Raw genomic sequence first — 112,599 nt, forward strand, 5'->3', positions numbered from 1 at the left:
CTTAACTAGCTAATAAAAGGATGATTAATTTGTAATATATAACATGTATAAAATATAATTATTCAGCAAACATTTTCTTTTAAAGAAAGATGTGGGTTTTGGGCGCCTGGGTGGCTCAGTTGGTTAAGCGACTGCCTTCGGCTCAGGTCATGATCCTGGAGTCCCGGGATCCAGTCCCACATCGGGCTCCCTGCTCAGCAGGGAGTCTGCTTCTCTCTCTGACGCTCTTCCCTCTCGTGCTCTCTCTCTATCTCATTCTCTCTCTCAAATAAATAAATAAAATCTTAAAAAAAAGAAAGATGTGGGTTTTTTAAGATGTGTTTTTTAAATAACTGAAGATTTTAACATTTAATTAGATCTTTAGGGACATATAGTTAGATTGAGCCATTTGCAGGAATTTTTTTTTTTTTTTTTTTTTGACAGAGAGAGTGAGAGAGGGAATACAGGCAGTGGGAGAGGGAGAAGCAGGCTTCCCGCGGAGCAGGGAGCCCAATGCGGGGCTCTATTCCAAGACCCTGGGATCATGACCTGAGCTGAAGGCAGACACTTAACGACTGAGCCACCCAGGCACCCCTATTTGCAGGAATTTTTAAGCTACTATTTATTGTACAAAAATTATTACAGTACTAGTAGAAATTAAAATACAAGAAAGTTCCATACAATCTTGCCACATCACACAGTTCCATCCAGGATTTGTCAATATGTGTGTTTAACTTTTAAATAATTGCAATCTGTCAACTCTGTATTTATATATTCTCACATAATTTTGCAGGTGTGTACTTAAATTTTACAGTAAATTTGAAGCTTTTAATCACTTTGAAAGGAGTTCACAGCAGCAGCAAATGAACCCTTGTCACTTTATATAGAACATCTACATAATAAAAATGTCAATCAACATATTTTTTGCATTTCTGTTATGTTTTCTAAAACCAGTTCTGAGGGAAGAATCAACAGCTGTTAATGATTGGTGAAAGAAAGCAGCAATAAGTGGAGGAGAAAAGAAGTCTGAATGAATTTGACTTCCCTTAAATTTCAAGATGAACATTGAGGTGGGGAAATGATGCTCCAAAACAGTGGTTTACAGTGTTGCGAATTAAGGAAAATCTCACCCATCCTTTACCACAATGGAGACTGATTGGGAAACATCTTCAATGCTTGTTTTCTAGAAAGACTAGCAGTTTATAGTTGTGACCAACTAACACTAAATTTTGCCATTTTTACTAACTTTTGAGAGCAATACCTCTTTGCTCTTCATTTTTCAATTTTTTTTAAAAAGATTTTATTTATTTATTTGAGAGAGAATGAGAGATAGAGAGCACGAGAGGGAAGAGGGTCAGAGGGAGAAGCAGACTCCCTGCTGAGCAGGGAGCCCGATGTGGGACTCGATCCCGGGACTCCAGGATCATGACCTGAGCCGAAGGCAGTCGCTTAACCAACTGAGCCACCCAGGCGCCCCCATTTTCAAATATTTTAATCAGATATGCACATAGTTTCTATTGGTAGATCCAAGGATATTGTTATTATTGTTGACATGGTTAATATTTTAAAGTACCATTTATTGAAAATCTATTATTTGTCAGGTACTTTAATTTATCTTAAAATTCCATGAGGGAAGTATTATCAAAGGGAGGCTCAGGAAGAAGTAAGTCTCTTGACCAAGGCCCTATAGAGCCTTTAACCCATGGATTTAAAAAGTGGCAGGATTGGAATTTAAACCCATGTCTCTATGGGGCCAAAGCCCACACTCTTTTCACTACTACCCTATTCTCATCGCGATAGCCTGCTAATCCAAGGCTTGGTTTACAGGGACTCCAGAGCCACTAGACATTAAAAGTTTGTTAGGTGTATAAAGTAAGAGCATCTTTAAAACATGGAAGAACAGGGGCGCCTGGCTGGCTCAGCTGGTTAAGCATCCAACTCTTGATTTCAGCTCAGGTCATGATCTCAGGGTCCTGGGATTGAGCCCCGCCTCGGGCTCGGTCCTTAGTGGAGAGTTGGCTTGAGGATTCTCTCTCCCTCTCCCCCCACTGGTGCTCTGTCTCAAATAAATAAATCTTTAATAAATAAAAAATAAAACATGCAAAAGCAGAACAAATTTCTGAAAAGGAGAATCCTTTATCTGCAATTCCTTCATCTTTTGATTCTAAAGGAAAATTTAGAGCCCCTTTTGCCTTCCTTTACCTTTAACTGTTCAGGCAAATTAATTAATGAATTAAGTTCCATTCACCACCCAGCCCCCACTTCCTGCCTTGCCGGAAACAGGGCTGGTCCAGAGAACACAGGAGTGCCCATAGGATTTGGTCCTCCTGCTAACTTTCCCCTTTGTGGTCAGCTAATGGTAATTACCCTCCTAAAGTGCTCACTGTACACCTACTATTTAAATAGGTTATTTCATTCAATTCTTACCATCTTATGAAATAGATGTTTTGATATTACCTACGTTAATGAAGTTTGAGAACAGAAATTGAGTAGCTCCAGTCCTAGAGCCCAGGTTGGTTAGACCCTAAAACTGCTTTCCACCCTTTACATTACAAATTTTTCTGGAATCAGTGAATAATTAATCTTGCTCCTTTTTGGTAATCCCATTTCAAGATTTCAAGACTCCATTTCAAGATGCCCATAGATAAAGTCCATCAGATGAAGACCACCAGGAACACACTTGTAGTTAAATTTGGGTTTATTTACCTGCTGCAAGAGAGAGCATAAGGCCTCCTCCCGGACCCTGGGATGTCTGGGCAACAGAGACCTGGGAGGGGCTTACCTCAGGGTTGGAGCCCGTGCCTAAGGATTCTGAAGAGGGACCAGGAGAAGTGGGGTTCGGGCCTGAACTGGTGATGTCATGAAGCAGGAGCAGTTGAGCAACTGAGGTTTCTCTGAAGTTTTTGTTCTGGAGGCAACAGGAACAAAGGGGAACAATAGATATCACTGATAAAGAAAAAAAAGAAAGAAAGAAAAGGTAATAATCACTCCAAAGGACAGGATCTGTATAGCCAGAGGAGAAACATTGTTTACATGGCCTCACCTTCAGTTGGAAACATTTTAGAAGTTCTCTTAGGAATATTCTACTCTGATTACCTGTTTCCTTGGAAACTACAATTTAAAAACCTCTTATCTGAAGCTCTTGGTTGGAAATTGAGGCTGTTTCCCTGTGTTAAAGTAACCCACAGGGCTCAGATCTTCTGAGTAGGAATGAGACATTCCATTTTCACTGATATTTCAAATAGCTATGTTTCTCAAAAATTTGAGAGCATTTCCCAATAGAAAGGTAATGCAAGCCACACACGGAATTTAAAATTTTCTAATAGCCACATTAAAAAGAAACAGGTGAAATTCATTTTATAGGTTTTAACTCAACATATCCATAATTTATCCAAAATATTTCAACACAGAATATAAATATTAGATATTCTTTTTTTTTTTGGTACGATGGCTCCCAAATCCAGTATAGCAGATCTCAATTTGGACCTTAGATTTTCATTAGAAAGCTTGATCTGTATTTAGATGTCATAAAATTTAGAGTTGAAAAGTATATCCACATACCCAAGTTGTTACAAGCATACCTAAAAACTTCCCAGTAACTGAACCAAATTCAAACTACTTGAGATTAAGTAAAATTAAAAATTAAGTCCTTAGTCACCCTAGTTACATTTCAGGTACTCCACAGCCACATGTGGCTGGCAGCAACCACTTTGGACAGCTCAGGTGTGTGATTTTAGAGAATACGTTTTCTCACTACCAAGCCCTTGACAGTAACTAACAAAAGCAGATTTTACAGGTTCACAATTACCCTCAGTTCTTTTTCTTTTTCTACTATTCATAGAGGCCTCTTTTAGGCAACCAACTTGAACAATGGAGACTTGAGTGAGGCAGGAGGGCCCACGGTGACCACTGGGCTGAATACAAACAGGCCCATTAGGTGACTCACCTCAAAAATATCCGAAGTCCTAGCTGACCAATGAGCTACTTACGCCCTACACAGTTACCAAAAAAGGAAAATTCCATAGGTTCCCATACCTCCTCACCTTCCCTCCCACCCCCACCACCTCTTGACAGTGTCTGTTTTGCTGTCCTTCCCACTGCTTCCTTGAGGTGTATTCAGTAAACTTCTTTCTCCTTTGTCTGTCTGGGGTGAGTTCTTTCTCTTCCCATGCTCTGGCCTCCACTCCGTCATGTCGCCCTACATTTGGTGGCCCCCATCCAATCAGGAGACCCCACTCTATTCCCTTCTCTTTTGTAACCACAAATTCTCTGCCACATTAAATGAACTCAATTTTCTTGGATTCCAGTTTTTCTCTTCGGCTGCAGGGCAGGCTCCGTCGCCTTAAATTGAAACTCAGGGCTGCTGATCAGCCCTGTTTTCTCCCTTTCGCAGGGATTCCCTCATCATTGTGAACTAGGAGCATTCTCTCTTCCTTCTCCCAAGTGCATCCTTAATAGCATAAAGGAATTATGAGGTTTTTCAAAGCTCTGCCCTGAAATTAGATGCCATTACAAGTAAGATACACCTTAAGTTCTTTGGGACAGAAATCATTAGAAGCGCCCTCAGCATTGAAGAGTTTTGCCAGACTGTGGATAGCCCTCCCATCTACTTTAGTCTGTGAGGATAGGGCCTCAGAGATTGGGCATGTGTGTAACTCTTGATGACTTAATGGGGGAAAAGTATACCCACATTCACGTTTCAGTTCTGTCTTTGGCTAATTATGAATCGGTAAATCATTTTAATCAGCATGTTTTCTGAGGCGTGCCCTGATATTTGCTACAATATTGTGTGAACATCTTTAGTTTTCAGAATACAGGAAGCCAAAGAGAAACATTGGTATGATCATGTTGAGAGGCAGCCTGGTATTCCAGAAAGAGCATAAACATTGAAGTCAGAGGTGTGGATTCAAATCTGTAGTTAAGTAGTCAAGGCATGAAGAAGTACTATCCCTTTAAGATGGGCCAGTAGCATGGCTTTAAAGGGGGGACTTAGAGTCAAAAACCAGCTACCTGCTGAGTCTGCAATGCTCTGTTTCTTTAGGTCAGAATTAGATTAATATGTATTAGATTTATCCTGAAGAAGTATTTGTGTAAAGTTACATTTTATATAGTATGTGTGCACCAGGCAATAGACTCAAAATGCAAGCCTAAGGATTTTTACAGTCACTGAAAGGAACATTCTGACATCATTTCATGTCCCCATTTAAACTATAAGAAAATGTCGGGGCGCCTGGGTGGCTCAGTCGGTTAAGCGACTGCCTTCGGCTCAGGTCATGATCCTGGAGTCCCGGGATCGAGTCCCACGTCGGGCTCCCTGCTCGGCGGGGAGTCTGCTTCTCCCTCTGACCCTCCTCCCTCTCGTGCTCTCTATCTCTCATTCTCTCTCTCAAATAAATAAATAAAATCTTTAAAAAAAAATAAATAAAAATAAACTATAAGAAAATGTCATCAAATAGTCAATACAAATAATGCTCTTTGCGGGGCACCTGGGTGGCTCCGACAGTTAAGTGACTGAGTCTCTGTTTTGGCTCAGGTCATGATCTCAGGGTCATGAGATGGAGCCTGAATCAGGCTCTGCACTAGGCTTGGAGCCTGCCTAAGATTCTCTCTCCCCCCCCCCCACTGCCCCTCCCACCACCACGTGCCCCCACTCTCATGTCTGCTCTCTAAAAAAAAAAAACAAACAAATGCTCTTTGCATGATCATTGAAATGATTGAAATGTATTGGCTTACAGCACTCCATTTGCTATTTTACTGAGCAATTTTATTGACTATAAAACGAATGTTTTTAAACAATTTTATGATTACCAAACAATTTAGGTTCATTGTAGAAAAATTAGGAAAATATGTAACCAAAATAGAAACTGAAAATTTTTTTTTTTTAAAGATTTTATTTATTTGACAGAGAGAGACACAGTGAGAGAGGGAATACAAGCAGGGGGAGTGGGAGAGGGAGAAGCAGGCTCCCCGCTGAGCAGGGAGCCCAATGTGGGGCTCAATCCCAGGACCTTGGGATCATGACCTGAGCCGAAGGCAGACGCTTAACGACTGAGCCACCCAGGTGCCCCTGAAAATTACCTCTTATTACACTCTCTCGATCTAAGAATTATTGGAATTCTGACATTTCCTTTTTCCTTTGTCCACTTTCTCTGTGTGACCCAGGGCAGGTTACTTTAAGGTACATCACTTACCTGTATCTCAGTTTCCTAACCCTAGCTACCTCATAAGGTTCTTGTGAGGACTAAATGCGTAAAGTGCTTTTAAAACAGTGCCTGCTGCATAGCAAAAGTTTATTAACTATTAGCCATTATATTAAATATATTCTACTTCCCCAAACTGGATTAAAACCATATAGTTTTGGGTTCCGCTTTTTAAAAAGCTTTTCATTACTTTGACAGTACTTTCCCATCTTTTTTTTTTAAAGGCCTCGTTGATAAGGCTATTGCTCCACGTAGCACCAGAATCCTCTTCTTGGAAAAACGGTTTTGAGATTTTTATGGATAGTTCACCAGTATCTAATTGAGACAGTATTCATTTACAAAAATGTTAATTATTAAATATAAAAACTACTAGGGGCCCTTGGGTGGCTCAGTCAGTTGAGCATCTGACTCTTGATCTCAGCTCAGGATCTCAGGGTCATGAGCTTAGGCCCCATGTTGGGCTCTGTGCTGGGCGTGAAGCCTACTTAAAAAATAAAAATAAAATAATATAAAACAACTACTATGATTTAAAAGGTGGGTAATAGTGCAGTGTTCGGAGGTTACTAGTGTACATTAAAATCTCACTAATTTTAATTTAGTCGTTAATAGCAAGCAGGCCTTTGCTAAGCAGTTGCTGGTTAGCTGATTAAGTGATTGCTTAGCTAAAACAGTTGATTAGTGCTGAATGGGATCGCCATAGCTCCTCCGGATTTGATACAAGATGTTTGTTTACAAGTTCTCCATTGGAAGAATGATTTGAGGGCAAGAACTGTATCTTACTCATTTATATTGTTCCCAGTGCTTAAATATAGTACTTAGTTTAAGATTTTATTTATTTGACAGAGACATAGCGAGAGAGGGAACACAAGCAGGGGGAGTGAGAGAGGGAGAAGCAGGCTTCCCCCTAAGCAGGGAGCCCGATACGGGGCTTCATCCCAAAACCCTAGGATCATGACCTGAGCGGAAGGCAGACGCTTAACGACTGAGCCACCCAGGCATCCCTAGTACTTAGTGCTTAGGGTTCAATGAATGTTGAACTAAATTCTACAAAAAGACTTAAAAGTTTGATAACCAGTTATTTAAATTTGGTGGCTTCTATAACCAATTTTTAAAGGTAAATAAACACAAATACCACAATTTGGTTAATTGTGGGTTATGGAGCTCCTCCCCGACATCCTCCCTGTTAGAAGGTGGAAAATCCTCCAAACTGAGAAGGTACTTTGAGACAGAAAAATGATGCAAGCCACTCCATACAGTCTAGAAAGTTTCATCAAGGGTAACTTACAGACAGCAGGGAATCCAATGAACAAATGATCCAAGCACCACTCAGCTATCCTCCACCCCGTCCTGACCTTAATCCTCAGGCTTTATAGAGCGAGGGGCATGGTGGTGAGGTCACAGGGTAGTTATCTGAAGTGGCAACATCTGAGCACCAGAGGATCTCTACTCATTATCTAAAGCAGCACCTTCTGTGCACCAGTTCAGGGACGATCAGAACAAGGCTTCTGGCATTGCAGTTGGGGCTGACATTAACCTCCGGGGGCCTGGAACACATCGCCCTGAGGGAGGTCATTTCAGAGCATGAACAAGATGGAAGGCCAAAAATGGAGTCCGTGTTGTCAGCACCCCGACACCACCACTCTTTACCATTGGATTAATACCCTTTCAGAGTATTAAAAATAGCTTTGCAATTGGAGTAGATGGAGCAAATGTCCCACTTTCCAAACTATATCAACACATTGAGATCTTATCATCTCCAAGCCTCCAAATAACCACTGACCATGTCTAAAATTTAGTCTCTGTGATCTTTCTTTCTTTTTTTAAATTTTATTTATTTATTTATTTGAGAGAGAGAGAGAATGAGAGATAGAGAGCACGAGAGGGAAGAGGGTCAGAGGGAGAAGCAGACTCCCCGCCGAGCAGGGAGCCCGATGTGGGACTCGATCCCGGGACTCCAGGATCATGACCTGAGCCGAAGGCAGCCGCTTAACCAACTGAGCCACCCAGGCGCGCTCGCAATGTCATTCTTAAGGGAAAGATCGCAGAGGGTGCCTGGGTGGCTCAGTTGGTTAAGCGACTGCCTTCGGCTCAGGTCATGATCCTGGAGTCCCGGGATCGAGTCCCACATCGGGCTCCCTGCTCGGCGGGGAGTCTGCTTCTCCCTCTGACCCTCTTCCCTCTCGTGCTCTCTATCTCTCATTCTCTCTCTCTCAAATAAATAAATAAAATCTTTAAAAAAAAAGATTGACATTGTGAGAATTTAACACATGTGTAAAATGTAAAGGAATGGTGCCTTATTGGACATTTTGAAGAGAAGAGGAAAGAAAAAATTCTACTCTAGCTCCTCTGTAACATGGCTATTATAATTTTGCTATATTCCTGTTCACTTTTTCAACAGTGAACAAGCATTGTTCATTTCATTTCACACTAACACTATGTTATATGCATTTTTCTATGCTATAACTTGGCTTTCGTGGTTGTTTTTAGTGATTGCCTAATATGCCATCAAACAGATTAGACTGTTTACCCAAACCATTCCCCCAGTGTTGACAGTTTAAATTGCTTCCAGTTTTTCATTGTCTGGAAACCGGTGAACCTCTTTAAGCATATTTTATGATAAATCATCAAGTATGGCATTTTGAGGTCAAAAGGCTCTGAAGTTTTCATGGCTCTCAGCACATACTGCCCAAGTGTTTTCTCAAAGGATTATATTAATTTACAGTGTCACACTGATATAAAAATAATTCACCATCTACACACCTGAATTCATTGTTATAAATATGATTTTGGCATAATTTCCCTGCCACATAGAAGAACATCACCAATTACAGCATTCTTTCTTCTACATAGGTGTATTCATTTGCCCTAAAATACATAATAATGGAATTTTGATATATTTTTAAGTGACACCATGACTTCTTTTCCACAGCCTTTTTCTTGACAGTTTTTTATTTCAGGCTTCTACAGTTACAAGAACTGCTGATTCATTAATTTTTAATACTGAGATATCATTCTGATTTTAGGTTATCATTATTTTAAGTTAGAATGTATCATAAATGTTGCACAGTTAAAGTTTATAGAACAGACAATGACGGGGCGCCTGGGTGGCTCAGTCGTTGAGCATCTGCCTTCGGCTCAGGTCATGATCCCAGGGTCCTGGGATCGAGCCCTGTATTGGGCTCCCTGCTCCGTGGGGGGCCTGCTTCTCCCTCTCCCCCTCCCCCTGCCTGGGTTCTCTCTCTCGCTGTGTCTCACTCTGTCAAATAAATAAATAAAATCTTAAAAAAAAAAGAACAGACAATGACTTTGCAGACTTGTACTTATTAAAAATATTTCTTTAACTGGAAAGATGGTGTCCCTCTGATGGTAAAAATCTCAACTAAAAGAACTATGCTAGCTTTGCCAATTTCATTATGTAATTTCACCTAGATATGCTTAAGTATAACACAGATGAATAAAATTTCATAGAAATCCAACAACTCCTTTTGTTCTAGCTGTTCTATTTACTTCTATCCCTACCTTATTTGTTGAAACTCCTAGCATGATTTATGAATTTGTTAAAGGGAACAATTACCCCCGCAGACAATCACTCTTAGAAAACATCTATCTTTGGGGATTCCTGGGTGGCTCGGTCAGTTAAGAAACTGACTCTTGATTTTGGCTGAGGTCATGGTCTCAGGGTCGTGAGATTGAGCCCCATGTTGGGCTCCATGCCCAGCAGAGAGTCTGCTAGAGATTCTCTCCCTCTCCTTTTGCCCTTCCCCCCACCCCACTCTCTCTAGCTCTCGAAAGAAATAAATAAATCTTAAAAAAATAAAAGGAAAGATAACATGTATCTCCCAAAGATCCTATATCAGAACATAATTAGTAATTTTGGGAAAATAGTGTATATAGACTATGTTATTTACAAACATTTTCTTTCTTGCTTTCTTTCTCTTGCCAATGAAAAATACTTTAACAACAGCAGATTTTATCTATACAGAGCTTTACAGTTTTCAGAACATTTTCACATGTATTATTTCCATTTCATCTTCAACACAACTCTATCAAGTGTGTATGTAGGTAGACATGATCACTCCCATGGTTTGTATATGGGAGAACAAAGGTTTAGAACCACGAAGGTTCAGGTATCATTTGCCCAAAGATAAATATCTCATACACCTCATCACAGGAAATTATGGGGCTTCCTCCAGGGGTGTCTACATTTGCTGAAAATTCTGGGAATAACATACCACTTTAAAAATAAAATAAAGTCCATATAGAATTCACATTTTATGGAGAAAAATGCATCAACATGATTTTTAAGGAAAAACATGAGAGTTTGACTAACTTTAGAATGTAATAGACCATGCTGGGCTGTTGCCTCAGACCACTAGAGATACCACCAACACTTCTCTGCCCTTAGATCTGTGCAATAGAAAACATTTAAGAAATACAGCTGAGACCACAGACGTGAAGCAGAGGTGAACTGTCCCACTGATATCTGTTCAAATTCTTGAACCGTTGAATCAAGAGCAAGTAAAATGGATATTGTTTGATGCTACAAACATTACAATAATTTGTTGCACAGCAGTAGATAACTGGTATAATCCCCTTTGTGTATTTTCATTCATGATATTACTTGTGTCTCTTTTTTGGATCCATCTTATTAGCATTTTATCTATTTTAATTTTTATAAAGAATCAAGTTTTAACTGTTGATTTTTTTTTATTTTGCTTGGTATTCAGACCTTTTTATTTATTTATTTATTTTTAAAAGATTTATTTATTTATTTGAGAGAGCGAGAATGAGAGAGAGAGAGAGAGAGTACATGGGAGGGGGGAGGGTTAGAGGGAGAAGCAGGCTCCCCACTGAGCAGGGAGCCTGATGCGGGACTCGATCCAGGGACTCCAGGATCATGACCTGAGCTGAAGGCAGTCGCTTAACCAACTGAGCCACCCAGGCGCCCCTGTGTTGATTTTTTTAACAGAGTTGATTTTCTTGATGTATCTTTGCTTTCTATTTCATTGCTTTCTTTTTTTCTTTCATTATTTTTCTATTTTCTTTTTTTTAACTTTATTTTTTTAGTAATCTCTACACCCAATGTGGGCCTCGAACTCACAACCTGAGATCAAGAGTTGCATGCTTTTCCGACCAAGCTAGGCAGGTGCCCCTTTTCTATTTTCTTTGTCTTTATTGTTTTCTTTCTAATTTCTTAAGAGGAACACATAGCTTATTAATATTGAGATTTTCTTCTTTTCTAACTTAAGCATTTAAGGCTCAAAATTTCCCTCAAAGCATCTATTTTGCTTTCTCCCACAAGTTTTGATTGCATTTTTTTATTACCATTTAGTTTTAGGCATTTCAAAATCTCCCTCATAAGTTCTTTTTTTTTTTTAAGATTTTATTTATTCATTTGAGACACAGAGATACAGAGAGGGAAAGCATGAGCAGGGAGAGAGGCAGAGGGAGAAGCAGGCTCCTCACCAAGCCAGGAGCCCAATGTGGGGCTCGATCCCAGGACCCTGGGATCATGACCTGAGCCGAAGGCAGACGCTTAACCATCTGAGCCACCCAGGGGCCCCTCCCTCATAAGTTCTTAAATCAAGTTATTTAACAGGAATTTCTTAATTTATCTTTTTGCTCTTAATGTCTAACTTTATTCGATATCTATTCATTGAAGTTTGTTGAAGTTTTCTTCGTGGCCTACTATGCAATCGTTTGTAGCTATTCCGTGTGTGCTTGAGAAAGATGGATTCTCTGATTGTTCCTTGTTCATTTGGTCAAGTTTGTGAATTGTTTTGATCAGATTTTCTCTATATCCTTGCTAATATTTTGTCTGTGTGGCCTATCAATAATGAGAGAGGTGTGTTGAATCCCTCACAATAAAGTGGATTTATCAGTTTTTTTTCTGTAGTTCTATAAATTTTTGCTTCATCCATTGTGAGTCTATTTCATCAGATGTATACATGTTTCAAATTACTCTACCTTGGTGAATAGTGTCTTTCATCATGATACCCTGACTCTCTCCATCCCTAACAATGTATCAGCTTCTTTTTGGTTAGTATTTGCCTGATATAATATATATCATCCCTTTATTTTTCACTCCATATCTGTGCTTTGGGCATATGTCTTATAAACAGCACATATCTGGATTTTTAAAATCCAATATATCTTCTGACTAGTGAGTTTAGTCCATTTATCCTTACTGTAATTATTGATATATTTATAAATTTTTCTATCATCTTAATCTGTAATTTCAGTTTATCCCACATTTCCTATTTCCTACTCTTAAAAAGGTACCATACGTAAAAGCTCCTTATTAGATGAGAATTTTAGTACATTCTCTTATCCCTCGCTTTCTCTTTATTCTCACCTTCCGTATCTTGATACTGTCTAGAGACTTTCTTTCTAGGTTATTATGAATGTATGTTCTCTTTCTTTTGGTCTTAGCAGCTTTTAAACAGCAACAAATATTACTAATGTATTTGTTCACTTTCAAAATCTTTTTTTTAAATTTATTTATTTGAGAGAGAGAGAGCACAAGCAGGGGGAGCAGCAGGCCGAGAGAGAGGGAGAGGGAGAAGCAATGTGGGGCTTGATCCCAGACCCTGAGATCATAACCCTAGCCGAAGGCAGACGCTTAACCGACTGAGCCACCCAAGTGCCCCCCAAAATCTATTTTTATATTCCTCTCTGTATCTCCTGGAGATCTTAGTTGCTACTATATAGGAGCAGGCACAGTTTGTTCCAAGAGAATGATAGCAGAGAAGTGAAAGCCAAACTTTTACGATTTCCTATTTTATTCTCTACTGCCTCCTGCCCCAAGCTATAACCATCTTCCCAGAAACACCAGTTCAGAACAGCCACATTGCCCCAGAATTTTCTCTTACCTTGGCATTCGGGTGTTTACTAGGTAACTTGGCATTTTTTCCCCCTCTGTAGCTCCTTTGAGGTTGATCTTGGAAGAGGGAGCCAGCAATTTTACTTTGTCGCCATCTTGGTAGGAAACAGAACTGCAACTAATTATTTTATTTAATCTTCCCAACATTCCTAAGAGGTAGATAAGGAAATGGAGAGTCAGAGAACTTTCCCAATGTGAAGCTGCAATTAAAAAATATGTATTTATTTATCTGAGAAAGAGAGAGAGTGCATATGTGTGAGCCAGTGGGGGTAGGGTCAGGGAGGGGAAGAGGGAGAGGGAGAGAGAATCTTAAGCCAACTCCATGCTGAGCCCAGAGTCCATCACAGGGCTTGATCTCAAGACCCTGAGATCACAACCTGAGCTGAAACCAAGAGTCAGAGGTTTAACTGACTGCACCACCCAGGTGTCCCTAAAGCTGCAATTTTAAACCCCATCTATTTGACTCCAAAGTCCATGTGCTTTTCCATTCTCAAATTGACATTGAAACAAGCCATATTTTCAGCCAGGAAGATGAAATACCTAGGTTTGAGTTCTGGCTCTGCTACTTAATTAGCTGTGGGATCTAATGCAAGTCATTAGTCCTCAAAGTCCTTTCCGTCACTAAAACCTTGTTTCTTACTTATACTCTCTGTTTCAGTAATTCCCAGTGAAGCTTTAATTCATTCCAGTATGGTTTCTGCCACCATTGTTCAATTGAAATTATTCTCACCACAGTTGCCAATCTCATCCTTGTTGCTGAATGGATTGAACATGCAATGTTGTATCCTTCCCATATATCATGCTTTGTTTTATATTTCTTAATGCACTAAAGTATTATAATTATAGTTAACTCAGAGAAATTGCCTGAATGGCCATACATACAGATTTCAGTTATATGTGGTGCTGGACCAGTGAGACAAGTAAGAAAAGACTGAAGATACCACATACAAATTAATTTGAGATGGATCACAGACCTAAACATTAGGTCTACCAAATTTCTAGAAGAAAACAGGAGAATAAACTTCATGACCTTGTGGTAGGCAAGTATTTCTTAAAGAAACAAAGCACTAAAGATAAAAGAAAAAATTGATAAATTAGACTCCATCAAACTTAAAATGTTTTACCTACCAATGATGCTATGAATAAAATGAAAAGGCAACCAACAGAGTTGGGTTTACCAAGTGTTCTGTTCTTGGAGTGGGAAGTTACAGATAAGCAAAGGGAGGAAGCTAGAATGATCTATGTGGTAGTGGATTACAATTGGAGACATCAGCATGAATTCATGATTAATTTAATATAGATACAGGTGGTTATGTATAGAAATATTTATAGATCTGGATATGCATACCTTAGTATAGAAACAGGTATATTTCTTCACTCTGTCAGCTGAAAGACTATCCAGTAGCGAGGAGCACATCTCATAACCAGATCTTGGTTTCTAGTACCATTCTCCAGTAAAAGGAACCAAGTCTCCTTGCAGAAAGGGCTGGTCCTAGCAGTGGGGCAGTGAAAATACAAGATATGCTCAGAGCATCTTGTAGAGCCAGAAAGTAAGGAAGTACTAAAATAAATAAACAAAAACAAACAAAAAACAGCAACAAAAAAAATCCCTCAATCATGAAGATATATTAAAGTGACAGAGGAACAAACTGAAAAAGCTACCAATGGCCAAAGTTAGAACAATTTGGGATCGAGCCCCACATTGAGCTCCCTGCCCAGCGGGAAGCCTGCTTCTCCCTGTCCCACCCCCCCCCCCCCGCTTGTGTTCCCTCTCTCACTGCGGCCCTCTTTGTCAAATAAATAAATAAAATCTTTAAAAAAAAAAATAAATAAAGACAACCAAATTTAAAACGATAACCCCCAATTTTAAAAACAGGCAAAAGGGGCACCTGGGTTGCTCAGTCAGTTAAGCCTCTGCCTTCAGCTCAGGTCATGATCCCAGGGTCCTGGGATTGAGTCCCACGTGGGCTTCTCACTCAGCGGGGAGTCTGCTTCTCCCTCTGCCTCTCTACCTGTCTTGTGCTCTCTCTCTCAGATAAATAAATAAAATCTTAAAAAAAATCACTTAGCTGGTTTCTGAGCCAGCAGTTCAAAGAAAAAAACACACACACACACACAAACGAACAAAGAAAACAGGCAAAAGACTTGAAGAAATATTTCACAAGATATAAAAATAGTCAATAAGTACATGAAAAGGGGCACCTGGGTGGCTCAGTTGGTTAAGCGACTGCCTTCGGCTCAGGTCATGATCCTGGAGTCCCAGGATCGAGTCCTGCATTGGGCTCCCTGCTCAGCAGGGAGTCTGCTTCTCCCTCTGACCCTTCCCCCCCTCTCATGCTCTCTCTATCTCATTCTCTCTCTCAAATAAATAAAAAATCTTAAAAAAAATAAGTACATGAAAAGATGCTCATCATCATTAGACATTGGGGAACTACAAAATTAAAACTCAATACCATTTCACACCTATTAGAGGTGTTTCAGGATTTCTTTTCCTTTAGTGCCCATGGTTCTTGGTCATGCCGCTTTGAAGAATGAAGAGGTAGACCAGGTGAAGAGTGGTGGGCAGCACAGCGAAGCTTACTGAGTGATAGTACAAAGCTCCCCAAGAGGGAGGGGACTCAAAAGGGTTGCCACCGGAGTTTCTAAGACTAGAGGTTTTTCTGAGAATTTTGGAGGGCTGTTTTAATCTGATTAACCCTCCATACTCTTGTCACCCGATCAGGTTTTTGTCCACGCGCTCATCTATTAGGTAGTTGTTCACGTGGGAAAGGGTGGAGGGCTCCTTCCAGTGTGGTGTAAAATCCTTTTAAGGGTAGTTTCCTCTTTTTTTTTTTAAAGATTTTATTTATTTATTTGACAGAGAGAGACACAGTGAGAGAAGGAATACAAGCAGTGGGAGTGGGAGAGGGAGAAGCAGGCTTCCCACCGAGCAGGGAGCCCGATGCGGGGCTCGATCCCAGGACCTGGAATCATGACCCGAGCTGAAGGCAGATGCTTAACGACTGAGCCACCCAGGCGCCCCAAGGGGCTTTGTCCCTGCCTGCCTTTCTCCTCCATTAGAGGGGTTAAAATTAGAGTGATGACTCCAAATGTTAGCAAGCATGTGGAACAACTGGGGCTCTTATACATCACAAGTGGGAGTGTAAAATGGTCCAGTCATTTTGGAAAACTGCCTATCAATTTCTTATATAATTAAGCTTACCTACAATGACTCAGAAATTCCACACCTATATTTCCCCAAGAGAAATAAAACATCCCCACAAAAAGATTTGTACAAGAATGTTTATAGTAACTTTTTAAATAATAACTAAAAACTGGACCAATCTAAATGTCCATCAGTAGGTGAATGGGTAAGCAAAGTTCAGTTGATCCTTAAACTACAGAGGGTTAGGAGTACCAACCCCCTTACAGCAGAAAATCTGAGTATAACTTTTGACTCTCCCAAAACTCTACTAATTGCCAATTGTTGATAGGAAGCCTTACCAATATCATAAACAGCTGATTAACATATTTTGTATAGGTATTACATACTGTATTCTTACAAGAAAGTAAGCTAGAGAAAATGTTAAGAAAATCATAAAGAAGAGATAATACATTTACAGTACTGTATTTATTAAAAAAAAAAAAAACTACGTAGAAAAGGACCCATGCAGTTCAAACCCATGTTGTTAATTATATACGATTGAATTCTTTTTCACAATAAAAACAACTAAATGTTGATTCACTCACAATAGGGATGGATCTTGAAAACATGAAAGAAGGCGGGTGTAAAAGAATACCTACCACCTTTATTTTTATGATGATAGCCATCAGAGGAGTGGTTGTCTATAAGGTGGGAGATTGGAAAGGGGCTTGAAGGAACTCTTGGGTAGTGGTTACACAGCTTTTTACATTTAATAAAACTCATCAAATCTACACTAAAAAAGCTGTTTTTCACTGTTTTTAAATTTTACTTCAATAAAAAAAAATGGAGGGGAGAAAAGACTGGCTGGGTGCCTGGGTGCCTCAGTCGTTAAGCATCCAATTCTTGATCTTAGCACAAGTCTTGCTCTCAGGGTCCTGAGTTCAAGCCCCAAGCTGGCTCCCCCCTGGGCGTGGAGCCTACTTAAAAACAAAACAAAACAAAACAAAAACTGACACCCTTGGAAAGTTGACACTAGCAATTAAAGGAGAAATTTGATGGGTTAATTCCTTCCTTTGAAACGTTGAGGAAAACAGTCCAATAAACTCTCTGATTTTTGTGACTAAATAGGGACATTAAAAAGCCCTGGAAACTCTCCGCTCCTTCTCAGAGAGCTGGGGGCCTGGGAGCTAGGGGTGACTCGAACGCCAGTTTCGCGGGCCCAGGCTCCGCCCCTCGTCAATTGCAGACCCGCCCATTCATTCCACTCACACCCATCCTTTGAACCGTCCGTTCACCTTTCAATCAATTCAAATATCGCAAGGAGCAAACCAATCGCAAGCCTCTTCGAAGGGAAGAGGCGGGCATTTTCCCGGAAGTGTTTGTTAAAACCCCTCCAATCAGAGGCTCCTTGCGGGAAGTTTGAATTTTGCGGAGCTCTGGGTTGTAGCGGTTCCTGCTTCGGAAACGGCCGTGGTCCTTCAGACCCAGAGGGTTCCTTTACTTTTAGTTCTGTTGAGGTTTTACTCCAGAAGCTGCCTCAGGTAGGTGGGTGCTGCGGAGCTGGCGGGAGGGAGCTGGCCCGCTTTGTAGAAGTTCTGGAAGTGTCGGAGGACGGAGGCGGTGGGCCGGACGCAGGTCAGGGGAGTCTCCTCTAGGACCGTGTTACAAGTCCTTCCTGTAGCTGATGACGCAGCCCTCCAGGAGAGTAAATATTTGTTGCCCTGGCCCGTGTAATAGTCAGCGTTTCGCCACCGGGGCGTAATTAGCCTTTGGGGCGGGACAGTATTTAGTAGGTACTGCTAAGTATTGTTGGCCCCAACATTAAATTCCAGTAGCTCTTCTCAGATCCTGTGAAAACTGAAAACACCCCGGTTGAGAACTTCTAGACAAGCAAGACAAAGGCATTTCTAGATTTTCAAGCTGGAAGAAATACCAGCAAGTCAAAGAACAGAGCTTAGATATATGCAAAGAGTCAGGCTGCCTGACTTGGGATGCCAGCTCCACTACACTTTAGCTGTGCTAACGGGAGCAGTTAATTTCCCTCATCTGGATAATGGCAGTAATACTATCTTTTAGGGTTTAAGTGATTATTAAATATCACTTTAGTGTTAGTTCCCTTTCTCCCTCGCCTTCCTTTCTCTGCCGTGTATAATGCTATGATGTATTTTAAAATAACTAATCATAAGTTTTATTTTTTCTTTAATATTCGGCAAATTAATACTTGGCAGGAGGTGACAAATCAAATAGTAGAAGATTCTTGAAAAGCACAGTCCTTGGGTGCCTGCTGGCTCAGTCGGTCGAATGTGGGACTCTTGATCTCCGGGTAGCGGGTAGCGAGCTTGAGGCCCAGGTTGGGTGTAGAGTTTACTTAAAAAACAAAAGAAAACAAGGGCGCCTGGGTGGCTCAGTTGGTTAAGTGACTGCCTTTGGCTCAGGTCATGATCCTGGAGGCCCGGGGTCGAGTCCCACATCGGACGCCCTGCTCAGCAGGGAGTCTGCTTCTCCCTCTGACCCTCTCCCCTCTTGTGTTCTCTATCTCTCATTCTCTCTCTCTCAAGTAAATAAATAAAATCTTTAAAAAAAAACAAAACACAATCCTTTGTCACTTCCCCATGGCTCTTGAAGAAGAATCTTATTGGCATCCAGGTCATATGCATTCTCAATTTTAGACTCTGTTGATTGCTTTAAATCATGTAACATTTTAATTTGTTGCATTTCTTATGCAGATTTTTCTTTTATCTGGAGTTTTCCGGCAGACTTTCTTAGTTATTCTTGTTGAAGAGTGTATTGTGCTTATAATTTTTTTAACTTCCTAATGTCTCTTGTTTATATTCTGGACCATAGCTTCCTGGGCTTCACTTAACTCAAGCAAGTTCTTATTTATTTATTTTTTAAAGATTTTTTATTTATTTGTTTGACAGAGAGAGACACAGCAAGAGAGGGAACACAAGCAGGGGGAGTGGGAGAGGGAGAAGCAGGCTTCCTGCTGAGCAGGGAGCCCAATGTTGGGCTCCATCCCAGGACCCTGGGATCATGACCTGAGTCGAAGGCAGAAGCTTAACGACTGAGCCACCCAGGCGCCCTGCAAATTCCTATTTGGAACTAATTAAAAATTTGTTTTTCTTTTGATAATTTCCTTCCCTCTCTTTAGTGTTACATACTTATTCCTTTTTTTTTTTTTGTATTTTAATGTTTTTATTTTCAAAGACTCTGAGATAGGACAGGAGTTGAATTGAAATCTTAATTTTTTAAGTAATAAAAATCCACGGAAGTTGGTCTCTTTTTTCCTCTGATAGGATGTCTTCATCACATTTTGCCAGTCGACACAGAAAGGATTTAAGTATCGACATGATTAGAACCAGAATTGCTCATAGAAAATCACTGTCTCAAAAAGAAAACAGGCATAAGGAATATGAACGAAATAGACATTTTGGTTTGAAAGATGTCAACATTCCAACCTTGGAAAGTAGAATTCTTCTTGAATTAGATGAGACATCTCAAAAGCTTGTTCCAGAAAAGGCCAGTATCAAGCCAAGTAAGTAAAGGTCTATTGTAACTTTAAATGCTATGAAGAGTAAATAAAATTTGGTTTAATACCTGAGGTTAAGAAAACCCTGAACAGAAGCATGGAGTTTTGAAACATCATTCCAAGTAACTTGGTATTTTCTACAACTAAATGCTGTTTGTTTAAGGTAAAGGCTGTGCAAGTCCCTGGCTAGGCTAAAGCCATTCACCTACGGGGTATTATAACACTGTATTATCTATATTGCCTAATAGGAATCCTAAAGTTCTTACTTTTAGAGCTTGATGAGATAACTTTTGACAAGAGAAATTGATAAGGGGCATTAAAAATAGAACTCATTGAAGAATCCAAGAAATAAGGATACCTTATCAATGGGAACGTTTCTCAGAAGAGCAAAGAATTCACCCTTCCAATTGCTGAAAGGACTTGTAGTCATTAGGAAGGAAAAAACCAGTTAAAGAAGAAAGGAATGATCTCAGCAAAAGATAAAAATAAAAGTAGAGTGTCTTAGAAGACAAGGGATGCTATAGACAAGAAGGAAGAGAATTGGGAAACGACTTTCAAATTTTGCCAAAGAAATCACTGGACTCCTATTTTGTTGCATTTATATAACAGACATTAGGAGCTGGATTGCGGTGAAATAAAGCAGGAATAAATGCTGAATAAATGACAGAGATAGTCTTTTTTAGAAGTTTTGTAGAGAATGAAATGGGTTACTAAGTTCTTTAACTCTTCACTACTTCAATTTTATTGTTTCCAGGACCAGTGTAATATGTGGCACTTACAAGACACCCTATATATTTAAGCTTAATTAATTCCATAAATGAGAGTATTGGGCTAAAAGATTTCTTCTGGATTTATCATGTTTGTGATTCTAAAGGAAAGTGAGAGAAAAGAATTAGATAAAAGTGTTATAGGATTTTGTTTTTGTTTTTGAGATGATGTGATCCATGCATGTTTGGTCAGAGGAAATGGGCTGGTAGTTGAAGCGGAGCAAGTAAAGAGCAACATCTCTTAGGAGTTGGGAGGAAATGCAAATGGGGTCATAGAATGAAAGAGAATGGCTTTTCAAGGAGTAACCAGACATTTTTTGTCTGGAAAGTAGTTATGTTATGACTCCTAAGTCAACTCCTTGCCTCTTCTCTTGCCCTCTCAAATGCTCTATTCCTTGACCAAAATCTCAAATCAAAGTCTAATAACACTTTCAGTATGCTATTAAAATATCTGGTTTATTTTCCATTTGCAAAGGACTAGAAGTGAGAGTGAGCCTGGTGTGTTCCGGAGAAAGCAAGTAGGCAAGCATGGCTAGAGAAATGAATAAGGGGTAACTCCCATCCCTGGAGCCCTCAGGGGACATCATAAGGACTTTGGCTTTTACTCTGAGTGAAATGAGAAGCCATTAAGAGATTAATAAGTGTTTATGTAAATTTGATTTATGTCTTAGAAGCATCACTTTGGCTGCTGTGTTGTGAATAGATTGTAGGGTGGCAAGCATGGCCTCAGGAAAACCCAAGTGGGAGACTATTGCAATAATTTAGTTGATGATGGCTGATCGAAGTGGTAGCATTAAAGATAGCTGGTTGCATTCTGGATATACTTAGAAGATTGGAGCAATAGGATTTCCTAATGGATAGGATGTAGAGTTGATAAAGAAGCGTCAGGATGACTCCAAGGTTTTCGGCAGCACCACTCAGGACATAGTCTTGCCCCAAAAGTTGAACTTGAGTCTAATCAAAACCTTAGATATAATTTCCAGTTTATAGAAAACATGAAGGCTAGAGGAATGAATAAAAAATGTGAGAAAGCAGACAAACAAATATACAGTGCAGGACATTCTGTAGAACAACTGACTAGCTTTTTTCAGTAGGACCATAGCATGAGAAGTAGGGTGCCAGTTGTGTTACAAATGAATACAGGTGTTGCAAAGTATTGACGTTTCTGGACGGTCGTGGGTTGGTCAGAGATCTCTCTCTGGCTGGTTGTGTTTGGTCATAAGCAAATCTCTGTTCCAGTGTGGTATGTAAATATTATCTTTTACGTGTGTCACAACATGAGAAAGATTGAAATACTGGCATGGAAGGGAAGAAAGCCTAAGAATTGAGAAGCCTGGGTACTGGAGGGGTCATCAAGATTTGTACAATGATAGTGATGGAGACAGTGACAGTGAGCTAGGAGCTAACGCCTTCAAGGGACGAGAGGAAACCTGGAGGGTCTATAGATGACAAACTGGGGTACTGGATAGTGTGATCTGATGACATGAAATGTAAAGGTGGGATCTTTTAGTGATGAGGAGGAAATCACTGGGAAGCAGTGATGAAGACACTTCTCTTTAGGTCCAGTGATAGCACCACTGTGAGAGAAAAAAAAGTCAACCATGTGAGAGGACAGCTGGGGAGACTGTCTTCAGGGAGAGCCAGGTTTCAGTTAGATCAAGAGATGAAGAGAACATTTAGAGACAAAGTTGAGAATACAGAGGTTTTTGTCAGTTAACCATTTCAGCACCTGTGCTTTTGCATGTTCTGTTTTCTGGCTTATTTTTTTTTAAACAACTTGATTGAGGTGTAATTTACATGGCATAAAAAATCTACCCATTTTAAGTACATCTTTTTTTAGTAAATTTACTTAGTTGGGCCGTTATCCTCCTGAATTATTTTTAACCCTTTCCCAGTGGGTAAACATAGACTCATTCTTCAGAACCCTTTTCAGGTATTCTCTTTTCTGAGGAGCCTTTCCTGATCTTCCCACATGGAGATTTATTCTGATTCTCTCTTGTGTGCATTCTCCTATTTGTTTCATACTAACCCAGACTGAAACTGTTCATTTCTCCAGGATGCTGTGAGCCCTTCAAGGGCAGAAATTCTTATTCATACTGCCTAAGCATGTCTTGCACATAGCCCCTCATACTTCCCAAAACCAGTTAAAACAAACAGTATGTAGGTGGAAACCTAAGTTGAACTAAAGAAACTGACTGGTAGCCCTAATATGGGGTATTCATTAACTTAAAACTTAGTGGCTTAAAACAATAAACATTTATTATTTCACACAACTGTGGGGCAGGAATTTGGGTGCAGCTTAAGTGGGTGGTTCTGGAGGTTGCAGTCAAGATGTCATCTGGGGATGCATCTGCAGACTTGACTCAGACTGGATGATCCGCTTCCAAGATGACTCATTCATATGACTGGCAAACTGATGTCGGCTTTTGGCAGGAGGCTTTAGAACTTTGTCATGTAGACACCTTTATAGGGCCAATCAAGACCCCTTAAGATTTTATAAGGCCACTGGCTTCCTCCAGAGCAAGTGACCCAAGATGGGGCAAGGCAAATGCTTTAGTGCTTTTAATGACCTAGTCTCGGGAGTCTCCATCATTTCTCAGTACTTTGTTGGTTAGCCAGGTCAGCCCTATTGAGTGTGGGCAGGGATGACACATGGGCATCATTGCCAGGAGCTGAGAATCATTGGTGTCAGCTTGGAGGTTGGCTCTCATAAAACTCATTAATTCAAAAGTGAAGTAATACATGCTTAGTGTGTAGCAAGCAGTTAATAAATATTTGAAAAGACAAAGGCAAAAGAAATACAAATTTTAAAAGAATAGGGGTTGAAATAACTTGTGGTTAGAGTGCTAAGGAATTAACAAAAGTTACTGAAAGAATTTCTCAACAGCAGTTGAAGTTAGAAGTTGAGATATTTGCCTAACTTTTTTTCTGAAATGTATTATATACTGTGGGTTTTTTCTGCCTAGGGTCAACAAAAACTGTTCTAGGTGATCAACGAAAGCAAATGCTCCAAAAATACAAAGAGGAAAAGCAGCTTCAGAAATTGAAAGAACAGAGAGAGAAAGCTAAACGAGGAGTATTTAAAGTGGGTCTTTATAGACCTGATATGCCTTGTTTTCTGTTATCAAACCAGACTACTATGAAAGCTGAGCCAAAAAAGGTAAATTTACTATCCTAATTTGATATAGAGGAATAGTTCTTTTAACTGAAATTTTCTTTAAGAGATTAAATAACTAGAATAACCACTTCCCCTAACTCTCTTTATTAATTTAACTAGTTGGTAGGTGGGAATGACATAATAGTAACTCAGAAGATGAAAATCAGGTCTCTTGATGTAGTTTATAGGTTCTTGAGATAGGAAAACAGTGGGCAGAAGTCAGGTTCCAGTGACTGACTGAGGAGGACTGGTCTGAGTGGCTGGAGTACTGAAACCCAGCATAGAAGGATGGGTGATCTAAAGAAAATGGTCAGTGAGTCAAGAAGGATGAAGTTTGAACCGGGGCAGTGGGATCTGTAATTTAGATAGTCGCTGGTGATTTGCTATTTTAAGATGTGTATAAAAGATCTTAGACTGTGTACTCATTCCTGATTTAATACAAATTGAATAATATAAAGGCTTATTGAATACTGCCTATTTTTCTGGGTGTCATGCATCTCATTGATTTACTTAAACACATCTTTGATTATTTGATTATTATCTGCATATGACCTTAGGATAAGGTGGAAGGGACCCAAAATTAATATAATAGTGTTCAGGTAGAACGATATAGATAAATATATTCTATATATTAGAGGAGGGAGAGATTATTTATGTTTGGAGGAACATCAAAGAAGACCTCTTAGAAGGGGTTAGATTTAAGCTGGCTTTTTGAGATAGGATACCAATCATTGGTCTAAACTATAGACTATTTAAAAATACATTAAAAATATATGTAGGGGAAACAAATGGACAAAGGAAAAGAGAGAGAGAGTCAAACAAATGAAGAAACAGACTCTTACCTCTAGAGAACAAACTGGTAGTGACTAGAGGAGAGGTGGGTGAAGGAAGGGGGTCAAACAGGTGATGGGGATTAAGAAGCACACTTGTCATGATGAGCAGAGGATATATATGGAATTGTTGAATCACTATATTATATACCTGAAACTAATATAACACAGTATGTTAACTATGCTGGAAATAAAATTAAAAACTTAAAAAAATATTTATATTATAGTGTGTGTAGGGGGAATAAGAGACCCATCAAGGTGTTAAGTAATAAGATTCGCCAATAATTGTTTTTTATTTTATTTAGATGGTCATTGTTGAATTCTGGTGGCCTTGCAATCTAGAGAAAAGCCTAATTTCTTTAGCACTAGATTTTCCCTGAGATTTGGAGAAGAAAATGACTTCTCATCTAGGGGAAAAATCTGATTATATCTAAGAAATTTTACATAGTTGATAAATATCTTGCCACTTTTTTAAAAGATTTTATTTATTTATTTATTTGAGAGAGAGAGAGAGAGAGAGAGAAACAGCATGAGAGGGGAGAGGGCAGAGGGAGAAGCCGGCTCCCCACTGAGCCGGGAGCCCAATGCGGGACTCGATCCCAAGACTCCAGGATCATGACCTGAGCCGAAGGCAGTTGCTTGACCAACTGAGCCACCCAGGAGCCCCATCTTGCCACTTTTCAATCAGCCTTTCTCATGCTAGATTTTTTCCACATTTTGTGACCAAGTCTCCATTGTCTTATTCACTGTGGAGAAATGCATAATCATGAGACTTGAAGGTAAACTGTCAAAGCTGGGAGAGTAAGCTGTACAGTATCTTTTCATTTAAACAGAAAACAAAAGATCCTAAAACTCTAGTCTGTTCATCTACCCCCTTCTAAATATGTCCAGCTAATCATATTAATGAAGATTCAAATAACTGGAAAATATGACTTGAAATTTCTTCTTTCAGCTCACTGAGAAGTAAGTTTTGAAGCTATTAATTTAAATGTAATTTAAGTCAAGCCAGAAGCAGAAAAAATAGGAATTCAAATTGGCAAGTATCTTTTTGCTATAAATGGTCAAGGATAAAATTTAACTTTAAGATGGAAACTTTATTTCATAAAGAGACATGAAATTAAACTTTTGCCATTCATTTTTTTTAACTTTGTTTTCTTTGACTGTTTTAAGGCTGTTCCATCTTCTGTACGGATTACAAGGTCAAAGGCCAAAGACCAAATGGAGCAGACTAAGGTATAGTTGACAGTTAGTAGGTAATTGTTACTAAGATGACAAATTGTACTTTTTTTCTCAGAGTAAATTAATTTTTAATCTAATACCAGTTTTAAGTGTGGTGATTAATTTGCTAGAGTTAATAGTACCAAAATCAATATTATTGGTATGGTGACATAAAACCATCTTGGCTACTAAGGAAATACTTAAAATATCTTTGCCTGACATCCCTTGTGAGATGTATGCTAAACCTTGTGTCACACTCTTTTGTTTACTGGGCTTCTGTTACGCAGTCCATGTCACCATAAAATGTAGATAGGGATATAAAGCACATAGGATGAGTGTTACAAATTTATGGGTCTTCAAAACACCATATGATTAAAATTATTAGGAAGATTACTGAAAGTGATGTGGGCAAGGAAGAAAATGTATGCCTCTTCATCAGGTGAGGAAGCTGAATTTCATGTATTCAATAACGTTTGAGTCACTACCACATTTCTCTCTAAGGTATGGTAGTGAAAAAACAATTCCTTGTTTTCATTGAGCTTACATGTGAGATAGGCAATTAAAAAAATAAGTCTATAGTATGTCAGATGGTTGTAAGTATTATAGAGGTAAAAAAAAAGAGTGAAGGAAGAAGGGGAGTACTAGAGTAGGTGTCGGGTGGAATTTTGATTGGGGCGGCCAAGCAGGGCCTCACTGAGATGGAGGCATCTTAAGTGAAGTCTTTAAGGAGTGGAAGAGTGAACCATGGGAAAGAGCTTTCTCTCCAGGAGAAGTTTCTAGACCCAATTCAAAGGTCTTGAAGTGAAAACAAGCCTGGAATGTTTAAGGATTCTCAGAAGATTATAGCCAGCTATTTTTACTAGCTTAGATTATTAGCATTTTCTAAAGTCTAGGATTCTAAAGAAACTGTGAGGAAGTTTATATAATGGAAAACTTTTTTCTTCATCTCATTTTATTTGGGGAAGTAGATTTTTTTTGCCGGGTCATTTACAATAGTCAGATTTCAAATGAGGGGTCAATTTACAGGAAAAAATGTGGCAGTAAGGATGGCACGTATTGCACGGAGCACTAGGTGTTACATGCAAACGATCTGTAATGAACACTACATCAAAACTAATGATGTAACGTATGGTGATTAACATAACATAATAATAAAAAAGTGGCAATTTGAGTGCTTGCTTTGGCAGCACATATACTAAAATTGGAATGATCCAGAGGTTAGCATGGCCCCTGCACAAGGATGACACACAAATTCATGAAGTGTTCCATATCTGCCCCCCCCCACCGCCCTCCCTGCCACTGCCTCAGCTTTATGTTGTGTTTGTAGTTCTGTTGCCCCTCATTTATCCATTGCTGTTTTTGTGATGTGTCCCCCCTCCCCTACCATCTTCGCCTTTTGTAAGTGGCTCCTGGGGGATGGGGTCTGCTCAATCCTCTCCCTCTTACTCCACTCCACTTTGAAAGAAAGTGGGGGTGGCAGAGATAAGGTGGTGGGTGGTCTTTGTATGGTTGAATTAATAAAATGACTTGAAAACTAACCCCCCCAAAAGAGTGGCGATTTGATTCATTATGCAATTAAATCACATAACACGTAATCTTTTAAATAGATGAATAACAGGAGTGATGTTCAAGCAATCCGACCTGGTCAAAGACAAACTTCTGAAAGAAAAGTGTTGGACAAAGAGAAAAAAGGTAGGAATTTAGCAGTTATTTTATTATATATCTTATTATAAGCTCTGATGTTGCTGCAACAGTAATAATTACAAAAAGCATTTGATTATTTTTTTTTCCACAGTTGTACAGCCTGTAATGACCACATCAGTGAGAATGACTCGATCAGCCACTCAAACAGCAAAGCAGATTGCCAGAACAGTCTCCTCTACTACAACAGGAAAGCCAGACACAAGAGCTACCAATGGTAAGAACTATTTCTGACCAGTGACCAATCTAGAATGTTTTGGTCTTTGAGGTTTTTGTGTTCAGTTTTAAAAATCATCATGTACAACTCTGAATAAGAGGCGAGGAAATAGGAGATTCCAGTTCCTAAGGTAGGTTCCATGCCTCAGCACCCACACACAGTGGATGCTCAAAGGTGGAAGTACCTGAATTGGTGGTAGCAGCGCTTCAAAGAGAAAAATTAATGGCCCAAATAAATTACAGCCCATCCATTTGGTGACATATAATGTAAACATTGAAGAACAGTGTTGTGAAAGAACATGATATATTAAGTGGGCAAAAAATAACAGATGAAATTCTGACCAGTTTGATCACAATCCTAAAATATGTATGTGAATATGTGAACCTAGGATAAAACTGGAAAAACATACCCTAAAGTGACAACCGTGATTTTTACTGAGTAATGTAATCTTGGGTTCTTTTTTAAAATATTGTGGTTTTTGTGCTTTTCTTTATTTTCCTAATTTTCTATAACAAATATGTATTTGTTAGTCAGAGGCAAGGTGTTAACCTTGGTTTTGTTTTAAAAACAGATGGCCTATACTTGGCAGGAAATTGCATCTGTTTTTATCTCGTTTTATAATATGACTCTTAATCAAAAAATCCTTTAAGATATACATTCCTTTTGTTGCCTTTTTTCCTTTTCCAAATTACCTAGTACTTTAAAAACAGCATTTTTCCATCTAGTCAAAATGGTTGTCTTTTTTCACTTTTTAGATAATGAAACAGAAAGAAAGGCACCAAATCAAGGAAGACCTGCCAAAAAGATAGAAACAAAACCTGACAAGGTAGAGTATAAACATCTGTTTATTTCCAGATACTTTGAAAATCTCATTGCTACTTTCATAAAGTTGAAATTAAGCATACAGAACTGCTTCAAGAGGGTTAAGCTACATGTGTGTTAAAACGTCTTGAGCCATAAGGAAGCATCAAAAGGATTTATTGTTGTTGTCTTTCAGGTATTATATCCTCAGAACTTTATAGCTAGAGAAAGCATAATTTGGTTAACGGGAGATAGAGAAATACAGTCACACAGCTGACAGAAACCTTCACATGGAAATTCACTAAGATATAAGATGGAGTAGGGTGAAATGTTTTGACTTTGGATTCATTAGGCATGAATTTGAATATTGTCTCTGCTTCCAATTAACTAGATAACCTTGGGCAAGTTATGAGTTTATTTTCCCATCTCTAACATGCAATACTTACATAAAGTAATTTTTTTTTTTTTTTTTTGTAAAGATTTTATTTATTTGACAGAGACACAGCGAGAGAGGGAACACAAGCAGGGGGAGTGGGAGAGGGAGAAGCAGGCTTCCTGCTGAGCAGGGAGCCTGATGTGGGGCTCAATCCCAGGACTCTGGGATCATGACCTGAGCCGAAGGCAGACGCTTAACAACTGAGCCACCCAGGCGCCCCTTACATAAGTAGTTCTAAGAATGAAATAACCTAGAGGCACCTGGGTGGCACAGTTGGTCTTGGTTTCAGCTCAGGTCAGGATCTCACGGTCCTGGGATTGAGCCCTGCATCAGACTCCACGCTCAGCATGGAGTCTGCTTGAGATTCTCTCTCTCCCTCTGCTCCCCCCATGCTGTCTCTCTTTCTCTCAAATAAAATGTTTTAAAAATTTCTTTTTCTTTTTTTAAAGATTTTATTTATTTATTTGTCAGAGAGAGCACAAGCACATTGAGGGAGAAGCAGGCTCCCTGCTGAGCAAGGAGTCCAATGTGGGACTCAATCCCAGGACCCTGGGATCATGACCTGAGCTGAAGACAGACGCTTAACAACTGAGCCACCCAGGCGCCCCAAAATAACCTAAATTTCTGATAGCATCTAGCACAGAGCCTAGTAGAGTCTTCAAAAAAGAGCCACCAATTTGAGGGCCCAATTCTTTGGCTTATGATCCACATTACAGTTCCTTAACCTTAAAAATAAAAGTTTTGCCAGAATGTGAGAAACCTGGCTAAATTCTTTTAAGAATCAAACCTAGCTTCTCCAAGGAAGGCGGTAGAGGATGAATCTTCACAAGCAAGCAGCTGGATCTCATAGTTCTTCCCTTAAGATTGATTTCCTCCTTATGGGTTAACCTAAGTTTTTACTTTCACTGCCATGTTGGCCTCAGGGACAATGTCACTCTTAAATTCTTGTCCAGGTTGAAATACTCAGGTTTCTGTTTACAAATTGTTGAAAATCAGAAACGTAGAAACTTCTAAAAATTATGTTTAAATGAATGCATGAAATGGATGAGGGGATTCAAAAGGTACAAACTTCCAGTTACAAAATAAATAAGTCCTGGGGATGTACTATATCCCATAATGACTGTAGTTAATAATTCTGTATTGCATGTTTGAAAGTTGCTAAGAGAGTAAATCTTAAAGGTTCTCATCACAAGAAAAAAATTCTATTAACTATGTATGGTGATGGTTGTTAACTAGACTTACCATGATCATTTCACAATATATACAAATATTGAATCATATACTTTTTTCTTTTTAAATATTTTATTTATTTATTTGACAGAGAGAGAGCAAGAGAGGGAACACAAGCAGGGGGAGCGGGAGAGGGAGAAGCAGGCTTCCCGCTGAGCAGGGAGCCTGATGCAGGACTCGATCCCAGGACCCTGGGATCATTGACCTGAGCTGACGGCAGATGCTTAACCGACTGAGCCACCCAGGCGCCCCTGATGTTATATACTTAAAACTAATATAATGTTATATGTTAATTATATCTCAAGTGAAAAAAAAAAGTAATTAAATTGAAAAAGAAAATATGCTTCACATTTTATATGGTTCATCTAATTGTGTAACATTGAAACATAGTTTGGCTCATATGACAAGGTTATTTATAATCCTAGATTATTTACAAAAAGGATTTGGTTCTTGACAATAGTAGTCATCTAAGAAACATTGGATTTCTGATTCTGAAACTATTGTAATTAGCATAATCTAAGTAAAAAGAGGTCTGTATTTGTTAGGTGAGTAAATTTTTCCACCTTAGTTTTCATATATTTTAATTTGTTGTGACAGCTAAAACCTATTATTTATTCCTATAATGAGGATTGGTTCTCTCTCTTTCTGGATCATAGCAATGGTTTAGTGTAACTGGTCTTCTGATTCCTTGTATGCATTTCATTGTATTTGTTTTTGTCTCTTTATGTTTGTGGGACATATATCTCAGCTTTCACATTTTCACTCCTGTAAAAATTGGTCAAATATATACCCAGAAGAGGAATTCTCACTCTATTCTGTTTACTCACAACTAGGTTGTTTCTTTTAAAGTCGATAGTGAAGAAAATACTTTGGATTCACAAACTAGTGCAACAAATGGAATGGATCCAGATGGAGTCTTACCAAAAACAGAGAACTTACCTAAGACCAGTACTGCAAAAATGAAAGGGAAGAATTCCTTCGCACCTCAGGATTTTATGTTTCAGCCCCTGGATGGTCTGAAGACCTATCAAGTAACACCTATGACTCCCAGAAGTGCCAATGCTTTCTTGACACCCAGTTATACCTGGACCCCTTTAAAAACAGAAGTGTAAGAATGTAATGTTAATAATGAATTTCTTGCAAAGATGGGTAACAAATGCCTTTCTTAGATTTAGCTTGCGCTTTTCAAAAGTTCTTATTTAAATAGTTAATTATAAATCATGAAAATTTGGTTTTTAAAAAAAATTCTTCAGAAGGCTACAATAATCTATTTGACAGTTTTGATATTTCCTATGCATTGTTGTTGCTAATATTATTTTCATAGTACAATTTGTTTTATTGCTTTTAATAAGTGACTTTATTATAACACTTAGAAATAAATTTTTAGAAAGAAGTAATTGCTGTAATACTGTAGCTCAGACATGGGTTTTTGTTTGTTTGTGGTTTTTTGCTTAGAAAAATTACCTCTAAAGGCAAAAATGATTAACTTGCAAAGTGGAGGCTGGGGGCAGGTGGTGGGGATCATTTGGAATCTTTAAAAGGCAAGATTGTTTGCAGACTGGCTGTTGGCAAACTGCTCAGCAGCGGCAAGACTATTAAGTGTCTCATTAAGAGATTTTCAAAATCTTTAGACCTCATTACAATTAGTAAAGATGGACATCCGCACTATATAGGTGTTTAAATTTTTCTGCCCTGGAATAGATATGTTGTTTTTAAAATGAACATACTCAGAACAGCGTGCAACTTTGGATCTTGGGGTTGTGAGTTCAAGCCCCACATTGGATGTAGAGATTAAACAAACTTAAAAAAAATTATACATTTCTATTTTTATACCTGGTTTTTAAAAAACAATGTAATTTTGAAATCCTTCAATTAGATGTATAGGATTCATGCTTCATGAAGTTTATTTTTGCTATTGTTTTTAGTGATAAGACTCAAGAAGTGACAGAAGAAATTTTGGCTCAAAAATGTAAAACTTACTCTGCAAAGACAGTATATCAAGATTCAGATAAACTACTACAGTGTCCTTTGGGTTCTCTAACAGTTTCGAATAAAGGTATGGTATTTTAATTACATTTTTACTTGCCTTCTGGATTGTGATTTATCAGAGATTTGTTTAGAGCCCCACAGGGTCAGAAGAGATGGGAAACATGGGGAAAGACATCTGGACAGAGAGTTGGAATGAGGAAAGCGGTCTAAAGAAAGGGGGGAAATAAATATAAATTTGAAGAGATGAAATTATTGAGACATTTTAGAGGAGATGTGGTAAATGAAATCACTGAAGCAGAAATAAAATGTTAAAATTCAACAACAAAAGAATGGAAGGATTTTTAAAATTTGTCTTTTGTAGGGGATGTCATTTAAAAAATTGCTGCTTTGAAATTTATATGTGGTGTTTTCTTTGTAGAACATGTCTTAAATAAAGATGAGAGTACTAAAATTTCAGATGGCCTTACAATAAAAGAAGTCCCATTACTTGAAATAAATGAAGATCAGATATCTCAGCTCCACCATGATGTGCCATATTTCAGGTTTGTCCATTTGTTCCTAGTGTAAGACTTTGTATTAATGTGTAGATATTTAAAACCAAAATTAAACTATTTTAACCTTAATATAATAGATGAATTAGACTCTGGATGATTTTCATTTTTTTTTAATTTAATTATTTTTTCAGTAGCTAGTATTTTCATTCATGTGGTTTCTAATTTGAAAGGTAGAAAAAGGTACAAGCGAGAAGCCCTTTCTCAACTATCTCCTCTAACTCCACAGTTCAAACCTTCCATGGAGGCAAGTGTTATTCATGCTTTGTGAAAAATTTCAAAGAGATAGATAACATATATATAGACAAACATGGATATCTTTTCCTTTTTTTATACAAACAATAGCTTACTATTCTGTTTTCATTTAATGTTTATTGTGGGAGACATTCCATTTTAATACTTAAAGAGCTTTTTCATGTTGTTGTTTTGTTTGTGGGTGTGGGTATGTGTGTATGTTTAGTGACTATATAGTATCCAATTATGTAGATGTACCACAATTTACTTAGTAGTAAATTGCTGTTGCTGGTTATTTATATTGAGTTGGGTCTTTTACTAATACACTCAAGGCTGTAAAGAACAACCTTGTATACTTTCCAGTTCTCTCATGTGAAAATATGTCAGCAAGGTATGGGCAGTTCCTATTTTCTCATACTCTGCCCACCCCCCCCACCAAAAGAAACCAAGTTAATCTTTATTTTACAGAAGAAGGATAGTGGGAGATGGTAGGAAGCTCTTTGGCCTACTAAATCATGAGATAGGATTACTTTTCTCCAACTGTGAAGAGTGAAAATTAACATCCTGTTTGGGGAACCTCAATCTTGTCACCTATAGGCCTTGAAAACAAATCAGAGGACTGCATTTGGAGAAAGACTCCAACATTCCACATTACACAGGAAATGATTACATGCTGCTATTCTTTTTTTAAAGCTTTTTATTGTGGAAAATTTAAAACCTATATGAAACTGCAGGGACTTGTACACAGCCCCCGTCACTCATGGTCAGTCTTGTTTCCTATTTATTCCCATATACTTCTGACTCAAGATATTTTAAGAAAATCCCAGATAATCATATCACTTCATAAATATTTCTGTAGGTATTTTTCAAAGTTAAAGACTCCTATTAACATAACCATAATACTTATTGTGGTTAACATAATCGTAATTACTTAATGTCCTAAAATATCCAGTCAGTATTCAAATTTTCCAAATTATAGTTCACGTGCAGGCATGCACACACACATATTCATGTACATGTTGTTATTCTCTTTTTTTTGAGAGAGAGCGAGCGAGCATGTGTGTGAGCAAGGGGCAGAGGGAGAGGGAGAGTGAGACTCTTAAGCAGGGCTCATCTCACAACCCCGAGATCATGACCTGAGCCGAAATCAAGAGTTGGATACTTAACTGACTGAGCCAACCTGCATACTATTATTCTTTTTTTTTTTTTTCCAAGATTTTATTTATTTTTTTGACAGAGAGAGACAGCGAGAGAGGGAACACAAGCAGGGGGAGTAGGAGAGGGAGAAGCAGGCTTCCTGCTGAGCAGGGAGCCCAATGTGGGACTTGATCCCAGGACCCTGGGCCCATGACCCGAGCCAAAGGCAGACGCTTAACGACGAGCCACCCAGGTGCTACCATACTATTATTCTTGAATGAATGTAGGAAGAACATTCTCATACCTTTTCCAATACAATGTTAACAACTTTTTTTTTTTTAAAGATTTTATTTATTTATTTGAGAGGGAGAGAATGAGAGACAGAGAGCACAAGAGGGAAGAGGGTCAGAGGGAGAAGCAGACTCCCTGCCGAGCAGGGAGCCCGATGCGGGACTCGATCCCGGGACTCCAGGATCATGACCTGAGCCGAAGGCAGTCGCTTAACCAACTGAGCCACCCAGGCGCCCAATGTTAACAACTTTTTGAGCTTTGCCAATTAAGTAGATAAGAAATACTCTCTTGCCTGTAGTCTTAATATTCTATTATGAATATCTTTTTGTATGTTTGAAAGCCACTTCAATTACTTTTAGGGCATGAAATTTTAGAATTGTAAAGGATTTTAGTGATTAGCTAATCCATTGTGTTTTCAACTATGAGACATTGAGATAAAAAGCAATTTACCCAACTAAATAATGTCAGATCTAAGCCAGGTCTCTTTTCTCATAAATTAAGTCATCCTCTGTCATGCCATGAGATATAAATAGCTAAAGTTTTCTTTTAAGAAACAAAAACTATCCACAGTTTCTCCTGTGAGGATGCTTTTTATAAAGAAACAGATTACGTTTACCTTAGGTCAGTGTTTCTTAACCTTGGCACTATTGATATCTTAGACCAGATAATTGTTGTGGGGACCATCTTCTGCGTTGTAGGTTGTTTGGTAACATCCTTGGCCAGTAGCGCTCCTCCAGTTCATAACACAGAAATGCTTCTAGACATTGACAGATGTGTCCGAGGGGACAAAATTGACCCCTCTTGAGAACCACTGCCTTTGGAGTAGCAAGCAAAGCCTAAATAATTACAGAGAATCTGTAAGGCTCTATCACTGTAATTTCATACTTACAGTTTTTAGCTTCAACTTACTCTTGAGAGTTGGGTTGGTCTTAGTCCCATGGTCAATAACAGAGAACTAATAACAGAGAAGTAAGGAACATCTGATTCTGTAAAGTCTAAGACTGGAAGAAATTGGAAATATTAGTGTGAAAAATGGGCTCTTGGCACTAACAATTTGCATAAGTTTTAGGTGTAGGAAGAGGGACACAGGCTATCAACTTGTATTTGTGGATTTTAATGAATCACAGTTCATAAAATCAGCATCAACTCTGAAAAATTAACATTGTGACCATCTTTTATACCTTCCTAATGTTACGTGTGTCATAATGCCAATACTTAGGTATTAGTATGAGAAACATTTGTAAAACTGAAATGTATGTCATAATTTTAGAAATATTCTTCAGTCAGAAACTGAGAAATTAACTTCGCACTGCCTTGAGTGGGACAGGAAGCTTGAATTGGACATTCCAGATGATGGTGAGGGAACATTTATATTTTTTTTGTTTTAGTTTTGGTTTTTTAAATATAGTTATATTTATCCAAAACAATGATCTAGGGTTGTCTAACTGAATTGGTTACATTGTTATTCAAACAGCAAGAATTTTTCATATCTCAACATATGTTTGCTGCTATCTCTGTACTAAAATGGACATGATTTAAAAGATACAAGGAATTAGAATATTGGTTGTTATTGCTGAAAATTAGACATTTCCCCATTATTAGATTGATATAACTATGAGTGACATCTGTAACTGGTATTGTCTAATCAAACAAAACTATTTTTCTGAATGAAAATTACCTAAATCAATATGGAACAGATTTTCAGGAAAGTTCCTTAATCTTACTTATTTGGGGAAGCTGTTTAGAAAAAAAAATCATTTGTGTTTTGTCAGTGTGAAGCGTTTCATAGATACTGATGTGTGATGGGTTGTTTGTGGTTGAATTCTTATTAAACACAAGGAAAGGTAGAGTGCTGTTGATTGTGCAGAAGTATGTATGAGAATGAATATTGCTAATTTTTAGCATGAATTGAAGCAGATAGTGAATGCTCAGTATTTGTAAAACAAAGTTTTGTAGTGATATTTTTTGTTTTGCATTAAGGTAAGAATTTGATTCTGTAAGCCCGAGGATATTTATGGTGAGGTCTTCTTATCATCTGGTGGGCTGGCAATAAAGGTCCAGTTTTGTCCTTTAACTTTTAAAAACCTCATATTTCCTTTAGCTAAAGATCTTATTCGTACAGCAGTTGGGCAAACAAGACTCCTTATGAAAGAAAGGTTCAAGCAGTTTGAAGGACTGGTGGACAATTGTGAATATAAACGAGGTGAAAAGGAGACTACCTGTACAGATCTGGATGGATTTTGGGATATGGTTAGTTTTCAGGTATGTGGTCAAGCATTTTTAGTGTATTAACTCCGAGTAGGTCTTTTTGAAAAGGAGGTTAGCAAAAATAAAATGGGGGTAATGGGAGCTGCTTTTTAGGTACCTGTAATATTAAATGAGATATTAGATATTATTAAATGAGATATTAAAGATATTATCTTTATAAACTGTAAAGCACTGTCTAAATTTTAAAGATTTATTTATTTATTTTAGAGAGAAAGAGAGCATGAGCAAGGGGGAGGGGTAGAGGGCAAGAGAATCTCAAGCAGACTCCCCGCTGAGCATGGAACCTGTCATGGGGCTCAGTTTCATAACCCTGAGATCATTACCTGAGTCAAAACCAAGAGTTGGACACTTAACCAACTGAGCCACCCTCACGCCCCAGCACTGTCTAAATTTTATAACTGATGTCCACTTTTTCCCCATGTTGTCAGGATGATTTCTATATGGTTTGGAAATTGAGATTATGTTCAACTGTTGCATAGACCATGATGACTCTACATTTGAGAAAAATGAGCAAATTTAGTCTTTACTAGTTCAGATCATCTAGCAATTATTGAGTTCTTAATGTGTGCCAGGCATTGTACCAGGAGTTGAAAAATAAGGCAAATTCTCTCTCCCAGAGAAGTTTGTAGCTTATTAGCAAGTCAGACACAACATATAATTTCACTCTAATGTACAAAGTGCTGTGATAGTGGGAATCACTAGGAAGATCAGGAAAGGTATGGGAGGAGATGACACTTTCTAGCTTTTTGATCTTATTTTAGAGATGAACATATACTATTTCAGGAACTAGTAGCCAATAATCATTAGACATTTGATAAAAGCTTCAAACCTGGGGGGAGAAAATAAGTCAAAGCAACCCAGAAAGAAAGCTTTTTGGAAGGAGTAAATGAGGATAATAAAGGAGAAGAGAACTTTTAAATGCAAGTGTTAATATTCTCAAAGAGACCAGACATTTCATCTGCCAAATAAGAACAGCTATTAAAAAAAGAACATTCCAAGCACAACAAAAATTACTCTTTGAAGTTAAAAACTATGAGAGCAGAAATGTAAGATTCAATAGAAAGATGGAATATGAAGTTAAGGTATCCCATAAAATGGGAGAGATGTAAAATAAGAGAGACTGTATAAGAAATAGATAAGATTAAGTGGATCAGTCTAGAAAATATAATATCCAAATAATAGGAATTCCAGAAAAAGAGAATAGAAAAAATAGAAGAGAGGAAATGATCAGTTAGTTTAAAATTTTCCCCAGAACTGGAGGACCTGAATTCCAGATTGAAGGAGCCCATTGAGTGCCTAGCCCTGTGAATCAGAGTAGACTCACACCAATGCACATTATTAAATATGATTGTACAACTTTAGGGATGAAGAGAAAAATCTAGAAGCTTCCATGGAGAAAAAAAGTTTCATACAAAGGGTCAAGAATCAAAATAGCCTTGGATTTCTCAACAGAAACACTGAAAGCTGAGAGAAAAATGCCCTCAAACCTCTGAGGGAAAATAACTTCCAACCTGGAGTTTTGTACCCAGCCAATCACATGTAAGGGTGAAAAGGCACTTTTTAGACTCCCAGAATCTCAAATTTTACCTCCCATGTTCCCTTTCTTAGGAAACCAAGTGAGAATGTATCTCACAAATATGAGGATGAGGGAGTAAACCAAGAAGCAGGAGGAGGTGGAACTGATCCCCAGATGGGGGCTAAGGGAATGGAGCTGAGGTGATTTGAGGTGTGTAGTTAGGAAGCAGTAGTTGAGTTTGGAGCAGGAGGATACAGGGCTCTGTGAGCTTGGTCTCTGTGAAGCTGACCTAAATAAAATACCTGATTTGTTTGCTTTTTAAATTGTGTTAAGAGGGGGCGCCTGGGTGGCTCAGTTGTTAAGCATCTGCCTTTGGCTCAGGTCATGGTCCCAGGGTCCTGGGATCGAGCCCCGCATCGGGCTCCCTGCTCCGCGGGAAGCCTGCCTCTCCCTCCCCCACTCCCCCTGCTTGTGTTCCCTCTCTCGCTGTGTCTCTCTCTGTCAAATAAATAAATAAAATCTTTATTTATTTGAGAGAGAGAGAATGAGAGATAGAGAGCACGAGAGGGAAGAGGGTCAGAGGGAGAAGCAGACTCCCTGCTGAGCAGGGAGCCCGACGTGGGACTCGATCCTGGGACTCCAGGATCATGACCTGAGCCGAAGGCAGTCGCTTAACCAACTGAGCCACCCAGGCGCCCTAAAAAAAAAATTTTTTAAAAATTGTGTTAAGAGGAGGTTTATATAGACTTGAGAGGTGAATTGATGATAGATACATAGAAGCTAAGCAAATAAAAAGCAAAAATGATGATTCAGTAGAGAAAAAGTGAAGGAAACATAATAATGTCCATTGCTGTACAGCCCATATGTGAATTGTATTTAGGTAGTCATGATGATGTGTTGCTTTATGACCAGTTTTTATATATTTACCAACTTTCATAATGAGTTGGTTCACTACCATCCTTCAGTAGTGACCAATGAGTTTTGTGTTTTTTAGTGTTATTAATGGATAGATTTGAAGGTTTTTGATGTGTTTGTATTGTTCACATTTATCATCTATTGATGATCATTTCCCAAATTTGGCTGTTGGGAGACTTTTCAAGTGCGCTCCTGGGACCTCTTTTTTTTTTTTTTTTTCTTTAGAGCTGTTTTGAGGTCTAATCTAATATAAAATTTACCAGTTCTAAATGCACAATTCAGTGTGTTTCAGTAAATTGACAGAGTTGTTCAACCAGTGCCACAATCCAAATGTACATTATTTTCAGCATAAAAAGATCTTCTTTCCTATGTGCAAGTCAATCTGCATTCCCACTCCCAACCCCAAGCAACTCAGTCTTTGTGGATTTGCCTTTTCTGGACATTTCATATTAAATAGAATAATACAATATATAGCCTTTTGTATGTGGCTTCTTTCATGTAGCATGATGTTTTCAAGGTTCCTCCGTGTTGTAGCATGTATATGTACTTTGTTGCTTTTCATTGCTGAGTAGTATTTCATTGTATAAATACATCACTCTAGTCATCAGCGGAGGGACACTTGGATTGTTTCCACTTTGGTGATGATGAATAATCTTCTATGAATATTCACATACAAATCTTAGGGTAGACGTTTGTTTTCATTTCTCTTGGGGTAAATATCTAGATATTGCTGGGACATATAGTAAATTTACATTTAGCTTTTTAAGAAACTGCCAAGCTATTTTCCAAAGTGATTATATAACATTTTACTTTCCCATCAACAACGTATGAGTTTTCCTAGGACTCCCCATCCTCACCAGTATTTGTTACTGTCTAGTAGAGCCATCCTAGTGGGTGCAAACTATTTGTCGTAGTTTTGATTTGCATTTCTCTAATGAATAATGATGTTAATGATCTTTTCATGTGTTTATTAGCCATTTGTATGTCTTTGGTGAAATTTCTTTCTATTTAAATCTTTTGGCCATTTTTAAATTGGGTTTGTCTTTTTTTATTGAGTTGTAAGTGTTCTTTATTCTGGATTCTTTATTCTGTCTTTTATCAGAAATATTTGCAAATATTTTTTCCCTAGTTTGTGGCTTAATTTTCTTAATGGTGTCTTTTGAAGTGTAAATGTTTTTAATTTTGATGGTGTTCAATTTATCCATTTTTTTCTTCTGTATTGTGATTTTTGGCATCATGTTTAAGAACTCTTTTTGCCTAATGTCAGCTCACAAAGATTTTCTTATTTTTTTTTTTCTAAAAGTATTGCAGTTTTAGTTCCACAATTAGGTATCTGATTCATTTGGAATTCATTTTTGTGTATGATATAGTCTAAATTCATCTTTTTTCTTGTGGATATCCAATTGTCCCAGCACTGTTGTTGAAAAGACTATTGTTTCCTCATTGAATTGCATTGATACATCTGTTGAACATCAGTTGGTCATAAGTGTAATCCTGAGACTTTTTGGAATTTACATTTTTTCAGGAGAGAAATTGAGAGTACATATGTGTATAAATGAATAGTAGGGGAGTGAAGCATGTTTGCTAAACTGTTGACAGTGGTTACTTCTTTGGAGGAGATTGGAAATACCAGACGGATGAGGATCATACACTGACATCACTGACTCCATCTTTGGCCCTCCATCTTGTTTGTGCCCTCGTGATGACCTCCCCCTGGGCTACGTGTTCCAGCCCCAGGAGGTTAATGTCAGCCCCGACTGGAATGAGGGAAGCTTGTTCTGATCTTCCCTAAAGTGGCGCACAGAAGGCATCACTTCATATATCTAGTAGAGATGAGGATCATACCAGAAGGATAAGGATCATACATTGTCATCCTGCTAGTAGATACATTACTTGAATCTTTTAAAATGACATTGTGTCAAGAGAAAGAGAAGGCAAGCCACAGACTGAGAGAAAGTATTTGCAAAAGACACTGTGTTTAAAAAAAAAAAAAGACGTATTGTGCTCTTTGTTCACATTGTATAATTTAGGAAACAAAAACATCTAGAATATCTCCTACATTTTATTTATTCATTTTTTAAAAGATTTTTAAAAAATTTATTTGACAGAGAGAGACACAGTGAGAGAGGGAACACAGCAGGGGGAGTGGGAGAGGGAGAAGCACACCTCCCGCAGAGCAGGGAGCCCGACGCGGGGCTCAATCCCAGGATCCTGGGATCATGACCTGAGTCGGAAGGTAGACGCTTAACAACTGAGCCACCCAGGCGCCCCTATCTCCTACATTTTAATGGTCAAAAATAAATTAGGAGGTTTCTTCATATTTGACCCTCTTTATGTAGATGATGTATGCTTGTAAAACCAAAAATAACAGTGAGCAATTTTACCATAAGAATTCTTTTTTTGGGGGGACGCCTGGCTGGCTGAAATGGTTGAGCATCTGCCTTTGGCTGAGGTCATGATCCCAGGGTCCTGGGATCGAGCCCCGCATTGGCTCCCTGCTCTGCGGGGAGCCTGTTTCTCCCTCTGCCTGCCACTCCCCCTGCTTGTGCTCTCTCTCTGTCAAATAAATAAAATCCTTAAAAAAAAAAAAAAGAAGAATTCTTGATTTGAATACTAAATTGAGAATGACTTAGTCTAATTTATATGCCACCAGTCCAAGTCACCATTCTCGATTTTTTTTTGAAGCTTGAATTCATTAGTTTTTCATTTTAATAAGGTTAGCTTTAATCTGATAAACTTGTGCTTTATTTATTAACAGATAGAAGATGTAAACCAAAAATTCAACAATTTGACCAAACTTGAGGAATCTGGATGGCAGAACAATAATAATATAAGCAAAAAAGTTGTTCGGGTAAGTTTGTGGTTTTATATCCAAATTTCTAATACAGACTCTTCTACTTTAACAAATTTTTATTTTTAAGCTTTAAAAATATTTAGTTTCAGATCTTTCATCTTTTTACAAAGTTCCATATATTACTTACAATGTCCTGATTGCCTTTGAAGAAAGAATAAGGAAATGGTCAAAACTAAATGTAGTGTTATTTCTGGAGGGAGGGAGGGGCTGTAATTGAATGGAGACACCTAGAGGGCTTCTAAGTTACTAAACAGTGGGTATCTGCATGTTTGTTTTATACTTCAAACTGTGCATCTCCATTTTGTTGTAATTATAATAGTAGTACTACATAATTTATATAATGCGTAGTCTGTGCCAAGTTCTGTTCCATGTTTTTACTTGTATAAACTCATTTAATCATCACAACAATCCTGTGAAGTGGGTTCTGTTCTCCTCATTTTACAGTTGAGGAAACTGACATCCAGAAATCATTTGCCAAAGGGGGAGCTGGCTTTCAAGGCCTGACTTTCTCATTCCAGAATCTGTGTTCTTAATCAGTAGGCTATGCCACCTCTCTGTTTTATATATTCTTTTGAGTGATTTATTTCAAAATGAAAGAATTGAATAGCAGAGAGGAACAATCTCTCTTTAGAACGTCTTTCTTCTTCCCTATGCTTTATCTTGTAAATTTTCTTATTTTCCCTGTAAAATTTGCTTTGTTAACATGATAGATTCCATTCTTGTCTATTTGTTTCTAGTAATATTTAGAACTCAAAAGTTTTTGGTCAGATGAATGCTTCTCAAACCACCTTACAGTGTTGCCAGTTTTTCTTTATATTTTAGAAGAATACCTTTGGTTGTAGAATCAGATTTCTAAATTTGCGTTTTATTTTTATGTAATCCAAGTAAGATCTGTTTTAAATCCTATTGTAGGAGTTTAAGATGATAGAATATTAAAAGAACCTATTACAGCGTCATTTTGTGACGAAAATAAATGAATGGATTTCAGATCTATTAAACAGTGAAGAATGCTGGAACATTTTGAAGCCACTGTGGGTATTTCTTATTGAGTACCTGGTCCTGGAAACAATATCATCAGTGCTGCAGATAATGGCTGTCGGTATAGCATTCGGTCAGAGCCTTGTAATTCCGTCCCGTATCACCAGGTGTCTCTCTCCTCTTACTTTAATCTACAGGCTATTGTTAAGATTATGGAACAAATAAACTAAAACTATTACCTATACTTTGATACCCTTACCTCTGACCTCTTATTCATTGATCTCTCATTCCATCAGTTAGCCTTGTTTTCTCCTTTTCCCTCTCTTTTCCATCAGTTTTTAGACATGTTTAAGGGTCTTATCTTTGTTTCCATTAAAGAAAAAAACAACTTGTTTTGTTGCCAACTACCAATCACAGATAAGCTTCCGGAAAAAGTTGTCTATACTCTGTTGCTACTATTTTGGTTCTCGCTTATCTCTGCAACTCACTGCAGTTCAGCTTCACCCCTCTCGTTGCCTCTAGAACAGTTATCACCAAGGGTATTGATTCTCTAGTTGCTGAATTATTAGATACTTATAAAATCCAATCCCTCTGCAGGATTAAACATGCCTGAGTCCCTCCTTAAAATTATATTCTGATTTTCCTCTTGCCTCTGTGCCCATTCTTCAGTCATGTTTGCAGTTTGTTTTTCCATTTATCCCTTATATGTTTGTGATATTCACATTCCTACCTCAACTCTATTTTTCCTTCCACATTCTCCCTGTACAGTCTTACCCATCCTGTGATGAGTCCCAAATCTGTATTTCATACCACACTTACTGCTAAGCTCTAGCTCTATATATCCTGACTCCATGTACCTTAAAATCAGTATATTCCAGACTGAAGGCATCTGCACACACATCACTGTTTCTGTCTCAGAGAATGGTATTGGCATCTCACTAGGTGTCCAAGGTAGAAACCTGGCTATCTTCTTTAGTCCTTTCTCTGTTTCACCATCTCTACTCCACGTACATCCAGTAGATTGCTAAGTCCTCTCAATTCGCCCCCTTAAATATCTCTTGAAGCCTTTCTTGTTTTTCCATTTTTCCTCCTTAATCTAACTGCTGTCATCTTTTTCCAGTATCAGTGCAGTAGTCTCCTTCCTAACTGGCTTGTAACCCTCCAGTCCCTTCTCTGGGCTGTAGACAGAATGACTTTTCTGAATCACAAAGCTGATAATGTTAATCTCCTGATTAAAAATCATCGATAAGATCTATTCCTTTGTCCTCTGTATAAGTGTAGAAATGGTTACCTGCAAGGGATTTTATAATCTAGCTGTTGCTTACCTCCTCCCAGCTCCTCTGCACTTTCTTTCGCTTCCGGCTTTGCAAATATGCTGTTCTCTGCGCCCAGTCCTTTCCTCACTCCATCTTGTAGCTTGGCTAACAGTGATTCCAGCTCAGGGGGTACCTCCTGTCAGCCTTTCTCGATAACTCTGAAGATTGATTTAGGTGATAGCCTTGTGTTCTCTCATAGCCATCTGATTTTGTCTGTATCATGACATTTATTATTCTTAGTGTCTATATCTAGCCCTTCTGTAAGCTGTGAAGTCCTCGAGGGCAGGGGCTTTGTCCTTTACCTTTTGGCCCCCAGCATTTTTAGCACATACGAGGAACCTGATTAGTGTATGATGAATGTGTTAAATATTTTTTTATGCTTTATTTGTTTTTCTTGTAAGATGATAACGAGTAGCTTTAATACATGTCATAATTTCTCTTTACAGAAGAAAGTGGTCTCAGGGGCAGCAAGTAAGCCCAAACAGAATGACGGTGGAAGAATTGCAGCTAGAAATCGCCTCGCGGCCATAAAAAATGCAATGAGAGAGAGGATGAAGCAGGAAGAAACTGCGGAGGCAGCGACCTCTGTAATGCCAAAGGAAGTTGATAAAATAGTGTTTGATGCTGGATTTTTCAGAATCGAAAGTCCTGTTAAGTCCTTCTCAGGTTAGTTTTTCTGCTAGGACTCCTTGAGAGAAATATTTGGGTTGGATGGGAGCTTGTATAAGAGGTCAAAAATAGTTTTCATATGAAGACCTACAAACTCTCTGAGTCTGGAAAATAGACTACATGCTCACTCACATACAAGGCATATGTGGATGTGTATGATTAGATTACTTTAAGTGTGCTGTATCTTCTAAAATGGCTCTTATATTTTCTAAGTGATTTCATGTCTGTTATTACCACTTAACCCCACAATCCTGTGAGGTAGGTCACGGGGTCCCAAGAGGTAAGACACATGAGGGAAGCATGAGAAGTTAGGTGGTTTTCTTCAGGTTAGTTAGTTGATTAGAATTTAAGATGCAAAGCGTCTCAGGCATTAAACCCTCGCCCTTCTTTAGTTGTGCTTTAAAATGAAGCTTATGGAAAGTGGAGTTTGGTTTAATTTTCATTTGTATTTAAAACGTCTGCTCAGATTTTATGAAACACAGTAAATGTACTAATTTCCTGATTTAAAAATATTCCAATGAAACCAGCTTTTAATACTTAAGGAAACCATTCTTACGATTTTCTAACTGATTTCTAACTCTGATCTTATGATTTTTCTTTCTTTCTTTTTTTTTTTTTTAAAGATTTTATTTATTTATTTGACAGAGAGAGACACAGCGAGAGAGGGAACACAAGCAGGGGGAGTGGGAGAGGGAGAAGCAGGCTTCCCGCGGAGCAGGGAGCCCGATGCGGGGCCCGATCCCAGGACCCTGGGATCATGACCTGAGCCGAAGGCAGACGCTTAACGACTGAGCCACCCAGGCGGCCCTCTTATGATTTTTCAATAGCTATTTGTCATAGGTTGTCTTTATTAGATTGAATTTATATATATAGATGGAAATCATTTATTTATAAGCCATGTGATGAGAGGTCATAGCTGAAGTAATCTCTTCTGTAAATCTCGGTGGAACTTCTATCAGTGCTTTAAGTGCTAGATGTTTGTATTCAAGGAGAAAGGGGCAATGTCCTCTTCAGGTACCAATCAGCTGAATGGATATATTTTCCCTATTATTTAACTGTGTCCACAGGGAAATTTTCTGAACATAAACTTGAGCTGCTATCCAATATTTACATTAAAATGTAAATTTATCACCTCAACTATATCATAACCTTCCTGTCAGTTTAGCTATCACATCTGGTGTGGTCTGGTTTGTATCCTTTACACTAAACAGCTGCTTTTCCTGTAAACCCAGGAATTGCCTCCTGCTAGTAACACGGCTCCTTGCCGCTAACTTCCCAAGGAACTCATTGCCGTATTCTTTCATGTACCCAACTTGGCCTTTATGACTGGGGAGATTAAGATTTATGGCCCAAATCTGTCTTGTTAAAACTGAGTTTTAGTTCCAGAGCACATGGTTTGTATGAGGCTTGTTATAGAGAAGAAGTCCCCCAAGAAGCCCCTCTCACCCCATTTGTCACTCCCTAGAGGCAACCACTTTTCTTTTCTTTTTTTTTTTTTTTAAGATTTTATTTATTTATTTATTTATTTGATAGAGAGAGACACAGCGAGAGAGGGAACACAAGAGGGAGAAGCAGGCTTCCCGCCGAGCAGGGAGTCTAATGCAGGGCTCCATCCCAGGACCCTGGGATCACGACCTGAGCCGAAGGCAGACGCCCAATGACTGAGCCACCCAGGCACCCCTACTTTTCTTTTTTTTTAAGGTTTTATTTATTTGTCAGAGAGAGAGAAAGAGAGATTACACAAGCAGGGGGAGCGGCAGGCAGGGGGAGAGGGAGAAGCAGGCTCTGCTGCGCAGGGAGCCCATGCAGGACTCCATCCCAGGACCCCGGCACCATGACCTGAGCCGAAGACAGATGCTTACCGACTGAGCCACCCAGGCGCCCCAACCACTTTCAGTTCTTAGAGGAGTCTTGGGGTCTTGAGATGTTCAACTGTGTAGATTTTTTTTTTCTCAGATTGTGTAGGTTTTTGTGTGTGTGTGAATTGTTCCTTAGATTTACTCTCCTCGGTTGGTCCTCTCTGATCTATCTTTTCAGAAACATCTATTTTATTTTTTTCTTGGTAAATATACTATTTTTATAATTTTTCCTGTACTTGTTTTTTACTTCCTTATTTCCTCAACTTTCACGTTGGCTCTCATGGTTCTTGTTTTTTGTTTTTTAGCTTTGCTCTCGTGGTTTAAATTCCCAAGAGCTCTTTCCCATTCTTGGAATGTTCCATTTTATAATATTCTGTACTAGTTTGGTAAGTGCACTCACTGTCTTACCTTTCTTTTTTTTTTTTTTTAAAGATTTTATTTATTTGTTTGAGAGAGAGAGAATGAGAGAGAGAGAGCACGAGAGGGAGGAGGGTGAGAGGGAGAGGCAGACTCCCTGCCAAGCAGGGAGCCCGATGTGGGACTCGATCCTGGGACTCCAGGATCATGACCTGAGCCGAAGGCAGTTGCTTAACCAACTGAGCCACCCAGGCGCCCCACTGTCTTACCTTTCTGAGGATATTAATGATAGCTTTTATGTTTTCTTTCCCCTGTACAGTCAGTATTTGTTCCAAGAAACTTTCATTTGTTCGGTTTTGGTTTCCATCTCTTGTGTTGGAGACTTTCCTTGGGTGTCTGGTGATCATTCACTGCCTGCTTGTGGTTAAGAACAGGTCTCTGCCCAGCAGCACGTGGGTAATGGGGGCTTTACTATGGGGTGATTTAGCTGTGCCATAGTGCTAGGAATCTATACATCACTATATTTAATTCTTTTTTTAAATTTTATTTTATTATGTTAATCACCATACATTACATCATTAGTTTTTGATGTAGTGATCCATGATTCATTGTTTGCGTATAACACCCAGTGCTCCATTCAATATGTGCCCTCCTTAAAACCCATCACCGGGCTATTCTTTTCTTATGGGCTAGTTGGGTTCCCCAGAAAAGATTCTTCCAGTCTGCTGCCTAGAGGGTATAATTCTGGCTGTCAGCCTTTCAGGAGCCAGGTGGGAGGGAAGAAACTAAGCGTCTCAACAGTTTGTGATCCCCTTTTTTCCATATAGTACCAATCTCTCAACCTTACCTGGTGTCCCCTAAGCCAGGGACCTTCTCTTTCGCCTTTTCATGAAATAAGCCTCTCTAGATTTCTGGTTTGGGTGGTGGTTGGGGGGAACGGTGGTGGCATGTTGACAGTCGCCTACTTGTGCAAAATGAGGAAAGGGCTCCATTTGTTCTTTTTTTTTTTTTTTAAGTTTTCATTTTTTAAGATTTTTTTAATTTATTTATTTGAGAGACAGAATGAGAGAGAAAGCACATGAGATGGGGGGAGGGTCAGAGGGAGAAGCAGACTCCCTGCTGAGCAGGGAGCCCGATGCGGGACTCGATCCAGGGACTCCAGGATCATGACCTGAGCCGAAGACAGTCGCTTAACCAACTGAGCCACCCAGGCGCCCTCCATTTGTTCTTTAAACTGACTTTGAACCGATCTTCCTGTTTTTAGCTACCTTTTCATCTCTGCTTCCAGACATACTTGAGGACACCAATTCTTTTGAAGGATGCTGTGGTATAAATCGGGTTAATTCTCCTCTTTCCTAACTGGTGACTGGTGGCTTAGAATTTATTTTCTTGGGTCTACTAAATATTATCCCACCCACTCAACTACATTACAACTACAACTTCCAAAATTTTCTGTTTATTATTGTCTCTTTTTTTAGTTCCCTTTGTCCAAATTTAAAAAGCTGAGTAAGAGTGCCTGGATGGTTCAGTCAGTTAAGTGTCTGCCTTTGGCTTAGGTCATTATCTCAGGTTCCTGGGATTGAGCCTCATGTCCAGCTCCCTGCTCAGAGGGGACTCTGCTTCTCCCTCTGCCCCACCCCCTCTGGCTAGTGCGCACTCTCTCTCTCTCTCTCTCTCTCTCTCTCCGATAAATAAATAAAATCTTTAAAAAAAATAAAAAGCTGCTGAGTAAAAAAAGGGGGACACTCTTTGTCCTTGTAACGTTCTGCCTTTTAAGATGATCTCCTTTACTGCTTATAGTAATGGGATGTTAAGAGGAAACAGAATCTAATGTGTGTGTTCAATACTATCTTGTACTGAAAGTCCCAGGCATTTGTCTTTAAAAAACATATTATGGAAGAGGCTAGTTGGTAGGGTAATAGGAAGAACTTGCACTGTCTTCCTGGATATAATGAAAAGTGAATGAAAGAATTTTTTTTTAAAGATTTTATTTATTTATTTGACAGAGAGAGACACAGCGAGAGAGGAAACACAAGCAGGGGGAGTGGGAGAGGGAGAAGCAGGCTTCCCGCCGAGCAGGGAGCCCGATGCGGGGCTCGATCCCAGGACCCTGGGATCATGACCTGGGCTGAAGGCAGACGCTTAACAACTGAGCCACCCAGGTGCCCCTGAATGAAAGAACTTTTTGATATTGAGATGATTTCTCTCATCTTCTAGGAGTTTCTATCTCTTCTGAACGTCTTTCTCAAAGACTTAGGACACCTAAGTCTGTCAGCAAAGCTGTGTCTGAGAGCAGGGCTGAGATGGGCCATCTAAGTCAAACTCTGTCATCACAGAATCCTGATCCTCAAAGTACCAAAAGTGAGCATGTTGATAAGGAGACTTTGCTTTCAACTATTCCTAAAAACAGGTATTTCTTTCATGTGTTATTAAAAGTGTAACAGATGCTGGGGTGCCTGGGTAGCTAAGTGTCCAACTCTTGGTTTAGGCTCAGGTCATGATCCCACGGGTGGTGGGATCCAGCCCTGCATCAGGCTCTGCTCTCAGTAGGGAGTCCGCTTGAGGATTCTCTCCCTCTGCCCCTCCCCGCACTCATACACGTGCACAGACGCACGCGCTCTCTTTCTCTCTAAAAATAAGTAATTAAGTTTTTAAAAAAGAAGCATAACAAATGCTGACATTAAATATCATTTCAGATTGTTAGCCTGGTAAAAGACCTGCAACACCTATATTTTTAATTAGATATCACAATGACCCGGTAATGTGTTAAGAAATGCTTCTATTTTCTAAATGAGGGAATTAAGGCTTACAATTTCAGTTTGATTACTGGTTATATTTAGGTGTGCAAAGTAAATTCTCCAGAACTAAGAAGAAAAGAAACAATACAATGTTGTTTGGTGCTAAACACAATACAACTTTGGTGCTTGGCAGGTCTGAGTTCAAAACCAGTTCTGTAGCATACTAGCTGTGAAACTCTGGGACTTTAATTAACTCACTTAGCTTCAGGTTCATCATTTATGAAACAGGAGTGCCAACACATCCCTACAGGGTCCTTGAGAGGTAGGCACTCTTGTACCAGCCTCTATCGAAAATGCCTTGACATTGCTATCTTGCATAAATAAGAGAGAGCTCATGTGTACTGAAGAATTATGCGCTAGACGTGGTTTTCTAGGTTATTAACAGGTATTATCTCATTTCTTCTTCAAACAACCCTGTGAGGTACTAGATCCCCATTTTTCAAGTGAGAAGACTTGAAAAGTTAGTGACTTACCCATATTCAGCTTATAATTGGTAAAACTGGATGCTGCCTCTATTCTTTCTGCTGCAGAGTACTGCCTCTGCACAAATGCATCAAAATTATCTATATAGTCCTTGTTCATGGAACATAAATATACCAGAAATCTGATAGGAAAGAGATACTTTAAGGTAAATAGAAAATAAAATTGTAGTCTGGAGCCAAGAGAGGACTATTGGTTTTATTATTAATCTGGAGATGGGATAGCATTGAATACTCAGTCATTATAGCAAAGAAGGTTGTCAAAAAAATAAAAGAACACTTTATGAATTGAAATAGAGGAAACAAATGAAAATTTATGCTCTTAAATATTTCATGGAACAAATTTTAGTATATTCAAATTTTTAGTATAAACCAAGGTATATTTAGCCTTTGTGGGAACTAAATATTTTAGATATTCTAGAAATATCTGGATGATAAAATACCAATTTACTGTCATTTCTTAAATGCAAGTTGCTTTACTTTATATATATCCTCTAGTTTATTATCTTGTGCTAAGAAGATCCATAATTATATTTAAAAGATATTGTAAGTATCCTTTAAAATTTTTTTACTTAATTCCCAAAAATAGTCATGAAAGAGCATCTTACACATAACTTTGTGCAGTGAAGGCGAAGTGGAGTTGAAAACTAGAAAAATAGGATTTTTTTTTTTGAAAAATAGGATATTTAAAAAAAATGACTTGCAAGGGTTGAGACAGGTATTTTTAATGAAATAAAGTTACAGACTTCAAGATTGAAATATATTAAGCTATAACTAACAAGTAATGTAGTCAACTCCAACTACACAATAACTGAGTTGTTGCTTTGACCCCCCAGGAGTTGGCTTTATTCTAACCTTTCCCTAGTATGTATGTAGCTCTGGATTTGGCAAGATTCAAAAGATTGCTGGTGGGCTGAGCAGCATGGTAACAGGCTGTGAACTTTCTGGGGAAGAGTTCATCTAGTCTTGCTGCTATAGCTGTAGTCCAAAACTAACTTCTTTGGACCAGGTCTGATCTTGGACCAGGCCCCATCTTTGACCCATGAAGGATAATATCAAAACACAAGTAAAAAGATAGCAGTATGTTTAATTATCTGATTATCTACTTCTTTCCTTTTTAGGAACAACATAGAAGATGCTCAGTGTCCTGGATTACAAGATTTAATTGAAGTAAATTATGTAAGCCCTACTCCAATATAGTAGATAGGCAATTTATGTGGTTATATGTAGTAACTCCATAAGCAACTCCCAGAATTTCCACTGGAAATCTAAACCAGTCATTAAAATACTTCTTGTTTTAAAGGCCTTTGTCGTGTTTGAAACCATAGTGCCATTTTGTGTTCTTTAACTCACATCAAGATTATTTTTTAAATAAAGTTTTATTATAACACAGCCATACTTATGTATTATATCTGGCTGCTTTGCAATACAATGGTAGAGTTGAGTAGTTGTGGCCAAGATTCTGTGGTTCACAAAGCCTAAAATATTTAGCATCTGGCCCTTCACAAAAAAATGTTTGCCAGTCACTGAACTGGAATATCATAGACACTTGCTGAGAAGCTTTCCTTCAATCATACCATTGCTATAATACTCTTTGAACAAATTGTTCAAGAAGCAAGATAGTAGGATTTACAATGTTCTTTAGCCTCTTCAGAATGTCATTTTACTGTTTTTAATTGCAACAAGACTTTTTTCTATTTTTTCCAATTTTTGGTAATTAAAGGTTAAAAACATTTTTTACTTTCAGGATGCAAACAAGATAAACTTTGAGATGGATTGTTTACCCAATGGAAGAATGAATTTGCCTCTACTTGCTGGTGAAGTGGCAGATGATATTAATACTAATAAAAAGGAAGAAATTCCAGATGTTGTAGCAGGAATGGAACTACATTCCTTAGTTACAGCACAGGATGTTTTGATGAGCAGCCCTGAAAATATACCATCACAAAATGACATCTTACAGGAAGAGAAGACTAAAATTTCTCAGTCAGGTGAGGTCTTTTAAATATATTTAGATGAGGCTTTGTTAAATAAATGAACTTGGATTAAAACATAGATTATTGTGAATACTTCTGGGTACCAGTTTCTAAGAGTAAAGGTTGAAAAATTGGGCATTCACAAGAAATACCTTACAAGAATCAGTACACGTTATGTAGTATCCACTGTCCTCCTCAGACCTTTGGAAGTATACCTATTAAACTTATTAATGGCTACTAATCCATGTTGGAAATAAGTAGCATTTTACATTAGACCTATTTGGATTCTTCATTGTTTGTGAAAATTCAGAGAAATTCCCCAAAGTTTATTTTTTTAGTTACCTCTTTGTCAACACACATCCTCAAACCTTTCTTTAAGATGCCCTATTTTTCTTTCATAATGCCTTTTCCTATCTACTTTGTTCTGATTGTTCTGCAATAGGAAATGGCTCTTGGACTTTTGTTATAGTATAATGTGTGATAGTTTCGCCTACTATTTTCATCTGCTACTCAGTGGTGCTGTTCTGGCTGGGGCAAAATAAACTGTAACCTTGGCCAGACATTTAATGTACTCCAGCTGTGTTCTTGACCTAGCATCTTTTGGGTACCTTTTTTTTTTTTTCCAACTTTAGTATATTACGTGTTTATTATAGAAGGATATAACTCAGAAATAACCATGTGAAAGAGACGCATAGGGCAAGGTATGGGGAAAGGGTACAGAGCTTCCCTACCTTCCAAATGCACCACTCTCCCCAAATCTCCACATATTCACCAACCTGGATACTCAGTGGTACCTTTAATATTGCAAGCATGAGATTTGTTTATAGAAGACTCTTTTTATACTGAATTTAAGGATGAGAATTTTAATTAAAAAAATTTAAGTACATTTTAAAAAATGCTATAGCATGGGCATCTGGGTGGCTCAGTTGGTTAAGCGTCTGCCTTTGACTCAGGTCATGATCCCAGGGTCCTGGGATCGAATCTGGCATTGGGCTTCCTGCTCAGCATGGAGTCTGCCTCTCCTTCTGCCCCCACCCCTGCTCGTGCCCCACCTCGCAAAAATAAATAAATTAATTAAAAAAAATTTTTTTTAAATGCTATAGCATAAGATGACCTATATTTTTGTCTTAGCATTTCATAGGGAGCTTTTCATCATTTTTGTCCATTTCTAACAACCCTTGACTGCGAGGATATTTAAAAACTTAAAAGTTGGGGTTTTTTGTTTTGTTTTGTTTTGTTTTTTCAGTATTTGATATTAAAAGTCTCACTACTGAATGCCATCTTCTTGATTCGGTAAGTTTTCCAACTTAATTTGAAAAATTGTTTTATATTCTAGATCTGTTTTATAAAATGGTATTATTCACTTTTCAGTTTGTGTACAAAGTTGGTTTAAAACTTACATGTTATTTACTATGAAATCCACTTGTTACTCATTTTTCTCAAAATGGGAAAAATATGTTTATAAACTTTAAAATATAGCATGTTTTAATACTACATTCTGAAGACTTATTTCCCTATATAATTTAGGTATCAGATTTGTTATTACATATTGGTTGAATACTTAAATATCTAATTGTAGCTTGGGTTATGCTAGGTATCGCTAAGTGATGTAAGAAAAAATAAGGCAAGGTTTCTGCCTTTAGAAACGTGCAGTTGGGAAGATAATGTCGATCCTACCTTCAGTCATCACTGGTTATTTTCATTTTAATTCTTTTGATTTACTATATCTATATATATTGATATATAGATATGTCCTACTATTTTATTTGGAGGTTCCCCAGCTTTACTTTTGGTGACCTCTTGCCTCTACATCTAGTTCAAACCTTAGCCCTTCTGTGAGGCCTTCCTGGAGAAGCTCTCATCTCTCCCATATTAATTTATATATAGACATAGATGCACAATGCACACACTTAATCTCTTATTAGGAATATAATATGAATATGTTATATTCCTAAAACATATTATAATTTTAGGAATCTCTTTCCCTTATTGTCTGTAAATTCCTCTCTAGGCAGAGCTGTCCGATGCATATTGGTGATTGGGGGCCCTGTGGCATGAATGAAATAGTGCTCTCTTGCCTACTGTTTACAGCAGTGCTTTTCAGCCCTACCCCCAGATATTTTTATTTCCGCAATCCGGAGTAGGACCTTTATCTGGTGGTTCTAATGTGTAGCCAGCTTAACAACCCTGGTTTGTAGCCTTACCTTGAAATTTTCCAGAGCCATTTGCTAAAATGGCTCAGGAAATGGCCTTGGTTTGCTAATCTTTGATCTCAGAATATAAAAAATTCATTAAGGCAAATGTAGGATAAAAGCAATAATTTCTGTTAACCTCATAAAGCCTGGCAAATGCTTGGCTTTCTTAAGCCACTAATTCCTCAGGACCTCTGTATATGTTGGCTTTCATTATTTTCATTATTTTCCTTTTCTTTTTTTAAAGATTTATTTGAGAGAGAGAGAGAATGAGAGAGAGAAAGCACGAGAGGGAAGAGGGTCAGAGGGAGAAGCAGACTCCCTGCTGAGCAGGGAGCCCGCTGTGGGACTCGATCCCGGGACTCCAGGATCATGACCTGAGCCGAAGGCAGTCGCTTAACCAACTGAGCCACCCAGGCGCCCTATTTTCATTATTTTCAAAGCCACTAATTCCTTAAGGACCTCTGTAGATGTTGGCTTCTTTTCATGTCCAGGCTTCTGGGCTGCCTGTGTCTCAGGAGCAGAATGAAGTGTGTCAGTGTGACCTGTAGTCTGCTTTCTTGATCTTAGAGTCAGGGATTTCAGCATAAGGCCAATTGATATAAACCTGATTTAATCCTGTTCTCAGATCTGAACTCTGAATGCTTGGTTCTGATAATATAGGATATTACAAATAAATTTGGAATGTAATATATCATAACATTTTGTTTTATACTAATATTATGATTAAAAGTGTTTCAGTTATCTTATACATTATCTAGTTGACAAGTCTTGGTACTCCCTATGAATTCTTTTCCACTATCATAATATTAGAACTCAGACTTTTTAATTGTATTTTTTGTAGGTTCACCTGTCTATTTTAGAACCAAATTATTACTTGCTTCTATAGCATCACTTGAACCTGAAATAGGGCTTGAGGGGGAACAAAGAAAAGGATCCTAGTAGGATCACATTAGTAAAAAGCCTATTAAGTGAGTTATATGGATTAGGATTTATGGAATCTGTGTAAGTGGCTTAAGATATGGTCTTAATTTTATTCATCCTACATATACTGCTGAAGTCAATTTACATATTACTAGTCACCTTTAAGGCATATGTACCTAATATACCTTTTCAATGAAAAAAAAGTATATATTTGAAATTAGATCCACTGGTAACTAGCAAACTCACTGTGCTATTAATAATTTTATTACTATATATAAAAATATTGTTTATGTTATTAATTAACCTACTGTTAACTTGCAGTGTTGAAGGCTTAATTGGTGAAACCCTTGATTTAGTGACTTCTCTGAATTTATTCTCTAGCCAGGCCTAAACTGCAGTAATACACTCACTCAGGTGGAGAGGAGACATCAAGATCATGCCAGACACATTTCCTTTGGTGGTAACTTGATTACCTTTTCACCTCTAAGGCCCCTCCATGATGAACAGCCAGAAGAATTTTGAATTTAAAAATAAATCCAGATATTTTTCTTCATATTATCAATGTGATATATTGTTAGCATATTGAAAATTGAAGAGTATGTATTTGTGTTCACTTCTAGTCAATTTATATAGTGTCATAAAATGTTTTAATATTCAGTGTTCATCAGAGTGTGTTTTAGATATGATAGTGTTTCTCGAGGGAAGTGGGGATATTTTGTACATTAACTCTGCAGAATAAAAAGTGTACTTTACCTCGCCTCTCTTGTTTAAAATGTATAAACTTAAAGCTAAGTGTACTTACTCAGAGCTTATGAACATTCTTCAGTTTAATCAAAATATAGTATTAAACTTTGACAGAAATATTTGCATCTTTTTATACTCTATTCTTAGTTTGGACTCTTAAATTTGTTGATGTTGAACAGCTTTGCATATTGCATTTTTCAGAGTATACTGAGTTTCTTTAAATGAGCTTTCTGGAATCTGAAGTTGTTTACATGCTGCAGTTTCAAACGGTTAGAGGGGCCCATTAAATCTTTGCCTTTTTCTTTTCATTTTCCCCTTGACAAAACTGACAGCCTTAGAAGGAAATGCCTTCTTCCCTTGAAAAGCATTGTATCAATCACTTAATGTGTTTGAAATATTTTCTTTTTTTTTAAAGATTTTATTTTTTTTATTTGAGAGAGAGAGAATGAGAGATAGAGAGCACGAGAGGGAAGAGGGTCAGAGGGAGAAGCAGACTCCCTGCTGAGCAGGGAGCCCGATGTGGGACTCGATCCCAGGACTCCAGGATCATGACCTGAGCCGAAGGCAGTCGCTTAACCAACTGAGCCACCCAGGCGCCTGAAATATTTTCTCTTTTATAAAACTCTTAATTATAGGATTGTAGAAGACAGGGCCATAAGAGCACCAAGAAGACCTGTAGTAGCTAACGCTTATAACCAGACCTGGGTCCAGTTATTTCTACCTCTAAATGAGTTAGGGTTGGAGGCATTCACCAGACAAGCAGCAGCTTTATAAATGTGTAAGATTAGAGGTTTTCAAAAAGAAAAGAAGACACATCAACTTTTGCTGTCAGAGAAAGGCATGTTAGGCTTGTGGGAAAGATAGTATTTATTATCAAGCCCATATGAGCAGTTAGGCTATGTGAGGTGCTGGCTTAGAAGAATGTTCTCAGAATACCTAATCTTACCAAAAGATAAAAAGCAGCTTTAACAGCCCATTAATGAATAATTCAAGCAAGACATGCAGAACAAAGAAACATACATAAAAGTTAGGGTTTTCTAAGGGCCCTTGCATATGAGCATGCAGAAGAAGTTGGTGCAAAGAAACCCAAAGACTTAGAATCTAGATAAAGCAATATACAACAAAACAATAAAATAATATTTGCCCTCAAGGATAAAGCAAATGAGAATAAAAACAATGTCAGTAGACATTTTTTTTGTGGTTTTAATAAGATGTACCGTTGACTTGTTCAGAGAACTTTTGGCTGTTTAGTGATAGTAAACTCCAACTGGCTTAATAACAGGGAAGTTTATTATTTTCACAAGTTGCCAGGGTGATTCCAAGCACTTTCCAATCAATAGCTCCATGATGGTATCAAGGTCCAACATTACGTTCATAGTTTCTGTCATCCTTGCTGTCGGCTTCTCTGTGGCTGGGTCCTATTGGGGTCATATATATTGTTAGTGTGTTGAAAATTGAAGAGTATGTATTTGTGTTCACTTCTATTCAATCAATTTATAAAATTGTCATAAAATGTTTTAATATTCAGTGTTCATCAAAGTGTGTTTTAGATATGATAGTGTTTCTTGAGGGAAGTGGGGGTATTTTGTTATGGTCTTTAATCAGGATTCCTTATTTTATCTAGGATTATAGTTGAATAAAACCATGACTATTAGGAAACAGAGAATGGATGGCTAAGCAGCCATCAGTATACCCTACAACTAGATAGTGTTCTTAGGCTCTTGGACTCTGGAATTACAAGGTTTTAGAAAAATCTTTAAAGATACAAGGAAAGAAAATTGCTTCGCAGAACAAATGCCTTTCCAAAAATGAAACAACAAAAAAAAATTTCCATTTGTTGAGGACCTCCTATATGGCAACCCCTTTGTAAACAATATTTATTCAACGATCACAGTGACCCTACAAAAGGTGTATTATACCACCATTTTATAGACAAAGGAACCAAGGCTCAGGATTTAAATAATTTTGTGTAAACCAAGTTCCCCCTTTTTATCATAGCTTATGTTTTTCCACTTAATCATAGGTGTGGAAGAGTCAAGATGAGAATGTTGGAGTAAGGAAGTAACCTAGTTTTTTGAAATAAACTGCTCACATCCCGCTTTAGGACTGAAAGTCTTTTTAATTGCTACAAGTGCTGTTAGAAGGCGTTCAGATACCATTCCGTGAGAACTACCTCAGGGGAAGACAGCCGCTTCTCCCGAGGTCATACCGTTTCTCAGGTGCCTTGTATTCATTGACTGATCGAAGTGAAGATAGAAAGGACTTCCCCCTCTTGACAGCTCCAAAGGATCATCCCGGCTTCAGAACGCCTGTAGGGTGGGCTGAGGCTTCGATACCCAGCTTCTCCCTCTGCCAGATCCTGTGCCTTCTCGTCCCAACAGCTGTTGATCTCAAGATTCTCCCCCCTAAACCTTTTGGGTTCTAATCTCTGCTTCCTGGGGAACCCAACTTGTGACAACAAAAGTATCTGAGAAGATGGTGTTATAGAAACAATAAATAGACCAAACAATATTTTGATTCTTTTGTAAAGTAAAGTGCTATGACTACATCCTAGTTTTGAAATTGTATGAATCTTTGGGCCTGCTAGTAATGAGGAAGGGCAGAAAGGCGTGGTTAAGAATGTTGGCAACGGGAACTATTAAAGTTTTCAAGCTGATCACGTATCTAATTAAGAGGTTAATTTTCCTCTAGAAATATGGAGATTTCATAAAAACCAAGAGAACCTACAGCAAGATTGTCTCATATTGGTATCAAATATGGATTTGAAAACAGCTAAGTATAGTCTAGAGAGAAAAAATAGTTAAAAGGAGCAAAAAGAAATATATCAGAATGCTAACAGTAACTGCCCGTGGGTCATCAACAGCTACACTTTTTCTTTGTGCTTTTCTCATTTCCTGAATATATACTTCCTTAAGTAAGAAAATGGGAGAATGATTTCCTGGTAGCATCTTCTGGTTTTTACGAAACTCTGAAAGACAGAGGTTAGAATAGTATTTTCTTTAAAAATATTTTAATAAGTATAGAAAACTCTGGGAGACTCTGATGCAGAATTAATATTGCTACATATTCCTTTTCCACTGAGTCCACTGTGCATTATCAAGAATAAACTGCCCCAATTCAATGACATATAAAGACAGGAAACTCTTAGAATGTTTATTAAATGGATGATTTACAAGAAGGACAGTGATGAATAAAGGTAAAATTTTTCAGTCAGGAAACATGAAGTTTCAATGTGTAAGGGTTTATATTCAATTTCTTTTTTTTTTAATCTTCCCCTTTATGATTATATCATAGCATGTGAAGCACTGGTGAGATCTATGTCACCAGAAATTCCCAGTTTGCTGATTTCCTGGAGATTTTTCATCCGATGATTGTACTGCAACAAGTGAGCATCATTGACCGCAACCTTGAAGTGGTCAGATTCAACCAGCACTTGTATCTGAAATGGCACATACACAAAACTGTTAGAAATGCTCATTAATTTCAAAACCAGTCTCGCCTGAGCTGAGAATGTCGCACATTTCATCTTTATGATCATCTATGGAACTGACTGAAGTTTCAAGAAAGGAACTTTGGGGGCGCCTGCATGGCTTAGTTGTTAAGCATCTGCCTTCAGCTCAGGTCATGATCCCAGGGTCCTGGGATCGAGTCCCATGTCAGGCTCCTTGCTCAGTGGGGAGCCTGCTTCTACCCCCTGCTTGTGCTCTCTCTCTTCTCTCTTAAATAAAAACAAAAAACAAAAAAGGAACTTTGCAGCAAAAATAAACTCCACAGATTATTCAAAGATTCAAGCAAAATAAAATAAAAAGATAACAGATGACAAAGATAAGGTGAAGCTATAAAGGTAAAGATAAATAATGTGTCTCCATAAAAACAAAGTTTTTGTATGGCTAACACCTAAAAGTAAAAATATAAACACACCAAGTGCTGGCAAAGACGTAGAGAAAAAGGAACAGTCATGCATTGTTGGTGGGAATGTAAATTGGTGCAGCCACTTTGGAAAACAGTATGGAGGCTCCTCAAAAAATTAAAGATACAAATACTATATGATCTAGTAATTCCACTACTGGGTAAGTAGCCAAAGAGAATGAAAACACTAGTTTGACAAGATATACGCACCCCTATGTTTACTGCAGCATTATTTATAATAGCCAAGATATGGAAGCAATGCAAGTGTGGATCCACAGATGACTAGATAAAGAAGATGTGGTATCTATACATATACCACGCACACGCACGCACACTCACACACATGCAATGGGATATTTCTCAGCCATAAAAAAAGATTTTGCCACTTGTGACAACATGGATAGACCTACAGGATATTATGCTAAATGAAATGAGACAAATTCCATGATTTCACTTATATGTGGAATCCAAAAAAAAAAAATCAAAGGAAGAAATAAATGAACAAAAAGCAGAAACAGACCTATAAATACAAACTGATGGTGCCAGAGGGGAGGCGGATACGGGGATGGGCAAAATGGTTGAAGGGGTATGGGAGGTACAGGCTTCCAGTTATGGAATGTAAGTCATGGGGTAAAAGGTACAGCAAAGGGAATATAGTCGGTGGTACTGTAATAGTGTTGTATGGTGACAGATGTAAGCACAGCATAACAAAGAGATGATGATCTCCGTCGTACACCTGAAACTAATGCAACATCCTGTGTTAACTGTACTTCAATAAATAAATGAAAATAGAATACTAAAGTAGGAATCCTCTATAGAGTGGCAAATGTTGCAAAAATTGATAATAACCAGTTTAGGCCAGAGTAGGGGAAACACTCTTCCAACAGCTAGTAGTGAACAGGTTTATCCTTACAGCATTTTGGAAGCAGCACTTTGGCAATATCTAAAGTTTAAATATGTATATTGTTGAGGGGCACCTGGGTGGCTCAGTCAGTTAAGCATCTGCCTTCGGCTCTGGTCATGATCTCAGGGTCCTGGGATCGAGCTCGGCATCCGGCTCCCTGCTCAGCGGGGAGTCTTCTTCCCCCTCTCCCTCTGCCCGTCCCGCCACGCCCTGCTTGTGCTTTTCTCTCTCTGTCTCAAATAAAATCTTTTAAAAAATATGTACATTCTTGGAATAAAATTCTTGTTCTAAGAAGCAAAGATTTATAAGGACCATTATTACAGTATTTTAGTAAAATAAACTTTCAGGTTTTATTTGTTTGGAATATTTCCATACTCCAAATTATCATCCATAGGGTACTCACAGAATTAGCACATATCTAAGCAATGAAATACTATTAAGTAACAACGTTCTAATGTGAGAAGATGTCCACCAAATATAGAATATGGTCCCTATAAGTCCCTGCCCTTGAGAAGTTTATAGTCTAGTTGTTGTATTGCCCACTCTACTGTCAAGCTAACCCAGTACTGTGGACCTAGTATTTGTTAAAGCAGTGCTTAAAAATAAAAAGGGTGTTGGGACAGTTGGTAGAGCATGTACTTGATGGCAAATGTTGCAAAAATTGATAATAACTAGATCTTGATCTTGGGGTCATGAGTTCAGGGGTAGAGTTTACTTAATAAGTTTTTAAAATAAACAGTGCTGTATGTCATAGAAAATACTGGAAAGATGTTAACCAAGTTGCAACCTCTGTGAAGTTGGGAGAAAGGGGAAAAGATGGAGGTCTTTTTAACTTGAAACTTTAAAAATTTTTTTCATAAAACGTCTTAATTTTAGAATTAAAAAAATTAGCTTTGATTGCAATGCCAACTATGTTGTATTAAGGTACTAAGTCTCAGCCCAACTGGACTATTGAGACCTTCTGTCCTTTTTTTTTTTTCTTTTTTAAGTACACCCAGTGTGGAGCCCAACATGGGACTTGAACTCACAACCCTGAGATCAAGACCTGAGCAGAAATCAAGAGTCAGACACTTAGCCACATAGGCACCCCTTTCTGCCTTCTTTATTAAAGATGCTACTTTCCTCATTTCCAGAAAAGCTTAAACTCAAAGGTGTGGTAACAGGGACAATGGTGAAGGGTGGGAATGGAGCTGGGGAGTGTGCCAGTCCTGTTGAGCCTGGTGCCCTGGGATGGGGAGCAGATGTACCCGTTAGGTGACCCAGGATAGCAGATAAATTCATTTCAAGTGGCCTTATGGTTGTAAGAGTGATTCCCATGAGAAATATCCATTATCAATATATAATAGTAGCAATAACTTACTTTAAATGGTTTACCACTTTCAAAGGGGAAAGTCGCCTGTCTTTCTTCCTTTCCCCAGATGTTATCCAGCTTTGTATTGCAAACAATGACTCTCTTGTTGTCCTCACTGAAGCGCGGGTTAAAGTGGAAAGCAACATCATTCCCTCTCTTGAAATCTAAAGCAAGTCTGTTTTAAACCAAAAGACCAGAGTTAGTAAAATGATTCAAGCTGTACATTTGTATCAAGTGAAGAACATACAATTTTCTAAAGATCCAATCATTTTTTATAAAATACAGGAACATTTTCAAACAGAAGCAAACAAACCAGAGTTTGGCTTCAAACTGGAAAGTATACGAGGCCTAGTATCTGATGTATTCTTGTAGTATCTGAAAGTAAGCAAGGTAGTACGTGTTCCATTTTTTTGTCTCCTTGTCTTTGGTCACATCACTCCATTCCCTCTTTAACTACCTCTACTATGAAAACTCGTCAAGGTTACCTTATAGAAGTTTAGGTCCACTTTGAGGGCACTTTATGCTGTACATGGCAAATAATAATGCTTAGCTCTTTCCTGCCCTGCCAGTTACTTTTAATACCTATTAAAGGCAAGCCAGTCACATCAATAGAAGCTATCGAATACCTGGCTTCCTTATAGTTAACCAAAAACCTAGTCCTAAAATAACAAAAATGAGATAACATAATGTTCAGTGTCTTGTTGCTAAGTTGTAACGTCATGGTGATAAATGTGCTACATTCCCTGATATGAATTAATGGTAGTGCTGGCTTAACTTTTTGACCTTGTTCCTTCTCCTTGGATGTTAATGCAAACACAAGGCCTTGAACTGTTCAAGTATTAACCCTATCTCTCAGCTTCTCAAAGTGTGCTCCCTGGAACACTTAACATCAGAATCAACCGGGGCTCTTGTTTGAAAGCAAGGTCTACACCCTAGACTTATTAACGATGATTCCTTGGGCATTTTCATTTACCCATTAACAGACACATAAAACCACAAATGTATCTTCCAATGATTAAATGCCCAGGGAGAGGACCAATATAGTCAGATGACAACAGCATTTGTATTTGACCAAAAAAATCCAATGGCTGTATTTTTCTCTACAGTGAAAAGGAGATCTTGCCATCTCTACCACTTTAAGCATTCTTTTTTTTTTTTTCAGGTAATACCTCACATAGATTTTGCAGAACCAAGCAACCATTTTTTCAGTTTAATACCATCTTACCCATTTCCACCAAAATGAGTGTTAATCTGCCACGGTCTCTGTCTACACCTCTAGTGTTACTGGAGCTAAAGTTTCTAGTGCAAAAACCCTCAATAAGGCAAACACACCAGTGTGGTTCTGTATGACCGTGGCTAAGGGAGGAGAGCAGATACTCACAAATCGTGCCCAGGCTCAGGTGTGCTGGGTTCTATGTTAATTGGAGGAGGAAAGATGGACAAGGACATGGGCAGGGATATATATATTTTGTAATTGGCTGTGAGACAAGCTTTATTGCACAGGTAAGCACTGTGTTTAGAGAAGCTGTAGAGGCTGTGTAGAAAGAAGGGGCTTAAGGTACTGGCTACCACACAGAACTGGAGAAGGCTGGTGGAGGTACGCGTGAATGGGCTGCTGAATGTAAAATGATTATATCAGAGGCTGAGTCCATTTCCTGGTAACAGAAAAGGGGGTTCCCATTGATCCACCAGGAGCACAAAGTGACAGACCACAGGTTGTTTACGGATTCTTGTAAACCTGTGTGCATAGCTTGATTTTGTACCTTTTGTGCACTGTCTATAAAACCCCAAAACACGGATTAATTTATGGCTGCAGCAGGGGCTTTAATGGTCCCACTAACCTCAGGGACAGGCATACTGGATGTCTTCAGGATATCCTTAACCTGCTTGTATTACATGGAAATATAACCGGTGGTGATAACAGACCCAGGCATCCCAAGGCTGCCATAAGTCAGCACGGCTTTTCCTAAATTAGCTCAGAGTCTCACTCCATCCTAGCTCACCTCTATCAAACCAGTTCCAATGGCAAAGGTTGACTTCTTTTGAGGAAGTCTTTAACTTGTAGGATCTTTTCAAATCTTTATATAAATTGTATACTCAGAAGACTGGGGTTCCCCCATCCCGCCACTTAACATCCGTAGACCTGGCTGACCCCATGGGAATCTGTGACTCAGCTGATATGCCCAGTAGGAAGGCGGAAATTGAGGTCAAGCTCACCAGATCTGAGACTGCACTGTGACCTTCACGACTGCAGGGTGATCTGCCCAAATATGAGGAGAGAGTGGTATGATGTGCAAGCTCTCAGATCAACTCAAAATGACGTCCAGTGCAATCTTTGTGTTTCTGACCCTAATTTTTGATGGTCATTTAGATACAAAGTGCATGCTTGGTTTTTTAGACAAGATATGGCTCAGAGGTGGAGAGATGGCCAAGCATTACATTACAAAGGCCGTCATTCCCTTAAATTCTAAGGTTCTCACTGCCAGGGAGAACCTAGGTTTTTCTGTATGGGTTGTCTGCTCTTTCTCTCTGTCCTCACAAAGCAGAACTGTTTCAGGGCGCCTGGGTGGCTCAGTCAGTTAAGCATCTGCCTTCAGCTCAGGTCATGATGCCAGGGTCCTGGGATCGAGCCTTGCATCAGACTCCCTGCTCAATGGGGAGCCTCCTTCCCCCTCTCCCTCTGCCCCTCCCCCTGCTCATGCTCATGATCTCTCTCTCTCAAATAAATAAAGTCTTAAAAAAAAAAGTAGAACTGTTTCATTGTGGTTCTGGGAGAAAAACAAGATTTAGTGAGGGGCACTTTGTCCCCTTGGTGGGAACACACACCGATTTATGGGATAACTCCATTCTATAGTATAGAATTCTAAATGCATAGTTTTAAAAATTTTATTAAAATTCGAAATAGATCATCCTTTACTCAAAAACCAATTGACAAATATGTTAGAGTTGCTAATATTGTTCTTTACCTGTTTGCATTGGGCTTTACTGTGCCCAGAATTGTTATCAGCATGCGAGGCATGATTCCTCCAGGCAAAGGCAGGTCATAAGGCACGGTCTGGGAATAAAAAACATATACATATCAATAAAGAGTCATGTCTTCTTGGGGAAAGACAGAAAAATATGTTGCTAATGTGACTAACACATAACCCTAATTTAAGCCATTTTTCCAGACTCTCTGGTCACCCTGCCCAGGGCCTGAAGGAATAAGGCTTCCTATCTGCACAAGTAATAATCAAGAATAAAGCCATTAAGGGGTGCCTGGTGGCTCAGTTAAGCATCTACCTCCCTGCTCGGGCTCCCTGCTCAGCAAGAAGTCTGCTTCTCCCTCTGTCTCTGCCCCACCCCCTTCTTGTGCTCTCTCTCTCTCTCTCACTCACTTTCTCTCTCCAATAAATAAATCTTTAAAAAAAGAGAAGAAGAAAGCCATCAGTTAATTGGTGCCAAAGACAGAACATATTCCCTTTTGGACCACTGTATCTTTTGTTACTAAGGTCATCCCAATCTATAATTCATTTACTTGGACTATTTTTCGGAAAGGCTTAGGCTAGACCTTGCAGTCAACATTAACATTTTTGTGCCACTCTTCTTTTTTTTAAATTACTTTTATTGAGATATAATTGTATTGGTTTTAGCTGTACAACTGTGTGCCACTTTTAAGAACCTGGTCACATAACATACTTCATCATGGTCATTTTGCTCCCTAGGGGCAGGCATTGTGTTGCATCCGGGGACTTAATGAGTTCTTATAAGTTCTACTTACATGGCATCAACAGGAGGCTCTGAATGTGGCAGATACTAAATATTTGTGGAATTAACACTTTTCATTTAATACATTCCCTAGTTCTTCCACAAAAATGTATTAACCATCTAGGTTCAAGGTGCTGTAAATATTCCTAAAACTCCCTTTGGCCTCTTCTCTCTTCCCTTCCTAATTTCTTCCCCCTGGGTTCAACCACCACCCAAATCTTTTCTCTTGGGCCCCAAACCTCCTCCTATCTGAATTTCCTACAGATGCCTCAAAGCCAACAGGTGTGAACTAGAATTGTCTCTTCTTCCCCATCCCCCACCACCAGGTCTCCTTCCTGAGTTCCCGGTCTGTGTTGACCTGTGGCTGGTGCTCTCATTGTCCAGCCTTGAAAACCCCAACATCCCTGACTAAGACCTAACCACTAGTTCCTGGGGTTCTTCCTCTGCAACCTCTCTCACATCTGCCTCTTCCTTGCCACAGCCTCCATGTCCCCCACCTGTCTACAAATGACTAACTGTGGTCGACTGATGCCTGCCCAATGCTGCCCATGCTCCCAGCGCCTTCTCCGTACTCTCCTCTAGGCTGACCTAAAAGCAGGTCAGACACTACCTGTGCCAACATCTACATGCTACTGGAAGGGTCTGATCCCACGCGGCTACTGAACACTTTCCCCACATCTGTATATTATCTCCCGACTACACAACTGGAAGGGAAGGATCTGTGTCTGAGACATGTCTAGAGTCCCCACAGTGTTAGGTTTTACACTTAGAATTCATTTACTAAAATGGGTTTTAATATAAATGAAAATTTAATCCTTAGATCACAAAATTATCTTTAGAAGGTTTTTCAAAACCACATTACCTTGGTTTCCCTACATGTTTCTTCTATGACCCCAGACAAGCTGTATAACTCTCTCTTGTTCCCTTTCCTTGTGTGTAAAGTAGGGACAATAACAGTAGCTTATGGGGCAGATATAGGGTTAAATGAAATCATCCATGTAGAAGCACACTGCTGGCACATGTTATGTGCTCAGTGTTTATTAATAATGGTAACCAAAATGTTCCCCCATTACTATGATCTTAACTTCATTTAAATTAAAGCTGCTTTACAGATGTCTTCAAAAGATATACTGACTTCTCTTTATACTAACAGTTCCCATACTAAACTCAATACAAACAATGATTTTTTTCTATTGGGCTGACATACACCATGGCTGGTCCTTGAAAAGTGGCTCTAGCCAGCGAGTTTAAAGCTTCAGGTCTCTCTGAAGTCCTTTGCAGGTTGGTGCCCACAGCCAGCTCCCAGCCAGAGCACAGCAAGTAATGGCACCAACGCTCCAGACAATTAGTGTGTTGGTTCTTCATTAGCTTTGCCCTGATCACAATCAAGTCTATGAAATGCCTAGTTCCATCTTACCAGTGGTCCAGCAGGGATGCCAAAGGGGCCAGCAGCAGGGTGGGCTCCAGGAGCACTTGGCTGTCCAGGAGGTGGGTAGGCCCCAGGCCCACTCGGTTGCCCAGGGTGGGCTCCTGGTGCAGGTGGTCCAGGATAAGCAGGTGCTGTTGGGCCAGGGTAGGCTCCTGGAGGTGCCTGACCAGGATAGGCACCAGGAGGTGCCTGACCAGGATAGCCGCCAGGAGGGGCCTGACCAGGATAGCCACCAGGAGGGGCCTGTCCAGGGTAGGCTCCAGGAGGTGCCTGACCAGGATAGCCACCAGGAGGGGCCTGTCCAGGGTAGCTACCAGGAGGGGCCTGTCCAGGGTAGGCACCAGGATAGGAGGCCCCTGGGTAGCCTCCAGCAGGCTGGTTTCCCCATGGACCAGGCCATCCTTGAGGGTTTGGGTTTCCAGACCCAGATAAAGCATCATTAAGCTGGAAAGAAAGACATCAACAATTACAGGATGAAAAACATTCACAAAAACAGAATTTTCAGGAAAACAGGAATATGTGATCTAAGAAGTAGAAGGATATGGTAAGGGTATGAAATTCAAATCAATAGGGATGCCTGGGTGGCTCAGTCGTTAAGCGTCTGCCTCTGGCTCAGGTCGTGATCCCAGGTTCCTGGGATCAAGTCCTGCATCAGGTTCCTTACTCAGCAGGGAGCCTGCTTCTCCCTCTGCCCCCTCCCCTTGCTGTGCTCTCTCTCTCTCTCTCTCTCTGATAAATAAATAAATAAATAAAATCTAAAAAAAAAAAAGAAATTCAAATCAATAAAAAATTTTCCACCTATTAAATAGTTTGCAGTTCCTAAGACTAAAATTAGGCTTTGGGATTATATATGCTTCATCACTTTATTCTTTTTTTTTTAGGAAGCAATGTATCAGTACTGGCTTATTAATGGTAACAAATGTACCATACTAATGTAAGACGTTAATAATAGAGGAAAGTAGGTGTAGGGTATACGGGAACTCTTGGTACTATCTTTGCAATTTTTTGTAAATCTAAAACTATTGTAAAATTTCAAAGTTTATTTTTCTTAAAAGGCCAGATCATGCCATTAAGTAAGTGGGATTCCAGATTGATTACTGTCTGTATGGGGAGGAGGAGAGCCATATAGAAAATGATAAGCAAAGCAATTTACGGTTCTCAACATGAATTGTCTTACCAGAAAGAGTGCATTTTATTGATGGATTATAATTCTAATAATGATTGTTATATTTTCTTGGCCATATAGGGTCAATTTATTAACTACATGGTAAAGTTAATACAACTATCAAATGGCATAGAATTTTCCTTGCAAAGAACAAGGATGGCTTAATAAGAGTCCCCATCCCGGTTTCACAAGACCATTCCAGAGGAGGATTTCTGGAAGGTGTGGTCCCCTTCTTAGTGGCTTTCAAAGGGCTTCCAGTCCCATTTCTAACCTCTAGCAGAACCACAAGCCTGTCCCTGGCAGCCACAACAGGTACATGGCCACACACAGTGGTATCTGATATAGGCGAAAAAAACACAGGTTTTTTTGTTTTGGGGGGTTTTTTTTGATCATGGCTTATCACAGTCAAGCAACTGCATGGTTCATATGAAAAGATGCCCTACAGTAGGTGGTCAGGGTGATGGGCCTGAGTTCCCACAGTTCAATGAGTTCCATGTTTGACAGCAAAGAGTCAGTCCTGCCATATTCCCAATGTGGCAATGTACTGGTCAAATCCATCCTTCTCTTTGCCTTGTGCTGATCACAGGGGATCTAACCCCTGCAGATGGTGGTTTCCAGGCTTCCAGATGAGTCTGGCTAAGGGGCAGCATTGGCAGGAGATTAAAGAATGGGGAGAAGGGAGAAGCCGGGGTAGTTCCCTGCTCCTTTCTGCCTCACGGGGTGTCTGGGCAGCTGCTGCATCTCCTGCCTCCCTTTATTCTTGCTTCCCATCATCTGAGATCATGGAGGGTTGCCTTTTATAATTTGCCAAAGTCGGGAGCTAGCCTTCCTCTATGTAAAAGCACATCCTCTCTAACTGACAGGAGAAGAACAATCACAGAAATCAGGATGCTCAGACTGCACCACACTTCCCTTTGCTCATATTATTTCTCAGCTCCTGCCCATGGAATCCACCTGTTTCTGTCCCAGCCTTTTCAGTAGGGGAGTTACTGTTAGTGAGTCCCAGGCCTCTATCTGCCTGGCTTTCTTCCTGAACCTACGGCTGGAAAAACAAGACTCAGCTCACAAGGTCTCATTGGTCAGTTAAGGCCAGAGGAAGCTGCAGGGTGATAGAATTAGAAGGGGATGTTTGGTGGTAGAGAAGAAAGCCCCAACCTACATGGAATGTGTATTATGGTAAAAAAAAAAAAATAGACATAAAATACTTACTGAAAAACTGTCTGCCATTTTCCTGAAAGGGGAAAAAAAAAGATAGGTTATCATTTGATCCTAGATTTCACGTTTCCATATTAACATAACATCACAAATAGTTCATTGGGCAGTTCTAGATGATCTACAGGCATTCTTCTAACCAAGCCAGTTTATTCTCCAAATACACCTAAATCAATAGTGTGAAACCACAAAACCAGCTCTAGCAGGGATGCACTCCAGCTACATCACCAAGCCCTATTTAACTCATAACTTTAAACTCTAATCATACTAGCCTGTGTTCTGAATCCTGGGAGTAACAGGCCAAACAACACAGGAGAGAGAAGACCAAGGAAGATAATGTTCTGCCCCTTTCCTTGGTAAAGACACAAACAGTCCCAGTTCATCTGTGGTCCTCCTCACCTTCCTTCCTGGGCGCTGCTTCCCCCACCTCTTATCACCAACCCCCCCTCCCGTTCCTCAGATCAAGCCCCATGCCCTCTTCTGGGTTTTAGCAGGAAAGCAGAGTTGACTGATTCCTACTGAGATTTGAAACCAATGCCCCTAGGTGCAGTTGCTGCCAGTTATTTATTCCCTCATTTGCACATATTTATGCCTGCTCTGGGCCAGGCACTGTGTGGGCTCTTGCCTGGGTTGGAAGATGGATAGGCCAAGATCTGTATGGTCAAAGGGCTCACAGGCCAGCAGGGATCACAAGGGATCGACACTGTGAGCCAGACTGAGTGATGGGGAGTCACAGCTAGAACTATTACTTCTAAGAGGGGACGAGGTTGTGGTGTTTGAGCTAAGCCTTAAAGGAGAGGAGAGATCCAGATGTGGAGCAATAATGATGAAAGACAGGTATACGATGCTTTTTTTTTCCTTTTTTTAAAGATGTTTGCTACTCCAAACGAAACTCTGGCAGTATAACAAACTAGGGTTTAAGGAAAAGAAAAGAAAAAAGAAAACAGAAAAGAAAAGAAGTCAGGCAATGTGGAGGAAAATATTTTTGGGTAGGATGCTACCAAAGAGAGTTGGCTTTGCCCAAAACTGATTCCAGGGGTGGCCTTGACACATCATTCCTTCTTTCTCCTGCTCCTCTCCCTATGTCAAGTCTCTAACCATTTCAGATGTTTTACACCTGCTCCCACTTGCAGGTGCTCTGGCAGTGAGGGGAAGAGGGCAGCTTTGGACTCACGAGGCCTGAGTGAGTTTTCTTGGGTCAGGATCACCAGTCCTATAGCCAAAGTGACTTGGATCTTAAACAATCAGAATCTCTTTTCCCTTGAGTTGCCCACTTGTGATATTTACTAAATTATTTAAGAAATGACATTACCCCCCAAGGGATCCTATAATAGGTCCTAAAAATCTAAAATATTAGACTTTTTGGTTAAAAAAAATAGGCAGAACTCCTCTTAGGACTTAATGTCCTCCATTTATACACATCAGATATTTTATCATACTCTGCTGTTATTTATACCACAGTTAAATATTACCTTCTATTAAGGTTTTTTTTTTTTTTTTTTTTTGCACATCTCTTTTTTAAATCTGGGCATTCTTAAACATATTTGGAAGCAGTTTAGGTATCACCGTATCCTTCTTCTAACATGGGAAACTGCTGGCAACTTGACTGGGAAGTCACAGTGACTCTCCCAGGGCTTCCATTCCTGGATTTCCTATAGCATTTGATCTTTTTTTTTTTTTAAAGATTTTATTTATTTATTCATGAGAGACAGAGAGAGAGAGAGAGAGAGGCAGAGGGAGAAGCAGGCTCCCAAGGAGCAGGGAGCCTGATGCGGGACTCAATCCCAGGACCCTGGGATCATGACCTGAGCCGAAAGCAGACGTTTAACCATCTGAGCCACCCAGGCGCCCTAGCATTTGATCTTTCAAAGCAGAAGTCAGGTGTTCCTCTGCTTGTGCTTCCTTCCCCAAAAGGCTTCCGCTGCTTAGAAAAGTGTGCTGCCACCGCAGGAGGAACTTGAGAGAGAAGCATTGTTACAGAAAAGGAAAAGAAAGGATGTTTCTTTCTCTTTTTTTAAGGTTTTATGTTTAAGTAATTTCTACACCCTCATGTGGGGTTCAAACTCACAACCCCAAGATTGAGAGTTGCCTGCTCTACCAACTGAGCCAGCCAGGTGCCCTAGAAAGGACATTTTCATTTTTTAGATTTTTATTTATTTATTTGAGAGAGCAAGCGTGCCCGAGAGTGGGCGGGGGGGGGGGGGGGAGAAGGGCACAGGCAGAGGGAGAAGCAGACTCCCTGGGGAGCAGGGAGCCCAACGTGGGACTTGATCCCAGGACCCCGGGATCATGACCTGAGCTGAAGGCAAACACTCAACCGACTGAGCCACCCAGGTACCCCTAGAAAGGGCATTTCTTAAGAAAACATTTTGGAGGCCAGTAGGAAACAATCTTGAACTTCATGGTGGGCAGAAAGTTTAGTTCCTTTGATTACACAAACTTATTCCATTCCTGCACAACATACCAAAGACCCAGACTTACAACTTTATAAGTGTTTTGACTTGTCTTAAATATTCCTATTCTGTAACGACTTTCCCCAACCACTGGAGATGTCTTGTGCATTACAGGATGGAGAGCATCCATGGCTTCAATGCACAAGATGCCAGCAGCATAATACCCCACCTCCCGATTGTCACAACCAAAAATGTCTTCAGATGTTGCCACATATCTTGGACTCCGGGGTTGGGGGGGCGGGGAGAGGGCAAAATTGTGCCTGGTTGAGAAACACTTGTCTAGGCTGATCGGCATGTGTATCCCTCCAGAAGTGTAGATACACAGGTCAATAAAAACCAAAAAGTTAGTTTCAATAGTTAAAACTAGCTAAATCTGTACCATGGGCCTAATAAGGTGTCATATTAACATAACTCCAATCAAGCTAACATGTGTTTAAAGGCTGATTACAACTAGAAACCAAAAACAGCATTTCCAAAATGTAACATTTCTTCTTAAAGTCTGCTCAAGCATATTCAGCTTATTTTCAGCTCCAACCAAAACAATTTGAGAAACAAAGCAGATTTCACTTTCTTTCTACTGTGTTTCACATAAAGCCTTGGGTGACAGTTTGCATCATGTTGTGACACACTAGACAAGCCCATTAGAATAATGACACCCTGCATTAATGTGGTGCTTTTCAGTTTATGAAGCACTTTCCCATACTTTTCCTATTCTCATTCTGATAATGATCTTATAAGATTTTCAGGGGAAAGTTAATATTCCCATTCTAGAGGTAAGGACACTGAGACTCAGAGAGCTAATATGGTGGCCCAAAGTCATTCTGTTCTTGGCAGGTCAACAACCAGGGTCCAAGCATCCTCACTCTTAATGCAGGTTCATTTTACACTGTATGTAAAACCTTTGAAATTTTAAAGTATAGTCCTTTAAAAGTGTTAATTACTTCACTTAGAAATTAATTCTCTGACTTACTCATTCAGAACTATATAACATGTTGAAATTGTAAAAAAAAAAAAGAGATCATGTTTTTGTCAGAAAACTAGCTGGGTGACTCATTCAGTAAGCTTCAATACACACAATATTGAATACAACGATGCCATTTTGCACAGTCACTTTGCTAATTATAACCACATTTAAACCAATAAAGTGTACTTCTCCAAAAAATTAGGTATGCACTGTTTTGATATGTTCATTCTCAACCGTTAGTTTTTACGGAAAAAAAAAGATTATAACCGATACATTTTTGAAATCAAGGTTAGCAACCTTAGAACTTTAAAAAAAATCTATTTGGATAAATATCTTTCTTACTTGCCTGGAAAATTTCCCTCCCTCCCTCCCTCCCTCCCTCCCTCTTTCTTTCTTTCTATCTTTCTTTCTTTCTCTCTCTTTCTTCCTTCCTTCTTTCTTTTCTTTCTTTTTCTTTCCTTCCTTCCTTTTAGATGAACAGTTTATATAGAGACACAATAAAATGTAAAAAAATCTTCTCACACTACAGATACTACAGATATGTGAACCCCATCCTGCCATTCCCAGAATCAGAGAATTTAGAAGCACCAGAAAAGAAATACTACATTAAAGCAAAACAAAAAATTGAGGAAACACTACCTGAGTCTTCACATTTGGAAAAACCTACAGGAAGTAGTTCAGTGTTGCTTTGGAATAAAGAATTTAAACATGAGTCAGAATGTAGACCCTTTTAATTGGCCGTTAATTATAGCTTTTTCCCCTCTAATAAAGAGTGGCTATCTACTGTACTATGCTATTCTAGGTCCACCTAGCAATTAGTCCAGTAGCTGGGGTTCCTGGGAGCACTTCTGAAATTTCTGCTCACAAAGGGCCCTGACCTTTACACAAGCAGAAAGAGAAGTAGATCATGAATGCATTTCCTCAGAACCCTAAGGCACGGCCCACACTCCTCAGCAAAGAACTTCCCACCCTTGCTGAAACAAGCCTACTTTGCAAAGCCAAATTCGGTGATGCTGAGTTGGAATAAAGGAACTGGTCCTTCACTAGGATTTCCTTCTTATCATAGTTCCTCAGCATCAAGGAAGGTAAAGTTACTTTGTGCCTCTCAGTTACCGACTGTTTTCCCCCTATGGAAAAGCTGAACCAAGAGCAAACACATGATACTTAGTCAGCAGCACACTGGAAGTTTACAGCAAGCACTGTTCTGGCAGGCTTACCACATAGAATTAAATCAGAAGGACCAGTTCAGGCACTAGACACCAAATGTTAACCCAGCTGTCCTCAGCAGGAGCCTGTTTTCCAAGCCATCACAGGAAAGGGAGGCTATGTTTTAGATCAGTTAACCATGAGTCTCAGATACAATAATCTCACAAGCCAACTGTATTTAAGGTCAACATGTGATGCTCAAGTTATAATATATGAATGCAAGTCTCTGCGGTTCAGATGTTGAGACTGGCTGATGAGGTTCTAGGCAAGTAGGTACCTAAACTATCGGTGAGACCAACATTGGCCTTTGACCTCACTAGCAATAAGTGAAGTCTTTATAGTAAAGCACTGATGTACACTTGTAGCACAGGGAAACATCATTGTTTAAGGACCCCTGCAAAAAACTAGCTTTGGGGGTCAATCTATCAGGCAGTGTTCCCCCTCCTCTGCTACTTCAGTAACCTGGTGAGTAACCTTCTAGCACTTTGAAGCTCAAAACATTCAAAGACCATCATCAAACTTTTCCCCAGAACATGGAGTAGGTGCTGATTCTGAGTGTAACCCCCAAACGTTATGAAATTAGGAAGCAGTTCCCATCTCCCAAAGATCACAGATGAACTGTCTTCCATTCCTTTCCCAGAATCCCAGAAACAGACTGGGTCACTGCGGTTCAGCCGTCTTCACTGTCCAGCAATCCAACTCCCAGGAGCCACTTTACACAGCTTCCACAGTATATGGAATAGGAATCACTAACTTGAAGGGGTGGGCCTGAAGCCGAAGTCACAACCTCACCGTATGTGTCTCTGACTCTCTGGCGCTCAGCTCCTATTCCTCAGAGTGGATACATTATAGTGTTTGTTTGTTTTTTTTTAATCTTATTATTTATTTATTTATTTATTATTTATTTATTATTTATTTATTCATGAGAGACAGAGAGGCAGAGGGAGAAGCAGGCTCCCAAGGAGCAGGAAGCCTGATGCGGAACTCGATCCCAGAACTCTGGGATCATGACCTGAGCCGAAGGCAGACGCTTAACCATCTGAGCCACCCAGGCGCCCTACATTATAGTGTTTTTATTTCGGCACCTGATAATTCAGAATACATCTTCAAACCTGTTTTAAAAGCTGTCCCCCGCTTTTTGGACCAACATTCTGCCACACCCTACACGTCCTCAGCACAGATCTGGGATAATGCCCAAATTAGCCAATCTGGGCAGGGATGAGTCACTGATTTGCAAAAGTTTGGATGTGCACTGTTCGCCAAGCCAGACGCATGCCCACTCAGGCCCTGGGGCATCACTACTTTCTGTGGGATCAGCACCCAGAGAGCGGCGGCAGCCCCTACCGCGGCCCGGCCTGGTAGAAGGGCTCGTGCGCGCCCCACAGTCAGATCCAGCAGCCGCGCAGCCCAGTCAAGGGGCGCAGGGGCCGCCTCCGGAGTCCGGGAAGGAGGAGGACCCGCTTCCTAATCCCACACTGGGGCGGGCCGCTGGGGTTGCTAAACGCGCCCCCCCCCACCCCCCGCTCGCGGGCGGGACGCCGTGGCCGAGGCTGCCAGTCGCCGCGGAGGGTGCCCCGCGCCCCTCACCGCCCGCCCCAGGATCAATGCGTGAGTCTTTGTAAAGCGCCTCTAACTTTCCCAGAGCCTCAGACTGCGCTCTCTCGAGGGGTCAAGGCCTCGAGTGCCCCGGTGCCCCCAGGTCCTCACGCGACCCCCCGCCTCTCCGTGCCCGCCCGCCGGCCGTCAAGCCCCCAGCCCCCAGCCCCCGCCCGGGCGCCGCCGGCGGGCTCCCTCCGCGTCCCGCGTCCGCGCGCCCCCGCCACTCACCCGACGCCTCGGCGCTAGCTCGCTTGCTACCCGCGCGGCTTCTGCTGAGGTGGTGCGAGCCCTGACCGGGCGGTGGCTCAACGCCTCAAATAGGCTCGGCCCGGCCCGCCTCTGCCGAGGCGTGGCTGGCCTCCACCCCCGCCTGGCCCGGCCTCGCCTCGCCTCGCCTCTTCCTGCGGACCAGGCCCGGCGTCCCCCGACCCCGCACACCCTGCAGCGCCGTTCCAGGGCGCAGCTCAGAAGTTCGGGGTCTGGAGAGCGGCCGGTGGGACGCTCCGGGGCGGCCACCAGCCCCGCAGCCTCCAGTTGGTGTCCCGCGGCCACCCGAGACCTGGAGTGGGGCCACGTTCACCGCCCTCTCTCCAGATTCACCTGGTGACTCAGACCAGGATGGGGAGAGTCTGCGAAGCTTTCAGAGTGTGCTGCGTTGAAGAGTTTTGCTTGTTTGCTTGTTTTAACCGAGTTTGCTTATTTTCTGCCTGAATTGCAGACGCTCTCGTCCTTTCTACATTTTACCTAAATCCTCTCTCAATATCAGAGCCTTCCCAAGAAGTGCGCAGTGACTTGTGTCACTGGGAGGGCCCTGTCAAGTTTTCTGAGGTGCTGGGTGAGATAGATGTCCCCATGTTCTTGACCTTGCATTCATTCCCTTTCTGAACTGCGATGTGGGGACCCACCTCACACTGAGAGCCCAAAATTGTTTTTGTTTGTTTGCTCCTCACTGCATCCTCAGCATCTTACCTAGCCTTTGGTGTGTAGTTTCTCAGAAGAGGTTTGTTTCATGAATGAATGAACGAAATAATGAATCCCTTCCTAGAAAGCCTGTTGTTTTCTCAAAGGTTGGGGAGAGTCCGGATGAAGGAGGGAACAGTTAAACACAAAAGTGGCTTAGGTAAAGACATGAATAGGATAAAGCTACCACTCTAAAAAAGGTTCTTATAACAGATAGTAATTCTTGGGGCGCCTGGGTGGCTCAGTCGCTTACGGGGCTGCCTTCAGCTCAGGTCATGATCTCAGGGTCCTGGGATCAAGCCCCACATCGGACTCCTTGCTCAGCGGGGAGCCTGCTTCTCCCTCTCCTTCTGCCTGCCCCTCCCCCTGCTTGTGCTCTCTCTTTCTCTCTCTGTCAAATAAATTAAAATAAAGTCTTAAAAACACACACACACACACACAAATAGTGATTCTTGCAAGAGAGAAGGTATTTATTTAGTATAATTTCGCTGTGTAATAACTGAGTGAAATGGTTAGGGACGTCCAAGGTGGATTTTTTTAAGTTCAGATATCCACTCACAAAAATTAACTTGCAATGGATTAAAGGCTTAATTGTAAGACCCCAAAACATAAAACTCCTAGAAGAAAACAGGAGGAAAGCTCCTTGACATTGGTCTCGGCAATGATTTTTCAGTTATGACTCCAAAGTAGAAGCAACAAAGGCAAAAATAAACAAGTGAGACTACATCAGCTAAAAAGCTGCATAGCAAAAGAAGTAATAAACAAATGAAAAAACAACTTACAAAATGGGAGAAACTTGAGAACTATGGTTTTGATAAGCGATTAATCTCCAAAATATATAAGGAACTCATAGAACTCAATAGCAACAAAACAAAACAAAACAAAAAAACCCAAATAATCCTATTTAAAGAATGGGCAAAGGACCTGAATAGACATTTTCCCAAAGAAGACATATGACCAACAGGTACATAAAAAGGCATTCAACATCACTAATCATCAGGGAAATGCAAATCCAAACCACAATAAGATACTACTTCACACCTGTTAAAATGCCTATCATCAAAAAGACAAGAAATAAGTATTGGCAAGGATGTGAACAAGGGAACCCTTTGTGTACTGTTGGTGGGAATGTAAACTGGTACAGCCATTACGGAAAACATGAAGGTTCCTCAAGAAATTAAAAATAGAACTACCATATGACTTAGCAATCCTACTTCTTGGTGTATATCCAAAGGAAATGAAACCACTATCTTGAGATATCTGCATCACCATGTTTATTGTAGCATTGTTCACAATAACCAAAATATGGAAACAACCTAAGTCTGTTGAAGGATGAATGGATTAAAAAATGTCTCTCTCTCTCTCTCTCTCTCTCACACACACACACACACACAGGAATATCCAAGCTGTGAGAAAGAAGGAACTCCTGCCATTTGCAACAACATGGATGTACTTTCAGGGTATTATGCTTAGTGAAATAAGTCAAGCAGAGAAAGACAAATACAATATAGAATCTAAAAGAGCTCATAAAACAGAGTAGAATGATGGTTGCCAGGGCCTGCAGATATGAGAGAAAATAGGGAGATGGTCAAAGGGCAAAAACTTTCAGTTGTAAGATGAGTAAGTTCTGGGAACCCAATGTACAGTATGATTACTATTATTAACAATACTATATCATATATTTGACAGTTGCTGAAAGAGTAGTCTTTTTTTTTTTAAAGATTTTATTTATTTGACAGAGTACAAGCAGAGGGAGAGAGAGGGAGAAGCAGGCTCCCTGCTGAGCAAGGAGCCCAATGTGGGACTCAATCCCAGGACCCTGGGATCATGACCCAGGCCGAAGGCAGCCGCTTAACCGACTGAGCCACCCAGGCGTCCCAGCTGAAAGAGCAGTCTTAAATGTTCTCACCACACACAAAAAATGGTAATGTGTGAGGTGATGAATGTGTTACTAATTTTACTATGGTAATCATATCATAATACATATGTATATCAAAAAAATAATGTTAGGAATAATAAGAGCTAATATTCTTTGAGCACTTATGTGCCTTGTACTGTGCTTAGTACATATATGCTCATATATGGGCAATCCCCCATATATGTACACCCATTTTATTTATTTATTTATTTATATTTTTTTCCAAGTTTTTTTTTTAATCACCCAATGCTCATCATGACAAGAGCACTCCTTAATCCCCACCCTTTATTTCACCCTTTCCCCCACCAGCCTCCTCTCCGGTAACCATCAGTTTGTTCTCTGTAGTTGAGTGTGTTTCTTGGTTTGTCTCTTTTTTTTCCCTTTGCTCATCTGTTTTGTTTCTTAAATTCCATGTATGAGTGGAATTCATGTGGCCTTTGTCATATGGTATTTGACTGACTTATATCACTTGGCATTATACTGTCTAGCACCATCTATGTCATTGGAAATGGCAAGATTTCATGCTTTTTTATGGCTGAATAATATTCCACTGTGTGTATATATACCACATCTTCTTTATCCATTCATCAATCAACGGACACTTGGGCTGCTTCCATACCTTGGCTAGCGTAAGTAATCCTGCTATAAACATTGGGGTGCATGTATCCCTTTGAATTAGTGTTTTTGTATTCTTTAGGTAAATACCCAGTAGTGTGATTGCTGGATCATAGGGTAGTTCTATTCTTAACTTTTTGGGGAACCTCCACACCAGTTTGCATTCCCACCAACAGAGCAACAGGGTTCCTTTTTCTCCATATCCTCACCAACACCTCTTGTTTCTTGTGTTTTTGATTTTAGTCATTCTGATAGGTGTGAGGTGGTATCACACTGTAATTTGGATTTGCATTTCCCTGATAAGTGATGATGAGCATTTTTTCATGTATCTGTTAGCCATCTGTATGTCTTCTTTGGAAAAATGTCTATTCGTGTCTTCTGCCCATTTTTAGTTGGATTATTTGTTTTTTGGGCATTGAGTTTTATAAGTTCTTTATGTATCTTGCATACTAACCCTTTATCAGATATATCATTTGCAAATATCTTCTCCCATTCTGTAGGTTGCCTTTTAGTCTTGTTGATTGTTTCTTTGGCTGTGCAGAAGGGTTTTATTTTGATGTAGTCCCAATAGTTTATTTTTGCTTTTGTTTCCATTTCCTCAGAAGACATATCTAGAAAGAAGTTGTTATGGCGGATTCAAAGAAGTTACTGCCTGCGTTCTCTTCTAGGATTTTTATGGTTTCTGGTCTCACATTTAGGTCTTTAATCCATTTTGAGTTTATCTTGGTATATGGTGTAAGAAAGTGATCCAATTTCATTATTTTGCATGTTGCTGTCCAGTTTCCCCAACATCATTTGTTAAAGATATACTCTTTTTCCCATTGGATACAATTTCCTGTTTTGTCCAAGATTAATTGACTATATAATTGTGGGTCCTTTTCTGGGTTTTCTGGGTTTTCAGAGTACAGGTCTTTCACCTCTTTGATTAGGTCTATTCCTAGATATCTTATTATTTTTGGTGTGATTGTAAATAGGATTGTTTTCTTAATTTCTCTTTTTGCTGCTTCATTATTGGTGTAGATTTGGTATCCTGTGACTTTACTGAATTAGTTGATCAGTTCTAGCAGTTTTTTGGTGGAATCTTTCAGATTTTTTATATATGGTTTCATGTTCTGCGAAGAGTGAAAGTTTTACTTCTTCCTTACTGATTGGATGCCTTTTATTTTTTATTTTCTGATTGCAGTGGCTAGGACTTCCAGTACTATATTGAATAAAAGTGCTGAGTGGACATTCTTGTCTTATTCCTGACATTAGGGAAAAGGCTTTCAGTTTTTCCGCATTGAAGATGTTATTAGCTGTGGGCTTTTCATACTTGCCCTTTATTTTTTTTTTAAGATTTTATTTATTTATTTGACAGACACACAGAGAGAGAGGGAACACAAGCAAGGGGAGTGGGAGAGGGAGAAGCAGGCTTCCCACAGAGCAGGGAGCCTGATGCGGGGCTTGGTCCCAGGACCCCGGGATCATGACCTGAGCCGAAGGCAGCTGCATAACCACTGAGCCACCCAGGCGCCCCTTATATGCCCTTTATTATGTTGAGGTATGTTCTCTCTAAACCTACTTTGCTGAGGGTTTTTATCATGAATGGATCTTGTACTTTGTCAAATGCTTTCTTCACATCTATTGAAATGATCAGATGGCTCTTGTCCTTTCTTTTATTGATGTGACATATCACGTTGATTGATACATGAATATTGAACCTCCCTTGCAACGCAGAAATGAATCCCACTTGATTGCAGTGAGTGATTTTTTTTAATGCATTGTTGGATTTGATTTGCTAGTATTTTGTTGAGGATTTTTGCATCTATATTCATCAGGGATATTGGCCTGTAGTACTCCTTTTTTGTGGTGTCTTTATTTGGTTTTGCTATCAGGGTAATGCTGGCTTCATAGAATGTATTTGGAAGTTTTCCTTCTTTTTCTATTTTTTTGGAATCATTTGAGAAGAATAGGTATTCACTTTTTTTTTTTTTTAAGTAGGCTCTACGTCCAACATGGGGCTCAAACTCACGACCCTGGGATCAGGAGGCACATGTTCTACCTACTGAGTCAGTCAGGCTCCCCTGTATTAACTCTTCTTTAAATGTTTGGTAGAATATCTGGTCTTGGACTTTTGTTTGTTGGGGGTTTTTTGATTACTGATACAATTTCTTTTTTGGTAAATTTTTATCCCCATTTTAAAGATGAGAAAGCTGGGGGCACCTGGGTTGCTCAGTCATGATCCCAATGTCCTGGGATCTAGCCCCGCGTCAGGCTCCCTGCTCAATGGGAAGCCTGCTTCTCCCTCTCCAGCTCCCCCCTGCTTGTGTTCCCTCTCTCGCTGTCTCTCTCTGTCAAATAAATAAAATCTTAAAAAAAAAAAAGATGAGAAAGCTGAGGCACAGAGTACTAGATAGGACCAAGATCACAACATAGATCAGTCGAAAGCTTGTCAGGGTCTGAGAAATAAGTGTTTGGAAATGGTTTATTTGCCGTTCAATAGATTGAGGCAAAGAACACAAAAGAAAGAAAGGAGGGAAGGAGAGAGAGAGAGAGAGAAAGAAAGAAAGAAAGAAAGAAAGAAAGAAAGAAAGAAAGAAAGAAAGAAAGAAAGGAAGAAAGAGAGGGAGGGAGGGAGGGAGGGAGGGAGGGAGGGAGGGAGGAAGGGAGGGAGGAAGGAAGAAAGAAAAAGAAAAAGAAAGAAAGAAAGAAAGAAAGAGAAGAAAGAAAAAGAAAGAAGAAACAAAGAAAGAAAAAAAGAAAGAAAGAAAGAAAGAAAGAAAGAAAGAAAGAAAGAAAGAAAGAAAGAAAGAAAGAAAGAAAGAAAGAAGGGAAGGAAGGAAGGAAGGAAGGAAGAAAGAAAAAGAAAGAAAGAGAAGAAAGAAAAAGAAAGAAAAAAAAGAAAGAAAAAAAGAAAGAAAGAAAGAAAGAAAGAAAGAAAGAAAGAAAGAAAGAAAGAAAGAAAGAAAGAAAGAAAGAAAAGAAAGAAAGAAGGAAGGAAATAAAAGCGAGGGGAGGAGAAAGAGAAGGGTGGAGGGAGGAGGGGAGGGAGAGTTGTGGAAGGAAGAATATAAACACTGCCAAGAACAGGTCACCAAAAGTTGAGAGATTTTGAAGTTGGACAGGGTCATTCAGAAATGGAAAGAATAATTGACCACAAAGTGAAATTATCTCTGAGACAACAAAGGAACTAAGTTGCTCTGTGGATTCGTGTTTTAATTCTAAGGAACAGTTTTCCTATCTCATACCAGATTCTTTGTCTGGCTAACAGCATATGTGAGGAAACCTCTGTATATGCTTGATGTATGTCTTGGCACTTTTGGATTTTGGGCTAGAGGAGAAGGGATTTTGTGCTAAAGAATGGAGTAAAGATAAAGGACTAAGAAGAGGATGTTGGAACCAATCTCAGTCCAGCCTCTTTTGCTAGGCTGGAGCCCCAGAGAATAAAGAACGGGACTGGCTTTGTGAAAGCTCTGAGAGACACTGCATCAAGGCCCAAGGCACAAGAAATAGTCCCCCGGTGTGAGGCAGCCTTTCTTTCCCCTTCTCCATATACCCCAGGGCTGTGCTGGCTCTTTGCGGATTTCCAGAGCAGATTCCTGGGACAGACATTAAGGTTCTCACTAGGGAGAACCACTAGCAGTGTCCCTGGGAGCTCCCTCAAGGAGCTAACAGACATTTCGCAAGGATGGCGCAGATACGGCAGCTGACGGTGCTGACACTCCAGTTTTGTTAACAGAAGCACAGAGCGGGGGAGAGGCTGCTCATGTAAGGACTGTGGGGGAGCTTATAAATAACCTCAGTGAGACAAAGGAGGCCTGGCTAGAACTGGCCAGCTGGTGGTTGTGATGTAATTTGGTGATACAACCACACGTTCTATGTTTGGGGCAATGACTTCACTCGGTAAACCAAAATGGACAATTGGAAATGCGGTATTGTGGTATAATCTCATGAATACAATGGGATTGAAGGGTGGAGATTAATGAAGAGCCCAAATTACATTTTACCCCCCAAAATATAGATACAGATATATAGTATGTCTATCCATCTATAAATAACTCTAAAAAATAAGATATTCTTAAATGTTTTAAATAAATGTTTCTAAAATGTAGGATTCACGATGGGTTGCAGTGTTCTTATGAGCTTAGAAATCATATAAAGTGACCCAAGTAGCCTTATAATGTGGGCTCTTTGGGATTCTATGATGTCTGAGAACAATGTATATGGGATGTGTATAAAGCTGTATTGCTATGAAGAAAATTGGAGGAAGCAAACATTTAAATTTGGAGTTTGGGGGTGCCTGGGTGGCTCAGTCGTTAAGCGTCTGCCTTCGGCTCAGGTCATGATCCCAGGGTCCTGGGATCAAGCCCCACATCGGGCTCCCTGCTCGGCGGGGAGCCTGCTTCTCCCTCTCCCACTCCCCTTGCTTGTGTTCCTGCTCTCACTGTCTCTCTCTCTGTCAAATAAAGAAATAAAATCTTTAAAAAAATAAAAAAATAAAAATAAATAAATAAATAAATAAATTTGGAGTTTAACGTGGACTGTCCCTCCTAGGACTCTCTCCTTCACTTACCCAACCCTGGCCACAAGGGCCACCCCGCCCTTCCTCCTTGATCACAAGGTTCACTCCAATTTTGCATCCTTGCATAGGTGGTTCCCTATGTCTGGAATTCTCTTCTCTCATTATCTACTAATTAACCCTCTCACTTTCTTTAAGTCTTTGCTCAAATGTCACCTTATCCAAGAGTCTACTATTGTATCACCCTATTTAAAATTGCAACTCGAACTTTTCCCAGTTCCTCATGCTATTGACCCCCCCTTTACCCTACTCTAATTTTTCTTTTTTCACAGTGTTTATCAATTTCCAGCATGCTATGCAATTTGCTTATTTCTTATGTTTACTGTTTATAGTTGGTTCTCTGTGCCTTTCTTCCATCCCCTCTCTGACTGCAGTGTTATTCACTATTCGCTGTGTGATTCACTGATGGATCCAAGTGGCACATAGTAGGCCCTCAATACTTGCTAAGTAAATAAATTCATAGTGTGGGCTGTAGAGAAAAATCCTCTGGCTGTTTTATTTTATCACTTTCAGTGCTGTTCCCTCTAGTATACTATTTAATGTTCCCTTAAAAAAATTAAGAGTGAGGGGCGCCTGGGTGGCTCAGTTGGTTAGGCAACTGCCTTCGGCTCAGGTCATGATCCTGGAGTCCCGGGATCGAGTCCTGCATCGGGCTCCCTGCTCAGTGGGGAGTCTGCTTCTCCCTCTGATCCTCCCCCCGTCATGTGCTCTCTCTCTCTCAAATAAATAAAATCTTTAAAAAAAAATTAAGAGTGAAAAATTCAATTAAGGGCGCCTGGGTGGCTCAGTCATTAAGCGTCTGCCTTTGGCTCAGGTCATGATCCCGGAGTCCTGGGATCAAACTCCGCATCGGGCTCCCTGCTCGGCAGGAAGCCTGCTTCTCCCTCTCCCACTCCCCCTGCTTGAGTTCCCTCTCTCGCTGTGTCTCTCTCTGTCAAATAAATAAATGAAATCTTAAAAAAAAGAAAGAAAAATTCAATTAATAGGTTGCTATGTTTTTAAAATACAAAAAGAAATTATATATATTCCCCAGGGAACTGATTAATGATTGACCACTTATTTCGGATAAATAGACCTGGTCTCAAAGCAACTTCATTATGAAACAGTTATCAGTTTCCTTTGCGAAATGTATTTGAAGGCTTACTGTAATACATTTTGCAAAGGAAACTCAAATTATGTATACTCTCCAAATTTTAACTTTGTCTTATCTTTTTCTTGGAAGAAATAGATAAGTAGTATTGTCTCATTTTTGCTATCAGGGAAAGGGATTTACTTATCTCCACTCATCCATGACAAGGAAGATAATCCAGAAGTCATGACTTTTATAACTCATCTAGAAAAGCACTGACCAAAGAATCTTCGCAGGGACTGGCTGATGTAAACTAGGGAGAAAACTAGGTGTAATCTGGCTCCTAAATAATTCCTGCACTCCCTGAAATAACCAACTAATTAATAACTTGTGTAGAGATAAATTATTTCATCCACTTTTCCACCCTAGGCGGAAAATGTCCACATGAAGGACTCCCTTGATGGAGTTGAAAAAGTGTCTTAGTATCCTCTAGGATAAATCTGGAAGTGTTTCAGTGGCTTGCACCGATCTTGCATCGTTGTCTCCTCTAGGCTTACACAGAGAAGTCCCTGTGTGCTGGCGATGAATCACTGTGTGGGTAGGAATTAATTATGAAAATATAATCCCTTCTCTGAAGAGGTAACCTGGCAACGAATTTACTTGAATGGGTCATCCATAGTAAATGACTAACCTATATCTATTAAAAAGGAGTTACCCACAGGAATGGTCTTTGTCCCTTAAGAAAATGAGTAAACACTTAAATCTTAAGACTTTGAGTCATGAGGCCATATGGACTGACGCAAGGCATTGCTTCCCTTAAGGGGTTAGCCGCTGGTACTAAGAAAAAGGGGTAGCCAAATGGGTTGTTATGGAGACAAGGGATGAGTCACCCTCTTGCCTTTATTTCTGGTAATCTTGAGTCATTTTAGAGATTGATAAAGATCATGCCCTTGCTACTTAGCGGGCTTACACTTAATCGTAGGATCAGACATTTTTTGGCTTCACTTCCTTACTCACACATCCCCGTGCACCCCCTTTTGGCACCAGTTTCATGCCCCTAAAAGCTAGCAAAAGGATTTTGCTGTGATCAGGGTATGCCCGGGTAATTTCTAATTTCTACATATGTGGTAAAAAGGGCTCATTAGTATCCAACCTGAAGCCTATATGAACCCTTCTAAGATAAGTGTAAAAAGCAATCTAATAAAATCATTAAAAATATCATTGCGTAACTTCTATGTACAGTTTACTGTGCAGTTTGAAAAAAAGGGACAAGCCCAATATTAATCCTCAAGCAGTAGGCTGGCTGATTTCTACAGATGCAGAGATTTTAGGACCATGATACAAAAAGCAAGAACCCTAGAGGAAGCATCTCTCCAGGGCAGGGAGATGCTCAAACAACAGATTCACCTTCTCACAGTTTTAGAGGCTGGAGGTGTGAGATCGAGTTGTCAGCAGGGTTGGTTTCTTCTGAAGAAAGAAGATGCCTTGGCTTCCAGATGGCCTTCTCCTCCCTGATTCCTCACATGGTCTTTCCTCTGTCCGTGTCTTTGTCCAGATTTCCTCTTCTTATAAGGACACCACTCATATTAGATTAGGGCCTGCCTTAATGACCTCATTTTAACTTAATTTCTTCTTTAAAGCCCTTATCTCCAAATAGTCATTCTGAGGTACTGAGGGTTAGGACTTCAACATATGGCGTTTGAGGGGGACACAACTCAGCCCACAACGGAGAGAGAAGGGGAAGGAGTGGAGAGGGGACAATTGTTACTTTAGCTAGTGTGGTCAGGGAACATTCCTCCAAGGAGGCCATATTTGAGCTGAGACCTAAAAAATGAGGAGAGGGCAGCCATGAAAAGATGTAAGGAAAGGGGACTCTTGGTTTAGGCTCAGGTCGTGATCTTGGGGTCGTGAGGTTGAGTCCCGCGATGAGTTCTGTGCTCAGCGCAGTCTGCTTAAGACTCTCTCTACCCTGCTCTCTCTCTCTCTCTAAAATAAATAAATAATTTTTTCTTAAAAAAAAAAGATGCAAGGAAAGAGGGGACAGCAAGCAGAATGTCACTGAGAGTGGCAACAGAGACAAATGCCAGAATAGACATATATTGGGCGTCTCCTGCCCCAGAAGCCCTCCCCTTGTCACCCTAACAGGGTGGCTCCTGGCAGCTTTGTTAGTACCTCATGACTTTCCACCTCAGCGGGAGTTGATAGAATCAGGAGTGAACTATCGAAACAAACTGAGCACTTGGGTTCTCTCATCCGGAAGCTGGGATTTGGGCCCCTGAGAGACCATCAGTCACTTGGTACATGTGGCTGTGAGACAAGACACATGGAGAGATCTGAAGTATTTAATGCCACCAACAAAAATCTTTTTCACAGTTAAGTGGGCACCAGGTCTTTGAGAATCTTCTCTTGAGACAGCCCTCTTTGGTTCCACAACTCTTCCATCCACCTTGTGTGGCCTTGCGTTCATGGCTGCATCCACCTCCTCCACAGTGGCATACGTGACAAACCCAAAGCCTCTGGAGCGCTTGGTGTTTGGATCTCTCATTACCACACAGTCCGTAAGCGTTCCCCATTGCTCAAAATGGCTCCTCAGACTCTCATTGGTTGTTTCAAAGCTCAAACCTCCGATGAAGAGCTTCCGCAGCTGTTCAGGCTCTTTGGGAGACTCTGACTTAGACCTGACGGTGGTGGGAGGGGAGACGTAAACGATGCTTACTCTGCGGCGTCCACGGGCAGAAAGCGAGATCTGAAGTATTTAAACTCCTGGTTCCAGGCCTTTTCAGAGGCCTTGTCTTTTTTCTGCATTTGGATTGTATGTGTCACCCTTGCCACCACCACCCCTACACCCCCTGGCTTTTTAAAATCCTTTTTTTCTTCTTAGGCTTGCTAGAACTGGTTTCTGTCACTTGCCACCAAGTGACCCCCTAACACAGAATATAAGCGCCCTCAGGGCCTCCCTGGAGTCTGCTTGATTGTGGAAGGCCGGGTCCTCCAGCTGTGCTGCTCTAGAATGCACGAGAGAAAGCTGGCTTTCCGTGATGTCACCTTAGCTGCTGCCCTTTGACTCCTGTTCCGGAATCTCCCCCACTGAATCTCACATTGCCCACCCAGGGGCATGGGAGACACCCTGCTGCTGGGAAATCTTTTCTGGGAACTTGACCTTGGGTTGCACTTTCTCTGCGAGGCAGCCTGTCCACCGTCAGCTCAAGCTTGCTTGGATCCCCGATTTTCTGGTCTTCATCCCTAAAAATCCCCAGGAGTTCTGGCCTCCATCCTGCTGTATTCTGCTTCCCACCTATCCCTCAGCAGATTCTTTCCTCTTCTCTCCTCACATATCATACTTTCCCTCCCAAAAAAATACATTTCTCACTTTATATAGATTCCCCCCGGCCTTTACTAAAACTGAAACAGTCAAAACACTCTGGCTGCGACCTCTCTGCGCATCTGCTAGGTTGGGGAAAGAAGAGGTGAGGAGGCCAGCTGGAAAGTGCATGGGACCCTACTGATTAGCATCGCCTCCCTGGAGCCAGAGGTCTGAGTGCAAACGGAACTGTGGGCATTGCTGGGTTGTGCAGGGTGGGGCAGAGCAGGACTGACAGGCTCTTGCAGTGATCCTTCCAATCTGTACATTGGCACCGTGCTGTGCATATTTTCAATGCATCTGTTAGTCAGCAACCATAAATATCTCTGTGGAATGAACTGGGGAGATCTGGTTTGTACAGAAAATAGGAGAATGTGAAGGAGGATTTTCCCCTCTCTGAACTTTTGAAGGGCATGCCATGTGCTTTGAATGCACAGGGGCAGAATGAAGGTCATAAGGCTTGAGAGAAGCTAAGAGGCATGTACTTACAGCTGGCTGTTTACTATAAACTCTCTATTGCCCACAAACGCACATTCTAATCATACCCAGAGCATGAGGCAGTAAATGGTGGTAGGTATTTTTCTAATCCAAGTTTTAGGTCAAAGCTCTCCAAATCCCTTATTATCATTAGCTGCAATGATACTGATGATCCTGGGACACTCAGAGCTACTTTCCCATGGTCCCATCCAGAGTAAATGTCAAAGGTGTTACAATTAAATAGGAAGCTTCTGTTTGTTCTAAATCTAGCATCAGATTGGAGGTGGGGTAGGAATTAGGCCATGAAAAGTGGAGTCCATGTTTATAGAGATGAGAATGGGCATTATGACCTTGAAGTTAATAAAAGCCCTTCCTGGGGGCAAAGACAAGTCAGAGCTGAAGGATTGATTCCTGGTGATGTACTGGTATAAGAGCAAGAAAAATTTACCTCTCACTGGTATAGTATTCCAGGAGATGAACTGTTATTATCTCCCTTGCAAATAAACAACAGTTTCAACTATAACCATTATCACTACCCATTGCTCATCCTGCCTCTGCTGCCAACCTCCTCATCATATCATCATTCACTCAGGCGTGACATGTCTTCTGCAGAGCACACAAAGGGAGGACGTGCTCTCTGCCCTCAGGGAGCTCCAGACCGTTGGGTCAGACACCCACGTACATAAACAACTCACTACAGTGCAATGTGGTAACTGCTGGAGCAGAGGAATATGACACATGCTCTGGGAGGACGGAGCAAGAAACAAGTCATCCTTCTTGGGAGTGTGGAAAGGTGGGGCAGGGCCATGGAAACAGCCTGACCAGAGCCACCAAGGGCTAAGGGTACTGACATGGTAGCAACGAGAGGAGAGAACACGGACACTGGGTTCATTACATGCGCAGAGCTCCTCCAGGCATTTCCTAGACTCTAACTCATTTAATCCTCACAACGAATCTGTGAGCTAGGCATGATGATTTTCCTCCTTTTGCTGATAAGGAAACTGAGGCTCAGAGAGATAACTTGCTGAGAGTGACACAACTAATGCATGGCAGAGTTGGGGTTTGAAACCAGGCAGCGAGGCCTCGAGCTGTGCTATGAACCGTGATGCTCTTCCGTGCTTCCCGTGAGAGCACACAGGATGCGTGGTGGTGGGTAGTGGTGGGTAGTTGTGCTGTAGTCAGATTCTGAATGTCCTTTAATGCCATATGCTTTATCCTAGTATGAGGGAGACTTTTTAAACAGACATGATTAGGGGTGCCTGGGTGGCTCAGTCAGTTAAGCATCTGCCTTCGACTCAGGTCATGATCTCGGGGTCCTGGGATCAAGCCCCACATCAGGTTCCCTGCTCAGTGGGGAATCTGCTTCTCCCTCTCCCTCTGCTGTTCTCTCTCCCTCTGTGTCAAATAAATAAATAAAATCCTTTAAAAATAAAAAAAAAATAGACATGATTAGGTAGATCTTTGCTGTAGGGAAATAAAGCACAGGCTGGATGAATGATGAATTGGGGAAGAGAGGCAGAAAGGAGACAAGGGGGAGACTATTGTAATACTCTGAGAGAGCAGCCAGAACAGTGGCCACGGGAGCAGGAAGAAGTTATTTCCATTTGTTCACCAAAGAAGGTTTAGAGCTGAATAGCTGGATGGCAAATACCTGGCATGTGTGCCACCACCCGAAGCAAAACTGGTAACTAAGCAGAGTACTTTTTTTTTGGTGAGGTCAGATGCTGCCTCAGAATCCTTCTCAACACAGTGCTCTCCACATAGTAATAGCAACGACTAATTGATCAGAGTCAGGACATTAGATGAAACCTATTTGCCGTCCCTTGTTGGAATAGACATTTCAGGCATGAACTGTAATAGGACTCAATGGCGGATGGAATGCCTGAATGAGGGAAAGAGGATGGTTATAGTTAACTTGGAGGCTTCTGACTTGGGTGCTTGACTAGAAAGTGAGGTTATTGATTCTGATAGAGAACAAAGGAGACACGGGTTGGAAGGGGAAACCATGAGCTTTGTTTTGCAGATACTGAGATCTCAAATTCAACAGGGCTTTCACGTGTAAAGCTTGAGGTGGAAATTTGGGTCTGAGCTCAGGAGAGACTAAACTGGAACTCTGATTAGAAGGAATATCACTGAGGTGTGGAAAGTGAATGCCATCTCCCAGAAGGATAGAATGGAGGAGGGGTAAGGATGAAACTCGGGAGCGCCAGTCCCTCAGCCCTGCAAGGAGAGGGAAAGAACATTGGAGATAGAGGTAGTCAGGGGTGTTAGACCGTGCAGAGAGGTCAAGAGCAATGATGAAGGTTGCGACGAGGATTCGGTAATGGGGAGATCCTTGTCACCAATCTTGAGAGAGCATTTTTGATAGTAGGGGGTGAGTGGGAACTAACTTATGTGGTTTGGTTTCTGAAAAGAAGGTGAGGAATATAAAACTATTCGGTCGAGGGTTTGGAGGCAGGGTTAAGGGAATAAACCAGAAGGCGTTGCTGATGGGAAGGAAGGATCAGGTGAACAGGAGGAGATCGAAGGTTGGAGAGGGGAAGCAGTAGGTATGCACCGAAGCAAGAAGAGATGAATTAAGAACAAGGAGGAGTCCTTGGAAAGAACAAACACTAATCACAGAGTGTAATTTTATGTTTATTGGTGTGATTCATACCACTAGTCCAAGGTTCTTTTTTCGTCACTATTTTATGCCCGGTGCCCAGTAAAACACCAGGCACTGAATAAATACACAGTGAATAAGGTGAATGAATGGCTGAATGACATCGCTTCTTCTTAGTCGTGAAGGAGGGAGTCACTAGGGCAAATGTTCTTGGTGGTAGGGGACGGAGGAAATCATTTGTAGCTGGTGATAAATGAATTCACCAGAATTCATATAAAAGCTCTACCAGAATTTTCACTCTTAAAGGCAAAGAAAGAGAGGGAAGGCAATAGTCATTATTTCCCTTAGAAAGACATTAAACTAAAACTAAACATAAACTGAAAGTTGTATGAGGATTTCTGAAGATCAATAATTAGTGATGGAGGTGGTACTTCCTTTATAATTTTCTTTTCTTTCAAGAACTAACACCCAAGATAAGTACAAAGTAACCACCTCTGTTTTCTAGCATTTATCTGGTCAGCAGATGCTTTCTAGAATATATACGCTTTAGAGGTGCACTGCTTTTTACGACGTAAGTGTGATCAGGTCTGGGCAAAAAGTGCTCCTTCCACTTGTGTCTTTCCCCTCGAGATTAAAAAAAAAATTTCTTTTAATGTTTTCCCTTTGCCATAGCCTGTGAGGAAACAAACTTATATAGCTCCTTGCCAAAAAACACAATAGGGGCAGCAGCATCATCATATTTGTGCCTCTTTATAATTAAGATGAGATTGATATGAAAAAATATTTTTATTCCTTTCATGATATTATAAATTCTATGTTATTCCTTCTGCTCTTTCTCGGCTTATCTGCTTTTTCTGAAAGGTAGGCACTTTCACACATCGATAACTCCCGGGCTACCGGGTTTTTTAGACAGCTCTCTCTAAGATTCTTCACTCCCCATTCCTCACCACCTCTTTATATTTCAAATGCCAGTGAACTCTGGAGCAGGAATCAGCTGCATCCCAAGGACACCAAAAAGGCCCCAGGGCCTCAGATTTCCCACTTCAAGAAGGGATGGAACCCCTGTTCTTTATGGGGATTGTATGATTGAGTGCTAAGTCCTTTATGCTCTTGAAACAGGTATGAAATTCCTGGAGGAAAAGGCTGAGTAAGAAAAACCCAGCAAGGTTGTGACTCATAGATCAGCTGGCCTTGCAGAGGCCTCCAGCTTCTGTCCCCCCAAAGCTGAAGAAGAAGCAGAGTCCAAAGAAATGGGTCTCATGACCATTGTTCCGTAAAGCTGATTTCCTATAGAGCAGAGGCGTTAATGTTTTGGGTTAGTTCTCTTTGGCTGTTTTTTTAAAATGGCAATTCCGCATATTATCACAGTAGAAATCAAATCATGTGCTTCTGTGTTTGGACATCAGGGCGCCTCCTATTCCTGGCTTGGTGGGTTTAGAGTTGTTTATTATGTGCCCAAGCAAAAGAGCCCCTCTGGGGAAATCCCTTCCTTTCCTGCTGCTACAGGTAAGCATGTCCCTGCATTTAGAAATAGGGCGTTCTCACAATTTTAGTGCATGTGGGGAAATCATAGATGGAACTCAAGCCAAGAAGAACAGTTTATTGGCTGGCTTGGCGGTAGAGGCTCTCACCACCCAGGAGACTTGCTTCAGACAAGGATGGAGTCTTGAATCTGGGTGTAGGCCCTCGGGTGGATCAAAGCTCCAGTCTTGATTTGAAGTCAGAGGGAGCCTCTGCCGTTGAATGGAAGCAGTGGGCAGTGTGGCTTTAGTCAAAGCCATAAGGACCTGCAGTTCAGTCCTGTGAACACTAGGGCCTGGTAGGGGACAGAGGGAACACGCCAGCGTGGCACTGGGGGCAAGAGATCCAGGTCCCATATTCATAAAGAGCCTTACATTTGGCCTTTTGTGCTATCTGCAAATGAGGTTATGAATTCAGACACGAAGTTGTACTTTCAGGAGGGAAAAAAGACAATGTTCATTATATACTTTTAATTTTAAAAGCACAAACATTAAAATAGGCTACGATTTTAAAATCTCGGTTAGCCATATGTGCATGTTTTTTAGTACACCAGGAGCCTCAAAAGTGGGATTGATCTGCCCTTCCTCTGCTTTCCTGCTAGCAATGGGGCTTTTAGTAAGTGTGGACTGAATAACTAGGAGGCATATATTCTGAATAATACAGGCTTATGGAGAGTTTGCCAAGAGAAACCGTTCTATATCCTTTTCCTGGCAGTCAAACATCACCTGGCCGCCCCCGGGAATGTGTTGACCACAGGCAGCTCCTCCCCACCCCCCATGCTGGGGCTGCCAGAATGACAGTGGGGTCCACACGGATCCCAGCTGTATGAGATTCAGCTTCCTCCCAACACAGTGGCTCCTTGAGTGGCTCCACCCATCTACTGAGCACCTGGGTGGTGGGAAGACCAAGATGTTTATGGTATATCTAGAAGAGAGCACGTGAAAAGAAAAATAATAATAGTGCTGGTTTCTCCCTCTGTGTGCGGAGAAGAACATCTCATGAGGATTTATAGTTCATGTTTCACCATAGAGCTGAGCTTTCACTATCCGCAAGGCCTTTGGAATGAACGACAATAGGAACGCTGATTTCTCCCTTGCCTGTTCACACCTCATCAGTCGCTGAAGCTGTACCTCCAGCCTTGCATCTAGAAATGCACTGAGTATCAATATAATCAGCCGCAGAGCTTTGGTATACAAACATTCAGTTAAACAGTGTGAACACAGATAAACAAGTAGTCGTATCTTGGGGGGGGCGGGTGATAGGAACAATAATCCCTTTTTAATTCCATCCAATGAATATCTATCTAGGCTTACTCTATGTAAGTACTGTGCTAGGTCCCAGGAGGAGAAAGAATTTGCTTCTTGTCCTCAGAGACTTTGGCTACAGTTTGGTGTCTTTCAGACTTCTGGCTTTGGAGTCACATAGACCAGCGTGTGAAGGTGCTTGACAGAGAAACTGTCATATACAGGACCTGAGTAAAGAGTGGTTCCTTTTCTTTTATGCCAGAAGCTTTGCTGTCGCCAGCCCTCTCAAGGACTGGCCGCCTGCTCCTGAGTCCCAGTTCCTGGCTGTGTTTCTGCAGTTTGCTGCAGAGCCGGCAGAAGCCAGGCACCTTCTTGACCCTTTGCTCAGTCTGATCCTTATACCTCGACACTCTGTGTTCCTTCTGCTCACCTGGATGCATATCTGTGGCCAAAGCTGAGCCTCCCAGATGCTGTCTGCCTAGATTTCTCAGATCTGTCCCTGGTCTGTCCTGTCCTGATACCACTCGGCCTATCCTAATACATCCAGGCTATATCAGTTTTACTCTTGAAATAACCTCTGGTATCTCCAGCTCCAGGCAAATCAAGTCTTCTTAAACCTTACCTTTGATCATGTCACACCTGCTCTGAAACCATTTCATGACTCCCATGGCCTCTGAATTCAGATAAAACCTCAGCCTGATGGGGGATGGGCCAACTGGGTGATAGATTTTAAGGAGGGCATGTTATGTCATTATCCCAGTGAAGGCGCTGGGCATTATAAAAGACTGATGAATCACTGAACTCTACCTCTTAAACTAATAATACACTATATGTTAATTAATTGAATTTAAATAAAAAATAAAATGTAAACAAACAAAAAAACCTCAGTCTGAGGGTCTCAGCTTAGCAAGATCTAGCCTAGCCCCCCTTTTTAGTTTCATCTTTCTTTCCACCAGTGTATACCGTACCAGCCTTAGTGGCTCCACCCTTCGTGGACTCATTGCATTCCTTGAATATGTTCTGGCCTTTCCTTCTTGTGTCCTTTGCTCTTGTTGAACTTTGATGGGATTTCAGCATAGGAAGACAGAGGGAGATGGAGAAAGACGACTGAAGGGAACAACAAAAACAGAGGCATATACAGAGGTGGGAGAGGGGACACCAGAGAGGAGACATGTCTGGTTACTGGATACTGGGCACTTATAATCCCAGACTCATAGCTCTTAGAGAGGAAACTAAATGAATCATCTGGTCTACCCCTGGCCTTCAGGCTGGGAAAATATTTTTGTTTCCATCCTATATATTAGGCCATCAAGGCCCAGAAAGGTTAAGTGACATAAATGGAGGTAGGTCAAGAAATGTCTAGACAGACAAATTGGGGTCATCCTATAGAATCCTTTAATGCCAGGTTAAAACTTATAGTAAATTCACTCAATGATGGGGACTATTGAAAGCTTTCACTGGGGTAATGACATAATTAGAACTGTTTGGGGCAGTGTTTTCAAACTGTGGGTTATGACCCATTAGTGGGTCACAAGTCAATCTCTTGGGTCATAAATAAAAAAAAAATGTCAGAGTGCAGTATTGCTTTGCAAGTTTTGTATGTGTGTACTGGGTTGTGAAGTAAAATATATTTCTTATTGTGTGTCATGGCCAAAAAAATTTGAAAGCCGCAGTTTTAGGAAGATTTATCTGGTGGCAAATCATCAGCTGAATTATGGGTTCAGGCAAGGAGCCTGGAGTCTGGGAATCTAGTTGGGATGCTTTTGTCATAGCGCTAGTGGGCAGTAAGAAGGATCTAAATAGGAAAGGAAAGGAGGGGAAAGCATGAAAGATTTTTGTGGGGTAAGAGTCTCAGGATGTGGGGACTAGGATTGTGGGGGCTCAAAGGGAGGGAAAAACCAGTCAGGGTTGACTGAAAGTCATACTCAAGGGCTTGGGAAAATGCTGGTGCCCACAGCCAAGGGGGGAAGTTGAGTGAGGGGACTGGTTTGAGGACCAACACGAAAGATAGACGGAAAGACACACAACCACCATCAGCTACTGGATCAGTCAGGGTCCCAGCAGGAGAAAGAATCCATTGAGATGATTCCAGTGCAAAGACCTGAAGGAGGGGAGGACTTCCAGGGCTGTTGGCAGGTTTAAGGGAACCGACTGGCATGATGAGGAGCCCAGAGATTAACCACAGTATGAAGCTCTTCCTGTCAGATTCCTCTGGCGCCCAAGCTTGCAGGGCACCACCTCCCCAATCTTCTACTCTCCCACCCCTGAGATGAGTCCACGACTGCTGTTTGGTTTGTCACTACCATTACTCCTTGCTATTATTTCTACCCTCACCATCACCACAGGCGACCATCTATTGAACGCTCATCTTGTGCCAAGAGCTTTACATGTGTGATTTCATTTAATCATATTTACTTCATGAATTTGTCCTATCATTATTCTAACATTACAGATAAAGAAGTAGAAACTTGGGGACACTTAAAAACCAAGTTCACACAATTAATAAGTGGCAAAGCTGTAATATGAAGCCAGACAGTCTGATTTCTTGACCACTCTTAATCACTGCAGGGTACTGCTAATTACTGAGAAATAGAAGATAAGAAAGTTAGCAAATGATGGGCAGTTAACCACAACAAGACTTAGAGTAAGTTGCTGTTGATGTCATACTTTGGTGCAAGTGGGACCAGGCATCTCTTGTTCCTACATCCCTAATTCCTTCTTGGAAGCTCTGGTGAGACTTGTTGGTCCAGGTGTTATCTAGAAAAGCATCATCCTACTCATCCACTGCCTCAGGGTTGGATGCTAGAGTCATAATCTCCAATTTTAGATGGGCAGGATTGGGTTGCCCTTGTTGTCTGATTGTGGGCTGTGCAGCCTCTTCCAGAAACTTCTCAGATTTTACTCAGGTTAGGGTCTCTTGGTTGCCCTTTGGCCATTCTGGTCTGCATTGTTTGAAACTAGCTCAGGTTGAGAGCACAGGGATTCTTCTCAGGGGCTCGGGCCCCCATGCCAACTAGAATTATCCTACTTTGCATGGACCAGGTCCCATTCCTGTGCAATGTGCCTTTGGTGTGTGTTACCTAACCAAAGATTAAGGTTGGTCCTGCCTTAAGTCCAACTTCAGACAGTCCAAGTAACTTTCTGGACCTCACTTTTCTAGCAGTTGAGTGGCCCCAGCCAGGATCCTAGGACCTGTTTGCCTTCCACCTGTTCCTCCAACAGCCCCCAGCTGACCACCCTCCTGTATATTCACTGGGTGTAGACCTCTCACTAGGTCCTTTTCTCAGGTTGGAAGGACCTGACATCCCATTCAGTTCATTGATGTGAGTCCTGTGATGATTAAGCAAGGCTTCCCCAGCTTACACCCACAGCCTCGTGTTCTCTCTAAGCTGCCTTCGGATGACTCACTGCCCTCACACCCATGCTTTCCTACTTTTTTTCAGGAAATGATTTTTGAAAATGGTCTTTTTTTAACAATAGAAAAGTAATTTTTACCTGCAGGGAGCAAGAATGACAATTCCCAACACTGTTAATAATATGCACGCACGCGCACACACACACACACTCCATTGTTTCCACAAATAGAGAAAAAAAATGCTTCCAACTAGATAGGAAGAAAACAAGGCAGTCCAGAAGGATGTAAACCTGAAGTAAATTGCATGTCAGGAAGAAAAAAAATCTTGCTACTTAAAGGACCAACTCTCTATGCCCAGACAAATTATGTTCTAGGATGTGGGTTGCAAACATTTTATTAGTATAACTTCTTCAGACAAATATTATATGAACTCTAATTTTAAAATATTTATAAAATAATTTATTTGTATACATTAAAAAATTTTTTTGTATACATTTTTTTAAAGATTTCACTTTATTTTTTTAAGTAGGCTCCAACCCAACATGGGGCTCGAACTGACAACACTGAGATCATGCTCTACCAAGTGAGCCAGCCAGGCGCCCCTATTTGTATACATTTTAAGTTAAAATTTATTTAGCATTCACATATAAAGTTAATATATGAGGGAAAGTTACTGTTTGGATGAATACCAAAATTTAAAATAATTAATGTAGGTATAACCACTGCAATCTTGAAATCAAGCTTGCCATTTAATTTACTTCTATATATTATTTTAATTGCAAGGAGTAAATAAGTACATATATATGTATATTTTTTAAGATTTTATTTATTTATTTGACAGAGAGAGACACAGTGAGTGAGGGAACACAAGCGGGGTCGGGGGGAGTGGGAGAGAGAGAAGCAGGCTTCCCGCAGAGCAGGGAGCCCGATGCGGGGCTCAATCTCAGGACCCTGGGATCATGACCTGAGCCGAAGGCAAACACTTAATGACTGAGCCATCCAGGAGCCCCAAGTACATATATATTTTTAAAATCAGCTTGTCTAGTCATCTATTGTATAAACAGATCTAGAAGTTAGAGAAAGGAATACCAGAATGGTTTTAAATTTTTAAATCAAATCATCAAGATTGTTGAATTTCTTATCCTAGATACGAAAGTCAGACATGAAATACCCAACACTTTTTATAAGCAGTAGAGCTATGTAGCAGGATATGCATTTTCTTATAAAAGCCCACTGAGGCCTAACAGGGACCAAATAGATGCTTCTGAGCCTCGCGTGACAGTTGACTGAGCACTGCATTCTTGGAACAGACATGAAAGACCAGTGCACACCCATAACCTTCCCAATCAGTGGCGTATGACTAGTCTATGGTAATAGAGTCAGATTAGTGATGGGTGGCAGGGTGGTAAGGGCTCGTGACTTGAAAGGAGCACGAGAGAACTTTCTGGAATGTTGGACATTGTGTAAGCCTTGATATGGGTAGTGGTCGTATGGAGTACATATGTGTGAAAATTCATGAGCTGTACACTCAAGAATTGTGCTTTTTACTGTAGGTTAAATTATACTTCAAATCCCTGTTAGCCTAAAGAGAGAGAGAGAAAAGGAGGGAGGACCTGATTCGCTCAAAAATCTGTCAGCAGAAATTTATGTGCCAGTGTTTCTATTGTGTTATGTATTATAATTTGGTAACTAGTTAACATATTGTTTTGTTTTGTTTTTTTCAGTAGGCTCTACGTCCAATGTGGGGCTTGAACTCACAACCCTGAGATCAAGAGTTGTATGTTCTACCAACTGAGTCATCCAGGTGCCCTGCATATGTTTTTGTGTTTGGGTTTTTTTTTTTTACCTTTTTTTTTTTAAAGACTTATTTATTTATCTGAGAGAGAGAGCGTATGCTTGTGAGCAGGGGGAGGGACAAAGAGAGAGGGAGTGAGAGAATCCCAGGCAGACTCCCTGCTGAGCACAGACAGAAGCAGGGCTTGATCTCATGACCTGAGCCAAAATCAAGAGTCGTTGCTTAACTGACTGAGCCACCCAGGCGCCCCTCTTTGTGTTTTTAATGATAGTTTTTAAAAATAGTTTAAAATGTATTTTAAAAATGAAATGCATGTATACAGTTGACCTTTGAACAACACAGTGGTTACAGTTACTGACCCCCGTGCAGTGGAAAATTTGCCTATAATTTTTGATTCCTAAAAACAACTACTAATAGCCTACTGTTGACTAGAAGCCTTACTGATAATATCAACAGTCAATTAACACATATTTAGTGTGTTATATGTATTATGTACTGTATTCTTACCATAAAGTATGCTAGAGAAAAGAAAATGTCATTGAAATCATAAGGAAGAGAAGATACATTTACAGTACTGTACTATATTTATTGGAAAAAAAAAACCTGTGAATAAGTGGACCTGCACAGTTCAAACCCATATTGTTCAAAGGTCAACTGTATTTTAAAAATAAAATTCAAATCAAACATATTTAAAAGATGGAAGTTAAATCATGACCTTACAATCACTCCCGGTAATCTTTGACAAATCATGGAAGATTTAAGAAGCCCTGGGTGACCAGGGATGACAAAGAACAGTATGCACAGTCCGGTGGAAAGCACATGGGCCTTTGTACATACCAACCTGGGTTGAAATCCTAATTCTGCCAGTTACCTAAGGTCTGGTGGCTAGGACACTATCAAATACACAGCCCCAGTTTCCTCATCTGTAAAATGGGTCTAATGGCACCTGCCTCAGAGCTGTTGGGGCAGTAAGTGAGAACATAACTGAAGTGTCCAGCACATTTAGCCAGCCCCCAACAAATGCTCGTTCTTGTCTCTTCTGTATCCCATAATGCGGTAAAATGTGCTGGACTGAGAGGGGGTCTGATTGCTTTTCCAGAGGCAAAGATGGACTTGCGTCATCTGTCTGTCCCCAGCCACACCTGGCCCTCCTTGCTGCCGATGACACATTTGCAAGACTGTGCATAGGCCCCGGACAGAAACATGTCACACAAGTGGAGGTGTTGGCCATCCTCATTGTAGACAGAAAATGACCAGTGTGAGAGTGGAGCAGACCAGCCAGCCCAGGCCCTGGCCCCCCAGGCACAGGAGCAGAACAGAAATTTGTCAGAGGGTGGGGGGCCTTTCCCTCAGCTTCCTGGATTTCTCCTTCCCTTTCTTCTCCGTCTCTCCCCAGCACAGCTCAGGAAGCAGGAGAAAAAAACCCAAAGGCAAAAAGGCAGAAAGCGTCTGTCTCCTCATACTTTGATGGTGAGAGTGAAAACAAACGTCTCATAGCTTGTTAAATGTCAAGTCTAAGATGTCCACTTGGGGATGTAGGGTGTGATGTAGGGTGTGGCCATCACACCAGTGCATTAGTCTGGCATTCTTTGCTTCTTGCAGGCTCCCACCATTTGGTCTATCAGAACCATTTACTCATAAGCCTGAACATTTAGTTTGGTCTCTGGGCCAGGTGTGTTCCTTTAGACCACTGCCTGAAAGAACTGGTTTGAGCTATGAGGAGAATAAGTTAGGCCTGCCTCACCTTGTCAGTGTGACCCTTCATGTTCCAGCACACCTGCCTCTCAGCTGCTGTGGACCCCTAATAAGAAGGATCTGCATCGTCCAGTGTAGGGGAGCTCTGGAAACAGAGCTCAGTCTCAAAGCAGTCCTCCTCTCTGCCTGGGTTCTCAGGGGTATGAAGGGCTACATTCTGCTTTGGTAAATTCTATCCAGCTAGGAGTTCAAGACCAGGAGTAGTTAAACCTGGAGACCAGAGGCTTGCAAGAGACTGGCTTAGGTTCGTGCCCTCCGTCTGCCAGAGCCTTCAGGCCCCTGAAGAAGCCTCTTCCTCTGCTGTCCGAGACAGCCATGGGCTAACCTAACCTTGTGGAGTTCTAACTGGGCTGAGTCTGGGGCTGCAGTTCTGCTCTCCTTTTATTTCACGCTGAATGCCTTTGTGAACTGGCCTTGAAAAAGTTTTATAGAATCCAGTCTAGAAGTTCTCTGCCTGTACTCTTTGCTTGTTATGTTGCAAGAATGTGGCCCAACAGCCTCCACACCCTGATGACTCAGCCTAGCTCTAATGAGTGGTGTTTTCCAGGCCTTCCTGGGGGGCAGCCGCTCCTCTAATGTTGGCCAGGTGCTGCCCCCCAGCTGCCTGGAGTGAGCCAGGATCAGAGTTAGAAACACTGCCCACAGGTTAGGCAGAGGGAAAGGGAAGGTCAATTCTGGTTTGTTCCACTCCCCCAAACTGCTGTCACTCTTGGCCCTTCCCAGGCACGGTCCAGGACGTATAAATTAGAGGCTAGCGGGATCAATTTTGAAGGCAGCAGGCAGAGTGGCGACCTCTCACTTTGAGAAAAGGCAGTTGATATCCCCCTAGGGGTCATGTGAAGAAGGCTGTCTTACTTTCAGAGAATTGGTCTTTGATTTATAGGGCTTTCAATTTGCTAGGGGAAAAAAATCCGTTAAGCTTCTGGGGACAAACTAGAGGAAATCAAATAATTAACTATTCAGAGATTCTTAGAATCTTTGACCAAAAAAAGAAATGACAGAAAACTCACTGTGCTCTAGAACCATGGCAAAAGGCCAAGCATTGAATAATGGCCATATAGAAGAGATTTAAATGAATTATGTTTCAATGTATGCTTCTCTTTGGAAAGGAATTGCTTAGGTAAGTTCATGCCTTAATTATTACTCTTATTAAATGGGAAAACCTTAACTGATTTTACCTTAAAATCTTTGAACCTTAAACTCTTTTACCAGATTTTAAAAATTCAGTCCTCCTTGCAAAAATGCAAACACATTTCTATTTCTTGATGGATTATAACAAAAGCAGAAGACTTAACAATTCTTTTTATGAAAAGATGAAATCTGAGCACAGTTCACACATTTGCCAATGATTCTTCTCTGTTGCCTGTTATCTATGAATCATCTGACACAAAACAGCTGTAGGGCTTCTCTGCTTTAAGGACCGGGTTGCCCTGCCGGGAACTGCACCCCAGCTTGTGGTCTAGTCACTGACAGCATTTACATAATTCTTGTTCCAGCTAACTAAGCCTACCCTGCTGCGTGATTGCCCCCCCCCACCCCCCCGCCAGCATGCGCTGAAATGGCCATACTTGGGGCGGGCTCTGGCCCCAGCAGGAAGCACAGGTCTCCAGGCTGCAGACCACACCCATCCATAGGTTTGTTTGTTTTGTTTGGGGGAGGATCTTTTTATTTTGATATAATTTCAATTTTGAGAAGAATTACAAGAACAGTACAAGGAACTTCTACAACCTTTGATTCATTTGTTTGCATTTTTGCCTTATTTGCTGTGTTACTCTCTCACTCTCTCCCGTTCTCCTCTCGCATGTAAGATGGAGATGTAGTGCCTCTATTTGTTCCAATATGCATTTTCCAAAAAGGCATTCTCTTAATAACCACAGCATAGTTATACAATCAGGCAGTGAAGCATTAATACAATACTACTGTCTCTTTCATTAATTGCCCCCAAAATGTCCTTACTCTTTTTTTTTCCTCCCCCAAGTCCAGGATCAAATTCAAGATCATGCACAGCACTTAGTTGTCGGTTCTATTTATTTTCCTTTATTCTGGGACATTTCTTTAGCCTTTCTTTGTGTTTCTTGACCCTAACATTTTAAAAAAGTACAGGCCAGTTATTTTGTAGAACGTCTTTCAATTTGGGTTTGTCTCATGTTTCGTCCTGATTAGATTCAGGTTATGCATTTTTGGCAGGAATATCAGAGTTGATAGTGTGCCCTTCTCCAAGCATCCTAATTGGGGCCACACGATTTGGGATATTGGTTTGTACCAGTATAGTGATGTTAGGTCTGTTGACTTGACATAGTGATGTCTGATACTGTGAAGTTATTTTTCCCTTTCAGTAAGTAATGGGGGGGGGTGTACTTTACATCTCTGTAATTATCCTATTTTCTAAAGTTTTTATTTAAATTCCAGTTAGTTAACATCCAGTGTTATTTTAGTTTCAGGTGTACAATATAGTGATTCCATATACCACCTGGTGCTAATCACAACAAGTGCACTCCTTAATCCCCATCACCTGTTTCACCCATCCCTCCCACCCACCTGGTAACCATCAGTTTGTTTTCTATAGTTAAGAGTCTATTTCTTGGTTTGCCTCTCTCTTTTTTTCCCCTATGATTGTTTGTTCTGTTTCTTAAATTCCACATATTAGTGAAATCATATGGTATTTGTCTTTCTCTGACTTATTTCATTTAGCATAATACACTCTAGCTCCATCCATGTTGTTGCAAATGACAAGATTTCATTCTTTTTTATGGCTAATATTCCATGATCACATCTTCTTTATCCATTCATCAGTAGATGAACATCTGGGCTCTTTCCATAATTTGGCTATTGTAGATAATGCTGCTATGAACACCGGGGTGCATGTACCCCTTCGAATTAGTATCTTTTAAAAAATTATTTTGAGAGAGAGTTGGGGGGGATGGGAGTGGGGGCAGAGGGACAGATTCTTCAAGCAGACTCCCCACCGAGCTCGGACTCCAACTAAGGGCTCGATCCCACAACCAATGATATCATGACCTGAGCCTAAATCATGAGTTGGATGCTCAAGCAACTGAGCAACCCAGGCACCCCCCAAATTAGTTTTTTTTTTTTTGTAATCTTTAGGTAAATATCTAGTAGTGCAATTGCATATCCTATTTTATTTTATTTTTTTAAGTAGGTTCTGCACCCAACATGGGGCTTGAACTCACAATCCTGAGATCAAGGGTCACATGCTCTACCAACTGAGTCAGCCAGGCACCCCTGCAATTATCCTGGTTCTTTCTTTTTTTGTTGTTTGTTTGTGTAATTATCCTATTTTTAATGAAACTTCTATGCATCCATTGGTGATTTTCTAGGTCTCTCGTTGTGGCATTCTACTGTAATGGAGAGGTTGCTCTTCACCTCTATCATCCACCTAACTATATCTATATGATTCTTATTCTATCAGTGGGGTATAATTCATTGCAAATATTATTTATTTGGATGTTCGAATTGTTCCAGATTACTGAGTGGAGCGCCCTTAAGCTGGCTACTGAGTCTTTTCAACGTATTTTCATGATTCTTTGAGCACTTCCTTACCTTCTAGCACAATAAGATGTTCCAGGCTTATCCTCTACTTTTCCTGCCCCCAGACACAGAATAAGCCATTTCTCAAGAATCCCTGGTTCCTTTAGTGGGTAATGGTATTTAGAAACCAAGATCTGGGTGCTAAATATGCTCATTCCTACTGGTGTGTCACTGCTTCTGGGCCCTCTTAGCAGGCAGAATTAGGTAATATTACATATACCGACAAAAATAGATACATATAGAGGCACCTGGGTGGCTCAGTTGGTTACGCGTCTGCCTTTGGCTCGGGTCATGATCCCAGGATCCTGGGATCGAGTTCCAAGTCGGGCTCCCAGCTCAGCGGGGAGTCTGCTTCTCCCTGTCCCTCTGTCTGCCGCTCTACCTGCTTGCATGCTCTCTCTCTGTGTCAAATAAATAAATAAAATCTTAAAAAAAAGAAATAGATACATATAGAGGCATAGATATATATTAGAAATATGTTGGAGATATATATACATATATTTATATATCTATAGATATGCCATAATATATAGTTATACCAATAACTCCAATTTCGATGCAACAAACACCTTTTCCAAATTTGTAATTTCTTTCCCCAATGCTTAGAAATATTAACCTCAACCTCAAGAATACACAGATTGTAGTTTCAGAATTGCTAATCCATAGTACCATTAAAAGTAAACCTAATGAGAGTTCAAGTTGTTTACAATCTGGGGGGGTAAAACTTACATACATTGAAGTGCACAAATCCCAAGTCTACAATTCAATGACTTTGGACAAATGGATATACCTGCATAACCCATACTTTTTTTTTTTTTAAGGTACAGAACGTTTATCTCTGTATCTTTCAGAAAGTCCCATCCTGTTTCTTCCCAGCCAGCGACAACCCCCCCCCCCCCCCCCCGCCGCCCAAGCAAGAGGCAGCCACTGTTCCAGCATTTTGCTTAGTCTGTAAACATCAGTTGGCTCCCCTGGTTCTGAACACCCATCTTCAACTTGGACCCTGCTCTGTGCTCTCCCCCTCAAGGCTTGTGCCACCTCAATGCCTGGCCTTAGATTTTGTTTTGTCTGCTCTTTCTTGGCAATTCCAGATTTGATTTCGAGTTCTGCTTCCAGTCTTTCCTGATCCCTGGTGCCAATGAGTCTGCCCCTCCTCTGGGCTAGATATTAATTTAGCCCAGGTAAGTTCCTCATTCTTCCTGGGCTTTTGATCTAGCCCCAAAGAACCTGGAATGTGCTTCCAGGATAACACAATTTACCAAAGATGGTTTCATAAAAAGACATAATTTCATGAAAAGGCTCCTTAAGATTTGATAATATTGCCCTGTCTGATCCTGCTTGATACCTGGATTCTGAGTCACACCTGTTCTGTTCTTTCTTTCTTTCTTTCTTTCTTTCTTTCTTTCTTTCTTTCTTTCTTTCTTTCTTTCTTTCTTTTCTTTCTTTCCTTCTTTCTTTCTTTCTTTCTTTCTTTCTTTCTTTCTTTCTTTCTTTCTTTCTTTCTTTCTTTCTTTCTTTCCTTCTTTCTTTCTTTTTATTCTTTCTTCTTTCTTTCTTTCTTCTTATATATTTATTTTGAGAGAGAGAGAGAGAATCTTAAACAGGCTCCATGCCCAGCATGGAGCCCATCACGGTGCTCGATCTCACAACCCTGAGTCAAAATCAAGAGTTGGATGCTTAACTGACTGAGCTACCCAGGCGCCCCTGTTCTTCTGTTTCTAAGTCTTGCTTTCTTACCCCACTTGTGTGTCTGTCACAATCCTCCCGTGTGACATTGGGAGCCAGAAGCTGGTGAGGCTTTTCTCACAAGGGTACCTTGTGAGCATGATTATGATAAACAGAAACCATGTATCTTGTGGGCGTTTAGTACATGTGAAACCACTCAGCCCACCACCAAGATGTGGCAAATGGCCAGAGTGGGGGGCACAGGCAGAGAAGGTGGGTGGGTCCCTATGCACCCCGTCGGTGCTTAATGAATAACTCCCTTTCAGTAGTGCCCAGCCTAGCCAGATCTATAGGGTGTAGGGTAGAAACTAAGGTGAGGTCTCAGAATCAGGAAGTCACACCCATGTTAATATTTAGAAAACAGTGGAGTTATAATAGCTTCTTTTCTAGGCTCCCTAATGAAAAGGGGTAGTGTGGTTCAGTCCTGAAAGCTTCTGAAAAGACTCTTTGACACGAAGGCTCTTAGCTCCACTCTTCACGTTGGCCCTTGATTATATCAGTGGATTAATAAGCAGTTGCTTGTTCTGCCTTTTGTGTGCTTGGATTCCCCCACCCTCAGCAAGGCTAAGGGGTTCCTTGAGGGAGGTGACAAGTTTGTGTATTTTTCTGTTTTCCTCCCATCTCAGTGCCAGCTCCTTGTCACGTGACAGGACGTGTTCAGTAGATACTTCTGAGTTGACCTGAGTCTTCTTAGTCACTCTAATGAGATCATGCCTCGCTAGTATCCCAATTCCTACTGCAATTCCAAGCACAGAGTAGGTATCGGATTGGCTGAGTAAATCATGAACTAATTCCACTGAATTGTTGTTGAATCAAAATGTTATTCCTTTCGGGAGTCTGTGTTTTAGAAGAGGGCAGCAATGAATGGGCAATGCTTAATAACCCAAGTGGAATTAACCTAACAGTGGAATTACAGACACCAGAGAGAGCCAGATGAGGACATTTATGAACAGGGGGCTCTTTGGTGCCCCACTAATCATGCCACATCACTATGTTACTCTTCCCCTGAGGTTCTCAGAATGTTGGGCCACGAAGGGATCATTATATTCTCCTGATACACCCCTGTTGCTGCCTGCTTTTCCTGAGCTTCTCTCACCCATTTGATTTTCTGTTGTTTATTTTGGTCCAACAGCAAATCGGCTGTAGCACCTTCTTCTACAGAGCCTGGTAGACACAGAATCTTCTAGCGGCAAGCCTTCTAAGCTTTTATTGCTGCAAGCAAGGCTGTAGAGGTTGACAGCAGCAGGCCTGCAACCAGGGACCCTGGAGGGCTGGAGCCCCTCCTCGACAGGCCACATACACTCTGGGATTTGGTTTCCACTCTTGAGCCTGTCATATTTGCTCAGGTGCTCAGCTGTGTATAGTTCACCTCTGTTATGCCTCCCACTGCGGTCCTGACCCAGTTCAAGCCCTTGCTTGCCTCTTACTCAGATTATTTTAACCATCTACTTCTTAATGAGTCTACCTGCTGCTGATTATGGTAAGATGTAGGGCTATTTAGCCATGATCTCAAATGTATGATTAGCCTCCTACTGGGGTTTCTACTCGGCCCACTAGTGTCTCTAGTCTGGGACAAGGCCAGGAGAACACAAGCGATTTAGGTACCATCCAGATGAGCTGGACTGGGCCACACCTGACCTGGGAAGTCTCATTTGGACCCAAGGCCAAGAGGTGCTCTCTCAACCTTGTCTTCAATTAGAATCATCTGGGGAAACAAACACATTTTCATGTGCAGTCCCCACCCCTTGAGCTTCTGATTTAATTAGACGGGATGAGGCCTGAATGTGTTTATTCTTTCTTCTGGAATGAACTTTTGTTTAAGTACAAAAGTACTTTTGTCCAAAGAAATGTTACAAGTTCATCATTAGTACACTTTAACTTATTACAAATTTTCATTACAATTTTAATTGTTGCGAAATGTTCCACGGAGTACACCTATTTAACCATTCACCTGCCATTTGTTGAACATTTAGTTTGTTTCTGATTTTTAGCTATTGCAAAAGGAGACATAATGAGAGAATTCTTCACATAAATTTTCCTTATTTGAGGCATCTTGCTTTTCACCAGGAGAAATTTCCAGAAGTTTTATTACTGGACAAAATAATACGAAAGTATTTTAGACTCTTAATATTGTCTAACTGCTTTTCTAAAGGCTCTTAACCGATTCACACTCCTTCCAAAATGGATGAAAATTTCTATTTTATCCAACATCAGTCATTTGCTAACATAACAAAACATTTATTCTCTATTTTAATGTATATATCTATATTTGAGGCTTATATTTTTTCAAAGCTCCCCGGGCAATTCTAAGGTGGAGTCTGGGTGGAGAGCAATAGTAGGCTGGATTAAAAGTTGCCAGGTGCTGTGGCCCCTTTTCCTCAGCCTCTGGAGATCCTTTGCTCTGATACAAAGGCCCAGGAAAAGTGCCCCAAGGAAATGGGCACCAAGGTAAAGAGGAGGTTTCTTTCTAAGGCCTAGAGCCAAGTAGGCTCAAGTCATCCTCCCTGGCTCTTCCTAGGGAGGGGCCTGTCTCCTCTGGCTGCCTAGGGTTGGAAGTGACCCAATGAGAACCAAGAGAACATAGCCCCAAAGAGGGAGAACAGTAAAAAAAAAAAAGGAACTGTTCTGCATCATCAGGAGCTTGGAGCCTCTCCCCCAACTTTCAGAGAGTCTACTTCCCTGCCCTGAGGCCTGAGTCACAGACACCTCTGGCCATGCTGACCACCCCCATCACATATGCCTCCTCCATACCATATCCCCATAGTCTTGGTTTTTTAAATTGCTTTTTGGGGCACCTGGGTGGCTCAGTTGGTTAAGCGACTGCCTTCGGCTCAGGTCATGATCCTGGAGTCCTGGGATCGAGTCCCGCATCGGGCTCCCTGCTCAGCAGGGAGTCTGCTTCTCCCTCTGACCCTCTTCACTCTCGTGCTCTCTGTCTCTCATTCTCTCTCTCTCTCAAATAAATAAATAAAATCTTTAAAAAAAAATAAATAAATTGCTTTTTTATTTTTAAAAATTTATTTGTTTATTTATTTATTTTAGAGAGAGAGAGAAAGAGAGTGTGGTGGGGGTTGGGACAGAGGAAGAGAGAAAATCTTAAGCAGGCTAATATGTTGTTGTACTTTTGTCCTTTAAGATTTTCTAGCACCATGTCCTGCAAGAAGCAGTAAGGGCTAATGAGAAGCAGACAGTGCCCTGGGAAACAGGAAATCTGGTTCCATTTATGACTCCACCAGGGCCTGCCATGGAATTTAGAGCAGCGCCGGTTTGCTGCCCCATGTCTTCTTGTTTAGAGGAGCCATCTGCACCTCTGGGATATAGGGGTTAGGTTTCTTGTTTTTCCTGCAAAATAGTGCCAGTGTTAAAAAAAAGAAATGGGACAGGCAGGGCGCCTGGGTGGCTCAGTCGGTTGGGCAACCGCCTTTGGCTCAGGTCATGATGCCAGGGTCCTGGGATCAAGCCCCTGCGTCAGTCTCCCTGCTCAGCGCGGAGCCTGCTTCTCCCTCTGCTCTGCTGCTCCCCCTGCTTGTGCTCTCTCTCTCTGTCAAATAAATAAATCTCAAAAAAAAGGGGGGGGGAGGGGGGATAGGCAGGCTTGTTTTGGCAGCACATATACTAAAAAAAATTGGACTGATACAGAGAAGATTAGCATGGCCCTTGCCCAAGGATGACATGCAAATTTGTGAAGCATTCCATAAAAAAATACAATTAAAAAAAGAAAAGAGATAGACAAGGGTGCTTTTCCATTTGGATGGGATGTTTTCTGTGTTTGGCTTATCCTGCTTGGATGTTTCCTTCTTTCTTATTTATTGGACATGCAGAAAGAACACATGTTCGTAGTCTTGGAGGCAGGGGATGAGCTTCCTGGGTGGCGGCCCTCCTGAAATGCATTCTTGCATGCACAAAATGCCAAGGCAGCTGTGCACCTGCTCTCGCAGGGCTTCAGAAACCCTATGGGGAACGGTGATGTGGTGGTCACTGTTAGAGCAGAGCAACAAACAATCTGCTGTAATCAGGGATACAGCTAAATTTGGGCAGTACTAAAGTTTGCTCATGGAAAAGTGATTTATTTAGACAAATCTGGATTTTAAAATTGTTTTTCTTGAAGTGTAACAGATACAGAAAAGTGCATGCACTGTAAATGCACAGCTTGGTGAATTTGTGCAAAGTGAACATACCTGTGTTACCCTGGTAACCACGGCATAGGTCAAAAAGTAAAATGTTAGAGAACCCCTGTCCCCCCACCCCCCAGTAACTAGTCCTTTGAGGTATAACCACAAACCTGACTTTCAACACTTTATATTTTTGCCTGGTTTTGACCTTTATATATACTTGTGAAGTTTATTCCCATTTTGTGTAGATCTTGTTCTTATTACTATTACTTATTACTTATTCTCATTACTATATAGTATTCCATGACAGAAATACGCCACAGTTTTTTATCCATTCTATGCTGATGGGATTTGGGGCTGTTTTTGTTTTGGCAATTTCAAACTATGCTGGTATGAATAGTTTTGCACCTATCTATTGGTGCTTGTGTGCATGCATTTCAGTTGCACACATTCCTGCAAGTGGAATCACTAGCTCGGTGTTTGCGGGCATTCTGCTATAATGGACCCTGGAAGTAGCAGTAAATGAGAGTTCGGAATGTATTTTTGATAGGGGACAAAGCACACAGCTAAGATCAGGCCCCAGGTTCCTCGTCTCCTCCCAGGCTTGGACGACAGGGGAGCCAGAACAAAGCACTTACCCTCTGTGTTTCCTCAACTGTAAATAGGAAATAATTAGTACCTGCTCTAGCATTTGCTGTGGGATGAAAAAGCCCTCTGCAAAATTTCATGCTGCACAAATGGAAGCTGTCATTAAAATGGAAGCAGGGAAGGGAGATTTTTCATTATTAATGAGAATTAAAGAATAACTATACTTATGTGGATTTCCATTCCCAATTAAGAATCCAGAGATTAGATTAACTGCTCAGCTGGACAGAGTTGTATCACCAAAGGGGTTTGTGGTATTATTCTCTCAAACCCAGACACAGGAAGTAGCTTCCCAAACCCATCCTCTGTACCTTGCTAGAAGATTCTTCATCGGCCTAGAGCCACAGGGGTCCTCCTCCTTCTTTCTCTCAGGCACCAAATGCCCCAGATTCTTCCTTCCCCCTGCGTCAGCCTGAGTTGGTCTACTCTGGGAAAAGCTGGTTTGGTTCTGCCTGACTGGACCAGTTATAATGCACCAGGAAAGGCAAAGGACACAATCCTTCCATGTCTTCCTGCATTATTGAACATAAAGTGTGAGTACTGTCAATGAGGTGCTTTGGTCTCACAGTACAACTAAAAGCTCACAGGCATTCATTCTACCAAAGACTGTGCTAAGTAAGCTACATCAGGGGCTGTAAAAAATAATAATTATTTGAAAGTAGTGTCAACATTTTTTCCCTCCCTTGCAGATGGTTACACAAGTAGAAGGCAGTGCCCTCTTCTGGCCAATGCCATACTCGCATGGCTGTGGCTAAGGGGATTATCAACTCATGGGACTGGTGTTTGGGAGGGACCTGGCTCGTCTTGGGGTTAGTCTTGAGCAAATCACATTTGGGGATCCTCCTTCCCTTTCTTCTTCAAAAGAGAAAAACCAAAACTGTGATGGTTACACTGTATGTGTGATTAACATTTAAATCATTAGACTTTTTTACCTTCCATAATGCAGGTAGTTATCCTTATGAGCAAAAACTGAGGTTTCCTGAAGAAAAAAAAAATTCTGCTTCAAGACTGCAAAATAGAAAGCCGGCTGACTTTCCAGCCTTCAGATTTTGAATACAAGACTGCAACATCAATTCTTCCCTGAATTTCTAGCTTGCCAGCCTGCTCTGCGAATTCCAGACTTGTCAGCCCCCACAATCGTGTGAGCCAATTCCTAAAGTAAATCTGTGTGTGTCTTGTTAGTTTTGTTTCCCTGGAAAACCCTAATGCAAAATCTAACTGCAAAACCCATTTATATCAGTGACATCTCGTTTGCACAAATATAAGGGGACATGAAGTAT

The 112,599-nt window shown here is 40.5% G+C and overlaps 2 protein-coding genes and 2 non-coding genes across 6 annotated transcripts; 3 read left to right on the forward strand and 1 right to left on the reverse strand.

Moving 5' to 3' along the window:
- Positions 1 to 17,610: 17,610 nt before the first annotated feature.
- Positions 17,611 to 56,178, forward strand: DLGAP5 (DLG associated protein 5). 3 transcript variants are annotated; one of them, XM_028099407.1, is made up of 19 exons: positions 17,611 to 17,727; positions 19,483 to 19,721; positions 23,449 to 23,642; positions 25,640 to 25,702; positions 27,295 to 27,379; positions 27,483 to 27,605; positions 28,361 to 28,431; positions 30,906 to 31,180; positions 31,998 to 32,128; positions 32,480 to 32,603; positions 35,545 to 35,630; positions 36,376 to 36,536; positions 41,732 to 41,824; positions 44,568 to 44,787; positions 49,224 to 49,416; positions 51,405 to 51,462; positions 52,031 to 52,274; positions 53,506 to 53,552; positions 55,757 to 56,178. In XM_028099407.1, the coding sequence occupies exons 2-19, from the start codon at positions 19,484 to 19,486 to the stop codon at positions 55,895 to 55,897; spliced, it is 2,547 nt and encodes an 848-aa protein (XP_027955208.1). In that variant the 5' UTR covers positions 17,611 to 17,727; position 19,483; the 3' UTR covers positions 55,898 to 56,178. The 3 variants fall into 3 exon arrangements, with proteins under 3 accessions (XP_027955208.1, XP_027955281.1, XP_027955426.1); XM_028099480.1 differs by lacking the exon at positions 53,506 to 53,552 and having other exon boundaries at positions 55,761 to 56,178; XM_028099625.2 differs by lacking the exon at positions 53,506 to 53,552 and having other exon boundaries at positions 55,757 to 55,858.
- On the forward strand, positions 26,859 to 26,962 carry LOC114208971 (U6 spliceosomal RNA). Its single transcript, XR_003609203.1, has one exon. It is a non-coding gene; the product is annotated as a U6 spliceosomal RNA (small nuclear RNA).
- Positions 56,179 to 59,258: 3,080 nt separating the features above from the next.
- LGALS3 (galectin 3) lies at positions 59,259 to 76,378 on the reverse strand. Its single transcript, XM_028110183.2, has 6 exons — positions 76,287 to 76,378; positions 69,834 to 69,855; positions 67,448 to 67,903; positions 65,250 to 65,338; positions 62,293 to 62,458; positions 59,259 to 59,558 (listed from the first exon to the last, which is right to left on the reverse strand). The coding sequence occupies exons 2-6, from the start codon at positions 69,849 to 69,851 to the stop codon at positions 59,403 to 59,405; spliced, it is 885 nt and encodes a 294-aa protein (XP_027965984.1). The 5' UTR covers positions 69,852 to 69,855; positions 76,287 to 76,378; the 3' UTR covers positions 59,259 to 59,402.
- Positions 76,379 to 110,157: 33,779 nt separating this feature from the next.
- On the forward strand, positions 110,158 to 110,264 carry LOC114208990 (U6 spliceosomal RNA). Its single transcript, XR_003609211.2, has one exon. It is a non-coding gene; the product is annotated as a U6 spliceosomal RNA (small nuclear RNA).
- The last annotated feature ends 2,335 nt before the right edge of the window (positions 110,265 to 112,599 follow it).

This window comes from Eumetopias jubatus, unplaced genomic scaffold, assembly GCF_037043125.1.
Source record: "Eumetopias jubatus isolate StellerSeaLion01/CBP00866 unplaced genomic scaffold, mEumJub1_p1.0 scaffold_7, whole genome shotgun sequence".
Classification (NCBI taxonomy): domain Eukaryota; kingdom Metazoa; phylum Chordata; class Mammalia; order Carnivora; family Otariidae; genus Eumetopias; species Eumetopias jubatus.

Coding starts and splice junctions, on each gene's coding strand:
- LGALS3 (XM_028110183.2), bottom strand. Junction 62,459..65,249: donor GTAAAGCCCAATGCAAACAG/GTAAAGAACAAT, acceptor GGTTTAAAACAG/ACTTGCTTTAGATTTCAAGA. Junction 59,559..62,292: donor AAAGTGGTAAACCATTTAAA/GTAAGTTATTGC, acceptor GTGCCATTTCAG/ATACAAGTGCTGGTTGAATC.
- DLGAP5 (XM_028099407.1), top strand. CDS start 19,484: ATGTCTTCATCACATTTTGCCAGTCGACACAGAAAGGATTTAAGTATC. Junction 49,417..51,404: donor TCAACTATTCCTAAAAACAG/GTATTTCTTTCA, acceptor TTTCCTTTTTAG/GAACAACATAGAAGATGCTC. Junction 51,463..52,030: donor ATTTAATTGAAGTAAATTAT/GTAAGCCCTACT, acceptor TTTTACTTTCAG/GATGCAAACAAGATAAACTT.